Below are 126,590 nucleotides of genomic sequence, written 5' to 3' on the forward strand. Positions count from 1 at the left end.
ATCCCGGTGGCAAACATTACCAGGGCGGCCGGAGAGCCCTGGCAAGGATGATTAAGTGGATGCCACAGGGCATCCGATAACCCCTGGGCTGCGGAGACGGTGCCCGGGGAAGGGAGGGCTCTCCCTGGGCACGGGGACCTTTGTCCTTCCTGCTGCTTGGGGGTGACAGTGGTGGCACCGGCCACCCCAAAATCCTGCGGGACGCTGGGGCCGTCTCCCTTCCCTCCCGCCCCATGGAGCACCCGGAGCGGCCGCTTTGCCTCCCCCTTCCCAGCTGGAGCATCCCAGCTCCAAAGCTGCCCTTTCCTCGTGCAGATCTCCTTGGTGGCAGCGTGGCGGGGGCAGCAGTGCTTTATTCCGGAGCGGTTTCAGGATGTGGGGAGCAGCGAAGCCGCGGGGCACCCATCCCTGCTGAAGCCGCCCCGACCGGGTCCCCCGCGCGCCGGCTCCGCATCCCCATGGAAGCGGGAGCCCCTGATCCCACGGCTGCAGCAAGTGTCCAGTGCGGGGTCCTAGCGCCGGGTGCGGATCTGCGGCTCCGTCGGGATGGGATGGGACGGCAGGAGGCTCCAGCGGGGCGGGCAGAGGGGATCCGTGTCCTCCGGGCGTTGGGATGGGGAGCGCGGGGAGCCGCTCAGCCCAGGATGTCCAGGTAGACCGGGGGGGCCTTGACGAGCGCCTGGAGGCGGCCGTGGATCTCCTTGATGCTCTGGCGCTGCTGCGGCTCCCGCTGCCAGCAGCTCTGCATGATGCCGTACACCTCGGAGGGGCACGTGCGCGGCCGCTCCAGCTCCCGGCCCTGCGTGATGCACTCGATGGCCTGCGGGAGCGACGGGGACACGGAGCTGCCAACCAAAGCGGGGGGACCCGAGCCCATCAACGGGCAAGGGGGGGGACCCCGGCGTCCTGGCTCCCACCTCCGTGTCACAGGAATGTCCTGGCGCTTCCCCCATCCTCCTCTCCCAAGCGAGGAAGAGGAGGCTGGCGCTCCGTGCTGGATCCCAGCTCCATCCAACCCCCCGGCAGCGCGCCCGGCCCCGTCACCTCGGTGTTGGAGAGCTGGTACCAGGGCTGCTTCCCGTAGGTGAAGATCTCCCAGAGCACCACGCCGAAGCTCCAGATATCGCTCTCCGCCGTGAACTTGCGGTACAGGATGCTCTCGGGGGGCATCCAGCGGATGGGCAGCATCGTCCGCCCGCCCACCTGCCCGGGGCAGGGCGCTCAGCGCGGGGGGCTCCGCTCGGTCCCCCGCGCGCCAAGTGCTCCGCGACCCCCATTAAATATGGATGGGGGCAGCGGCTGAAAGGGAAAAACGGAGCGCGCTTCCCAGCAGGAGATGGAGGCCGAGATGCTCCCTGGAGCCCTCCAGCCCCGGCACTGGGAGGCTCCCTGCGAGGGGACCGTGGTCGGCGTCTCACCCGGTAGTAGTCGGTGCTGTAGATGTCGCGGGACATGCCGAAGTCGCCGATCTTCACCACGAGGTTTTGGCCCACCAGGCAGTTGCGGGTGGCCAGGTCGCGGTGCACGAAGTGCAGGGAGGCCAGGTACACCATGCCCGAGGCCACCTGCGTGGCGATGTGCAGCATGTGGCTCAGCGTGAGCTGCCCGTAGGGCTGGCCCTGGCCGTCGTCCAGGATTTTGGCGTCGGGACCGTGGGACCTGCGGGGGCAAGAGGGGCTGCTCGGAGCGGGGCCGAGGAGAGGGGGAAGAGCCCTGCACAGATGTGCATGGTGCGTGTGACAGATGTGCATGGGGCAGATGTGCACACTGGAGAGGTGCATGCATGCACACGGCAGATGTGCATGGTGCATATTTGCATGCGTACAGCAGATGTGCATGTGTGCCTATTGCAAATGTACATGCATGCACACGGCAGATGTGCACATTGCTGAGGTGCATGCATGCACATTGCAGATGTGCACGGTGCATATTTGCATGCGTGCAGCAGATGTGCATGTTGCAAATGTGCATGCATGCACACGGCATATGTGCACGGTGCATATTTGCATGCGTGCAGATGTGCATGTGTGCATGTTGCAAAGGTGCATGCATGCACGCGGCAGATGTGCACATTGCTGAGGTGCATGCATGCAGTGGATGTGCACAGTGCAGATGTGCATGCATGCAGCAGATGTGCATGCATGCCCATTGCAAAGGTGCACGCATGCAGATGTGCAGAGGTGCATGCGTGCAAGGAATGGGCGCGCGTGCAAGGGCGCCGGGCGAGGGTGCGAGCGCACGCGGGCAGGGTGTGAAAGGCAGCCGGGGCTCGGGGCGCCTGGCGTCGCCTCGGCCTTTGATGCCGAGCGCTGCTGACAGCCGGGCCGAGGAGGCCGCGGCCGCGAGCGGGGGGCTCTGCTCGGCAGAACCATTACTGCCAAGTCCCATAACAATAATCATAAAAGCCACGTCTCAGAGCTCATCGCGGGGCCACTAAAGCGATGCCTCTGGCAGCCCCCCCGTCTATCAGCAATACCTGGGGGGCCAATCGAAAAGTCTCTGCTTATTCCAGCTGATGGCCAATCTCTCTCTATTTAAGCCTCTCAGACAGCTAATCTAATCAATATTGCAAGGAGGGCTGCATTAGCAGCGAGCGCGGAGCGGGGCTGTCTGAGCCGCGGCACTCGGAGCGGCGGGGAGGGGCCCGCGGCGCCCGGACCCACCGGAGGAAGCGGTTGAGGTCCCCGTGCTCCATGTACTCGAAGACCATGATGAGGGGCTCGCCGTCGGTGCACACGCCGTAGAAGCGCACGATGTGCTCGTGCTGCAGCACCGTGAGCAGCTCCGCTTCCCGCTGGAAGTCCAGGCGGGCGCTCTCCGTGGCCTCCTTCAGCGCCTGGAGCGGCGGCAGCGGTGTCAGGCGGGCCGAGGGGGCTGCCGAAAGGCTCCGTGTCGCCCGCCCGCCGCGCTCACCTTCACGGCCACCAGCATCTTGCGCTGCTCGGGCAGCAGGTTGGAGCACTCGGCCAGGAAGACCTTGCCGAAGGCGCCTTCGCCCAGCTCCCACTTGAGCGCGATGTCGCGGCGCTGCACGTGGTGCACGCCTGCCGGGGGGCATCGCGCTGGGCATCAACACCATGGGGCCCCGCGGACCCCCCCGTGCCGCGTCCCCATGCCATACGGGTGTCACAGAAGTACTGCGGGTTCTCGATGACGTTGCTCTTGAGCCCCTCCAGCTTGCTCTCGGCCGAGGACGGGGGGCTGCTGCCCAGGTTCATGAGGTGCAGGGACATGGCCAGCTCGTCCTCGTGGGCCAGCACGGCCGAGCCTGCGGCACCGGCACGTTGGGCCGCGAAGGGCCCCGCCGAGCGCCCCACCGCCACCGGCTGCGGCGTCTCCCGGGAGCCGCCAAACCCATTTCCAGGCTGAACCCGGTCCAGGAGTGAATTAGCAGCTGGCGGCACCGCCGGGAAGCAGCACCCCGGGGTGCCCCCGCCGCCGCGCGCCCGGGACCCCGGGGCTGGAGCTTACGGTTAATGCCGAACTTGGAGCGGCGCCCGCACTTGTTGAGCACGATGAGCGTGACGGAGAGGAAGAGGCAGGCGCACACGGCCAGCGCCACGGCCACCGAGACCTGGCGGGGACACGGGGTGAGCGCGGGAGCCTCCGCCACGTGCGGCCTCCACGGGGGACACCGGGGGTCTCGGTGGGTCCTGTGGGGCTGGAGATGCTCACCCCAAAGACGTGCTCGTCCGCGCTCTCCACGGGCCCCTCCAGGGAGCTGTTCCTGCTGCCCGGGGCTGCGGAAAGCGCGCGGGGTCGGTGATGGGGGTCCCGGTCCCCCGCGCGGTGCTGCCCGAGGGGACGGGAGCAGCGTCGCGGTCACTCACCCAGCGGGGACAGAGACACTGAGGAAGAAGGAGGAGAGAGAAGACAACACAAAAACACTCGTGAGTGCCCAGTGGGGCACCCTGTCCCCTCTGCCCCACGGCAGTGGTGCCCATACCGGGGATGGGCTCCTCGGGGTTGAAGCTGAAGGGGTTCTCCATGAAGCGGCCCTGGACGGAGCGGGCGGCGGAGCCCAGCGCGTTGCTGGCCACGAGGGTGTAGTTGCCGTTGTTGACGTGCGTGGGCCGGTTGAGCTGCAGGCAGCCGTGCAGCACGGTGGAGTTGTGCTCGTACTCCACGATGCGCGTGTGGATGTAGGGCCCCTCGAGCAGCTCGGTGCCGTTGAAGAGCCAGCGCACGCTGGGCGCCGGGTTGCCGTCCACCGAGAAGGGGATGCACCAGAAGTGCTGCGGGATGGCCTCCTGCAGCAGCAGGATCACCGCCGGGACTGCGGGACACGGAGCCGCCTGGGTCCGCGGCACCGCGCCGGACCCCCCGCCGCCCGCGCCCGCCCCGCGCCAGGCTCACAGGTGACGTTCAGGACCACGGTGGCCTCGGCCGGCCCCGCCGCGTTCTCCGCGCGGCAGGTGACGTCCCTGCGGTTGAGGCTGGAGGAGACGTTGCCGATGCGCAGGAGCAGCTGGTGCGGCGAGAGCTGCGGGACGCAGAGCGCGCGGCTGGCACGGCCCCCTCGGCCGCGTGCCCCCCGTGCCGCGCGCCCCCCGCTTGCCTCGGTGACCAGCGGCGCCTCGGGCCCCACGTCGGGGACGTCCCAGCTGCCCGTGGCCGGCGGCTCGGCCGCGATGTGGCACGTGAGGTTGACGCTGTCCCCCTGCCGCAGCAGCACCTCGGCGGGCTCGATGCGCACGGACGGCGGCTCTGCCGGGCGCACGCGGTGCCGCGGGGTGAACCGGGGCACCGGCAGCGCCCGCCGCCGCTGTCCCCCTGCACCTACCGCAGCCGCGCGGGGCCCAGGCGCCCAGCGGCACCAGCTCCCCTCCTGCCCAGCAGCCCAGGGACTGGTTGCCCAGCTCAGCCCGGCTCCCCTCCTGCCACAGCTGCAGCCAGCGGATGCCACACGAGCACTCCAAGGGGTTTCCCGCGAGGACGCTGCGGAGGGCACAGCACCGGGGCTGGCGAGGAGCTGCCGGGACCACCCGGGTGGCCCCTGGCCCCAGCTTGGTGACTCACAGCTGCTGCAGCGGCAGATGCTGGAAGCTCTTCCAGGACAGGCTGCGCAGCGCGTTGGAGGAGAGGTTCCTGCGGGGACAGGGAAGCGCCGGGGACACCCCGGACCATCCCAGCCATGGAGCAGCGTCACACAGAACCCCCCGCTCCCCACGTCCCCTCCTGCGCCGGGGCCGGCACAGTGGGAACCTGCCGGGAGCTGCTGGCGCTCCTGCTCCGATCGATGGTTTCCCACTCAGCGGCAACCTCCCCCCATCCCATCGCGCTGCCACGGATCGAGTTGTGCGACCTGGGGGCAGCCGGACACCATCGACCGCCCCCTCGGCGCGGGGACGAGCCGCCCTGCGCCTGGGGACGGCGCTTGGGGACCGCGCGGGAGCTACTCACACGTGGCTCAGCCTGGAGGTGTCCTGGAAGGCGTCTGCGGAGACATGATGCAGCCCCGAGCTGGCGATGGTGCTGCGAGCAGGGAAGGCCTGAGCATCCGCACCCCAAATCCCCTGGCCCTGCTGCCACTGTCCCCCTGGGGGACACAGCCACCCCGCAAACCTCCCTCCACCTCCCCGCAGCGGGATCCATCCCTTTTCATCCCCCGCTTCCCCATCCCCATTCCGCCTCGGGGTGCTCACAGGTTCCTGAGGTCCCGGAGCATCCCGATGTCAGCCCGGGTCAAGGTCGTCAGTGTCCTCTGGTTCTCAATGATCCTGGTCAGCAGAAGAGCCCCGCACAGGGATCAGCCCCCGCCGCTGCCCTGGGGTTTTTTCCCCTCTCCATGGGGCGCAGCGGCCGGAGCTTGGAGTCAGGAACCCGGGAAAGGCACCCGGACACGACCCCGCTCTGCACCTCCACGGCAGCGCCCGGCACTAGGAGCTGCATCCCCTCCCGCTCCGCTCAGCCCCACGCAGGGAAACGGAGCTGAAAGGCCCCGGGGCTGATTTACGGCCCTGACTTCCCCGGGCAGCAGGGAGTTTCCCTCCCCATTCCTGCTCGCACCCCAGCTGTGCCAGGGCCGGCGGCAGCTCCACGGGACGGAGCAGGGAGGTGACTCCCCTGCGCTTCAGTTACCGCAGACAGGGACAGGCTGGGAAAAGGGGCCAGGACGGCGGCAGCTCCCGGGATGTGGCGGTGCCGCCGGCGCTGAGACCTCCCGCCGAGCGCGGGTGCAGTGGGTGGCTTGGGGACGGGGCCCGGGCGTCCCCAACTGTGCTGCCAGCCTGAGACCTCATTAGTGCGTGAGCTTGCCGGGTCTCAGCCCCCCTCCCGCAGCCCCTCTGCGGGCGCCCGCCTCGCCTGGCTCCGTGTGCCATGACGGGGACAACGTTTCCCAGGCCGGGTGGAATGGAAAACCCTTCAGGGCGTGGGGTTTAACCCCAAGGAGCCGCCCCAGGGACCCCTGTGCCGTCGGGCCCAGTCGGGGATTTGGAGCCATGACCAAAGTGGGGGGTCAGGTCCCCCTGATTACAGTGGGGAGCCGTGGGCGGCGCAGCCCTGCGAGGACGGTGGGGACGAGGGTGGCTGAGGCCGCCCCACCCCATTGGCAGCGAACAAAGAGCTGGCAGCGCCCTGGCCCGTGGGGAAACTGAGGCACGCGGGCGCTGCCGCAGGGCGCTGCGGCAAGGCCTGGGCTGCGGCAGCGCGTGGGGGACCCAGGCGTGCGGGGACCCTCTTGCCGCCCACAGCAGCCTCCTCGCTCAAACCGCGCTCTCCCCAGCGTGCAACCCCAAAAGGGGGGAGATGAACAACAGCCCCCAACCCGGGCAGCTCGGGGACGGCCCCGATCCCCTCCCCGGGTCCCGCCACCTCCCTGTTCTCCCTATTGCTGCTCCCGAACGTCCCGTCAGCTCCGGCCTCGCAGCCTCCACCTCCCCGCGGGTCCCCGGGCCGGGCGGCAGCCCCCCGAGCCGCCCCCCGCGGCATCGCCCCACTCACACGTCGGGGAAGGCGCCCACGAGGCCGGCCAGGCTGCGCAGCGTGTCGGGCTGGCGGCAGAGCAGGGTCCCCGCGGCGGGACAGCGACAGGGCGCGGGACACGGCGCCGCGGCCAGCGGCGACAGCAGCAGCGCGGCCGCGCAGAGCCAGGCGGGCGGCGGGAGCATCGCGGGGCCGCCCCGCTCGCTCGCCGCCTCCCTCGCACTTGTCGCCCGCCCCACATGTGTGAGCGCGCGGCCACCGCGGCCGCTTAAAGGGCCGCGGGGACCAACCTCCCGGGGAGGAGCCGGCGGCCGCCGCCCCCCGCCGCGGAACGGGCAGCGCCGGCGGCTCCCGGCCCCACGGGCGGAGCGGGGGGAGCCACGGGCGGAGCTGGGTGGGGGGCGAGCGCTAGACGGGAACGAGCGGCGCGGAGGAGCGGCCGGGAAGCCCCTGAGTCACCGGCACCGGCGCTCCGGGAAGCCCCTGGCCCGGTCGGGTAGTCCCGATCCTGCCCGAAGCCGCCGGGGCCGGCGCTGGGGCCCCCTCTGCCCCACGGACGTGAAACTGCCCCCCCGTGGGCGCCAAGCGGCACCCCCGACCCTGCCTGCAAACGGACACACGGACACACGGACACACAAACACCCTCCCTGCCTGGCTGCGCTCCGGGGAGCCGCAAGATGCGACACCGGCAGCGCCGGGATCGTGGGGCCACGGCCGCTCTCCGTCCGCATCGGGAGCTCGTCCGCACCGGCATCCGCGTGGCAAAGGCCACAAGGAACCCCGGCACATTTTTACCTCCACCCCGTGGCCGCCTTCCAGAATCTTGGAGTTCCTTCGGGCAGCTCAGAGCAGCCCCGTAGCATCCAGGTACAGAGCAGCGGGTGAAAGGAGGGGGACATTTGGTGGCACAGGGCCCCTGTTCCCCCCGTCACCCTTAGGACACCCCTGGCAGGGACCCTCCTCCTCTGGGGAGGCAGGATAAGGCGGATGTCATGACAATACTGGGTGACAAGGACACAGGGCTCCAGGGCCAGCTCTGGCCCCTGTGCCCTCAGGGGCGACTCATGCAGGTACTGAGCTGGGTACGTTCTCAGCCTGGGCTCTGTCCCCACAAACCAGCGTGCTGCCACCACCAAGCTTCGTCCCGCTTTATTTGTGCTGCTTCTGCGGCTGCAGAGAGGAGAGCGGAGCCCCTTCCGCGGAGCAGGATGCCGGTCCCGGCCCCAGGACTCGGCGACGCCGGAGGCCGGGCCCAGGCAGCTCCGCTGCTGGGGCTGCCCCTGCCTCAGTTTCCCCATGCGTGAGATGGGGTCGATGCTACTGACCTGTTTCGCGGATGGGCTGGGGGCCGCAGCAGAGGCAGATGAGGGGGACGGGACAGAGCGGAGCCTGGCTCCCCATCCGCAGCCCCCCATTCCCTTCCCCACAATAAATAACGCGAATGGCCCCGCGGGCCCTTCCCAGGGCTGGGGCAGCTGCAGGCGGGACAGAGGAACAGTCCAGAGGAAATCCCACCACGTTCCTCAAGGAAATGCCCTGGCTGGGGGGGGATCAGAGGCCGGGCGCCCCGTTGGGCAGCGCGCCGGGGTCGCGGGGCGCGCGCGCCGGCGGCTCGGGCTCCTCGGCGAGCGGGTCCGTCTCGGCGTCGGAGGTGTCGCCCGAGCCGCGCCGGCGCGCCTGGGGGCTGTAGAAGAAGGAGAGGGTGCGGAACGCGGGCGCCATGTGCTCCTTGACGCGCTCCAGGAGCTGCACGAAGGACGGGCGCTGGCGCGGGTTCTGCTGCCAGCACAGGCACATCAGCTCATGCCTGCGGGAGACAGGGCGCCCGCTTGGCTCTGGGGGACCCCAGCGTCCCCTCCAGGCCACCTGCACGTCCCCCTCCCCGGTGCCGATCCGCGCCGCCGCGAGGCCGCGGTGATGGGCGCCGCGGCTCTCCCTGCTCACAGCTGCTCGGGGCAGTTCTCCGGCCGCTCCAGGATGCCGTTGTCCATGACGAAGCGCAGCACCTGCTCGTTGGACATGCCCTGGTAGGGCTGCTCGGCCAGCGTGGCGATCTCCCACAGCACCACCCCGAAGGACCTGCCAGGGGGTCCCTCTGCTCAGGGGGATGCCCCGAGCCCCCCATTTCGCCCCCCCTCTTGCCCAACACGCACCAGACGTCCGAGTGCGTGTTGAAGATGCCGTCCTTGAGAGCCTCGGGGGACATCCAGCGCACGGGCAGCAGCCCCTTGCCGCCTTTGCGGTAATAATCCGTCTCGTAGATGTCCCGGGTCATGCCGAAATCTGCAGCAGAAGGAGGAGGCGCCGTGAGCCCCGGGAGGCGCAGGGTGCCGGGGCCTCCCCGCGCTGCCTCCCACCTCCGATCTTGACGGTGAAGTCCTCGGAGACCATGCAGTTGCGGGCGGCGAGGTCGCGGTGCACGAACTTGTTGGCGTGCAGGTAGGCCATGCCGTCGGCGATCTCGCCCGCCATCTGGATCATGTCCCGCAGCGCCGGCGGCGGCAGCCCGGGGTTGTTCTGCCCCGGGGGCAAAGAGAGAGATGCGGTGCCGCCCGGAAAACGGGGCTCGAGGGCATCCGTGGCCAGCGAGGGACGGTCCTCGCGGCAGCCCCTCACCTCGGCGTCAGGCCTGAGCGAGCGCAGGTAGCTCTTCAAGTCCCCGCGTGTCATCAGCTCCATGATGACCAAGGCCGGCTGGCCCTGGGACACGACGCCGAGGAGACGGACCTGGGCAGGGCGAGGGGGACCGGGCAGCCGCGGGCTCCCCCGGTGCCGTCCTCCCTCCTGCCCGCGTCCCCGCCGGCCACCTACCACGTGGTGGCACTTGAAGGCCTTCATGACGGAGGCCTCGTTGAGGAACTCGATGCGCTCCCGCATGGTGGCCAGCTCGTTGACCGTCTTGAGGGCCACCTTGGTCTCCTGGCCCTCGGCCTCGATGTCCTGCGCCAGCCCCTCGTACACCATCCCGAAGGAGCCCTGTCCCAGCTCCCGGATCACCGTGATCTTGTCCCGCGACACCTCCCACTCGTCGGGGATGTACACTGTGTGCAAGGGGGTCTTGTCACCGCGCCGTCCCCGCGGCACCGGCGGTCCCAATGGGGTCACCCCTCTGCAGCAGGACGCAGAGCTTGGAGGCCAAAGAGGTGCCAGGACCGCCCGGCAAGGACCAGTTCCCACCGGCACCTTGGGGACCTCGTGCCTCAGTTTCCCCCCTCTTAAGCAGCCTCATCCGCCCATTCCAACGTACTGTGCGAGGCGCTGAAGTACTCGGGGTTAACAGAGGCGTAGAGGGTCCCGCTGGGGTAACCGTCGTTGCTCCTGGAGGGGTGGACATCGCTCAGGGGCTGCTCTCGCCTCGGCCCGGGGTGAGGGCAGAGGGACGAGGTCCCCGATGCCCCCTCCCAGCCTCGGCGCTGGCCACGGGCTGTGCCCGAGCGCGGGAGCCGCGGCCGGGGGCTGCTACCGCTTCTTGTTGTAGAAGAAGACGAGGACGGCGAGGCAGGAGATGAGCGCCATGAGCACCACGGGCGCGACGGTGAGCAGGACGTAGAGGCTGCCGGACTCCTCCTCCGCTGCCGGGGACACGCGCCCAAGGGTGACGGATGGGCCCGGCACCCGCACACCCAACCCTACACCCGCGGCCAGCGCGCCGGCTCCTGCATCCCTGTATCCAGCAGCATCTCCCGATGCCGCGGGCTCTGCCCCAGCGCAGAGCATCCCTGTGCCAGCAACATCCAAATCCCCGGAACCTCCAGGCAGCATCCCCTGATCCCAGGGCCGGGAGCACCCGATTCCCTGCCCTGCTGCTCCCATGTTCCCCCCACCAGCCCCGTGTACCTGGTCCCAGGATGTAGAACTTGACGAGCCCCGTCCACGAGCCGTTGCCGGCCAGCGAGGTGGCCCGCACCTTGGCCGAGTAGTTGCCCGGTTGGAGCAGAGCCAGGTGGACGCCACCGTACTTGGAGTAGCGGTGACGGGAGACGCACACCACGGTGGTGACCTCCTGGAGGCCGTGGGGACAGTGGCATTTCTCCCCGTTTCTCTTGGATCCCCGCTCCATAACCGAAGCCCAGGGACCGGGATGGGGGTCTCGGCAGCCCGGAGCGGGCTGTGGGGCTCGGCGGGCTCCTCACCTCGCTCTCGCGGCTGTACTTGATCTCGTACTTGAGGATGAGCCCGTTGGGGTTCCTGGGCTCTTCCCAGCGCAGCAGGACGCTGTTCTTGCTGGCCGGCTCCCACGTGATGTTGCCGGGAATGTTATCGGCTTGCACTGGAGAGGGGCACGGCGGGATGAGCTCCCAAAGGAGCATCCCGAGAGGGGCCCGGGGCCTCATCCGAGGGCAAAGGGGAGGCTGGCTCTGCCCGGCACCTACGCTCGGGCATGGTCCTGGCGAAGACGAAGGTGGCCGCGCTGCAGCCCACGGTGTGGGCGGCGTGGTTGCAGGCGTGGATGTCGATGCGGTACTCGGTGAAGTGCCGCAGCCGGGACAGCACCGTGCGGTCGCGCACCACCTTGTCCTCGAAGATCTGGAAGTCGGCCCTGGGCTCGCCGGCGGCGGGAGCCGCCGCGTTGCCCGGAGGCTCCGCGGACGGGGCGTTCGCCGGAGCTTGGCCCGTGCTGGCCGCTGCCGGGACGTCGCGGCGCCGCTTCGGGGTCCTGCGGGGCAGGGAGGTGCCCATGGGATGCGGGAGCGCGTGGAGGAGAGACCCCTCGTTGCCTTTGCGAGCGGGTGAGCTCAGCCCGCCCTCGCTCACCTCTGCGGGTTCTTGTTCACCGATGTCACCTTCCACGGTGGCCTGAGACAGCGAGAAATCGCTTGAAAGATCAGCTGGGAGCAGCCAAGGGATCCCCCTCACCTGGCCAAGTCCTGGCCCCAGCTTGGGGGACATCCCGGGCCGGCACCTGGGGATGATGATGGAGTTGTGGAGGAAGTTCTCGAACTTCTTCTGGAAGGACTCGGCTTCGCCCTCCACGCGGAGGCGCCCGTCGGCGGGGCGGCAGGGGCAGCAGCCCTCCTCGGCGTCCGGCTCCACGTCGCGGCTGGCGCCGTCCTCGGCGCTGAAGCGCGTGTCCGCGCTGCTCGTGGGCAGCTTCAGCCCTGCGGGTGCAGGGGATGGGAATGTCCGGCGTCCCCGTCCCCTGGCGCCCGTCCCGCTGCCCCCCTCGGCGCCGTCCCCGTGCAGCCGTCACCTTTGTGGCAGTAGTCGTTGATGTAGAGCTCCATGTCCTCGGCCAGCTGCTGCCACAGCACCAGGTAGTAGGTGATGTTGCCGTTGCGCTGCGTGGGCGGCTTCCAGCGCACCACGATGTGCGAGGACGAGTTGGACATGGAGATGACGTCCCGGGGCACCGTTGGTGCTGGATACGCACGAGGACATCAGCCCGGAGCCCCAGTCCCTCCCATGGGCCCTCCTTTCCCCCCGGCACGGCGCCCACCTGCCGGCATGGTGCGGATGTAGACCACCTCGCTCTGCGCCCCGTAGTTGCGCCCTTCCTCAGCCGTGGTGAGGGTGATGGCGCGCACGAAGATGGCGTATTGGGTCCAGGGACGCAGGTTGAGCAGGGCCACCCCGGGCTCCTGCTCGGTGCTGAGGGGCAGCTCCACGTCCACCACGTTCCAGCTGTGGGCCCCGCAGGCATCCTGCCCCACGTACTCCGACACGTTCTGGAAGGGCCTGGCCCCGGGCATCAAGGACCGCGCGGTAGCCCCGGCGCCCGCCCGCCCCGTGGGAACCGTCCCCATGTCCCCACCAGCCTTGGGAGGGTTGCAGCATGTTCTGGGGGACGCTCCGCACTCAAGGGGGACAAGCGAGCAGGGAAGGGGGGACCCACTTACGACTCCTTGTAGTAGACGATGAAGCTGAGGAGGTCCCGGTACTCGGGGGGCCGGTAGCGCTCCCACTTGAGGAAGATGCGGTCGGACTCGGTGACGTTGGAGATGAAGCGGAGGGTCTGGGTCTTGCCTGCCGAGGGGCGCAGGGCTCGGATGGGGGTCGCAGGGTGGCCACCCCAGCGCCCACCGCCCGTGGCCACCCCAGCGCCCACCACCTGCACTCACAGGACGCCCGGTCGCCGTTGGTGCGGGGGTTGATCTCAGCCTTGTTCTGCCGCCCCTTGGTGCCCGTGACCTCCTCCATGCGGTAGATCTCGGCCAGGCAGAGCTTGGGGTTGAAGGCAAAGTACATCTTGCCCACGGGGATGGAGAGGATGTGGTGGCTCCAGTCCCAGAGCTGTTGCAGGTTCTGGTTGTCCAGGACGTACAGGGTGTAATTCCTGGAGGAGGTGAATCCAGAGGCGTTGGCAGGGATGTCTGCAAAGCCACGTCCCAGCCTCCTGCCCGGGCCTTGTCCGTCCGTCCTCACCCGTCCACCATGGAGTCACCGCGGATCAGCTTGAGGTTCTTGAAGAAGGACAAGGAGACGAGGGCGAAGGAGTGCTTGATCTTCAGGAAGCCCGTGATGGTCTCGATGAGGCCCAGGCTGCTCTGCAGCTCCGAGGCCAGGTTATCTGGGGATACCCAAGGCGCTGAGTACGGCATGGGCAGCGGCGCTGGCTTTGCGTGACCCTGGTTCACCCGTCAGCACTCGGGATCCCGCAGGGCCCCGGCATCCAGCAACACCCATCCATGGATCCGCCCGCCGGAGCCACCAGCGCTGCCATCGCCACCCCGTTCCCCATCCCGGGCCCAGAGGGATGCCCGGCTGTGCCCGAATCCCCATGCTGGCACTCACAGCCCCGGCGGATGTTGACGATGAGGTTGCCCTCGACCAGGGTGCATCCCGCCAGCTCCTGCGCCGCCCGCGTCGAGTCGATGGTCTTGGTGCCCACCTTGCACTCCTTGGGGCACAGCCCCTCGCACTTGTGGCAGAAGATGCTGCGGGCGGCGGGGACGGTGAGCGGGCAGCCACGTCCCCGTGTCCCCACGTCCCCATGTCCCCGCGTCCCACCTGCTCTCGTTGCGCGTGTAGCCCGGGGGGCACTCGGAGAGGCACTGGCGCCGGTGGATGACGAACTTGGAGGCGTCGCGGGGGTTCTCGGACACCTTGCGCAGGCTGGCGCAGTACTCGGCCGTGACGCAGCGCCAGCCCTCGTACTCATAGGTGCGGGCCGGGCACGAGGGCAGGCAGTGGCCGTTGAAGTGGAAGTGGCGGCAGGCGACGCAGGCCCGGCTGTCGCGCGGCCGCGCGCAGCCCCCCAGGCACTCCGCGTGGCAGCACTCGCCCGCCGCCGTGCACGCCGAGCCCGCGCCGCAGGGACACACTGCGGGGGACACGCGGCGGTGGCGGCGGAGCCCGGGGAAGGGGCTGCAGCCACCGGCCGGCCCTGGGTTGCAGGGAGCCAGGGGGCTGCGGATGGTGGGGCTGGAGGGTTGGCACGGGCCAAGATGAGGGAGGTGGGAAGGGCTGGGCAGGAGTGGGGGCTTGGGGTGGGTGGGTGGATAAAAGGATGGATGGATGGATGGATGGATGGGCGGGTGGATGGATAAAAGGATGGATGGATGGATGGATGACTGGATGGAAGGGTGAGCGAGTGGATGGATGGATGAATGGATGGGTGGATGGATGGATGACTGGATGGAAGGGTGAGCGAGTGGATGGATGGATGAATGGATGGGTGGATGGATGGATGGGTGGATGGATGGATGGAAGGGTGAGCAAGTGAATGGATGGATGGATGGGTGGATGGATGGATGGGTGGATGGAAGGGTGGGTGGATGGATCAAAGGATGGATGGATGGATGACTGGATGGAAGGGTCAGCGAGTGGATGGATGGATGAACGGATGGCTGGATGGATGGATGAGTGGATGGAAGGGTGGGTGGATGGATCAAAGGATGGATGGATGGATGACTGGATGGATGGATGGATGGATGGATGGATGAGTGGATGGATGAGTGGATGGAAGGGCGGGTGGATGGATCAAAGGATGGATGGATGACTGGACGGAAGGATGAGTGGGTGGATGGGTGGATGGGTGGATGGATGGATGGATGAGTGAGTGGACTGGTGGATGGATGGATGAACGGATGGATGGATGACTGGATGGAAGGGTGAGTGAGTGGGTGGGTGGGTGGGTAGGTGAACAACCAGGTGAACAAACAGGTGAATGGACAGAGAGCAGAACGGATGGGCGGGTGGGTGGATGGAGGGGTGGGCAGCACGGTGGGTGGGTGGATAGGTGGCCGGAGGATGGACAGAGACCCGTATGGAGGGGTGGGCAGGAGGGGGGCCAAGCCCCTTCCCCTGCGGAGCCCCAGCTCCCGGCGGAGCCGCGTGGCACAGCCGGTGCCGGGCAGTGGCCGAGGTTGCAGCCCCGATAAGGATCTGTGTTTATAGTATATATTTCATTACCAGAGCTGCTGTTTACAGCAAACGAGCCCGGGAGGGGCCTGTATTTACCTCCCGCCAGGAAAACACGGCGGCTGGGAGCCGGCCTCTCCCCCGGCCAAGGATACAGCACGGATCCAATTACTCCCGCTGGCAGGGCAGGGCCAGGGGACGGCCGCGCTGGCCATGGGCACCTGTATCCCACTGCCCCAGCCCTGGGGCTTGCAAAACTACTGGCTTCATTGCTGCCTTCCCGCTGGCTCTGGGCCACCCACCTTTCTGGCAGTAGCTGGAGGTCCAGCAGCGATAATCGAGCTCCCCGTTGACGCTGGTCTGCACGCAGGGCTTCTCCACGTCCAGGATGCCCGGGCAGACGTCGGCGCACTCCTCCACCAGCTTGTTGCCCACGATGTAGTTGTGGTCCACGGCGTCGGGCAGCAGCAGCCCCCAGTCGATGGTGGAGATGTGGCAGAGCTCCTGGTTGCGCTCGATGCGCACCGAGCCGCGCAGCACGTGCGTCAGGCTGTGCAGCCCGATGTCCCGCAGATGCGGCATCTCGAAGATGACCAGGGCGTAGCTGAAGAAGAGGCTGGTGCCGCGGATGACCGAGAGGTTGGGGAAGAGGTCGCGCAGGCTCTCCAGCCCGTAGACGCGGAACAGCAGCAGGTACTCGGTGATCATGAGCAGGCGCGGGAAGCTGAGCCCCCGAAAGTCCTCGGCGCCCGTGGTGAACATGAGCAGGATCTGCAGGTTGCCCTCGATGATGGAGCAGTTTTCCAGCTTCCGGAGCTGGGAGACGTCGTTGCGGATGTCCATGCTGCCGCAGACTGCGGGGGGCAGAGGGCCAGCGTGGGGGACCCCGCATTGCGGCTGCACGGACCCCCGGGCGCGCGGCGGGAGCATCATCACCCTGGCTGTCACATTTGCCTTAAATCCCTTGGAGTGTCTAGGGGCGACGTGAGCGGCTCTGACAGGCAGTGGCCGCGCGAGCCGTGAGGCCAGCTCTGCATCCCGGGGGCTTCTCCGCCCGGATATTCCCGGGCCGGCACGGAGAGCCGGGAGCCTCCCGCTCCCCCGGCCGCGCGGCGCTTCCCGCAGCCTGAAACCTGACGCCGGGTTATTGCGGGGAGAAGGTGCCGGCAGCCAAAAGGGATTTACTGTAAACAGCGGCCACGGACACGGCCGGCTCGGCCCGTGCCCATGCGGTGGCTGCTGAGCGCCACTGCTGCCACCTCCGTCCCCGAGTCCTCAAGGGGGACATGGGGACCTCCTCCATGCGCCCCGGGGACCAGTTGTGGCCATGGCCATACGTTGGGTACCCCGCGACGTTGGCAAAGCCATCGTTGTCCCTCCGCCGTGCAGGACAAATGGGAGGATGGGACCTGTCCTGTCCCCAGAGCGGTGACGGGGACGGCGTGGGGGGGACCTTGGCACCCTCATGGAGGCAGAGCTGGATGCCTGGAGCTGCTCTCAGTGCAGCCCCTTTGCGGGGACACGGCCCCTTCCCACCCGGTGACACCGACAGGGACACCGAGGCACAGTGGAGCAGGAAGGGACAGGGTCCCCACGCTGCCAGCAGGGAACCCCCCGGGGCCACATCCTCGAGCGGAGCCGCCACCGGCTCCCGGCAGCTTTCCCGGTGCCGCCCCCTCCCTCGTCCTCTTCCTGCTCCTCCTGCTCCCGGTGGGATTTTCCCCCTCGCTGAGCTCGGTTTTCCACCCCATCTCCCCATGCAAACGGGAGCGATCGATGCCCCCTGCTCTGCACGACCCGCCTGCCCCGCGCTCCCCTCTTCCCATCACAGCCCGCACGGAGCCGCCGGCTGCCTCCCGGGATGCAGCTTTTCCAAGAAACCCGAGCGAAGGAGCCGCTTTTGGCAGCGCCGACTCAGCGGGGATTCCCACCCCAGCAGAGGCTGTGGATCCCCATCCCCAAGTACCCGGGGGCTGCAGCGGGGATGCGAAAAGGGGAAACTGAGGCAGGGAGCATCCGAGCGAGCCCGAACGCCCCGGGCACGGAGCCAGCATCCCCCAAAACCAGCTATTCCCGGCGGGATCCCCCCCTTGCCCTCCCCAGCACTTACTTTCCGACGTGGCGCGAGCTGGGGACAGCAACCAGGGATCGAGGAGCAGCAGGGCCACCGCGAGCCACAGCCGCGAGGCCATCGCCGCCTTCGCCCCCATGGCCCGCGGAGGCTCCGGAGCAGCCTCGGACACCTGGGCCCGGCCCCCGGCACTCCCTGGGCGGCCCCGCGGCCCTCGCCGGGCCCGCGCGGCCCCTTGGCTCTTGTTTGCGGCTGCTGCACGCAAAATATTTAGCCTGACAACTGCGCGGGGCCGGGCCGGGGCCGCCTCCTTCTTGTTTGGGAAATAGAGAGGGGAAGAAGGGAGAGGAGGGGAACGGGGCTGCCCGGCCTCCTCCCGCGCCGCCTGCCTCAGTTTCCCCATTTGGGGTGGGGGGACAGACCCCACCCCATCATTCCCTGTCCATCCAAAAAGGCTCCCAGGACCCTCGTCCTCTGCAGAGATGGAGGGGGGCACCAGGACCCCCCCAGGGCACAGCCAGGATGGGCAGGGGGTCCCTGCAAGGAGCCTTTGGCCAGCGCGTCCCCCTGACCCCTGCAAGGAGGAGGAGGAGGAGGAAGGCAAAGGTGCTCGGTCCCACGTGGATGCAGGACGCAGAAATGAGGGGACACTTTTATTTCCCCCAATCCCAGCAAAGGGGGAGCCCGTGGAGGGGCAGGAAGGGGGTCTCACTGCCCCGGGACCTCCCAGAACCGGGATGGCACCTCCATCCCAGGGATCCTGGTGCCAGGAGGAGGCCCCGTCCCGGGCAGCCCCAGGGTCCCGGTGGGCACCCCCAGCTCAGGGGCAGCCGCTGCGGTGCTCGGGGCTCCCTTTGGAGCCGCTGCGGTTCCTCCGCAGGCTCCGGGCGTCCCGGCTCCCGTGGGGAGTGAATCCAACCTCCCTCTTGGACCCCACGGGAGCTCGTCCCGCTCTTTGGAAGCGGCTCCATGGCCCGTGTTTCCCTTCGCCCACCTCTCCGCCTTATTCCAGGCCCCGGTGAAGCTTCCCCCGGAGTTCGACGAGCTCCTTTACGGCAGATCCTCCACCCCAAGGAGGACAGAACATTTACGGGTACCTTTAAGCCACATGGCCTGGGTAGGTTCCAGGAGAGCCCCTGCTCCAGGCTCACGCGGGGCAAATCCAGGCTTGCCAGGTCCGTGTCCGTCTGCTCCGCAAAGGGGGAATTCCTTCCGCTTGCAGCAGGAGGAACCACCCAGGCTCCTGTGCAGACCAAGGCAGCTCTTCACATCTCAGGAGGCCTCTTACACCCCAATCAGCTCCTTGTTCTGGTTCTTACCCATTCCTAACGTGCTGCTCTGCCCTGCCAGACGCTCAGAAGGCAGGAATAGATTTAATTTATCCTTAAAGAGATTCGGGAATAGATTTATATGAATAGAGCGTGGAGGAAGACGTGCTTACAGTAAAAGAGGGGTTTCAGGCATGCCTGGTACACAGAAACAACCGTTAAATCAAATCAAATTGTTCATCAAACGTCGTCTGGGGAACGATGTGTCCTAAAGACCATGAGAGAAAAGACAGGCTGGGGTTTCTAGCCCTGTTAATGCTCAGAAAAGCACTTCATTTTACACCAGCCCGCATTCGTTGTTCTTAAATGACTAAAAGCAGAGCGAGGGGTGCGTAGCGCTCTGTACCTGTCCTTGCAACTCCCCTCTAGCGTTTAAAACGTGCAATAACACACTGGAAAAAACACAAAACGGCTTTTTTGGAAGCTCTCATCAGTCTCTGAACCCTTTCCAGGATTCACGTAACCAAACCGAGGTTGGGAAGAGGAAGTTTTGGATGCTCTGATCTATCAGGGAGAGGAAAACCTCTTTGCCAACAGCTCTGTGTTGGAAGTTGCTGCAGACAAAATCTCTCACCGTGCTGCTGTTCCGGGGAGCTTCCGCCTCCGAGCTCTGCCAGAAGTGGCCGTGGTCGGAATTCCAGGTTCCTCCTTCTCCCGAGTTCCCTTCTGGCAAAAGGGCAACGATCTAAAACACACATTGAACCCAGTTTGCTGCATCTTTCCTTGCTGGCCACAACGGCAGCGTCGGCAGGGATTTTTCTCCCCCCTCATCCATCTCCATCCATAGGATCCGGATCTTCAGCTGCTGATTGTCCTTTGCAAATTCCCCTTGGAGAAGCATTTTACCCTCATCGAGAAAGGAGAGCTAAGCAGCAACCTGAATGCCTCAAGCCAAGGGCCGAGATGAACACCTCTGATGAAAACAGGTGAGGTTTGGTTCATTTAAAAGTTTATTCCTTTATCAAATCTCTTTTCAGAGGATTTCACTGTACATATAAGATATGAATAAATTACTCAACAGTAACTTTATTCTGGTCATTCAAATACTCAAAACGGGCTCTGCAAAGTACTAAAACATTCAGGGAGCTAAACTAGAAATCAGATTTTAAAATATCCTAAGAAAAGACTTCATTCTGCAGGGGCTTGTTTTTTAAACAGGTAACATGGGAAGAAAAAAAAAAAAAAAGAAAACAGCAACCTTTTGGATTTTATTTTCCCCTAAAAGGAGTAACAAATATATTAGCAGTTTTAGCTGCAGTTACAACAAATATAACCCTTAGTGTTGGGAATGTAAGTTAAATAACCAGAGCAGCTCTGTTCCTTCCAGCATCTCACACTTCGGTGGGCAACGAACTAAGTTTTGGCTACAGATCCATGGATCTGGTTAACGAGCTCGCACATGATTTGCAGTCACACCACATAGGCCTAACACCTTCAATAAAACATTGTGGTTTGAGATTTAAGGCCCTACGTGGTCTCCTCTGCCCAGAGGGGAGGATAAAGTTAACACTTAATCAGATGTGAAGCCTTTATAGGAAATGGGATTGATACAAACAAGCTAAAGAGCTGAAAAAAATAAAAATAAAGTACAGTAGGCAGCTTTTATCTGTGTGTGATTACAGGAAATACTGCTGTTTCACTGACTAAACTTGCTGCCATCTGCAATGCACCATGTGGCACTGGAAATACTTGGAACAACGAGTATGGAGACCAGATGATTACAGCACTGCAGGCCTTGGGTTGGAGGGCGATGGGAACAGCAGGAAAATCCAGACACGGAGCATTCCTGTCTATCCAAAAAGCTCTTAGCAGCTCCTCGTGCTGGCAGAGAGCCTCACTGCTTGGGTGCAGTCCACACTGGGGGGTTTTACTTGTATCCCAAGCTCTGACCTGTTAGTCAGACAAAAAAAGCAGTTTTCCCTTGATTGGGAACAGAGGCCAACGCAGCTGCGAACAAAACCACCAAATTAGCCACATTCTCCTTTTCCCTCCCACCCCCAAATAATTATCGTGGAGAGCACTGCATTTACTTGGACAAAATTAAACAGTCGGAAGGATGTCTCAACAAAAAAAGGACAAAAGACAGGCTTGCTCTTGAAACTCACTGTCTTTTAGGGAAAAGAAAAAGTACACTCTCAATATACAGTGAGGCCAAGAAAGGAGCAAACTGGGAATTGGAAGTTGGTTGTAACTCTAAGATGCCAGTGGCTACAGCTAATTTCAGGAATTAGTAGCCAGGATGCCTGCAAGGGAAAAAAAAAAAGCTCCAAACCTCATAGCAGGTGGTGGGACAAAAGCTCCAACCTTGCCCTGTGCCTTGGGACAGTCCCCAGCTGTCCAAGCCAGCCTTGATTTGAACCATCTACATTATGTGGGGGGTCAGGAAGGGGGAGTTACAGGTGGAGTTTCCACAAGTTGCTTTCATTAAACCCCTCTCCTGACAGACCAGGGAGTGCAGCATCCTCTCACCCACAGGGCACTACACTGGGGCCCGGCTGATCTCCAGAAGCCCAGGAGAAGTCTGACACACCAGGTCACCCGGGACAACAGCCAAAAAGTGGGGGAGAGGCATTAAAATCCGTATTTGGCTTGAGTCTGCCGTCGGCTGAGCTTGTTTTCGGACCAGGTGTTTTTCAGTTCCAGTTCTCTTTCCTTTGCCTGCAGAAATGGAGAGGATTCAGATCAGACCTGTTGCTCGGTGCCTTAGCAGTATTTTACCCTCCTCTGCCCCTGCCAACAGGGATTAGAGCACTTCAGCAAGGGGCCCTGCTATAGGAGCGAGGACAATTCTCTTCACAGAGGTCTCCATTAACTGCATTTCGGTCACCCTGAAATGCAGCTTCTTTTGTGGGATGGTCTCAGCAGCTCCTTACAAACCACACAGACACGGTGCAGAATTTTTCATGGGAAGCAGAGTTTTGCAGCCAAATAAAATGAGGAATTCTATCCATGAGCAGTGCTGTAAGATTCCTACGGCCATTCCTATGCCCCGTGTGGGTCGGAGGTGCCCAGGACACCCATCCTGGGCAGCCCCCGCTGCCTCTCAGCTCCCCCTCACACCTGCTGCAGGTTTGGTTCTTAATTGCGAGCTAATTATTGCTGGACATGCAGAACGTCTGGTACCCAAGCACAGAACAAGCAGCTGAGTGCTGACTCCTGTAATTCCCTCTGGAATCGTGTCCATGCCGGAGGGAGCGCGCTCACCTGATGGATCAGATACGTGATCTGGTGTTTCCGTCTCTGCTGTCCTGTGGGTTGATCTCCTTTTCTCTAAAAAGCAAAGCCAGAGGAAATGTCAGCCCTGGAAAATACCGTCCCAGACAGTGAAATGGGAGAAAAGCCTCCACAAAGCCAGGCAAGAAGCCCCAGGTACTTGTTTCACGTTAACAGTTTGGGGCAGATTAGACTAAAGCAGTTCCTGGTTGGTCTTTACCACCTGCACATGGGGACCTTGTTTTAAAAAGCCCTATTGATCTCAATTATTTATACAATGAGCCAAGCAGCATGGGAAGGGTCGTCCCCCCCAGCCCCATGTGGTGTCTCCCACAGCTTCAGCTGCAAATGAGCTGGGAACTGACCACGGATCTCCTAAATTCCAGCCAGGAATTCCTCCATTCTTGCCTATACCTTGCTGAACGACTTCATGGTTTTCTCCTCTGTTAGGGATTTTGTCAGCCACTGCTGGGCTCCGCTCAGCTGATCGTCACCTTTGATGTCCACAAAGTTGATCTCTTCCCTTCCTCGATTCCGCTTGCCTTGCAGACGCTTAAACTAAGAGGAAAACAGAAACAAACGACTCACACAAAACACAGCACTTCCAACCTGAGATGGGGGTTCTGATCCATATGCTCCCCAAGGATGGAGCAGGGCACCCCACCACACATCTTCCCAAACAGGAATTTTTAGGAGTTCTGCTTTTCTATAGATCAGAGGACCTCCGACTGTTTACATTAAGCTTATAACTTCATTTTCCAAGGCAGAAGGGAACACGCTATTTATTCCAGCATTGTCTCCTGCTGAGGAGTTCACTTTGTGTCATGGTGCCGCGGAAGCATCTAAGGTTTTGTTGCTAAAATATCCAACTTGCACCATTCAAATCCACCTTGAAAGGACAGCGGCCTCTCAGGAGAGAAGCACTGGATGGGCTCCTGCCTGTAAATCCATGCGGAGCAGGAGCCCAATGGATCACGGGAAAGACACTGCACGTGTCCACAGCAGCGCGCTGGACCCAACGGAACAACATTCCGATCGTGCCGGAGGGCTGGGCTTGGCCAAGGTCTTGCCAAGCAGATGCTGTGCTCTAGCAGCACCGAAACGCAACCTCCTTAGTGCCATAGGTAGGAAAGTGCCAACCGCTTCGTCGTCGATGAAGGAGGAGTCAGGGGCCATGTCCTGGGGTGGTCCCTGGGCTGGTTCCATCTCCTGGTAGTAGCCACCGCTGTAATAATCCTGAAAGCAAAAAGCAAAGTTCATCCCTGCAGGGAAAGGAGCCTGGAACAGCGACGAACACAGACCTCGAGACTCAGCTCCGAGCCTCACACCTCGCTCTGAGCTTCTGGTTTCTTTCTCCCCACACACCTAGAAGGATTTCATTCAACCTCTGGAGGTTGCACCAAGTTACACACGTGCCTCCTTCCAAGGCTAAGGGAATTCTCATTCCTTTGGCACTCGCTGAACAGCGCAGCACATTTTTAGAGGTACTCAGCAGCAAACACTTTGCTGCATTCCTGGAAGGAACCTGCCTGCAGAAAGCAATTCTGGCAACCCCCAGTTCTGCACCTCGACAACAGCAGGGGCAGTTCTGCAGGGGCATTTTAAAATGAGAGCAGCTATTAAGGATTTATCCAGCAAAAAGCCTCTCTGGCTCCCATCCCAGCGGGATCCTGTTGTGCTGAACGCCTCTGCTTCTTGCCCCAGATAGTTCAGGGGAGATTTCCTTGAGCCACAACCTGAACCAATTCAAAGCCCCTGTTCCCAGGGCACTTTTCAGAAGGGCCCCATGGAGATTTCTCTCCTCCGAAGGCAATCTCGAGTGCCAGAGCCCTGGCACAGGCTGCCCAGAGAGGCTGTGGAGTCTCCTTCCCCGGAGACCTTCCAAACCCACCTGGATGGGCCCTGTGCTCTAGTATCCCTGTCGGAGCAGGGGGTTGGACAGGATGATCCCTAGGGATCCACCCTCAACCACTGCGGGATTCCGAGGACCTCACACCCACCTGGTAATAAGCCCCAGTCCCGCTGGCATCCGTGTAAGCAGGGAACTGGTTATAGGGCTGGCACTCGCCAGCGTTGGGTGCCCAGCCATGCTGGGCGCCGCTGGAGCCCGCGGCCGTCCTGAACTCCAGGGGGGCATCGGCGGCAGCGTCCTGGAATTGCGGCTCCGGCTCCGTCCCCGGCGGAGGATCCTCGGAGCCCACTGTGCCCGAATACACATAGGTCTCAGCGCTGCCAACGCTGGGCTCGCTCTTGTCAGACAAGGAGAAGTAGTTCTCCGGCTCTACCTCGTCGTCGCTGTCCTCCTCCTCCTGCGTGATCTGCTTGGTGACCTGGAGGGCAGCGCTCTTGGCCGCCGCTTTGATTGCGGAGGGAGAAGGAGTCGTGGCCACGGCCGGCTTGGACAGAGGTTTGGCCTTCGAGGAAGAGCCCGGGGCCTTCGGCGGCTTCGACTCGGAGGCGTTTTCTGCCGCCTTCCTCGAGAACGCGTAGGGCAAGAGCAGCCGACTGGGCTCTTTCACCGTCAAGTTTTTGGGTTGAGGAAGCAAAGCCGACAAGCCAGAGCCCTCGCCGCGGCCCTGGTCATTTCCACGCAGGGGAGGTGGTCACAGAAAGAGGAGAAATGAGCAAAACTACTTAGTTTTTCCCTGCCAAAAAGTCTCCTCTAACTTTTCCTCGAACTACGTGGCTGGGTTTCCCATGCTTAGCACAACCACCTGCTGTTTGAACACGCTGTGGGGCTTTCTTGCCCAAAAAGGACTTTTAAAGGAAACATCTGCCCCCATTTCCCAAATTAATGCACAATTTAAGTCAAGGAGATTTTCCCCAGAGAGGGTTTTGCTGCCCCAAGGGATTTCCAGGACATCAGTCCCTAAAAGCCCCACACTAATCATAGCCTGCCTGGCACTAATGGAAGCCCAAGATCCATCCCAACCACACGCCTCCTTCCCAGGAAATCCGCTTCATTTAATATCCTAAGGATTTACCTGAAAAGTAGTTTTCTTCTTTGCTGGTTCATCTTCCTCTGAATCTGACTGAGAAAGAAAAACAGAGCTTAGCACAGCCCAAGACAACCAAGGCTACAGTCAGAAACCAGCATTTAGAGAGTTGACAATTCAGCCTTTTTTAATTATAGGAAAATCTACATAGAGCAAGAAAAAGAACACATTAAGAGAGGGAAGGACAAAGCTACACGATGTAAAGATGTCCAAAATTCACTGCAGAAATTAATGGGGAATGGTTCACAATAACTTTGGAGCTCTTAAACATCCATTAAAATCTTGAACGTAAAGCCAGGTCCTCTCTGGCATCACAGAAGGCCTTTAGCATCTTTATTGTTTTACAGCTTTGCAGAGCACTTGAAAGAGATTACAGTGAACTGGCAGAGCCCTCGTTTCCCATCTAAATTATGAAATACGGTGAAGAACACACAAAAATACAGGCAAATACAGGCTGCAATGCTGCAGGACTAGAGCTAGTTTTAAAATATTTCTCTCTTTCCAACCTTCATTTACCAGCTTGAAGGGCAGGGGCAAAGGAGGAGAAACAAGTTTCCTTTCATTTGCCCACAGCCCCTGCCAGATTTCAGTGACACTCATGAGAAACTTGATGTTTGTTTTATTATGAAGTGTCTTTCCAGCAAAACGTGGGCCATATAAACCTAATAAACCCATATAAACCTAATCAGTTTGCCTGAAAAAAGCAACCCAACGAAGTCCCATTACCTGGAGCGCTGGGATCCTCCCCAGAAGCAGCAGGAAGGATCCCAAAGACCCAGGAAACTGGAACTTGAGAGGGCCCTGGGGCCTCCGTGACACGGGGCCACTCGGTGCCACTTCCTCTTGTCCCCCAGCTTTTATGTCCCTCTTGGGGAGCTCCGGCCGCCCTTGGCTCCCCGTTCAATAATAATCCAGCCATAATTCTTCCAAAATAGGGGGGAAAAGCCCTGCACGAGCCCCCCTGTCCTGCCACCAATGCTGCCAACAGGGAGAGAAAAAACGGAGCGTAAATGAGGCAGGAGAAGCCCCTGGAGCCTTTGGGTGAGGAATAATTTGATAAGAAAACCTCTGTGTTCGTAAGCAAACGGGAGAAGAGGCCACCAGGAAAGGGAGGCCGACGTGGGCCGCCTTGGTGGCCAACTCGGCCGCGCCGGTTCCCAAGGAGGCCCCGGTGTCGGGTTTAACCGGGGAGCGGGCCCGGCTCGTACTCACATCCCCCCGGCGCAGCTCGGGCACCGGGATCCGCACCGGCTCCGTCCTCTTCTTCGGCCGGGGGAGGCTCAAGGCGGCGCGCGGCGGCCCCGGCCGCTCCTCCTCGCCGGGGCCCGGTTCCCCGGCGGCGCCGAGAGCCCGTGGGGGCCCCGTGAGGCCGAAGGCGCCGCCCGGGGGCTGCGGCGCGGGGGCCTTGGGGGGCGGCAGGGCGGCGAAGAGCCCCCGCGGCGCGGGCTGCGCGGCGGCGCCTTCATCCTCCCCTTCCTCCTCCTCCTCCTCCTCGGCCGCCGCCTCCTCCTCCGCGTCGCTCTCCTCCTCGCTGCTGGCGTAGGCCACCAGCGACATGGCCGCGGAGGGCAGCCCCCCGCGGGCAGCGGGCCGCTACGCGAGGCCGCGGATCCGCCCGCCCGGCTAGGCCGCGCCCGCAGCGAGGACGGCGGCGGCGGCGAGGCTAAACGGCCATGGCGGGGCCGCCCCTGCCCCCGCCGCGGCGGCGAACGGGGCTCGCGCGGCTGCGGCTCCGGCCCCGCCGCGCGCCCAGATAATGGCGGCCGCCTCCGCCCCCGCCGCGCGCGGACTACAACTCCCGGCAGGCCCCGCGCGCGGCGGGTGTCATGGCGGGCGGGAGGGCGGCCCTTCCCTGGGAGGCCCTTTTCCTTTGCGGAATTAAGGCGCCCAATTAAGTAATTTGTTAATCAGCCCCACGGCGCTGACACGGGTGATTAAAGCACAACGCGACACGTGAGGTACAATACACACGCTCACCGCTTTGGACGTGGCAAAGGGCCATGGTCTGTTCCCCCCACGCCACCTTCTCATGGTGGAGTTTTCTGCTTTATTAAAGAAGGGCTTCTTATTTATTTATTCTTCTCCACATGGAGATATCAGGAAGCAAAATAAAAACTCCGTGTCAGTTGCCGTGATGGCGCAAAGCCCCTTTCCCCGCAATTCCCAGTTTCCCATGGAAATGGCGGCTCCGTGTGTCCCGTCTTTCCCAGTTCATGGAGAAGCCCTGATCAGCGGGACCCAACCCCAAGACTGCAGCAAAGCAGCAGTTTTCCCCCCTGCAGATTAATGTTTAAACCTTCTTCCTTTGCATCTCTTCCCACTAACTAGGCCACAAACACCCCCCGAACTCCATCCGTGTCCCCACTGCTCATTTCCGTCCCTTCCACAGTATCTTTGTCCGTAGAATTCCTGAACTCCTGCCTTGCAGGAACCCTCCTGTTTCGGGGGTTGTTTTCTCTTGTTTCCCCAGCCCCAGTCATTAAAAACTCCAAACCCAACGACCTCCCGGCCAGGGCAGCAGCCATGGACCCCCTGCGATGATGGGGAACAAAAGATGAAAGCGGCCGCCGGGAGCCTCCATGGAAACGTGGCTGGAATGTGCGGAGCTCCGCGGCGTCGGAAGGGCCCCATCTCCCAGGAAAGCGGGAATTCCGGGGCTTTTCGGGCTGTTCCGAGGCAGGTTAAGGTGGGAAGGGGCCTTCGCCTGGGTGGCTGCAGTGCGGGATCTGGGCTTCTTCCCATGGGATTCTCCATGGTGGAGGCAAGTGAACATCCTCGGCAGGAAAGCCCAACCTCGGGCGATGCCCCGCGCCGCGCGGGAGGAAGGACGATCCCCGTTTCCCTCCCGCTTTGTCCCTTCTGTTGAAGCCCTCGATCACAATGTCCCCAACACCCACCACGATGCATGACAACCGCGTGGGTCCGGCTGTGCATGGTGCGGTTGTGCGCGCTGCAATTGTGCATGCGTGGGGGTGTGTTCGCGATTGTGTGCTGTGCAGTTGTGCACTGTGCGGTTGTGTGCAGGTGGGAGTGTGTGGGCGGTTGTGCACAGTGCGGTTGTACATGGCGCGGTTGTGCGCATGTGGGGGGGTGTGCGTGGTGTGGTAGTGTATGTGGGGGTGTGTGTGCGGTTGTGCACTGCATGGCTGTGTGTGGTGCGGTTGTGTGCGCGTGGGGAGTCTGCACGGTTGTGCACGGTGTGATTGTGTGCATGTGGGGGGTTGTGTGTGGTTGTGTGCTGTACAGTTACGCACGGTGTGGTTGTGTGTGCACAGTTGTGCGCTGTGCGGTTGTGTGTGTGGTTCTGCGCGGTGTGGTTGTACGTGCACACAGGGAGCATGCGCGGTTGTGTGCTGTGCGGCTGTGCGGAGTTGTGCGCTGTGCAGTTGTACACTGTGTGGTTGTACACGTGCTGGGGGTGCGTGTGTGGTTGTGGTGTGCAGTTGTGTGCAGCGCAGTTGTACACTGTGGTTGTGTGTGCGCGGTTGTACACTGTATGGTTGTGCACTGCGCAGTTGCACAGTGTGCGGTGGTGTGTGTGTGGTTGTACACTGCGGTTGTGCACTACGTGGTTGCGTTTGTGCAGCTGTGCACTGCGCGGTTTTGTGTGCGCCGTTGTACACTGCGGTTTTACATTGTGTAGTTGTACACTGTGTGGTTGTACACTTTGCGGTTGTATGTTGTGCAGTGTGCAGTTGTACACTGCACAGTTGTACACTGCGGTTGTGCACTGCGCGGTTGTGTGTGCACGGTTGTACACTGTGCAGCTGTGCACTACGTGGTTGTGTGCGCGTGTTTGTACACTGTGTGGTTGTACACTGTGCGGTGGTGTGTGCGTGGTTGTACGCTTTGCGGCTGTACACTGTGCAGTTGTGTGTGCGCGGTTTTACACTGTGTGGTTGTACACTGTGTGGTTGTTCACTGTGCGGTTGTACACTGTGCGGTTGTACACTGCGCAGTTGTGTGTGTGCGGTTGTGCACTGTGCGGTTGTACACTGTGCGGTCGTGTGTGCGTGGTTGTGCACTGCGCGGTTGTTCACTGTGCGGTTGTACACTGTGCGGTCGTGTGTGCGCGGTTGTGCACTGCGCGGTTGTTCACTGTGCGGTCGTGTGTGCGCGGTTGTGCACTGTGCGGTTGTTCACTGCGCGGTTGTTCACTGTGCGGTTGTACACTGTGCAGTTGTGTGTGCGCGGTTGTGCACTGTGCGGTTGTACACTGTGCGGTTGTGCACTGTGCGGTTGTACACTGTGCAGTTGTGTGTGCGCGGTTGTACACTGTGCGGTTGTTCACTGCGCGGTTGTTCACTGTGCGGTTGTGTGTGCACGGTTTTACACTGTGCGGTTGTACGCTGTGCTGTTGTGCACTGTGCGGTTGTTCACTGTGCGGTTGTACACTGTGCAGTTGTGTGTGCGCGGTTTTACACTGTGTGGTTGTTCACTGCGCGGTTGTTCACTGTGCGGTTGTACACTGCGGTTGTGCACTGCGCGGTTGTGCACTGCGCGGTTGTACACTGTGCGGTTGTACACTGTGCGGTTGTGCACCGCGCGGTTGTGCGCGCGCGTGGGGGGCGTGCGCGGTTGCGCGCGCGCGCGCCGCCTGCGGAGCGCGCGCGCGCGCCAGGCCTGGCTGCCGAAGCGCCGATCGCATCGAGCGCGCGGGGGGCAGGGAGCGGCCGCCTTTTCAAACACAAACAACAGCCGCGCGGCGGGACCCGCCTGGGCCGCGCCGCCTCTTCGCCTGTTTTTCCCTGTTTTTCTTTTTTTTCCCCTCTTTTTATTTTTTTTCCCCCCCTAATCCTCGCCGGGCTTTGGCTCCCAAACTTCAGCCTCCCCCCCCCCTTCCTCCCTCCCTCCCTCCCTCCTCCTCCTCCCCTGCCCGCCCCCCGCGCCCGGCAGCCGGGAGGAGCCGCCAGCCAAGATGTCCCGGTCCAACCGGCAGAAGGAATACAAGTGCGGGGACCTGGTGTTCGCCAAGATGAAGGGCTACCCGCACTGGCCCGCCCGGGTAAGGCGACACGGCGAGGGGGGGACACGCGGGGACACGGGGGGGGGGGTCGCGTTTCCCTCCTCCCCGCTTTGGCCGCCGCCAACTTCCCGGGCGCCCCTTATATAACGCCCGGGAGCCGCCGCGCCGGGAGCGCCTGGAAAACTTTTGGGGGGGCTTTTCCACCGGGAGAAGGCGGGGGGAAGGAAAGAAGGAAGCGGAGGAGGGGGGGGGGGCAGCACTTTATCATCATATTTAACAATAATTATATTTAAAAACGTGTTTATAAGGCAGCGCGGCGCGGGGACAATGCGCCGCGCGGGGTCGCCGGGGGGGTTTAATGCCCGTTTTTCGGCGTTTTTCGGCGTTTTTCGGCGTTATTGCGGTGCCGCCGCCGCGCGCCGCCGGTCGCAGCTTGATCACGCAGGGCCCGCTCGGGACACACGTGTGCGGCCTGCGGGGCCGCCCCGCCGCGCGCCGCCGTTTGGGGCCGTTTTGGGGGGTTTTTGGGGTCATTTTGGGGGTTTTCGCAGCTTTTGGCACCTCGCTGAGTGGCGCCAAGTCGCCCCCGGGAAGCTCGGCCCGGGAAAGCGGGATGCGATTCCGCGAGGCTGCAACCTGCTCCTCCAAGCAGCATTAAGATCATTAAAATATATATGTATATACGCATGTATATATATATATATTTTTCACCTACCGAGCTGTGGCACTGCCAGCACGGGGCCACCATGTGCCCTGGCATCAACCCCCCCTTGTCGCCCTATAAAATGTCCCCCTGCCACCTGGGGGGGTCCCCTGCGGAGCATCCCGCACTTTGAGGGCAGCCGGATGATTCCCATCCCGGATCCCTCGGGACAAGCTGCCAAAGGGAGGGAATTGGAGGTTTTTTTGCCTCTTCCCCTCTTATTTGGTGACTAAATTTGCAAAACCCCCCACGGTTTGTGGGGCCCTTTGGGTGCCGGGAGCATCAGCCCGCGGCCTCCGCCGTGCCGGGATCCTCATCCCGCCGGAGCCGCTTCCCGGCGGCCTCTTTAAGGGGCGTGGGGAGGCCGGAGCCGGCGCCGGTTATTTTTAAGCGCTTGATGATGCAGTTTAAAATTTCCTTGGAGTCTCTCCCCCTCCCACCTTCGCCCTCCCTCCCGGCCTGGCGGAAATCCCGCCAAAACGGCGCCGGGATGGAGGGGGGGGGGACCCTCCGGCGCTCCCGGATCCCACCTGCACTTTTGTTTGGATTGGGAGCGTTCGGCCGCGAGGGGGTGGGGAGGCGCCGGGATTTGCCTCCGGCCTCCAAAATGCCCGCTCGGAAGCAGCAGGGATCCCTGGGAGCGGGGCCAGCGCCTTCCCACCCCTGTTTTCCCCCCCAGGAAACATCCCTGTTTTTGCAGCACGGTGCAATTCCAGGTGTCCGGTGCAATTCCAGGTGTCCGGCGTATCCGTGGGGAGCGGATCCCCCTTCCCGGTGACTCATCCCGGCTCCTGCTCCGAGGAGCCGGGCCGGGCTCCCCGGTGACTAACCAGGTGCTCCCATGAAACCTTATCTCCCGGCCGGGCCTGGCGCTCACCGGGATATTCCGTTTCCAGCTCCCGGGATAGGAGCCAGGTGCCGCCGCGGGGATGGGGGCTCCTCACCCGGCACCTTGGGGACAAACCCGCCCCCCCCCGGCTCTTCCATCTGCTTTTAAAGCCCGGTTCATTCCAGGCGGATTCCCGCGGGGAATGCCGGGGATCCGGAGGGCTCTCCCGCGTCCCCCTTTGCCCTCGCTCCATTGCAAAGTTCAAGCGCGCGGCACGGGGGTAGAGTCCGGCCGCCAGCCTCTCCCGGCCTCGCTCCGGTTTTCCGCCCCCTTTTCCCAGGCCGGGAACCGCTTTCCCTGTTTTCTTTCCTTCCAGCGGGTTTTCCAGCTCCCAGGAGCGCTGCTATGCCAACCAGCGCCCTGGCGCGAGGTATCCCGGCCCGTTATCCCCGTTTTCCCTGGCTGCTCAGGCCCACAGGGATGCTGCCTCCCTTCCTAGAAGGATGCAACAGAAAGTACCAGCCGGAGCACCGAGATTCCCAATGGGATTCTGGGCTTGAAGCTCCCGGCTGGTCCAAGCGGATCCCTCGGGGGTCCCGTCCTGGCTCCGGAGCCGGGAGCAATGAAGCCGCTTTTGGGGATCTGCTCCTTTTTGGACCTCTCGGGACAAAAGCTTGGGATTTTTTTCCGGCTCCAGGCATCGCTTTGGCTGCAGCCCCCGGCCAGAGGCGACGTTTTTGCAGGTTGTTCCCTGTTGGAACCGTGAGCCCTCGGCTGGGAGAAAACGGGGGGAAATAATAGAAATAAATCAACAAATGCCACAAAATCCTGCACCGTGCCCCCCCCACCCGCTCCCGGTGGTCTCCCCCTTGGAAAAACGGAGATCCCGGGAGCCGGTGACTTAGCAAAGGTCGTGCCGTGAGTCAGCAGGGGCTGGGAACGGGAGCCGGAGCGCGCGGCGCCGGAGCGGTTATTCCCTCTCCTTCCTCCCCAGCAACCAGGGAGCCCCCTCCGGGCTCCCTCCACCTTCCCCGGGGGTTTTCCCGGGAATTTACGGCTCCATTAGCGCTGGCTGGGATGGGGGGGGGGGTTATTTTTAGACGTTGGGAAAAGCAGCCGCTCCGTCGCCACGTGGGGCGGAGGGAAGGGCCAAACGGCAGCCGGTGCCGCCGGAATTTCCCTCCCTCCCTCCCGATTTGGGATGCGCGGAGCCGCCCGGGGTGGGGGCTGCAGGCACCGAGGGGTTTGCCCGGCGGCGTTGCCCGTTTTCTGCTGTTTTTTCCCCAAAAAGGCACCCGCGGGTGTCTCCGGCGCGCGGCCGGGCCGCGTTTTTGCTGAGCTCGATGTGTCTGAGCCCGTCTAGACAGGAGCTTAGGGCAGCGCCGGCCTCGGCCGCCTCCTGCGCTTCCCGGGATGCTCTTTCCCGCCGGGAAGTGGGAAATGGGAGAGCGGGGCCGGAGCGGGAAGCGGAATTCCTCCGCCGCCCCCATCCTCACACCTTGCCTGTTGCAATCGTTATTTCCCTGGCTGTTGGTTTGCCCGGGATTTGCCAGTTTATTCCCAAGGAATAAACCCGTTCCTTCCCGGCCGCGGTGTTCCAGAGGTGCCTGTGCCCAGGGACGGGGTTCACGGTATCCAAGCGCTGCCCGCTCCGGCTCGGAGCGGGATGGGAGCCCGTGCTCCCCCCTGCCCTGTCTTTATCCGTTTCTCCGTATCCGACAGATTGACGAGATGCCGGAAGCCGCAGTCAAATCCTCCTCCAACAAATACCAAGTCTTCTTCTTCGGGACCCACGAAACGTGAGTCGGGCCCCGGCGCGTGGGTGGGATACGGGATCTGCGGATCCCGCACGGGAACCCCGTCGCTTTCCCCTTTTCCCGAGCAGAGCATTCCTGGGCCCCAAGGACCTCTTCCCGTACGAGGAATGCAAGGAGAAGTTTGGGAAGCCCAACAAAAGGAAAGGGTTCAGCGAAGGCTTGTGGGAGATCGAGAACAACCCGACGGTGAAAGCCTCCGGCTACCAGGTGGGTTGGGATCCCCGCGTCCCGCCGGCTCCGCTTCCCGTCCCGCTCGGCTGCAGCTCCGCGTGCCGCCCCTGCAGCCCACCCCGAAGAAGACGTGCGCGGAGGACGCGGAGCCGGAGCGGGAGCCCGAGGGCGACGGCGAGAAGAAGGGCAACGCGGAGGGCAGCAGCGACGAGGAGGGCAAGCTGGTGATCGACGAGCAGTCCAAGGAGAAGAACGAGAAAGGCGGGATCAAGAGGAAAGCGGAGGATGCCTTGGAGGTAGCGGGCGGCGCTGGGGACCGCGGGGACGCGCTGAGGCTTTCGGGGATGCACGGGGAAGGGCTGAGCCCCGTTTGTGTCCCCTAGGACTCCCCCAAACGCGCCAAGGAGGCGGAGGGGCAGGAAGGCGAGAAGAAGGCGGACAACAAAGAAGGCGCCAAGGAGGAGCCAAAGCCCAAGGCGGCCGAAGGGGACAAGAACAGCGACGCCGCCAGCGCGCCCGACGCCAACGAGGCCAAGCAGGAGGGCAAGGACAAGGCGGAGGAGGTCAGAGACCACAAGGAGAGGTGAGGGCAGCGGCGGGACCCCATCCCTACGGAGCCGGGCTCCGGGGAGAGGGGTTGCTCCGTCCCCGTGGTTCCCGGGACGTCCCCGAGTGTCCCCGTCTGTTCTTGGCTCTTTCAGCCCGTAGCGGCCTCCGCCGGGCGCTGATCTCTCCCAGGCTGCTGCTGCTCCGAGGGCTCCGCGTGCCCCGCGCCACCGTCTCGCCCTCGTCGCCTCCGCGGCGTCCGGAGACCCGGGAAACCAACCGAGGAGGAAAACAAAACAAAACAAAAAAAAAAAAAACCACCAAAAAAAAAGAAAAAGAAGAAAATCGAAACAAAACAAACAAAAAAAAAGGAAATAAAAAAAATGAAGAGCAACGAAGTAAAACACAAACCCCTGAACCAACCCGCATCTCCCAGCCCCGCCGCAGCGGGGCGCATGCTTTGTATTAGTGATTTCTAGGGGGCCGATCGGTTGATTTGAAATAAAGAAGCGATTAATGCCTTTTTAAAGTGCTTCCGCCCTGCGTGTCCCTGGCGGGGACCCCAGCGCTGCCGCCCCGGGGACACCGGGGCAGAGCCGGGACCCCGGGGAGGGGAAGGGCCCTCGGAAAAGGCCGCGCGCAGAAAATGGAGGCCGCGCGGCCGGACTACATTTCCCAGCGTCCCTCGGGGGCCCGCGGGACTACAAGTCCCAGCGCGCCTTGCGCTCTGCCCGCTGCGGGACTACAAGCCCCAGCGCGCTTTGCGCCTGCGCGTCCCGCTCCCCGCCCGCCCCGGGACGCGGCGGCCTGAGGTGAGAGCGGGCGAACGGCGGCGGGTGGCAGCTCCGCGGACCCGGGTCCCCTTCCCGGGGCGGGGGCCGGGCTTTTCCCTCCCCGTTACTCTTCCCGGGGGTCGGGGCGTCTCCGCAGGCCCCGGTCTCCTCTTTAGACTCGTCGCTGCGGCTCCCCCGGCGCCGCCATGCGCCTCTCGGCCCTGCTGGCCACGGCGGCCCGCGTGAAGCTGCCGCGCGACTATCGCCACGGCACGTGGCCGCCCGAGTCGCCCATGGCCAAGCAGAGGAACCCGCCCGGGCGCCGCCGCAAGAAGGTCTTCGTGGAGCCCATCAGCGAGGAGCAGTGGATGCTGTTTCGGGGCGACACCGTGAGTAGCCCCGCGGCGCCTGCCCCGGTGGCGGCCTCGGCCCGGAGCCGTCTCGGCCACCCCTGACGCGTCCCCGCTCGGCGCCAGGTCCAAGTGCTGGTCGGGAAGGACGCGGGGAAGCAGGCGCAGATCACGCAGGTGGTGCGAGCCCGCAACTGGGTCGTCGTGGAGGGCCTCAACACGGTGAGGGTCGAGGAGCAGCGTCTGTGGGGGTGACCGGCCGGGCGCGGGGCTGCGGCGGGCGCCGTTAACCCGCCCGCCGTCCCCAGCACTACCGCTACATCCACAAAATGGCCAAGTTCCCTGGCACCTACATCGCCAGCGAAGCCCCCCTGCTGCACAACCAGGTCTCCCTGGTGGACCCTGAGGACAGGTAGGTGCCCGTGGGGACGCCCGTGGGGACGGGCGCCGCGGCCGGGGCTCAGCGCCGTGTCCGCAGGAAGCCCACGGAGGTGCAGTGGCGCTACACGGAGGAGGGCGAGCGGGTGCGCGTGTCCCTGCGCAGCGGGAGGATCATCCCGGTGCCCGCGCAGCCCCGCAAGGACGGCGTCGTGCCCGAGGAGTGGATAGGTGAGGGCGCGCGGCGGCCTCCCTCTTCCCGGGGGTGCCGTGGTCGAGACGCTCAGCGCCGGCCCCTCCGCTGTGAGCAGATGGCCCCAAAGACACCTCGGCGGACGATGCCCTGAAGAAGACGTACGTGCCCTCCCTGAAGACCTTCGAGGAGGAGATTATGGACGCCATGGGCATCGTGGAGACGCGCCGGCCCAGGAAATCCTACTGGTACTAACAGGGAGGCCGGGGAGAAGGGCGAATCCCCGTGCTCTGCGCTGCTGTGGTGCAGAAGCCCCTTTCCCTCGCGCCTCTGTGGCATGTGGGGCTTCACGGCACCTTCTGGACAAGCTCGTGGAGGGCAGGAGCGACCGGGGTGCCAGGCTGGGCCCTGCCGCCCGCTCCGGGCACCGCGTGAGCCCCGGGCTGTAGGAAAGCAGCTTTATTGCAATACAGACACCGTCTTGGCTCCGGAGTGTCACCTCACCGCCAGCCTCTGTCCTGGGAACGCGGGAGGAGGGCGAAGGCTTTGGGGACACCTCGGTCCCCAGGAGGCTGCACGAAAGCCCCTAGGGACCCCCTGGCCCAGGGCGCACGGTGACACGTCCTCTCCGCTCGCCCCAATCCCAAGAGGGGACACGTGGCCTTCGCTGGCTGCATGTCCTGGCTTCACCCCTCCTGTGCCCGGGGGCAGCTCCCCGGCGGCGCCGCGGCCTCGTCCCCGCCGCCATCCTCATCCTCGCTGCTGTCCTCCTCCAGCGCTGCCAGAACGGGGCCCAGGGGACACTTGGCAGCCACCAGCACCAGGTTGCGTGGGGACAGCTGGGGGTCGAAGAGGGGCACGAGGGCACACTGGAAACCTGCGGGCAGAGGCCGCGTCGGCGCCGGCGGCACCGCGGCGCCCGCGCCCGCCGCCCCGCGCGCCCACCTTGCTCGCGCAGGTAGAGCAGCCGGTCGAGGAGGATGAGGCTCTCGACGAGCGGCGCCAGCAGCAGCGCGAGGCTGAAGAAGGCGACGACCTCGTGCTGCTGCCGCAGCATGGCCCGTATGTCCGGCGAGTCGAGCGGCACCGCCGCCGGGTCGAGCCCCACGCGCGGCAGCCCCTGGCGCGCGTACCTGCGGGGGACGGCGACAGCCGTGAGCGCGAGGACGCCGCTGTCCCGCGGTCCCCCTCGTCCCCGCGCTCACTCGGCGAAGCTCCGCGCGCCGGGCACCGCCTGCACGCCGGGGCGCTTGGCGCCGGGCCGCGCGGCGCGGATGAGGGTCTCGAGGACGGCGCGGTAGCAGTGGGTGCCGGGGGCGCCGCGGCGCAGCCGCTCCGCGTAGCCCTCGAGCGCGTGGCACGCGGCCTCGCGCGCCTTGTAGGACAGCGCGTGGCCCGGCAGCGCCGCCACCGCCGCGCTCAGCGGGTAGCACCGGGCGCCCGCGGGCGCCGCGGCGTCCGCCGACAGCTTCATGTAGCAGCAGGCGGCCGAGGTGACGGCGGCCACGTGGCGCCCGCGCGCGAACAGCCGCAGCAGGGCCACGCTGAGGTCCCCGCACGCGTGCAGCCCCGTGAGCAGCACCCGCTCGCGGCCCCGCGGTGCCAGCGGGTTCCCCGGTGTCACCGCCGACGTCCCCGGCTCCGGCAGCAGCGGCTGCCAGGGGGCCTGCGGGTCCAGGCGCCCGGCCACGTGCTCCGGTGCCCGCGGGGACAGCGGCACCTGCGCGGTGGGGGGATGAGGCTGGTTATTTTGGGGGCGTCTGGGGACGCGGCGCGCTGTCCCCAAGGTCCTCACCGTGTCACCGCGCGCCCGCGCCTTGCGCAGCGCCTGCAGCAGCTCCCGGTCGAAGCGCTCGGCCGCCGCCACCAGCCGCGCGTCGGCCTCCACGGCGCTCACCGGCAGGCCGAGGCCGAAGGCCAGGAAGCGCGAGAGGTGGCCCTGCGAGGGGACGGTGGGCACCGCGCCGGTGCCACCGCGGCCACCGCGGCCCCTCGTTACACTCCCCGTCCTACCTGCCCCGAGCCCACGTCCACCACGCGGTCGCAGCCGGCGGCCTCGCTCAGCAGCTTCACCACCTGCGCGGAGCACGGCAAGGGCGGCGGTGGCACCGGCGGCACCACGGCGCCCGTGTCACCGCTGTCCCCGCGGCGCCCACCTTGCCCAGCCGGCGGATCTCGTGCTGCTTCTTGGGCTTGACGTGCTTGCGGAGCAGCGGGTGCAGCCGCGCGCTCTGGCACCGGTTGTGCCGGAACTCGCTGGGGCCGCCGTGCTGGTGGCGGTGCCGGTGGCGCGGGAAGGCCAGCGCGTGCGCGGTGGCGCGGAAGGCCAGCAGGGACAGCGGCCACACGGCGGTGGCACTTGGGCCGGGTGGCGCCAGCAGCCGGGCCGCCAGCTGCGGGGCCGGCGCCGCCGCCAGCGCCGCCCGCCACGACGGCGGCAGCTGCGACCACAGGTCCTCGGCGAAGAACTCCTGTGCGGGGACATCGCGGGGACGTCGCGGTGACGCCGCGGTGACGTCACGGCGACGCTGCAGGGATGTCATGGCGGCAGCGTGGTGACATTGCAGTGACACCATGGGGAGATTGCGGTGATGTCGCAGTGACAGCACGGTGCCACCGCACTGCAGTGTCACGGTGACATCGCGGTGGTGCTGTAGTGACATCATGGTGACATTGCCGTGACGTGAGGGTGACATTGCACTTATGTTGCAGTGGGGTCACGGTGACATTGCAGTGACACCATGGGGAGATTGCGGTGATGTCGCAGTGACAGCACGGTGCCACCGCACTGCAGTGTCACAGTGCCATCGTGGTGGTGCCGTGGTGACATCATGGTGACATTGCCATGACGTGAGGGTGACATTGCATTTATGCTGCAGTGGGGTCACGGTGACATTGCAGTGACACCATGGGGAGATTGCGGTGATGTCGCAGTGACAGCATGGTGCCACCGCACTGCGGTGTCACGGTGACATCGCGGTGGTGCTGTAGTGACATCATGGTGACATTGCCGTGACGTGAGGGTGACATTGCGCTTATGTTGCAGTGGGGTCACAGTGACATCACAGTGATGCTGCAGTGACATCACGGTGATGCCGTAGTGACATCGCACTGACACCACAGTGACATCACAGTGACATCATGGTAATGCTGCGTTGACATCACGGGGGCGTCACGTCGCAGTGAAGTCATGTTGACATCACCGTGATGCCGTGGTGACGTCACGGTGACGTCACGGGGACACTCACCACGACGTAGGCGTCGAGCAGGGGCCGGTAGAGCGCCAGGACACGCGCGATATTCGCCGCCAGCTGCTGCTCCCGCCACAGGCCCCCCCCGGGTGATGACGTCATGGCCGCACCGCGCTGCCACCCGGCGGCCCTGCAAGGCCTTGACGTCATCCCAGGGGTGGCCCCCGTCACGGCCGCTGTGACACCTCCCCCCCCGCACTCATCCCTGACGTCACCCGCGCCCGCTTGACATCACACGTGACGTCAGCGCCAAGAGCTCGGCTCCCCCTCCAGCCACCACGCGCCATAGAAACGGCCCCCGCCGGGAGGGCTAGAGCGCCCCCCGCCGCGCCGCTCACCGCCTGGCCTCTCTATGGTTCCCGCCTCAGCATTGCGCCTGCGCAGACGGAGGGGGTTGTGCACTTTGCGCCTGCGCACAGGCCGGGGGGAAGGCTCACCGCCGCACGCGCAGAGCGTCACTTCCGCCCGACCCCGGAGCTCGCGCGCACGTGTTTCCCCGTCCCGGGAGAGGCCTCGGCGGCTCTCGCTTCCGCTTCCGGGTTGGGCAGCGGACGCCGGAGTGCGTGCGGCGGGGGGGCCCTTTGGGGACGGGGAGGGGGGGCGGGTCCGGGGTCCTTCGGCGGTGGCCCCGTCCGGAGGAGGAACCCCCCGGGGCCGCTCCGGTTCCCGCCATGTCCGACCTGATCCTCAACGTGACCGCGGACCCGGACGGCCCCGCCGCGCCGCGGGCGGGCGGCAACGCGAAGCACCGGAGCTTCGTGCGGCGGCGCCGCTTCCTCGAGAGGAAGGGGCTGCTCAAGCAGAAGCAGCTGCCGCCGGCCCGGCCGGCGGGGAGCGGCCCCGGGAACGGCGGGAAGCGGCGGGGCGGCCCGTCCAGGCGGGATCCCGCGGGGAATAACCCCCGGGCCGCCGCGGGGAGCCGCTTGCCCAAAGGAACGGGCGCGGGGAAGGGAAGCGCCCGCGTCCCCCCGGCCGGGCCCGGCAAGGTGGTGGCCATCGACTGCGAGATGGTGGGCACGGGGCCGGGCGGGCGGGTCAGCGCCCTGGCCCGCTGCAGCGTCGTGGCCTACGACGGCGCCGTCCTCTACGACCGCTACGTGCGCCCGGCCGAGCCCGTCGTGGACTTCCGCACCCGCTGGAGCGGCGTCCGGCGGCAGCACATGGCGAACGCCGTCCCCTTCGGCAGAGCGCGGCGAGAGGTGCGTCCCCTGCCGGGATCCCCCCCGTGGGGCCGGGATCCCCCCCGTGGGGCCGGGATCCCCCCCGCCTGGTGCCGGGATCCCCCCCCACGGTGCCGGGATCCCCCCCACGGTGCCGGGATCCCCCCCACGATGCCGGGATCCCCCCCACGATGCCGGGATCCCCCCCACGATGCCGGGATCCCCCCCACGATGCCGGGATCCCCCCCACGATGCCGGGATCCCCCCCACGATGCCGGGATCCCCCCCACGATGCCGGGATCCCCCCCACGATGCCGGGATCCTTCCCGTGGGGCCGGGATCCCCACCGTGGCGCTGGGATCCCCCCCACGATGCCGGGATCCCCCCCACGGTGCCGGGATCCCCCCCCCCACGATGCCGGGATTCCCCCCCCCCCACGATGCCGGGATTCCCCCCCCCCACGATGCCGGGATTCCCCCCCCCCACGGTGCCGGGATCCCCCCCCACGGTGCCGGGATCCCCCCCCACGGTGCCGGGATCCCCCCGATGCGCCGGCTCTTGGCAACTCGGTTCCCTGGGGCAGGGGCTGCCCTCGCGCTCGGGATCCCGCGGATCCCCGCGGCGGATCCGGGCAGTTCCGTGGCGGGGGCGTCCCGAGGCTGTCGTCACCCGCCGTCCTCCCTCCGCAGATCCTGAAGGTGCTGGCGGGGAAGGTGGTGGTCGGCCACGCCGTCTGCAACGACTTCAAGGCGCTCAAGTACTTCCACCCGCCGGCGCTGACGCGGGACACGGCCAGGATCCCCCTGCTGAACCGCAGGGGCGGCTTTCCGGAGAACGTGGCCGTGTCCCTGAAGCGCCTGGCCAAGCAGCTGCTCAACAGGGACATCCAGGTACCACTGGACCCAAATTCCTCTCGCCGGGGCTGGCGCTGCTCCACGCTGGGGTCTGCAGCAGGGGCAGAGCTGCCGCTTCAGCGGGAAGCTCCTGGAATTCCCCGGGGAGCAGCTCCGCTCCGGGAGGACGGGATGGAGCCTCGGGCTGTGCCAACGCCGTGTCCGTGTCCCCGGCAGGTTGGCAAGAGCGGCCACTCCTCGGTGGAGGACGCCAGGGCCACCATGGAGCTCTACAAGGTGGTGGAGGCCGAGTGGGAGCAGCACTTGCTGCAGCAGCGCGAGCAGGAGTGAGCGCCGGGATCCGCTGCGGAGAGCCGGAGCTCCCGGGAAGAGCGGCACGGAGCAGCGCCCGGAACGGCCCGGCGCTCTCGGAGCCTGCGGGCGGCTTCGGCCTTCCCAAATCCGGCGCCGGAGAGGGGCCTTCCCGAGCGGGAGCAGGGAAAGGGCCGGGGACACGGCGCAGGTTCCCTCCTGTCCCCCTCCCAGCGCAGATCCCGGCGACTGCCGGGAGCTACCGCGGATTTGGCACCCAGGACAAATGTCCCTGCTCCCGCGGGGCCGCCGCGTCCCTGCTTCTGAGCAGGGACAGTGCGAAACTACCTCTGCCAAGGTCAGTAAGGGCTAAAGCTCTGCAAGGGGACGGAGCTGGAAGCTGGCACATGGAATATGGAAGGACGTGGAAGCTGGCAGTGCCCAGGGGGCACCAAGCGGATGCAAAAATCCTCCCCGCGCTGGTCTCGGAGCCGGGCGGCTGCTTCCCATCGGGATTTGCTACAGGCCCAGACCCGGGAGAGCCCCGGGATCCTTCATGGACACCTCCGAACACCGGGTGCTTTCTGGAACATTCCCCAAGGTTTTCATCCTTCTCAGCCTCCCGTGGAGCAACTTGGAAGTGAAACGTTGGTGTTGAAAATGCCAATTAAAAGCAAGGCGGGCAGCTTTGTCGTCCCCTGGGTTGTCACCTTCCTGCCTGGAGGGGGTGACCTTATCCCCAGCGTCAACCCAGAGGGATTTTGGAGTCCCCAGGGCCTTGGCCCAGGGGGGAACTGTCCCCCTGGGCGTAGCTGTGTCCCCAGGGGGGTGGCAGGGCAGGCAGAGCCGGGTGACAGCGCTCCCATTTATTTACAGGCTGCAGTTAGAGGGAAGGCAAAGAGGGGTGACAAACCCCGTCCCCAAAAGGCCCCCAACTCCCTGGGGTCCAGGTGCTGGCACAGAGAAAGGAGGGTCTCCCCCCAGAGGGAAAAACGACACCAATAAATAGGATCCTAAGGAAAAAAGTCAGCTGGTAAAGGTGGCCCCGCGGGTCCCAGCGCCTCCCTGGGTGTCCCCGTCACAGCGTGAAGATCTCGTCCTCGGCGTCGCGCAGAGCAGCCGCCCGCGGCGTCCTCGTGAGCGGCCGGGGGCCGAGCAGGGCGCCCCGCGGCTCCGGCCGGGCCCCCGCGGCACCGGCCGCCCGGGCGCCTTCGGCCTCGGCGTCAGCGTCGCTGCGGGGGGACAACGCCGGGGTGGCACCGCGGGCACCCCCTCGGCTCGGGCACCGACACGCGGGGGACGAGGGGCAGCGCTCACCCCGCGGGGCCCTGGCGGAGCCGGCGCGCGGCGGCCGCCGTGGAGAGGCGGATTTCGGCGTCCAGTCGCCGCAGGAAATCGCCGGCCGAGAGCTCGTGGCGGGACGGGGACGGGCAGGCGGCTCCCGGGGCTCCTTCCTCCTCCTCCTCTTCCTCCTCGGGGCCGAGCGGCCCGGGGATGAGGAGGGTCGGTCTGAGGAAGATGGTGTCGGTGTAGAGGCGGTTGGCGCGCTTGATCTGCTCCATCTGCGGGGAGCACAGGGGCTGTTGGGACAGGGACCCGACACGAGGGGGACATGGATGGGGATGGGACGTGGTGACATGGAATGGGGGTGGGATGGGGACAGGGACACCCATGGGGCTGGGATGGGCACAGGGATCCAACACAAGGGGGACATGGATGGGGATGGGATGTGGTGACATGGAATGGGGGTGGGATGGGGACAGGGACACCCATGGGGACAGGGACCTGACACGAGGGGGACATGGATGGGGATGGGACATGGTGACGCGGAATGGGGGTGGGATGGGGACGGGGACACCCGTGGGGACAGGGACACCCGTGGGGATGGGACGGGGGGACCCGACGCAAGGGGGACAAGGATGGGGGTGGGACAGGGATGAGACGAAGTCGCATGAGGATGCGGACGGGACGGGGATGGGACACGATGGGCACAGACGGGGAATGCGGATGGGATGGGGAGGAGGGATGGGAGAGGATCCCGGGGCGGGATGGGGGAATCGGGAATTCCTTCCCACCCGCCGCCGCCCCGGGCGCTCACGGTGACTCCGTAGCGCAGCGCCAGCCCCGCCAACGTGTCCCCGGGCTCCAGGCGGTGCTCGCGGCCCGGTCGCCCCCCGCCCCGCCGGGGCGGCGCCGCCATGGCCGCTCCCGCCCTCACCCCGGCGCGCGCGGGGGGGGCCTCATGCTAACGCCCCCCCGCCCCGCCACAGCGCCCCGGGGGGCTTCTCGGCCACCGTCCCTGCTCCCCCCTCCCGCCCCGGCCCCCTCCGCTCCCCCGGCCCCGCCGCGGGCCGCGCACGGAGCCGCCCGGCCCGGCCCTCGCGAAGGCCCCTGGGATTTGTAGTCCCCGGCGCCCCGCGCCTCCCCCTCCCGCTTCCCGCCCTGCCGCCCGGTGTCGCCGGCGCCGTCGCTGTGTCCCCACGCCCCCCCGGCCCCCGCCGCCTCCCTGTGCCCCCTCCCGGGCCGCCACCCCCGCCGACAGCGGCCAAATCTACCGTTTCAGAACTACAACTCCCAGCATGCCGCGCGGCCCCCCGTGGGCTGCCGCACGGCATCATGGTCGCCCCGCCCCCGTTCCTCGCCGCCGTTGGCCGCCAGCGCCGCGCGGGCGGTAGCGGAAGCGGGGCGGCGGCGGTTCCCATGGTAACGGCCGCCATGTCCTTCAAGCGGGACGGGGACGACGCGGGGCAGCTCGGGGCGCTCCAGGTGGGACCGGGCTCTGGCATCTCCCTTCCCGCCACAATCCCGCCCGACCCCGGGGCGGCGCCAAATCCCCCTTCCCCGACCCCCCTGTCCTGCCTGGAACTCCCTGCCCCTTCCTTCCGCCGCTCCCGTTCCCAACCGTTCCGGCCCCGCAGAAGCGGCGCGTCACCGACCTGCTCGCCAGCTTCATCCCGGAGGAGGAGGCGCTGCTGCTGCGGAGCGGGAGGTGAGCGGGACCCCCGGGGTTGGGGGGCAAATCCCGGCTCCGGGGGGGCAAATCCCGGCTCCGGGGGTGCCCCACGGCGCCTCGTCCCCGTCGCAGGTACGCGTGCACCGTGTGTCCCCACCGGCCCGTGTTCGACACGCTGGCCGTGCTCACCGTGCACCGGGCTGGCAAGAAACACCTCACGGGTAAGCGGGGGGTTTGGGGAGCGGGGATGGCGCCCCCGTGTCCCCCATGTCCCCCGTGTCCCCTGTGTCTCTCATGTCCCTTCCTTCCAGGCCTGCGGAGCTTCTACGGCGGGAAGCGCCCGGTGGAGCCGGCGCCTCGGGAGCCCGCGCGGGCGCAGCCGGCGGCGACGCAGGTGGGTGCGGGCGGCCCCGTCCCCCGCGGAGCCGCGGCCGGGCGACCCCAGCGCTGTCCCCCGGCGCAGGACGCGGCGGCCCCGCTGCTGGCGCGCACCAGGAGGATCGCGCAGAGCGCCCTGCTCCCGGCTGCGCCCTACAGCAGCCGCTGCCGCCGGGTGAGGTGAGAGCCCGCGGCCGTTCCGGCCCTCCCGGGGGGCAGAGGGAAGCAGTGGGCGCTGCCCTGGTCCCTGGTGGCACCTCACGCTCCCGGGGATGTCCCCCGCACCGCGGGGTGGCGTTTGGTGGCGTTGGCTGGAGCTCGACGCCCGTCCTAGGGCGGACGGGAGCGGCTCCAGAGCAGCCACGCGGGCCCCGAGCGCCGCCCCTGCGGCTGCCGCGGCGCCTCCGGAGCCCGGGATCTCCGCGCCGCAGGACACGGAGGCCGTGGAGGCCACCTCGGCGGCGCTGCTGCCCGGCCACCGCGGCCGGCGAGCAGGTGACGGTGACGGCGGGGCCGCGCGGGCACCGGGGAGCCCCCTGCCCGCCTCTCCGCCCGCTCCGGGGAGGCTCTGCCTCCGTTTGCGTCGCTCACGCTCCTCTGCGCTCTCCCAGCCGCCGCGTCGCGGCCCCGGGGAGGTGGCAAAGGGAAGGTGCCGCTGTCCCCTGCGAGGCCACCCCAGCCCCTCAGCGCCGAGAGGAGCCAGGCCCTGGAGCGGTACCTGCAGCTGCGCAGGTGAGCGGGGCCCCTTGGCGTGGGGTGTCCCCTCTGCCCGCCCCGCGTCACTGTCCCCTCTGCCCGCCCCGCGTCACCGTCCCCTCCGCGTGTCCCTCAGCGCGGGCTGGATCCAGGACGGCTCCGGCAAGTGGGTGAAGGACGAGAACGCCGAGTTCGACTCCGACGAGGACGAGCCGCCGGCCTGAGGCCCCGCGGCGCCGGCGTCCCCGTGGTGTCCCCAGCCGTCCCCGAGCTCCGCGCGAATAGAGACCGGCGCAGCTCGAGGCCGTGGTGGCTTCTGTTATTGGGGAAGCTCCGGACACGCTGGCGCGGGGAGGGATGTGGGGACCGTTCACCTTGGGGACGCCCCGTGCGGGTGTTTTAGGGGTGTCCTCGCCGTGGGACGCCCCGTGCGGGTGTTTTAGGGGTGTCCTCGCCGTGGGACGGCCCGTGCGGGTGTTTTTGGGGTGTCCTGGCCGTGGCCGCAGCGCGGGGAGCAGCCGGGGGGTGGCAGCTTCATCTGCAGCCGCTTCCCTCCTCTCCCTCGCCCGAGTCGCCTCCTTTTGCTGCCTGCTGGCAGGTGCCCCCGGGTCGTGCCCTCTGGGGCCACGTTCCCTCCTCCTCCTCCTCCTCCTCCTTCTCCTCCTCCTCCTCCCCGGCAGCTGTCCTGCTCCTTTGGCAAACGCCTTCCCCGTCGCCCTGTGCCCCCCTGGCCCCCGTTTTCCCCGCCGTGTTGGCGCCGTGTGACCCCCCAGGGGCCGGTGCCGAAGGGCCCGTCCCCTCCCGTCCCCCCTGGCACCTCTGCCCGGGCTGCCGTTTCCCCCGGGATTTACCCTGGGCCGCAAACGGGAGCCAGGCCGGGTGCCCGGGGGCTCCTCCCGGATCCCCGCGCGGCCCCCGGGATGCCGGGGGTGGCTCTGTGCCAGGGGACACCCGGCTCCTCCCGGGGGGGTGCCCCGTCCCCCCCAGCCGGTAACCCAATCCCGCGGGTATAAATATCCCGTGGCAGCTCCCGGCCTGCGTCACGGGCACCCGCGTGCCCCATTGCCCACCCCAATGCCCCCAAAGCAGGGCGCCCCCCACCCCGCTCCCCCCTGCCCCCGCAGGGCTCCCCACAGCCACCGCAGACCCCCGTGTCCCTCCGTGCTCTTTATTCCCGGCGGCTCCGACCCTCGGGAAGCGGCAGGAGCGGAAACCCGAGCCGGCTCCGCGTCGGGCCGGCAGCTGCCGCGGGGCCGCGTTCAGGTTCTCTTCTGCCTGCGACCTGCGGCGGGACACGCGGGTCAGCCAGGGGCCGCCTTCCCGCCGCCGCGTCCCACGGGAAGCGATTCCGGCCGGGAACTCACGGAGCTCGTTGTTCTTGGTGATGGCGCTGGCCGCCCGCGCGCGCGGGCCCTGCTGCGTGAAGTGGTAGCCGAAGCGGGTGACCGAGGGGCACTGCTCCAGCATGGTGGCCATCTCCATCTCCACCGTGTCCCCGAGCCGCTGGCACTGCGCGACACGGGGGACCCGTCGCCGACCGACCCCCCTGCGCCCCGCGGGGGCCACCCGTGGGTGCCCGTGGCTACCTGGTTGTCCACCTTGAGCTCGCTCAGGGTGCTGTTTTGGTGCATGGCCTTGATGATGCTCAGCATGCCGGCGCTCGTGATGAAGTTGGACTCGATGTTGAGGCTCTGCAGGGTCTTGTTCTCCACCAGCATCTCGGCCACGGCCTGCGGGAGCCGCTTGTCACCTCGGCTGTCACCTTGGCTGTCACCTTGGGTGTCACCTCAGGGACGTGGGGAGCTTCCCCCTGGCCATGTCCTGGGCTGCCACCAGCACCCTGGTGCCATCAGTGGCTGCTGGTGGCAGCTTGGGGAGTCCAGGATGGAGCTGGTGACAGGGGACAATGTCCCCTGCATGGCCGGGGGACGGGACTCACGTTGGCCACGGGGTCGTTGCTGCGCGTGGCCACCAGGCTGAGCTTCTTGACGTGCGTGTTGGTTTTCATGGCCTCGCAGATGTCCTTCAGCGTGGAGATGGGAATGTCCTGGGAGCAGAGCGCCGCGGGGCCGCCGCGGGCAGGGAGATGGCACCGAGGGCACGGGGACGTTCCTGGGGGCACACGGGAGCTCCCAAGGGTCCCAGAGGGGCTACGAGCGTCACCAAGGACAGAGGGACACAAGCAGGTTGGGGACAACGGTTGCCCCCAGGAAAAGCTGGCCTGGCCCTGGCTGCTCCACTGGGATGTGGCCCGGGAATAGGGAGCAGCCCCTTGGGAAGCCTCCAGGGTGGGGACTGGCACCGTGAGGCCCTATATGGGGGACCAGCACCCTGGGGACACCCCAGGGCCACCCTGGCTGAGGATGGGTGCCCAAGGGCCACCTCGAGGCTGCTCCTTTGGCCACAGGGCCAGGGAGCCGCCCCACGGGGATCCGCCGGGATAGCTCCCAGGAATGCCAGGACAGCAGGGATGCTCCAAGGCAGCACCCTCGGCGGTGCCACCCGCGTCACCTTGATGTTGTTGAGGTTGACGTCCTCCAGGGCCGCGTCGTCCGCCCGGATCTGCCGCAGCGTCTCCTCCACGTTGGTGGGGTTGGGCGGCTCGTCCGGCACTGGTTTGTACTTATCCGGCTTCACCACGCCTGGGCACGGAGGTGTCGGCATCGGCGTCCGGCGGCGCCCGCGCGGCCCCCGCGCCGCCCCCGGTGCCCGCGGCCACTCACTGTTGATGCCCTCCGTGTTGGAGATGGTGCCGCTGCAGAGCGCGTCGTAGTACTGCTTGTTGCTCATCAGCGTGTACATGCCCAGGATGGCTGCGGGCACAGGGACGCGGCTCCGCTCGTCCCCAGGAGTCCCCACAGGGGCCACAACTGTCCCCAAGGCCCCCCCGGGCAACCTCGGTTGTCCCCAGTACCCCCAAGAGGCCACAATTGTCCCCAAAGCCCCACTGGGCAATCCCGGTTGTCCCCAAGACCTCTCAGAGGGGCCATGACTGTCCCCAAGACCCCCCTGGGCAATCACAGTTGTCCCCAGCACCTGCCAGAGGGGTCATGACTGTCCCCAAGGCGCTCCCGGGCAACCCTAGTTGTCCCCAGCACCTCCCACAGGGGCCACAACTGTCCCCAAGGCCTCCCTGGGCCATCCCGGTTGTCCCCAGAATCCCCGAGAGACCACAATTGTCCCCAAGGTCCCCCTGGGCAATCTCGGTTGTCCCCAAGACCCCTCAGAGGGGCCACAACTGTCCCCAAGGCCCCTCCGGGCAACCCTGGTTGTCCCCAGCACATCCCAGAGAGGCCACGACTGTCCCCAAGACCCCCCTGAGAGGCCACAGTTGTCCCCAAGGCCCACCTGGGCAACCCCAGTTGTCCCCAAGACTCCCCCAGAGGGGCCACGACTGTCCCCAAGGCCCCCCCAGGCAATCCGGGTTGTCCCCAAGACCCCTCAGAGGGGCCATGACTGCCCCCAAGGTCCCCCTAGGCAATCCCAGTTGTCTCCACGAGTCCCCAGAGGGGACACAATTGTCCCCAAGGTCCCCCCGGGCAACTCTGGTTGTCCCCAAGACCCCCCAGAGAAGCCACAGCTGCCTCCAAGGACACCCCAAAGGGCTGTAGTTGCCCCCAAGGCCCCCCGGTGGCCACTCGGGAGGTCCCTGCGCATTGGCGGTGGCCGCGGTGGCCGCGCGCACCCGCGATGTCACACATCTCGGCATCGGTGGCGTTGGCCAGCGCCTCCTCGAGCTCCGGCTCCAGCGTGACCTGCTCCTCGTGCGGCAGCTCCCGCGCGGGCGCCTTGGGCACAAAGGGCTTCCCTGGGCGCGGGGGGACACGGGTGTCACACGGGCGTGTGGCCACGTGTCCCCACCGCCATGTGCCACCCATGTGCCACTGTGTGCCACCTGCTGCCACCATATGCCACCCACACCGCCGTGTACCACCTTGTGCCACCCACATCTCCTTGTGCCACCGTGTGCCACCCACGCCGCCTTGTGCCACCGTGTGCCACCTGCATTGCCATGTGCCACCTGCTGCCACCCGCACTGCCTCGTGCCACGCGCTGCCTCCCCGCGCGCTGCCACCAGCCTCGTGCCCCCACACCGGGGAGTGGGGCAGCGCCCACAGGGGTGACATTGCTGCCGGGTGGCAGCGCCGCCCGCGAGGGGGGTGACACTGCCGCCGAAGGTGGCCATGCCCGGGGCTGGCGGGGACCCAGCTCACCCGGGACATCTGAGCCGAGCTAAATATACCCGGTGCTGCAGGGCCCCGCTCCCCGCATCCCCACCGTGTCCCCCGCGTTCCTGCTGTGTCCCCCATGTCCCCGCCGTGTCCCCTGTGTCCCCCGTGTCCCCGCACCTCTCTTCTCGCCGGTGAAGGGCACCAGGTCGTCGCGCTCGGCCACCTCCAGCGCCTGCTTCTCCAGGTGCTGCAGCAGGGCCGCGCGGTCCAGCGGCCCCGTGGGGCTCTTGTGCGTCTGGTCCCGCTGCCGCAGCCCCGCGGGCAGCAGCACGTTCTGGGGACGGGGACAACCCGGGTGTCACCCCCACCACCAAAGGACCCGCCGCCCCCCGTCCCCCTCCTTGTGCCAGCGCCGGGGCCCTGGGCACCCGGTGCCATGTGCGGCCCCGCTGGGGACAGCGTTGGGGACGGGGCGTCCCCCACCTCGGGGTCCATCTCCAGCAGCTCCAGGTCGAGCTGCTCCAGCTCCTCGGCCGAGAGCTCCCGCAGGATCTTGTCCTCGTCGATGTCCCGGTACTTCTCCAGCTCCTGCCGGTAGGACGTCATGGTGGCGGCCTGGGAAGCAGCGGGGGACACTGAGCGCAGGAGGGTCCCCAAGGCTGGGGACACCGTGGGGCACCCCAGGGTGGGGGCTGCAGGTGCAGGGAGCCCCCCCCCCAGCCCCCTGTATTTGGGGGGAACCCAGAGGGCTCCAGGGTGCCCCATGGGGACCTCAGCGCCCTGTCCCCACCCGCAAGTGCCACTTGGGCAGCCCCAGCAGCAGGGGAAACCCCTAGAGTCCCCCATGTCCCCCCTGCCACCAGGGGACGAACCCAGGGAGACACTTGCTGCTCTGCACAGAGAGGTGCCCAGGGGGTCCCCCACGAGGGCACCGGTGCCACCGAGCCGGGGAAGCCACCGCCTTGGGGACAGCGTCCCCAGCGTCCCCCCCCCCCGCCACCGCCGCGTCCCTACCTCGGTGCTGGCCGGGGCGGCTGCGCGGGCGCCGGCCCCGGGGCTGCGGCGGCAGCGCGTGAGCTCAGCGCTTTATCCGGCGCCCGGCGCGGGGAGGGGCGAGATCACATATCCCCGCGCGCTATCGCGCCCGGCCAGCGCCCCGCGGAGCCGCCCGGAGCTTCCCGGGAGCAGCCTCAGGCTGCGGCTCCCCCCTCTCCGCTCCCCCGTTTTGATCCACCAGGATCCCCCGGAGCAGCCGGGAGCAGGTGCCGCTGCCGCCCCCCGGGACCTGGGCCAGCCCTCTGGAAAACCGTCCCCCCACCCCTTTGTTTTCCATAGGGCCTCCAGGAATCCCCGGCGCTGCTCATTTCCCAGCGGAACCATCCACACACCTCGGCTTTATTAGACAGCGGCGCCGCCACCTCCTTCCATATAAAAACCGTAAAAAGTCGATAAATACCCCGAAAAAGCGGCGCCCTCGCCCGCGGGCGGGCCGAGCGGCCCCCAGGCCCCCCGCGCGCCCGCTCAGGTGGCCGGGACGCTCTGCTTGATGATGATCTTCTGGCGCGTGGCGCGGCCGGCGGCGTCGGCGCCCGGCGGCGCGGCGGCCAGCGCGGCCGTGGCAGCGGCGGCGCTGGGCAGCCCGTGCGCCGTGATGTACTTCTTGTAGGCCTCGCGGATGATCTTGAAGGCGCGGATGCTGGAGTAGGGGATGTCGGTGATGGGGTCCCGGTACACGGCCGGTTTGTGCGTCACCGGGCAGAGCTCGCGCACGGGCAGCCGCGGCTGCTTGGCCTTGGGGAAGAAGCGCTCGAAGGTCTCGTCGTCGCTGAACGTGATGAAGGTCCGCGAGCACTTGCCGCCCGGCGCCGGCGCCGCCTCCGCCTGCTGCGCGTCTTGATCCAACCTGGAAAGACGGGAATTAGCTCGGGCGGGACACGGGGGGAAACCCCGAGGCGACTCCCAGAGCCACCAAATCCCCCGGCTCAAGGGCAGGATTAGGGAGCCGAACGCCCGGCCTGGCCCCCTCGGTGCAACGGGATGGAGCCGGGGGGCCGGAGCTGGCGCCCGCCCGCGCGTCCCTACCCCTCCACGTCCACGTTCTCCTCCTTGCCCAGCTCCGTGACGAGGGGCATGGTGACGGAGCAGTAGCGGATGACGGGCCCCACGCACTTGCGCTTCTTCTGCACCTGCTTCTTCTTGTCGGCCTCCAGGCGCTCGTAGTTCTCTGCAGGAGCCGGAGGAGGGACAAAATGGGGGTCTCGGCGCCTTCCCAGGGGGGTAAATGTGGAGTCTTGGCATCTCCCTGTCCCCTCAGGGGGACAAATGGGGGGTCTCGGCGCCTCTCCAGCCACCCGAGGGGACAAACAGGGATCTCAGCACCTCCCCAGGGGCACAAACAGGGGTCTCGGCACCTCCCCGTCCCCCTGGAGGGACAAATGAGGGTGTTGGCACCTCCCCAGGGGGACAAACCGGGTCTCGGTGCCTCCCCGGGGAGACAAGCGGAGGTCTCGGCGCCTCCCCATCCCCCTGGGGGGACAAAAGGGGCTGTTGGTGCCTTCCCAGGGGGACAAATGGGGGTCTCAGTGCTCCCCATGGGGAGGAACGGGGGTCTCGGTGCCTTCCATATCCCCCTGGGGGGACAAATGAGGGTGTTGACACCTCCCCAGGGGGACAAATGGAGGGTCTCGGTGCTTCCCGATGGGGACAAACAGGGGTCTTGGTGCCTCCCCATCCCCCTGGGGGGACAAAAGGGGCAGTCGGTGCCTCCCCAGGGGGACAAATGGGGGTCTTGGTGCTTCCCCGTCCCCCTGGGGGGACAAATGAGGGTGTTGGCACCTCCCTGGGGACACAAATGGGGGTCTTGGCACCTCCCTGTCCCCCCGGGGAGACAAACGGGGGTCTCGGTGCCTCCCTGGGAGGACAAACGGGGGTCTCGTTGCTTCCCCATGGGGACAAACAGGGGTCTCGACGCCTCCCCGTCCCCCTGGGAGGACAAGAGGGGGTCTCGGCGCCTCCCCGTCCCCCTGGGAGGACGGGCAGGGGTCTCGGCGCCTCCCCGTGCTCCGGCGCGCGGGCGCTCACCCAGCGAGCGGAGGTTGATCTCCTCCGTGATCTTGGCCTCCTCCAGCAGCTCCTCCTGCGTGAGCGGGCGGTCGTGGTTGGCGCCGCCCTTCTTGCGCTTGGACTGCACCTGGCGCTCCTGGAGCCGCAGGAAGGTCTGGCGCGTGTGCTCCGTGGTCGACTGCCGCATGTGCTTGCGGCCTGGCGCCGCGGCCGCGCGTCAGCCGCGAGCGCCGGCCGCCCCCCTTCCCAGCCCCCCATCCCGGCCCGCGTACATTCGCTGTCTACCACTTCATCCTGCAGCTCCGAGGGGACGGATTTCACCTCTCGCGTCTTCTGGGCAGCGTCCGGCTTCTTGGGGCGCAGGGTCTTGATGGGCTCCTGCGGGAACGGGGTGCGGGAAATGGGAGGCTTCCCTCCCTGCTCAACTTCCACGTTCAAACACGAGCCCAGGCAGGGGCCACCGAGCGGTCCCTGCTGAGGCCCCGACAGCCCCAGAGAGGCATCCCCCCCTATATCACTAATTACAGCGTTAATTTTCCTTAACGACCCCCTTTTCGCGGATCTTCCCCCGGCGCTTCAGAGGCAGCTCCGTAAAGACGGGCAGCAGGGAGCAGCCCCCGGGGGGGCCCGGGCGTCCGGGGCCGCCCCCCCTCACCCTGTAGGCCTTGGTGGCGCCGCGTCGCCGCGGCCGGGGCTCGCCCTCGTCCGCGTCGCTGCTGGGCTCGTCGCCCTCGTCGATGTCGAAGTCCGAGTCCACCTCGTCCTCGCTGGCCGACTGGTCGCCCTTGTACTCGTCGTCGCCCGACTCCTGCGGGATGGCGGCGCCTCCGCAAACTGCCCCCGTCCCAGGGCTCCCCGCTGTCCCCAAGGGTCCCCTGCAGCCCCCACGGGACCCCCTGCTCCCCCAGTCCCCCCTCAGAGGCCCCGAACGCCCCCCCCGCTCAGCGCCCCCCCCCCAAAGCTTCCCGTTGTCCCCAAGGGTCCCCTGCAGCCCCCAACGCCCCCCCCACAGCCCCAGGCCGCCCTCAGGGTCTCAGCGCCCGCCCCGGCCTCCCCAAAGGGGCTCCCCGGTCCTCCCCCCCCATAAGCGCCCCCAAACCTCCCTCCTGCCCCCCCTGGGGCTCCCAGGACTCTCCCACCCCCCACGGAGCTTCCCCAGCCCCCTCCGTCCCCCAGGGCCCCCCCAAACCCTCAGGGTCCCCTCAGAGACCCTCAACCCCGAGCAGCCCCAGGCCCCTGCGAGCCGCCCGCACCTCGTTGAAGCCCCCGTACGTGGTCTGGTAAAACTCATCCTCCTCCTCGGCCTCGAGCAGCCCCGAGAGGCGGTTCCCGGCCGTGCGCCGCGGGGCGCGGCCCTCCGCCAGGCTCATCGCGCCGCCGCCGCGCTCGGCGCGCCGCCGCCCGCCCTGCCGCCCGCCTGCCTCCCCGCGCGCGCGCGCCCAGGCAGCGCGCGCCGAGCGCCGAGCGCTCGATGAGAGCGGCCACGCCCCCTAGAGGGGAGGGCGCTGCGGGGGGGCTATAGGCGGCGGGAGGTTCCCTATGGGGCACGGCCCCCCCTATAGGCTATAAGTGCCCTATATGGTCCCTTACAGAGTGCGGGGCTGGTACCTCTAGAGGGCGCCGCCCTGCGGGCTACAGGTTCTCGTATAGGCGCAAAGGGCGGGGGGGCGTCGCCTATAGCGCCGGGGTGTGACGTCATCGCCGAGCCCCGGCGTGACGTCATCCGCGGCGTGCGCCACCTCTCGCGCCCGCGCTCCCCGTCACGTGGCCGCTTCGCCCCCTCCCCTTGCGCGCATGCGCCCTATGAACACCCACACGCCTCCGGCGGGAGGATCCCCCCCCTCTTTTTCCGCGCCCAGTGGTTGCGCCCGGGGGGCGGGGCTGAGGGACGCGGCGACGGCGCGTGCGCCGCGTGCGCCGCGTGCGGGCTCCGCACTCCCCCCCCGCCCCTGCCGGGTGGTGCGGTCCGGAGCGGCGGCGCAGGGCGGGGCGGGCGGTACCAAGTCGGGAGGCGGGGGGGGAAGGGGGGGGGCGGAGCGCGCGAGCCGCCGCCGCCGCCGCCGCCGCCGGGCGCCACAGGAGGAGGCAGCGCAGCAAGATGGCGGCGGCCGGGCCCGAGTCCGGGGGCAGCAGCGGCAGCAGCGGCGGCCTCGCGGGTACGAGGGGGCCGCGCGGGGCGGGCAGGGATCGCGGCGGGCCGAGGCGGCTCCGCGGCGGGGACGGCGCAGAAACCTCCCCCCGCGGCTCCGGGCTGGGCACGGGCCTCGTTCCTGAGGGATCCCGGGGTGACAAAGCGCGCGCGGCTGTGGAGAGCGGGGCCGGGATGAAACGCGGGGCTTCCTGGTTCCTAAACGTGCGGCTCGGCCCTCTGCAGCGTTTCCCGGGGGGATCTGTGGTGCTCGGCGCCAGGGCAGCCTTTTTCCCCCTCGATACAACCCCCGGGCCTCTCGCGCTGGCTCGAAACAGCAGCGGCTTCCTACAAGGTTCCCAACACAGGATGGCAGAGCCTGCTTGGGAAGTCTCGTGGGTGTGAAGGGTTCCGAGAGCTTCACTTAAGAGGAAAACGTGGAAGCGCACGGCTGAATCCCTTCTCTCCTCTTGGAATCAATGGCAGCGCTGGAAAGCAGGACGTGAATCCTGATGGTGGAGCCTGGGCCGCGGGCCGTGCGCTCGCCTTGGTCCATCCCTGCTAGCCACAGGTTTCCGTCGCCGCTCCCGGCTGCTGCTCCGATCTCCGGGAGGCTCCGCCGCCCGCTCCGAAGGGAGCGGGATGTTGCTGGTGGGATGTTTTGCTGCTCATTTCCTGCCTCTCTGTGCCGGGCCGGGCAGGATCTGGGCTTTGGGCAGGATCTGGTAGAGCCAGAGCAGGTAGAACCGGGAGCAGGTTGGAGCGGGAGCCGGTGCTTTTGTTTCCAGCCTGGAGAGAAGCCGACGCGGCCCCAAATTCAGCCCCGTGCCAGAACGTGGCCATTTACTGCTTTATCCTGACCATGTGGAGGCTTTAGATTCCCAGCTTACTCCTTCCAGTGCTGCTTGGGCAGATCCCCGGGAGACGGGGGGCAGACAGGAGGGGGCCGTAGCTGTGTGTAAAGCTGATGTTTTGGACACAGGGCTTCCCATTTTCGCCCCAGTAAGCCTTAAACCATCCCAAACCAGCCGTGCTGGTGCCGATGGCCCCGGGGCTGGTTACTCAGCGAGCTGCTGCCTCACACTCAAATACTGGGGCCGGGAAGGATTCTGAAACTCCCCCCCTTTCACGAGCAGCGATTCCCTCCCTCCAGCCCTGGCCGTTCCACCCGCCGGGGCAGCCCCGAGAGGTTTCCTGCTTTTGAAGGGCCCAAAATGCTAATGGGGGGTTTCAGTTGTTGGGTTCTTTGTGCCTCTGCTGCAGCGGCCGCTTCGTAATTACGGAGGCAGCTGAGAGGTCATTGTCCCCCTTCCCTACAGACAAAAGGTTTTTTCTCCAGATTTGCTCTCCAGATTTGCTCTATGGGGACAGACGAGTTGTTCTGGCAGGAGTTACGGAGCCACGAGCAGGGCCCTGAGCTGCTCCATCCTCAACATGGGTGGAAAAGCTCTAGAAAGGCTCATCCACCCCCAGCAGCAAGTCACAGAATCATGGAATCATGGAATGCTTAGGGTTGGAAGGGACCTCTAGGGATCATCCAGCGCAGCCCCCTGCACACGCAGGGTCACCTAGAGCATGTGGCACAGGGCTGCGGCCAAGCGGGTTTGAAGATCTCCAGAGAAGGAGACTCCACAACCTCTCTGGGCAGCCTGTTCCAGGGCTCTGGCACCCTCACTGTTAAGAAATTGTTCCTTAAGTTCCTTAAGTCCTTGCAGGAGAGCAGCTCCTGTCCTGGTCCAGCCAGGAGGGAAGAGCGGATTAGTTCAAAAGCGCCCAAACGGCTCCTCTTTAACTTAAAATCGGTCTTCAAAACACTTAAGTCCTGTCTCTGAGTTATAAAACGTGTCTCTCTCGTGTCCTTCTCTAGTATCAAAGTGTCAAAACCGTCTCCTTGGTGTCGTGGAGCGATACCATAAACCAGGTCCTGGTGTCGAGACGGGGACCGTCGCTTTCGGCGACACGGGAATTGCTCGGCTTTGTCACCGTCCCCAGGTTGGGCTGTCTCAGTGAGTGACGAGTCCATCCGAGGGCCGAATCCTTGCCCTGCTCCGGGGCTCTCCGGCTCCCGCCTCCCTTTGCTTGCACAAAGCTTCGTTCCTTGGGATTTGTTTTCCTCCAATTCCAAGCACCACAACAGGCAGTTGTTCTTGTTCTCGATTGCTATGTAATCGTGGTGATTAAATATATTATCTTGCCACATCCCCGAGGACTCTGCCTTATTTAAAAAGCAGAGCGCTCCCAGGGCAGCAGATACCTTCCATCTGACCTCAATTTTATCCTTCTAGAGAAATAGAAATCCTTTAAGAGTTTATTTGAAAGATCCCTTAAGTAGCTCTGCTAGCTGTAAACCTGCATTCCCAACGACCAGGCCATGCAAAAATGAGCAGTTTTGTATTTCTTGACCAGCTCTTGCTGTTTAGGGGGCAGGGATGAGCTGAAATTTCCGATCCTTGAGGTGTTTTTGTGGCAAGCTCTAGCAATGCAGAACTATAAAATCGATGGGCTCAGGCCAACTGCGGGATTCATTTTCAAATGGGCAGGATCCTGTGTGCCAGAAGAGCCTGCTCCGAGGCACTAGCCTCTTTCCAGCTTTTCCACAGGTAACAGGGGAGGAATTCTCCAGAAAATCCCGCAGCGTTCTCCTCTCCGAGACCTCCTCGACGCGGAGGTGCTAAATGCTCCCAGCAAATCCTGCCCTCTGCCCCGACTTCTCCTGGGAAACTCGAGATAACCTCATTCCTGCTCTCCCCCCGCCCCCAGGATGTTTTTGCTCTGAAACATCAGGAAAAGCAATAAAATGAACACACTGCAGGCTGGTATTTCACTCACTTTTCACAGCGCTTAGCTCTTCTTGCACCCTTGTTTTTTTCCAGCCGTTGCACTGAGCCATAAGGTATTTTTTCCTTTATTTGTTCAATGATTTTTTTAATGCTCCTTAGTTTAAATTGTGGCTTTTTTACAGGATTCTTGGATTCCCAGGGTGTTCCTGAGTCCCAGGCGGCTCCGTAACGAGGCCCGGAGTGTCTCCACGCCCGTGTCTTGGACTGGGGCAGGAGAAAGGCCAAAGGCTTGGGGCTGTGAGCAGGATAACGGAGGAAGAAACATGGAAGAGAGTCGGGAACAGATGCTGGATATTTCTAGCTCGCTCTCCTTTTCTCAGGCCTTGTGCCCACTTCTCTCCACTTTCCCCCGCTCAGTCCTGTTGCCTCCGTGGGCTGCTCCATCCTTCGCCGCTGCTGAAACCATCACCGAGACGATCTCGTTTATTTAACGAGCTGCGTCGGGGGCACTCGGGGTTATTTTGCTCCTCTTTCTCCCAGGGCTGTCGGAGAGCACATGGAGATGTCAGGTTTGAGCTGCCACCTTCCCTCGGGTGCCTCCAAGAAGGGAATTATCAAGTTTAGTGCCCAGCCTTGATTCCTGAGGTCGTTTTTCAACTGAGAAAACTGGGATTAAGAGCGTTGGCTTCAACTTTGGGTTGAGGCCGCCCTTGCCCATGTTCCTGCAGGAGCTTCCTTGCAAAAGCAGGAGCAATCCTTATGCTCTTCCCTTTCCGAGGTTTGCATTGCGCGTTGGCCATGTAGAGCTTGAAGCTGCACCTTACCTCGTGCAAACAGCATTTCTTTTCATACTGGGGTAACTTTCTCAGCGAAAACACATCCCTTGAAAGGACCCATTCACCCGGGACGCCTGCGTAACCTTTCTGTTTCTTTTCCTTGCATAGATTTCAGCTTCTTGTGCTGCTCAGTGGTACCATTTCGAAGAGGTAGTCGTGTTGCATATATATGCTTAGAAAAGCATGGTTTCTCCCTGCCCAGTAACCAACAGCAAAGCGCCACGCGATAACCCCTGCCTTGGCTTCTGGGGACTGCCGAAACCGGGGGCCTTTTCCCCACGCTGCCCTCGTGGGAAGCTGCTGTTTTCCGTGTGTGCTGTGTGAGCGCTGGACAGCAACGTGTGCGCAGCAGGATTGTTCCAGGGGGGCCGTTTTTGCTGCCGTTTCTGCCCGGTTTGCACTTCGGATACAAAGAGGCGGCTCCGCTCTTCCCGCGTGCAGGTTTGGATCTGGGTTTGCGGGAGACGCGTTCGTCTCCGCGCGCGGCCGGGGACGTTTTTGGGAAGCCTCCACACTGACAGTGTGGAGCAGGGCCCGTATTTTGGGGTCCCACCCGGCTTGTGCCCCTGCGCAGACGCGTTCCCCCGAAACGCACGGAGAATCCAAGAGGATCTTCCCGGTCCGGAGCGTAAAAGAGCCGCATGGGGAAAGCCCTCGTGCCGTGGATCTGCGGAGGGGGCAGCCTCTCCTGTGCCGGAGGAAGATGCAGGAGGAAGAGGAAGGCGGATCCCGGCGCGGAGCTCGCGCTGTGCTGGGGTGCGCGACCGGCTCCGCGGGGTATTTTTACCAAAAACACGAGGCAAAACTTGCCAGAGCGGCTCTATTTAAACACAGAGCCACGCAGGTATCTGTCCTGCCTAAATCCAGTTGCTGTGTGCGTTTGCTGGGAAAAAAACAAGTTAAGGATCTGACTTGGGCGTCTTGCTATGCTCTTTGCAACAAAACTTTTGCCCAAACTATTTGAGCAGGTGCCATCCCTGCGGCTTCTGTTTAGCTTTTGATTCTTGCAGTGATTTCGTGGCTGGAAGAACATCCTGGCTGTGCCGACTGGAAATAATCCAGGACGGCCAAGGCCAGGCAGCTATTTGCTTAGCTTGATTCAGCTTCCAGTAAACAGCTCGGAGGAATGCGCTGGAATCGGCCCTAGGGATTGCTCCCAGGCTCGTGAAAGGGAAAAAAAAAGAAAAAAAGGGAGTTTTTTTGGGATGTAATGAGCTCATTTTTGGGCGCTGTGAGTTTCTAACCGCAGCCTGTTTCCTTTTTCCTATGGCGAGCAGCTCGAGTTAACTGTTTGGGTCTCTCCAGCCAGGGTGAATGGGTGTTTTGTGCCGGGCAGACGGGAATCGCCGCTTTCCCAGTCGGAAAAACTGCCTGGAAAGCGCCGGGAGGGAGCGGTGCTTCCTGCCTCGGAACAGGGCGTGTTGGGACCGGGGCTTGTGACCACATGCAGCGACTTTCCTCTTTCCAACCCTTTTCTCCCCGTCGGGGCCTCTGATCTAGAGGCTCTTTGGAGTCATTTAGCAAAAAAAAAAGTGAAAAAAGAGAGTTTTCTGCAGGAGGAGGGTGGGTTTCCCAGCACCCGGCTCCCCTGTGCTTTGGGATGCTCATCCTCTCAGTTGAGGCTTCTTTTATATCCTTTAAATGTTTTGTGTATGCGATTAAGGCAGGATAAAAACCCCCCAAATTTGCTGCAGGGTCTTCTGATGAGAGCGCTGTGGTCAAATCCTCTTGGAATATGATTCTGTATGGAAGATTGAATAGGAACACAGCTGATTTCCAAGGGGATGAAGCGACTTCGGGCGTGCTGGAATCTTGGGGCTTTTGGAAGGTCTCATTTACGTAATCGTTTGCTCCAAAAGGAACTGGGGGTTAATTGCACGTGTTGCATTTAATGCCAGGGTCCTTTGCAAGCACAGGGCATCCCGAAGCAATGCGAAAATCTGGTAGAACAATTTGTGTTCACGCCGAGCTGGAGAATTCCGGGAATCCAGGGGAGATTCCAGGAATCCAGAGGAGATTCCTGGACCCAGCGAGAGCAGACGGTAGCCAAGGACAGTGGCCTGGGCACAAACTGAGTGGGGCTGCAGGGAGCAGAACAGCCTTTCCGTGTGGTTTGACAACATTCCTTGCTGCTGTCAGAGAAGCTGGGGTGAAATCGAGCATGAGTCAGTGCTTTTTGGGGAGCTCCAAGCAGAATGCCAAGCTTTTTGTGCTGCCTAATAACGATTAACTCTAAATATGCCTTTATTATTTTAACAGGTTCCTCAACGTTCAAAAAATCACTCACCTCAGAGGTAAGTTTGGCTGATAAATTGCTGTTTTTCCCCCTAGTTAACAGAATGTCCTCTAAGAGTGTTAAAATGCCTCCTTTCAGGCTTAAATACGTGTAGAACCCGGGCAGCAGCCCAGTTGAGGTTGCAGCAAGATTCTTATTCTTTTCAAGTTATGTATTTTAATTCCTAATCTTTACCATCTCTCTCTCCCATCCTAGATGCCGGGTTCTTCCGGACAGCCGGGCTCACAGACGATAAAGAAGGGCCACAGAGGAGTGGATTCCACGGGGGAGACCACCTATAAAAAGGTGGGTTTCCTCTTGCACGGCTCCTGGCAGGGGTGTCCTCCTGTTTGCAACACAAACGCTGGCCAGAACCTGGGAAATCCCAGGGCTGAGCGTGGCCTTTGCTGCTGCCGCCTTCCAGAGGGGATTAATTTGAAACTTGGCCCCTCAGCAACACTTCTTGGGTCCCTTCTGATTCACACACAATCCCAGAAGGGTTGAGGTTGGGCAGTGATTTGGTGCCGACATTTGAGTGCTTTACGGAAGCGGCTCTTCCAAATCTCTAATCCAGCTGCACTTCCCTACCTGTCTGGTAAGGAACTGGAGCGTATGGGAGGAATTCATGTGCTGCTTCAAAAGCTTTTTTGATAGTGCCTTTTGGAATTGCTTTTTTACTTAAGTTTGGGATGTAGCTTCCTTCTGCAGAGGTCATGAGCTGTTGTTTGAATTTTTTTGCTACATAAAAGCAATTGGCAACAGGCAACCAGCTGTGATAGGACAGAAACAGTGAAGCAGGTGAAATGTTTGTGGCCGTTTTCTAGGGCTTCGTGGAGGATGCACGCCTGGGCAAAAGCGCAAAATATTCCTCAAATCTGGTCTTAGACCCCGGGGTATCCCTCTGTCACCAAATGCTTTGCTCTGCAGTGGTTTCTTTTGCATGGGAGGGGGCTGAGCTTCGTTTAGCTGCAGGAAAACACGAGCTGTTTGGATTGTGAGCCCTGGCTCCGTTTGTTTTACGTGGAAGCCAAGGGAAATATCCATGAGCGGCAGCTCACAAATCCAACCTGCACCTGCTCTGCAGCCTTCACATTTCCAGCAAGCCTTGCAGCAGGGTTCATGTCTACCTGTCCCTGGAGCCAGTTGGTGTAAAATCCCCTGATTGAAACTTTGAGCTCTGCCTGTGCCCGTTGGCGACCCGCTGCATCACGTCTAACTCGTGTGTTTCCTGCCCCTCCAGACAACCTCGTCGGCCTTGAAAGGGGCCATTCAGCTGGGAATTACGCACACAGTTGGGAGCTTGAGCACCAAACCTGAAAGAGATGTTCTCATGCAAGATTTCTACGTCGTAGAAAGCATTTTCTTCCCCAGGTCAGTGCTCGTGTCCCCTCCGCCGCGCTCGACGGCGGGAGAGCTGGCTCCTACCCCTGTCTGTACATTGGGAAGCAGCCCCAAGCTCAGCAGTTGACTGCAGGGGTGAGCCCAGCTCTCCTGCTGCCTCCTGGAGCCTCTCCTGGCTCTTCTTGTGCCTGAGACACCCCTGTTTGGGTGAAAAATGCTGATTTGTGCTGCGTGTCAGGCCGTTCCCCTCGGCGGGTGCTCTCGGGTGCCTCCAAGAAACCTTTCGGGTACAAACACTCGTGTGCTTCTCCCTTCGAGCAGCGAAGGCAGTAACCTGACCCCAGCTCATCACTACAACGACTTCCGTTTCAAAACCTACGCTCCGGTGGCGTTCCGCTATTTCCGGGAGCTCTTCGGGATCCGACCGGATGACTACCTGGTACGTTGTTGCCTATTTGCTCCCATGCTGTTGTGTGTTTGGGCGTTTTGCCCTCTTTCCTCTTGTCTTAGTGGTAGATGCTGTGCGTGTCCCTACATTTTGCCTCTGTTCATATTTAAAAGCAAGAATCTGTGCCCTCCGATTCGTCACTTTTCTCCCTGTGTCTTCCTCAGTACTCGCTCTGCAACGATCCTCTCATCGAGCTCTCCAACTCTGGCGCCAGCGGGTCCCTCTTCTACGTATCCAGCGACGATGAGTTCATCATCAAAACGGTTCAGCACAAGGAGGCTGAGTTCTTGCAGAAGCTGCTACCTGGCTACTACATGGTGAGTCACTTGGGCAGCTTATTGCATGGGTACTTTATAAATATTCAATTTAGAGGCAGGTGAAGGAGCAAATAACTCCTCAAACTGGCACCTCGAATAACCAGAACGGCTTTGAAAAATGTCCCGCTGCCCTTTGGCGTTTCAGAACCTGAACCAGAACCCGAGGACGCTGCTGCCCAAGTTCTACGGCTTGTACTGTGTCCAGGCTGGGGGCAAGAACATCCGCATCGTCGTCATGAACAACCTGCTGCCCCGCTCCGTGAAAATGCACCTCAAGTACGACCTGAAGGGCTCCACCTACAAGCGCCGGGCGTCCCAGAAGGAGCGGGAGAAGGTCTTCCCGACCTACAAGGACCTGGATTTTATGCAGGACATCCCCGACGGGCTGTTTTTAGACTCCGACATGTACAGCGCCTTGTGCAAAACGTTGCAGAGAGACTGTTTGGTAAGTGGGAAGGGCGAGGGGCAGTGCGGAGGCTTCCTGCCCTTTCCTGAGCTTTTCCCGAGAAAAGTGGGCAGCAGCCTCTGTCCTTGCAGCCTTGGCTTGGGGTGTTGAGTAGAGGACGTCTGTCTGTCCATCTCTTTGTGGATGGGAAGCAGGACGTGGAGCCCAGTTTTCTTCCGTGCTTCCAAGCCGAATTAAACTCGGCACAGCCTCTGGAGCGAGAGGAAACGGCGTCTTCCCTCCTCCTGCCAGGATCGTGCTCCGGAGTAGAGCAGGATGCTGGGAGAAGGGTGGGATTGCCAGCCGGAATCCAGTTCCAAGTCCCAAACTGCCTTGGAATAGCTGTGCAGAGCCCTGGGGCTTGTACCTTGGGTCCCTTTGGAGCCCCTGGAGCGTGGATCAACAGCCCTGCCCTCGGTGCCCTCGCTGCCCTCCGCAAAAACGCTGACCATGCTCGTGAATCCGCCTGCTCCGACCTTTTCCCTGAGCTTGCAGCACTGAATGGGCCTTTGTTGCCTTCCCGCCCAGGTCCTGCAGAGTTTTAAAATCATGGATTACAGTTTGCTCGTGGCAATCCACAACATGGACCAGGCGCAGAGGGAGCACGCCATGGCAGACGGGACATCCCAGACGGATACGCGCCGACCGGCTGCCCAGAAGGCCCTGTATTCCACAGCCATGGAATCGATCCAAGGAGAAGCTCGGCGAGGTGGCACCATAGAAACAGATGACCAGTAAGTCCACGTTGGTGCTGCTGCTTCGCTAGATGCTTTACGCAGTCCTCAGCTCATGCCAGGCTGCATGAGGGGGACAGTAGGGTATGAAAATATTATTTCCTGTTTTTTTTACCCTTTTCTTTCCCTAGAATGGGAGGCATTCCAGCCCGCAATGCCAAAGGGGAGAGACTGCTCCTCTACGTTGGCATCATCGATGTGTTGCAGTCGTACAGGTAGGAAACCTGCAATGCCAGCATGAATTCCAATTCACAGCATTATTTCCCCTTGCTTGGATATCAAGATTGGATTTGGAGAAATAGTTGAGACACGAATAAGCTTTCTAATTTATTTTTATTAACGGTTTCATTTCTTCTTTTGTTTGACATTTTGGGATTATTTTGTGGGTCTTGTTTACTGCCTTTACTTCATGTTGCTGGAACAGGTTTCTTGTCCCAAAGTTCTTTGCTGTGCTGTGGTTGTTGTACACAGGGAGTGTGCAGGAAGTGGCAAGGGAAAAATAGGTGGTGGCCTAAAATGCCTCTAATCACTCCTGCCTGGGCAGTGAGAAACAGCTGCAAGATTTCTGTTAAAAGATGATGTAACATGATGTAAAACAGATTGTGTAACACGGATGTAACAGAGATTGTGGAGACCTGGCATTAACATCATTGTTAATCCTCTCCTTTCTCAGATTTATCAAGAAGTTGGAGCACTCTTGGAAAGCCCTTGTACATGATGGAGTAAGTAGTAAAAATGCACCGTGTAGCTTCCAGCGATGGCTCTTGAAACTGTCTCCTGTTCCTGGTGCTTCTGGGCATAGGATCCTGGCTCTTAGAGGCTGTCACTTCACATAAAAGGAAAACTTTCTAGGTCCCCTCAGAAACATGGGAAATAATAGTATTGCTCATCCACCTCAGGAAGTATTTGATTGCTCTGGATATAATTCATATTTCAGGATCCAACCTGCTTCTCACAGCTACTAGTTGCTGCATAAAAGAACCCCTTGACTGTTCCCACTCCAACACAACAAGATTGACAGCCTGGAGAGCCTTGAACACCCCTTAATTCAGACTTGCACTTCACGTTTGTCTCTTAGGACACCGTATCCGTGCACAGACCCAGCTTCTACGCCGAGAGGTTCCAACGCTTCATGTGCAACACAGCGTTCAAGAAAATACCGTGTAAGTACCTTTTGTGCAGCTGCAACCCTGCAATCGCTGGCAATTCTGCTTCCCTCTGCTCGGGAAGCTGCCTGCCAACATGGGAGAACTCTTGGAAATGTGCTGTGTCACCTCTTGCTTCCTCCCAGTTTGCTCTTGCCACACAGCTGTGACTTTAGAGAAGCTGTTTCAGCATTTTGGGTGTTGCTTCAGCCTCTGTGTCACACTCTGGCACTGCAAAGTTGCTGGGTCGGGTCTTTTACCCCTTCCTGAGAAGAATGTTGTTAGTCAAGTGGGGTTTTGGCTTTTGTCTTTAAGTAAAGCCTTCTCCCTCTAAGAAGAGCCGCTCGGGCACGACGGTTCCTCGGCGGAGCTGCCAAGGAGGAGTGCCCTCCCTGTCACACGTGTCCTACGAGACAAAAGCACAAGTGACAACAGAGGTGGACGTGGAGCAAGGTTGGTGCCTGGGCTTAAACAAACAAACCACAATTTTAAAAAAGGCCCTTTTTAAGCTCATCTTTGTGACATTGAAGCCTGCTGCCTCCTGAACCGGGCGAGACACCACCCTGTTGCTTTGCAGATTTGCCAGGGACCCTGTTTTCTGAGATTGTGGGTACGTGAAACTAGATGGGGACCAAGATCTCTTGGGGGCACTGAGAAGGTCCAGGGGACACTGAGCCCTACTTCTGTGCCCCTCAGAGCCCATCAGTGCATTTTGGGGAGGATACTTCTAATCCAATTCCCCTGATGTGAGCAGGAGAAGAACTGCAGGGAAATAGTTTTCCTTGGGGCATAATTATCTTGTAGAACTAATTGCCCCAGCAAGCTGCTTTGGAGGCAAAGCAACTGGCTAGATTTAAAAAACAAGAAGTCAGTGGAGAAGCTGTTCCCCACGAAGCCACCACAGTAATTCCAGTTGAGAGAACTGAATGCAGGGCTGGTCCCTCTGTCCCCAGGGATTTTAGGTGTCTCGGGTGGGATCCAGCCCAGCTCTCGTGCCGGTGCCGTGTGGCAGCTCGTGCCACGTAGTGCCACTCGTTGCGGTGGTGATGGAACAGTCTGTGCTTTAACCCAGGTTCCCACCTTGGGCGTCCAGATCTCCTGCCCAGGACGCTGCCGGTGGATGAAGCCAACAGCGATTCCGTCGCAACGACCCTGTCCACCTCTTCCTTGGGCAGCGGGGGCCTCAACTCTCCTGCAAACAGGTAAGAGCAGGGCTCTCCCAGCACACGTGGGCCAGCAGCTCCTGCAGCTTGGGGTTAGGGGCTGTGGCAGGGCTCTGCGTTGCTTTGGGGGGTGTTTGCGGGTTTGGCATGGGTGCAAAACCTGCATCTTGAGTGGCCTTTTTGTGTCGAGCAAGTTCAGGCCCGTGGGCTGGAGCATGTGCAAGGGGGAGCATCGTGTCACCCGTCCCGCGCGCGGTCCCTTACAGGCGACGTGATCCTGCATCTCCTGCTTGGGCTGTGGGGGAGTCCCCGTGGCTTTGGGGTCCTTGTTTTGTGTTTAACGGCCTTGTTGGACTCGAAGGGTTTGTGTTCATGAAAGCAACGTAGTGGAAGTGTCGCTGTGGAAATGGATGTGAAGAGCCTTGATGTGGCGTTGGGTGGCCCTCGAAGGGACCTGCTGGCTGCTCCTCTCGGAGGGTTGGGCTCTCTTGCATCTTCCTGATTTGGGCAGCGTTGAGCTCCTCCGACCTGGGACAGGAGCTCAAAATATCTTGGGGAAAAAAAAAAAAAAAAAAGAGCATGGAGAGCTGTGAGGGAGCTTCTGTCTGCGTCTGAATGTGTTATTTGTTGTCCACGGGGTACCATTGGCAGGTGTGAGGAGGAGCTGTGGTCAGAGGACAATCCCTTTCACGGAAGCTGTTCTGAGGTGTTAACTTCTCCTCCTGGATGTGATTGGAAACCGCTTTCCTCACCCAGACTGGCACAGATTGCAGTGTCTGCTCTGAGCTGAAGGAAAGCAAGACACAATTGCAGTGAGCACCTCTTGCTCCCCCTTGCAAACCCGGAGACTTCTTGGTAGGGATCCTACACCAGAGCTGCTCCTTTCCAGGCCGTGGGCATGCCGGAGCCTTCCTTGCCATTTCCTTAACTGCAGGTCTCTCTCCTTCGATCTCTACATAGGTCAGTGGGCGTGCAAGTGCATAAAGCTGACAGCTCAGCAAAGGATTTGCCTAGAACAGCTCCTGGCATCATCTTGTCTAGGTGAGGGGAGGAACCAGCCTGCCTGAAACCTTATCCTGCCTCAGAGGGGGAATTCAGTGACACTTATTCTGAGCCTTGGCCCCGTGCTTGTTGCTGCCTGGTCCTTACAGAGTTCTCGCAGTCAGTGCCATGTTAAAATGCTTCAACATGGAGGGCATGACGTGGCAGAGGTTGCTTGCTGTATGGTGAAACAGCTTTTGTCCCCCTTCTATGAGCTGCTGCTGAGCCCTGCAAACCCAGCAAAGAGTGAAAGCAGTTTGTACATGACTGATTTCTAACACTGTAACTCGCTGAATGGCTTTAAATGTTTTTTTTTTCCCCCTCTCTACAGAGTTAGCTGGTCTAGTTGGGTATTTACCCCTCTTTGGGAAGCCTCTTAAACCTACGCAGCCCTCTCCAAATAGGGATCTCCTTGGAACTCTCTACAGCCAGAGCAGCTCTCCCCTTCTGCTCGCCGAGGGTTGGGACAGGATCTGGCTCTTTTGTGCCCAGACCACCTCAGCCTGAGCTTGGCAGCACAATCCCCTGTCCCCTGGAGTGGTGCCACCCGCTGGCAGCTGCATCCATGCCCTTGCTGTCACCACACGACGGTGACGGTGACGCGGGCGCCGAGCCGGTTCTCCCTGTCCCGCCACCCGGCCGGGAGTTGCTCGGATCCGGCACGGCAAATCTCGGAGGTCTCATCCCTCCCTGCTGCTGGGGGCTGGCGAGGTGGCTGCGGTGCCGAACGGGCCGGGGACGTTGCCCTCCCCGTGCCAGGCTCCAGGAATAGCCTGTCCTCATCCCGGGAAGGGCAGCACGGTTGGGATTCCCCTGGCTCGCGGCCCAGCGCTGCGTTAACCTCCCGGCAGCCCCGTGCTGGGGTCTGACACACCAACACGTCACCACGTGCCCCTGGGAAGGTAAGTTCCTAGCCCCAGAGCTAGATATAGGCGGGTATTTATTTTTCTGGGAACCTGATCACGGGCCCTTCATTAGAACTCTGCTCTTACGTCAACTTTGGGAGAAATTCTTGCTCTGTAACTAGCACCGAGCGTCGTCGTCTTTAATTTCTCTGCCGGTCAGAATGGGCAATTTGCCAGTCAGAAAGCTCAACAGAAGTGGAGGAACCAGCTGAGAGGAAGCGGACAAATTGGTGAGGCTCAATCTAGGCAGAAAGGTGGATTTTTTTGCGCCTGATGAGGACAATTATGACTCAATTTGGGTTAAAGAACTGCTGTTGATCCGATCTGCGGGGTGCTGCGGACCTGGATGCCTTCTGCGTGCTGGCAACAGGAGATGGAGCCAGTTAATCTGCTTCCAGCAGGCTGTAACAAATCAAGGGACACACGGGCGGTCATAAACCTCCCCCAGTTGTCAGTGCAACGGGGAGATGCTGGATACTTTGTGCCTGGACCATTTTCATGTGCTTGGAGACTTCTGAAAAGAGGTGTCGCTTCTTAGCCGGACAAAAGGTGCTTGTTCCCCGTGTTGGGAGTCGTGCTTGCTGGGGGATTGGTTTTCTAGGTGTTATTTTCGCTGCCTGGGTCAGCAGGGATAGTGTTGCCTGTGACCCTGGAATAAATCTGCCTAACAAAAGCCCTCGGGCAGTGCTTGGATGTTTCATTTCGCTGGGTATAGCAGGGTAGCCAAGAAATGGCACTTGTTGAGGGCTCGTTTTAAAAAACCTGCTTTACAGATCTGTCCCTTCTGTCTCCCCAGTGGATCCCCGGGACCTTCCATACCGGAGCGCTCCTCAGAACTGAGAGAACAGCTTGAAGACCTGCAGGAAACGGAGATAAGCTTTGTGAGTACCTCCCATTCGGGTAGAATAGGAGCAGCTCTATAGGTGGACAGGCAATTACAGGGGCTGCTTTGACTTCTCGTTGTGCTGCTGGGAGCACCGGCCTGGCTGGTTGTGTGTGGATCGAGCAGAGCGGGAAGCAGATGTCGTTCATTCCCCTCTGGAACACGCAGGCTCGGGCTGCCTTGTGCGCTGCTCTTAATGAGATCTGCCGCCCCCAAAAGCCTTAAATTAGGTAAGGAGAGAGGCAGAGCAGAGGCAGGGCACTGAGCTTCCAGAGTGGGTCTGATAGCAGAGAAACGGGTCAATCTGAACGGACTATCCCACTGCTCCAGCACTGATTAAATACCCAGACCTGCTTGTTTTAATGGAAAGGGGCAGCTCAAATAAAAGCCCAAATGCAGCCCAACTCAGCAGCTCCCTTCCCTTTCCCTCTCCCAGGGTGGCTTAGGTGAAGGAGCCCTTGTGCTGCCCTTCCTCGGAGGAAGGCAGGCTCCTTTCCAGCATTTCCCCTCTTTTCTCTTCGCAGTGAAGCACCACCGAGACGGTCGGGATGGAAGCGGCTCGCTCTGCGTGCTCTGCGGAGCCTGGCAAACGTCCAGCCCCTGGGGCTGATTTATTTTATTTTATTAGAAATCTTAACCTGGACAGAAACCTAGAAGGCTGGGCTACACTTAGTGGGATAGTATTAACAAAGACGGAGTCAGCACCGCTGAGCCTTGGACGCCTGGAAAATCTCCTTACGGCAGAGCCCTCGAGGTGGGACTGTATCCGTGCTGTCCTCCTTTCTCTAAAGCCTGGTGGGAGCAAAGCAGGTGGTCAACAGGAGGAGGAAATGCTCCATAGGCTCCAGTTCTCTGGGAAAGGGATCCGATTTTCTGGGATTTAGCCGCTTGTGACGCCAGCGTCGCAAACCCGGCCAGAATGGGCAACTCTTCAGAGTCCTGGGGGGGGAAACGGGCATGGAAGCCTCGTTGGGACAGTTTGCGACAGAGCAATGTGGTTTAATTTTGTATTTCGAAGCAAGTTTTTAATTTAAGTGTTGGTTTGAATTTGGTCATATCAACTTCTTTACAGTCCTGCAATATAGTGGGTTTTTTTTTACAAATAAATAGGCTTCTCAGTGTTCCACCAAAAAAGTATCCCACGTGAGAGAGGCGCAACGGGGGAGTGGAAGCTAAACTGGGCGCAGAGGAGCTTTTCTTTTTGTTCTTTATTCCTCCGCCAGTTTTTCTCGGTTACAGGATCCTCAGCCTTGCGTTGCCACGTGGACAGCTAAGTGCTTCATCGTGGAGGACTTGGAATGTGCGAAGCTTTTGAGGTGTCAGGGAGGTGTTTTGGGTTGCTTTGTCCCCGGTTTTTTAGACAAACCTTTTCTTCCCTTCCCCTCTGCGGGGAAAGGCCCTTTGTAAGGGTCATCTCCTTGAAGCCTTTGGTATTTCTCAAGCAAACGGACCAAACCCAGCCCGCTCGGTTCCCTTCCCCTGCCCTAGCTCTGCTGTTACATCCTTTTGTGGACACCACTTGCAAAAACCTCGCAGTTTTTATAGCTCAGCTCCCTTTTGATAACTCCCACTTATATCTTAGCCAGCATTTGCAGAGCCATGGTCGACACCAGCGCTCTGCAGAGCTTGAAACTGAGATTCCTGCGTACCTGGCCGCCTGTTCCGTGTGTTGCAACAGATTTTTGGCCTCTGCAAGATGCACCTGGAGCCTGAGGATGCTGAGGGCTCGTGTCCAATTTAAATGAAACAAAAACCTGAAAACGAGCAAAATCTGTTGCTGTTTCCGTTGTGCGCACACAAGCCGGGCGCGATGACGCCTCGCAGGCACTGGCTGCAGACACTTACCTAGAGATCTCCAAGCAAACGTTGGCCTGATCTTTATTTTCACTAAATGCTTTTTTTAAGAAATGAAGCGACTCTTCCCCATGTTCCCAGTGGGTTAGAATCCTCCATCCTCTTTTTTATATATATATGAAAAAAAAAGTAATTTAAAAGTGTTTGCCCTTGCAGTAGTGCAAGGGATTTCTATACTAATTAGCAATGATTGCTAAGGAAACAAAGAATGTAGTGGTGTAGAGGGGATTTTTTTTAGTTGATGTTCCAGAGGCGAGTCTCTTCCCACCTTTCCACTTCAAACTTTTAAAGTGGATGCGATAAGCTGATTATTTTTTTAAGGAAAACCTTTTTTTTTTTGAAAGACCAAGTGGAACGGCCTTACTCCGGGTGTCCGGATCCAAAGGGGTTTGGTGGAGTTGCGAGAACAGTCTCAAGGGCTCTCGAACCAATTTAAACGTCACGACGAGACCCGGGATCGGGAAGATCAGCATGGGGACGACTGGAAATGTCTCTGGTGGATCTTCCGCTCTCCCTCCCCTTTACCTCTGACTCTATCCAGCAGGTTACACTTTATAGCCGAAGTAACTGTCTATATTAGACACTGCTTCTTATCTTCCCTCCTAACTCTTTTGTTTGTTTGTTTTTTGTTTTTTTACCAGGAGGAAAGAAAACCAAGTCTCATTTTTTTTTTCATGATTTACTATTTATGAAGTCGTATTTAAGTGTTTTATTCTGGGGATAGTTATTCAGTGAGTAGGGAAATGGGGAGGGCTGGGGCGGGGTGGCATTTATATATCAGAACTATTGACCTCTGCTTTGTAATGTTTTTTCAGAAGAACTTTTGTTGTTGTCGTCGTTTTCTTTTGCGTGCGCATTTGAAAGTGGCAGGCAACTAGTTTTAATGTCTTTTTTTTAAAAAAAAAGAATAAATAAAGTGTCTTTTTTCTCTATCGCGGCGGCTGCGGTTCTCCCGGCCGGTCGGCACGGGTAGGAGCAAGGAGAGGACGAAAGCCCCTTCCTTGGGCGCGATGATCCGACGCCAGCACCGGGGATGGAAAGCGGAGCGAGGCCGGAGCCCTTCCCTGCTCCGTGTGGACGCCGCTCCCGTGCTGCACGGTGGGATCTCCTGCTCCTTTCCCAGCCCGGTGCTGAGGGACCTGCCCCGTGGAAAACACCTCGTGCCGTGTCGTGGATATTGTCCTTTTAACCGTGTAACTCTGATTTCCTTTGGGCCGCTGTTAAAATGGATATTGGGAAACACAAGCTGTCTCTTCTCAGCACAGAGACGCAATATACGGTATGCTACTAAACCCAATAATGTGTCCAGGCTCTTTATTTTATTATATTTATTATTTTACATTTTATATTTTTATTATTATTTTATTCTTTATTTATTATATTTTATTTATTTATTTATTTTTATTTTATTTATTTTCCCCTCTTTCCTTGGGCACAGGGAGGAGGAAGGGGATGCATCTCCCCTGGGCGGGAATGGGGCTCCAAGCCCAGAGTAGGGGGTACAAGGAGGCTCCTGGAGGCCACACGGGCCTCCCTGGAGCTCCCGAGGGCTACGTCCTGGCCCGGTGCCGTCGCGCGGGTCCCGGTTCCCTCCATGTCCCCTCGCGCCTCCCTGAGGCTGGCGGGACTACAACTCCCGGCGTGCCCCGCGGCCGCGCCGCGCCTCACCTCCCAAGACGGGCGGCGCTGATTGGCCGCGAGCCCGGAGCCCATCGCGCGGCGCCGTGTTGGGCGCGGGCCGCCGTGCGGGACGGAGGCAAGATGGTTCTGGAGAGCACCATGGTGTGGTGAGCGGCCCCCGGCCCCGCACGGCCCCCCGCACCGTCCCCCGCGCGGCCCCGGGCCCGCACGGCCCCGCGCCCGCGCGCCCCGCGTGGGGACGCGTTTCCCTGAGTCATCCCGGGCCGCGCGGGCCCGGGCCCGGGCGCAGGGGGTGGCTCGGGCTCTGTAGGGGAAGGTCTGGGCGGTGCGGGGAGCTGGAAGGGAGAGGTTTGGGGTACGGGGTGTGAGGGGAAGGCGCGGGGGGGTGAGGAAGGGGGCAGGAAGGGTGGTGGAGGTGCGGGGGGAGCGGGGCAGCCTGGGGCAGGGGCAGCTTTGAGGCAGGTTGGGACAGAGGCAGCTTTGGGGCAGGGGCAGTTTGGGGCAGGGGCAGGTTTGAGACAGGGGCAGCTTTGGGGCAGGGGCAGGTTTGAGACAGGGGCAGCTTTGGGACAGGGGCAGTTTGGGGCAGGGGCAGGTTTGAGACAGGGGCAGCTTTGGGATAGGGGCAGCTTTGGGACAGGGGCAGCTTTGGGGCAGGGGCAGCTTTGGGGCAGGAGCAGGTTGGGGCAGGAGCAGGTTGGGGCAGGGGCAGTTTTGGGGCAGGGGCAGGTTGGGGCAGAGGCAGCTTTGGGATAGGGGCAGCTTTGGGGCAGGGGCAGCTTTGGGGCAGGGGCAGGTTGGGGCAGGGGCAGCTTTGAGGCAGGTTGGGCAGGGGCAGTTTTGGGGCAGGGGCAGTTTGGGGCAGGGGCAGGTTTGAGACAGGGGCAGTTTTGGGGCAGAGGCAGCGGCAGCTTGTGGCAGAGGCAGCTTTGAGACAGGGGCAGCTTTGGGACAGGGGCAGTTTGGGGCAGGGGGTCCTGGCGGGGGGTGTATTTCGTGGTAAAGGGCCCTTTCGTGGTAAAGGGCCCTGTGTGCGGAGCACGGGCTGGGACCGGTGCCGAACACGGGGAGTTCGGGCTGCAGGTTCCACCCCATCCTGCCGCTTTCGGAGCTGTCCCAACAGCTCCAGCATCCGGAGCAGCCCCCTTCCAGGCTCAGGCCCTGGGGCTGTCGTCTGAGCTTGTCCCATGGCCCAAAGGACGGTCCCTGTGACGTGCCCCTGCTCCCAGAGGGACGTGTCCCATCCGGACGCTCACGGAAGTGTCACTGTGTCTGTAGTAGCCCGGCCTGGGGTCCTTTGGCCTCTGGGGAGTTTGTGTCCCGTTGTGACCTCCCCGAAAAGGCTCTTCTTTGGGGACGAGCGCCCCGCTCGCGCGCTGAGCCCTGCTCCTTTGTGTCGCAGCGTGGACAACAGCGAGTACATGAGGAACGGGGACTTCCTCCCCACGCGCCTGCAGGCGCAGCAGGACGCCGTGAACATCGTGTGCCACTCCAAGACCCGCAGCAACCCCGAGAACAACGTGGGCCTCATCACCTTGGCCAAGTACGAGCGGGCAGGGGGTGTCCGGCCGCCGGGGCCGGGTGGTGCGACGAGCGGGTCGAGGCTGGAGCTGTCGCCGCAGCTCTAGGAGGGAGCGTTTCTTCGTCCTCCTGGAGCTTGGAGGAATTTGGTGCCTTCAGAGCTCCCTCTCGGCCAGAGTCAGTTAAAATCAGCCTCTTAGGCCCGTGGGCAGCGAAGGGTTTTGCAAAGATCCCAGGTAAAAGGTCGCCAGTTTCAATGCATTTTCTTGCAGTAACTGTGAAGTGCTGACCACGCTGACCCCAGACACAGGCCGGATCCTTTCCAAGCTCCACACAGTGCAACCCAAAGGGAAGATCACCTTTTGCACAGGAATCCGAGTTGCTCATGTAAGTGGTTGCTCCCAGGTGAGTCTCTGCCTTTCTGGGAAGCTCTTTCTGCCTTGCTGAGTCCTGCTGAACTATTTCTCCTGCTGAGGCCTGAGCTCCCGTTCTGTTTGTGCCTCCGGGGCTAAGCAAAGCAAATCACTGAGCTGATCAAATGTCCTGAACTGATGAGCCAAACTCTTCCCACCTCCTTAACTGAGGCCTCTCCACCAGGGCATGGTCACCTGCCCTGGTATTTAGCCTGGAGTTTCCCGTGTGTAAATTCCCCTGGAAGCAAGAGAAGTGACTCTTGGCCGTCCCTTCTTTCTTGGGAGCTGTTCACTAAGTGCCCTGTGACCCTCGTTTTGCAGCTGGCTTTGAAACATCGTCAGGGCAAGAATCACAAGATGCGGATCATCGCCTTTGTCGGGAGCCCCGTGGAAGACAACGAGAAAGATGTGAGTGGCGACAAGGGGCTCTCTTCCCAGGGAAACACGATCCGGTTGTGCTCCAAAGGGAGCCTTGCTTATCACTCGGCGTGGGACTTGGGGTTGGCCTCGGAATGGGAACAGCTGGGCCAGAGCCAGGGACAGAGATCCGGATCTTGGGATGGGTTGGGTGGGATCGCTTCCTTCCCCCAGCTCCGGCTGCTCCGTCTATTCAGGGAGCTTCTGTTCTGTCCTGGGCCTCCCGCCTTCTGGTTGTCACCTGTGGGCTTTTAAGGGAAAATACCCTTAGCAGAAACAACGCTCTGACATTTAGGAAGATGCAGCTTTGTGCCTGAAACAAAGCCAGCAAAGTTCATCCAGATATTTGGGGTCGCTCTCAAAGAGCAAGTCAAAAATCTGTTAGGTTCAAGGGTGGAGATGGTGTTCCCAGCTCCAGACTCTCTGCAGAATCGTTGGAACCAGTTGATTCCTCTGGCAGCAAGAGCTGCTTGGTGGTGCCTGTCGCACGTATGGACGTCTTAAATGCTTTATTCCTGGAAAATACCTCTGGAGTTCCTGAGGGCTACAATTTGGGAAACTCAAATCTCAAGGAGTGAATCCGGAGTGCTCCAGCCCGGTTCCCACTGAGCTGGATGCATCTAAGCCCTGAAACCTAATGCTGCAGTTTCTCCTTGCAGCTGGTGAAACTGGCAAAGCGTCTTAAGAAAGAAAAAGTCAACGTTGACATCATCAATTTTGGAGAAGAGGTGAGACTTGTCCGCCTCTCCTTGGAATTCCCATCCAAGCCAGGATTGTGTGTCCGGTCCAGCCTGAAGTCTTACCTGGGCACGTGGGTCAAGAAAACAAACAGTTCTCTGAACCTCGGTCCCTTCAGCAGAGGGACTGCTAGAAAAGCTAAATGTCCTAAGAAAATCTCCTTTTTAAAAAAAGCTAAAAGGCCCGAGAGACCTCTCCTGCTTCCCTAAAAGCAGCGCTTTTCTCCTTAAAGAAAAACTTTAAGGAGAAACACTCAGGTGCAGTGTGGCGTGACCCTGAGCCACTTGTCCAGCTCTCCGGTCCCCCTGGGGGACGTGGGGGTGTTTGGAGGTCCCTACCAGGGGGGAGCCAGCCTCTAATCCCAGTTTTTCCCCGCAATAGGAAGCCAACACGGACAAGCTGACGGCCTTCATTAACACCCTGAACGGCAAGGACGGGACGGGCTCCCACCTGGTGACGGTGCCGCCGGGGCCCAGCCTGGCCGATGCCCTCATCAGCTCCCCGATCCTGGCCGGCGAGGGCGGCGCCATGCTGGGCCTCGGCGCCAGCGACTTCGAGTTCGGCGTCGATCCCAGCGCCGACCCGGAGCTGGCCCTGGTGAGCGCGGGGGAGGCGGCGGTGAGCGCCGAGCGGGGCCATCCCGAGCTCTTCCCGGCTCATCCCCGTGTCTCCGCAGGCCCTGCGGGTCTCCATGGAGGAGCAGAGGCAGCGGCAAGAGGAGGAGGCCAGGAGGGCCGCGGCGGCCTCCGCTGCCGAGGCCGGGATCGCGTCCACCGGAGGGGATGGTAACGGGCTTCGGAATTCCCGCATCTGCCACGGGGAAATGGGAGGGGGTTTCTGCCCAGTTGGGCTGTTTATCTGTGGAATTTGGGGCAGATCCCAGCTTATGAAACTCCTCTCTGTTCCCAAGAACAACCCATCCCCCTGTCCCATGAATGCCACAGGGAGCCGCTCTGCTCAGAGACGTGTCCCCCTGTCCCCAGGGGGCCACTCTGCTCTATTCCTCGTCCCCAGCGTGGCTGCATTTACCCCCATGCAAGGGGCCCTTGTGTTTCGGGTGCCAGCAGCGCCCTCGTCACCCACGCGCCGCTCTTCTCCGTGCAGACTCCGACGACGCTCTGCTCAAGATGACCATCACCCAGCAGGAGTTCGGCCGCGCGGGGCTGCCCGACCTGAGCAGCATGACGGAGGAGGAGCAGATCGCCTACGCCATGCAGATGTCCCTGCAGGGAGCGGGTGAGCCCCTCGGCCCGGGGGACAAGTCCTGCACGTGGCCAGAACCGCTGGCCCCAACGAACCCCAAGAAATGGGGCCTCGCAGCTTGGGCAGGGCCCGAGTCGCCCTAAACGCTCGTGCGTGGCCCTGGTGTGTGGGGTTGCGGTGAGTGGATGACCCGTCCCGCGCCGTTTCTCTCCCGTCCGCAGAGTTCGCGCAGGCGGAGGCCGCGGAGGTGGACAGCAGCACGGCCATGGACACGTCGGAGCCCACCAAGGTGACGCTTTGCTGTCCCCGTCCGCCTGGGAAGGCCTGTCCCAGCCTCTCCCAATCCCAGCCTCCAAGAGTCCCTCTCTGTGCTCGGGTCCCTTGCTCTGGGCTGTCCGCATCCTTTCACACTCCAAACCTGCGCCTGATTTCAGTTTCCCAGGTCACCCTTTCCCTGGCAGAGCCTGTCCCGTGCAGAGCGGATGCTCTTCCCGACCCGTCTCCGTGTCCCCGCAGGAGGAAGACGACTACGACGTGATGCAGGACCCCGAGTTCCTGCAGAGCGTCCTGGAGAACCTGCCGGGGGTGGACCCCAACAACGAGGCCATCCGCAACGCCATGGGCTCGCTGGCCTCGCAGGCCTCCAAGGAGAGCAAGGACAAAAAGGAGGAGGAGAAGAAATGACGGCGCCGCCGGCGCGGCGTCGCGGGCCCCGCGCGCCCTCCTGGCTCCCATGTAGCCGTGAGCGCGGAGGGCGGGGAGCGAGGCGCAGGGCTGGGCGTTTGGGGGGGTAGCGGGTTAATAACGGGTTAATAACGGGTTAATAAAGACATTTAAGGAGGCTCTGGTGCCCCGTGGGGACCCCGGGGGAGCCGCGGGGTGTTTACATTGAGCCCCAGGGGCGGGCCGAGCCCGTGATGGGCAGCGGAGTCAGCCAATCAGCGGTGTGTTGTGCTCGTGGGTGTGGCGCGAGGGGTGCCTTGAGTGACGGGGGGAACAGCCACTCGTAAGGCTCCGAGGGAGGGGCATGGGTGGGCGCTCCGCCAATGGGGCGAGCCCGGACGTTCCCGCGCCAGCTGGGAGGTGGAACCGCCCTTTCGCTGAGTGACAGCCGAGCTGGCAAATAGGAGCTGGGGGTTGGCCGCTCCCGAGTGGTTTCAGCTAATTGGACACCGGAAGGGGCGTGATCTTACGGTGACGGACGATTCTTTCGGGCAATAGGGATGCAGCAAGAGGGAGGTGCCCGGATGGACGCTACTCTTGGCCAATAGCTGCGGGAATCGCTCTTGAAGGACAGACTCATGTAGCCAATGGGGAACAGCAGTGGGCGGGCTGGGGTGATGAGGCCAGCAGCCAGCCAATAAACATGGAGAGTGGTCTGTGGGTGTGGCCTCGCCAGGGCCAATGGGAATTGCGGCAGTGGAGTGGGCGGAGACCAGCTTTTGAATGGCACCGCCGCACCCCAATGAGCACGCGCCGCGGGGGGCGGGCCGCGGCCGCGGAGTGGTCGCCCGCTCCGCCAATGACGGGCGCGAGCCGCTGCGAGCGACGTCCGCGCGGGCCAATGGGAGGGCGCTCGGCGGCGACGGACGGGCGGCGCGGCCAATGGGGCGCGGCGCCGAGGGGGCGGGCGCGCGGCGCGCGAGCGGCCGGCGGCGGCGCGGGGCGGGGGGGCGCGAGCCAAGCAGGAAGTGGCTGTGGCGAAGGCGACGCCGCCGCGGGGCCCGGGGCGGCAGCGGGGGCCGCGCCCCGCCCGCCGCAGCAGGTACCGCCGCCGGGGGCCGCCCCCGCGCGCCGGGACAGGCCGCGCGGCCCCCCCGCCCGGGCCGTTACCGCGGGAGGGCAACGGGGGAGGAGGGGGGGGCTGCGGGCACCTCCTGCCCCCTCAGGCCGCCATTGTGGGGGGTAGCGCTCACCCCCCCCCCCCCCCCGTGTGTTTTGGATGGGGGCGCATCCCTTCCCCCAGCCCCGGGGGGGGGGGGGGCTGTTTTGGGCTCCCCCTTCATTTTAGGCCCTTTTGGTGGCGGGGGGGGCGTTCGGGGCAGCCCAGGGGGCAGAAGGGACCTGGTAAAACCGGTGGCGCTGGATCCTCCCCCCCCCCGCCTTCCCCGTTCCCGGGGGGGCTCCTGCTCCTCCAGGTCTGAGGAGAAACCGGCGCAGGAAGAGGCGGAGGGAGGCGCCGCTGGCCGGGGTCGCCGTCCCCCCTCCTTGGGGACACCCGGGAGCAGCTCCGGGGCTTTCCCGCTTTCCTGGTGCCCGGGGCTGGGTCGGGGGCAGGGAGAGGAGCCCAAAGCCGGAGCTTCTCCCCAAAGGGCCGAGGAGGAGGAGGAGGAGGAAGAGCAGCCCTGGCCGGGCTGGACGTCGCGCGGGAAGTCGGGCGCTTCGTCCTAAGGAGCCTCTTGGTTTCGATTGGGAGAACGAGGTCGCTTTGGTGGCAGGAGTCGCTCCCCTTTCCTCGCTGCTCCCTTTTCCTGCTCTCTACCCGCCAAAATCCCGGAATTCCCGGCCTGGCCGTGTGTCACCGGCTGCCCAGGGGCGCTGGGATTATCCCGAGTTTTGCTCCAAGTCGGAGGCTGTCCCTAAAAGGGGAGCGGAGCCAAAGCTCCCGCACGTCGGCGCTGAGGTTTGTCGGAATTTTGAGCGGCGCATTTCGGAATCGCGGCTTCCCGGGGCCTCGATTCCCTGCGGAGGACGGAGGAGCCCGGCCGGTGGCATCGGCAGCGAGACGAGGATCCTGGTGAGGGATGTTCCCTGCTCCCGGCCACGAGCATCCCGACAGCCTTGGGAAAAGCATCCGGGCAGGAGCGGGCCGAGGATGATGGACGGCGGCTCCGGGAACGTCGGCGCTCACCTTTGGACCCGGCGTCACCTCGGAGCAACCTGCTCCTCCGTTCCGAATCGGGACATTCTCGGCCCAGCGTTTGGGGAGGAAGCCCCTTTTCCACTGCGATCCGCATCTTGGCCTTCATCCGACAGCAAAAACTCCCCTTTTTGGGTTTTTTTGGGCACCTCGCGCAGATATTCGCGCAGCACCAGGGGCACCTCCCGCTGGGTCACGTCTCCCTGCTGCCCCCGAGGCCGCTGGGCGCTCCAAAAACGCGTTGCTGGCGTCCAAAAACTTCCTTTTTCCGGCCAAATCGTGGGGCCTGCTGGCTCTCCCCCGCCGCTTGTTTGTTTTGCTCTATCCCCCGACGTTAGCAGATGGCAGGGACTTAATTCTGCTCCACGTCGGGGAATTTAATCCGCGAGCAGCCTCCCGTGGGCCGCGTGTCCCGGGCGGCAGCTGCCGACGGCGGCTCCTTTTCGCAGCCGTTTTGGGGGCTTTTCCCCGGGTTTCCCGCTCGGTTTTCCCAAACGAGGCTGTTTCAGCCCGGCTGCTCCCAGCCTGACTCTCCCGTTTGGGTTTTTCCCATCAGGGAGGGGGATGTTTTTCCCTGCGGCCTCGGGGCGAAGGCCGGGCCTCGGCGCTCGCCTTCCCGACGGAAACGCGGCCGGAAGGCCTTGGCGGAGGACGCTCCTCCTCCCGGAGCGCCGGGCGGCTCCGGGCGGCTGCTCCGGTGGAAAATCGGGATCGGGGAGGCCCCGGAGCTCGGGGCTGAATAGCAGAGCCCTGTTTAGATGTTAATGCGGAGGGACGGGGCGGGCGCAGCACAATGGGAGCACAAAACACCCGCGTAATGGCAAAACACCCGCATAATGGCCGGGGATTTAATCCCCGGAGCAGGGGGGGAACAATGGGATGAAGCGGAGCCGTGTCCGGGCTTCCGGCCGCACCGTTCCCGCTTGCGGAAGAGCCGGTCGGGCGGCCGAAACGGAGGCGAGAAGGGGGGGACCTGCTGCAGCCCCTGCAAAGCGGCCGCTCCGGGGCCGGATCCCTCCTCCTGGCTCGGGATGCGGGAGGGAGGCGCGAGCTCCTTTCCTGGGAAAGCTGGAGCGGGACCGCGATGCCGCGCGGGAAGCGGCCGGGACAGGTGGAGGCCCCCGGTGGGAAAAGGAGAGGGGAATTTGCTCCGGATCCGGCCTCTCCGGTGGGATTGATGCCGGGATCCCTGCCCGCCAGCCCCTCGGGCTCTTCGACTCGCATTTAAGCGTCGCTCCGAAGTCGGAGGCAACTTTGGAGCTCGCGGCGCTGCCCTCCCTCCTCGGGGAAACGGGGCTCTGGGTGGACTTGAAGCAATTTCCCTGCTTAAAAAAGGAAGGAAACGGCGAGTCCCGAAGGCGGCATCTCCCGTCTTTTGTGCGGGATAATCCAACGTTAAGGTGATGGTGGGGCAGGATGCGGCGGGGGCAGCTTTGGAGCGCACCCACCTCCCCATTTCTAGGCTTTCCAAGAATGCCAGATTGGAGGAATCCCTGCAGATTTGGGGTCAAAAACCCGCTCGGAAGCCGCGTGCCGTCAGGTGGAGTTGGGCACTGGGTTATTTTATTAATTTCTCTCTTTTTCTCTCCTCCTGCAGCAGCCGTCACCGCCAGGCCTTTGGCCTTGGGATGTCACCGAGGAGGCACCGAGGATGTCACCGTCGCTGCCGCTCGTCTCGCCGCCCGGCGCTGCCATCGGGGCCCCCCGCACGTGAAACCTGAGGGCTCTCACCAGCCTTTTCTGCCCTTTTTTTGGCTTTTACGCCCGCTCGGCTCCATCGGGAAGCTCCTCTCCGGCAGGTCAGTGCCGCGCGCTCCCGCCAACGGCTCCGGAAACGCCGCCGGAGCAGCCGACGCTCCGGAGAGGCAGGACAGGGAGAGAAACCTCTGATGGTGGCAAAAAGCAGCTCTCGATCCTCCTGCTTAAAAGGAGGAGGCAAATTTGCTTCCTTCTGGGGAGGAAGAGCTGCCGTAGGAGCATTAATTCCCTGGATCTGCAAGGGAAGGGCTCTTTGGATGCACAAGAGGGGGTTTTAACGGTCCCCGCCGTTCCTTCTCCGACCTGCCTTATTCCAAAGCTCACTTGAATCCCTCCTGGCTGCCAGATGGCAGCTCTGGAACAGGACCGCAGCCGTTGGGATCTGCCTCCTTCCCCCCGGGAATTTCAAGCCTGGTGCTTTTCCTTCTGCTCCTTTCTGCTGGTGGCAGCTGCGATCGCTGCTGGAGGAGAGAGCTGCTTTTCTCACTCAGGGCTTTATTTATTTATTATTATTTTAATAAGATGGGACATACGTCTCAAAATCTTGTGGGAAGGAGTCATCCTGGCTGGATTTGCCCCCGGAGCAGGAGGATGGATGCCAGGGGAGAAGGGCCCCTTGGCGCTTGCAGTGCCGGGTCCCTTGGTCCCCTTGGGGTGACCTGAGTTAAAAATAAAGCCAGACTAAGCCTCGCAGCTAAGCTGTCTGCTGGGAAAACCACCGTGGTGCTCCCAGCCCTGCTTAGGGCCCGGAATAGCCGAATTGGAGCCTGGAGAGGGTTCCGCACGTGGAAAAAAGCCCGACCGGGATAGCCCCGAGGCTGCTTCCGAAGCCCGGCCTTGCTGGGAGCTGTCGCATCCCGCCGGGATCGGCGCCGCGAGCCGGGACGGCATCTCCCGGCTCCGGGGCCCTGGTTGCAGAGGGCTGGGATCCTGTGGGGAGTCAAATGATACCCAAACCCAAATGGAAAAAGGCAGAGGAGGATTGGGAGGCAGGAGGCCGCCCCCGTGGGAGGCAGGAGGCCGCCTCCGTGGGGCCGTGGGAGACAGGAGGCCGGGGCTGTGGGAGGCAGGAGGCCGCTGCCGTGGGGCCATAGGAGGAAGGAGGCCGCCTCCGCGGGGATTCGGAGGGCCGCAGGGCTGACGCTTCCCTCTGCCGTGCCGCAGGCTCTTCCGGATCCCCCACCATGGGTGACATGAAAACTCCCGACTTCGACGACCTCCTGGCGGCGTTCGACATTCCCGACATCGACGCCAACGAGGCCATCCACTCCGGGCACGAGGAGGCCGACGCTCACATCAAGCAGGTGCCCGGCGAGCCGGGGGCCGCCGACCACGTCCTGCCGCACGCCGACATCACCGCCGTGAGCGTCATCGTCAAGAACACGGTGTGCCCGGAGCAGCTCGACGCCTTGGACGGCCGCGGCAAGGACGGCCACGGCCTGGGGCCCCGCTTGCTGCAAAATGGCTTCGGCGCCGCCGACATGCCCCGCTCGCCCGCCGCCAGGTCCGTGGAGGCCGTGGCCTCCTCCAACGGCGAGTGCTGGGGGAAGGAGAAAGGCCCCAAGGCCCTGGATATCTTCTCCCATTTCAGCCCCGATGCCAACGAGGACGGCGGCGCCAACCTCATCGACAGGTCCCGGGAGTGCAAGGCCAAAGACAAAGCCCTGGCGGTGCCCTCGCTGTCCCCGTCCCCCACGCCGTCCCTGGACTGCAAGGAGCCCATGGGAGAGGGCGCGGAGAACCTGCCGCCGGCTTTTCCGCAGCCCTTTGAGAGCGGCCAGCCGGGGGCCGCCAACCCTTCTCCCGCGGCCGTTCCCTGCATCAAGAAGGAGGAATCCGACTCGGAAGAGGCCGCCCGGGAAGCCGGCCCCAAGGGCCTGGCCGCGGCGCTGGGCGGCAGCCCCTTGGAGCACCTCAAATCCGTCACCGTGCGCTACTCCGCGGGCGACTCTCCCATCGCCGCCTGGCCGGACCCCGGCCTCGCCGGCGGCCTCCCCGCGGGGAAGGCCTCCCCCGGCAGCCCCCGGGAGCCCTTCTTCAAGCCCCCGTCGCCGGCGGCGCCCAGCCCGGGGCTGCCGGCGTCTCCGAAGCGCCTGGACGCCGTCCCGCTCAAAGAGGAGCGCGAGGGCCTGGCGAAGGCCGTGGGAAGCCCGCAGAGCATGTCCAGCGCCGAGGAGGAGGAGGAGGGCGACGACAACAACGACTCCCCTTCCTCCAACTCCTCGCGGCCCCTCAAGGTGAGGATTAAAACCATCAAGACGTCTTGTGGCAGCATCACCAGGACTGTCACCAGGATCTCCTCGGATTCGGAGCCGGGCTCCGCCAAGGGGCCGCCGGAGCAGAGCCCCCAAGAGACCTCCCTGGAGGCTGCTGCTTATCCAGCCGCGGCGGAGAAGGAAGATGGAATGGGGCTGGATATCCCAAAGGAGAAACTGGAGCTCTCCAGCCCCTTGAAAGCCGTGGAGGGCCCCAAAATCGTCAGCGTCCAGCTGGGGAACGGCACGAAGATCAAGGGCACGGTGCTGCCCGTGTCCACCATCCAGAGCGCCAGCAGCGCCATGCTCATCGCGGCCAGCGTGGCCCAGCAGAAGTCCGTGGTGCTGCCGGGCAAGGCGGGCAAGGCCGTGGCCAAGAACATCCTCAACCTGGTGCCGCAGGCGCTGCCCAAGGCCGACGCGCGGAGCGCGGTGACGGCGGCCGCCGCGGTCCCCGCCGCGGCCAACCAGAAGGTCAACGGCACCACGGTGGTCATGGTGCAGCCGCAGAAGCCGTCGCCGACGCTCGCGGGCACCGTCATTTCCCGCAGCCAGTCGAGCCTGGTGGAGGCCTTCAACAAGATCCTCAACAGCAAGAACCTGCTGCCCACCTACAAGCCCAACCTGAACCCGCCGGCCGACGCCAGCCTCCTGCTGCCTCCCTTCGGCTACCGCTGCCTGGAATGCGGCGACTCCTTCGCCCTGGAGAAGAGCCTGGCCCGCCACTACGACCGGCGCAGCATGCGCATCGAGGTGACCTGCAACCACTGCACCAAGCGCCTCGTCTTCTTCAACAAGTGCAGCCTGCTCCTGCACGCCCGCGAGCACAAGGACAAGGGCCTGGTCATGCAGTGCTCGCACCTCGTCATGCGGCCCATCGCGCTGGACCAGATGATCGGGCAGCCCGACATCACCCCGCTGGTGTCGGTGGCCTCCTTCCCCGCCGGCAAGGTGGCCACGGTGGCCCAGGACGCCGTGGCCGCCGCCAACGGGGCGCAGGAGCTGCCCATCCTGCCCCTGAGCGGCGCCTCGGAGCAGAGCAGCTACAGCTGCTTCCGCTGCCTGGAGTGCAAGGAGCAGTGCAAGGACAAGGCCGGGCTGGCCGCGCACTTCCAGCAGGCAGGGACCACGGGGACCACGAGCAGCACGGTAAGGACACGGGGTGGCTGCCGGGAAAAGCCGCTCCCGGCTGCGCTGCGGCGTCCCCCTGCCGCCTTCCGGGTGCTTTCCAGCTGGAATGCTGGAAAACCGCTCGGCGGAGCTGGGAGCCGCAGCGCGGAGTGGCCGGGGGGGACGTAAAAACGCAGAATTGGGGACAACGAGGCCGTGGGGACAGCGGTGAAGGGCTGCAAACACAAGCGAGGTGGAGGGGTCTCCACTCCCCTCGGCGCAAGGTGACAACAGGACGGGGACGCGGAGCGGCCGCCGCGTCCCCTCTGCCACCCGCAAACGGAGGCCGCAGAAGCCGGGCTCTGTTTTCCCTCCTTTTCCAACCTTGAACCCTCCGCGTGCTCCTGCCACCGGCATCCGGCAGCCTTAAAGGATCGATGCCCGGGAGCGATGCCCTTCAGCAGGCAAGGAGAGAGAATAGGGATCCCGTTTTCAGGGAGAGAAAACGGGAGCCCTCCGACCCGGACGGCAGCCCCCGTTTGTCTCTCCTCACACCCAAAAGCAGCTCTCGGCCCTCGGCTTCCTCTGCAGAGCAGGAATTGGCCGTTTTCTGGTAACTCTGTTTGCTTTGAAGCTGCTCCGGCCAGGGCGCTGTTCAAATGCAGATATTCCGGGCTGCTTTCGCCAGGAGCGCCGGGATTCACATGCTGATGTGGATTGAGCCTGGCTGTCTGAGCCCCGGGAGAGGTGGAAAGGGCCAAAAGACATTTTTGGGACACAGCTGAAATCCAAGTCCCCCCAAAGGGCTGCTGTTGAGCTAGGAGTCTCTCCGAGTCCTAATCCATGGGGGAATCCTGCCCTGTCCGGCGTGACCTGCAGCCTCCTTGGAGCTGCTTGTGCTGGTGGCACCTCATGTCCCTCCTGCAGGTGCCTGAGGCTTTTCCAGGCATTCCCAGGACACGGGAAGCAGCGTTTGAATGTGCCAGCATCGAGTGCATCCCCTCTCCCAACATTGTGACTTCTTAAAAAAGAAGCCCAGAGACTTTGTTCCGCACAGGGAGATGTGGGAGCTGGAGCCGTGAGCAAAGCGCCCAGGCCCTTGGCAGTGGGACTGGAAGCCTGGAAAAGGCACCTTGTCCATGTGCAAAACCTGGAGAAGAGAAGGCTGAGAGGGGATCTAATCAGTGTCTAGAAGTACCTCAAGGGAGGGAGTGCAGAGGATGGTGCTGGTCTCTTTTCAGTGGTGGCCACTGATAGGACTAGAGGAAACGGCCCCAAACGGAAGCACCAAAAGTTCCACAGGAACTTAAGGAAAAATCCCTTCCCAGTGAGGGTGCCAGAGCCCTGGAACAGGCTGCCCAGAGAGGTTGTGGAGTCTCCTTCTCTGGAGATCTTCAAACCCGCTTGGCCGCAGCCCTGTGCCACGTGCTCTAGGTGACCCTGCGCGTGCAGGGGCTGGGCTGGATGATCCCTAGAGCTCCCTTCCAACCTTCAGCATTCCATGATCCTATGAAAACATCCCAGCAGCCCCCCGAGCTGCTGCCAGGCTAAAATGTGCCCTGGCAGCGACGCGCGGCCAACGGATTCGGGCTGGATGTCCCCGTTGGCCTCGCAGGGGCTCGGAGGTGCCCGCGCTGATGCTGCTCTCCCCGCAGGTGTGCACGACGTGTCCCATGATCATGTCCAACCGCTGCAGCTTCAACGCCCACCAGCGCATGCACAAGAACCGGCCGCCCCACGTGTGCCCCGAGTGCGGCGGCAACTTCCTGCTGGCCAACTTCGAGGCGCACCTCAAGGAGGCCTGTCTGCACTTCTCCCGGCGCGTGGGCTACAGGTAGGGAGCTCCGGCTTCCCGGGAGCGGGATGGGTGCCCGGGAGAAGGGAGCGCCCTTCCGGAGGCGCCGCCGCGCTCCCGCTCTGCTCCCTCTCCAGGTGCCCCAGCTGCGCCGTGGTGTTCGGCGGCGTCAACTCCATCAAGTCGCACATCCAGACGTCGCACTGCGAGGTGTTCCACAAGTGCCCCATCTGCCCCATGGCGTTCAAGTCGGCGCCCAGCGCCCACGCGCACGTCTACACGCAGCACCCCGGCTTCAGCAACCAGCAGTCCAAGTAAGGGCTCCGGGGCTTCCCGGCGGAGCGCGGCCTCCTTGGGGGGTTCTCCCGGGAAATGAGGGCACTGGAGCAGCGCTCTTATTGGGAGAGCTGGGCCTTTGAACCTGGAAAAAAGAACACTCTGGATCTGGAGAGCAGCTCTGCAGAGGGACCTGGGCGCTGTGGTGGGTGACAAGGTGACCATGAGGGAGCAGGTGCCCTCGTGGCCAGGAAGGCCAATGGGATCCTGGGCTGCGTTAAGGAGAGCGTCTGCAGCAGGTCCAGGGAGGGGATCCTGCCCCTCTGCTCAGCCCTGCTGAGGCCACATCTGCAGGATTGTGTCCAGTTCTGGGCTCCACAGGACAAGAGGGATGTGGAGCTGCTGGAGAGAGGCCAGCGCAGGGCTCCGAGGATGAGGAGGGGCCTGGAACATCTGCCCTGTGAGGAGAGGCTGAGGGAGCTGGGCCTGTTCAGCTGGAGAAGAGAAGGCTGAGAGGGACCTGAGCAGTGTCTAGAAGTACCTCAAGGGAGGCCGTGAGGAGGATGGGGCGGCCTCTTTGCACTGGTGGCCACCGACACAACTAGAGGAAACGGCCCCAGACGGAAGCACCAAAAGTTCCACAGGAACTTCAGGAAAAATCCCTTCCCAGTGAGGGTGCCAGAGCCCTGGAACAGGCTGCCCAGAGAGGTTGTGGAGTCTCCTTCTCTGGAGATCTTCAAACCCGCTTGGCCGCAGCCCTGTGCCACGTGCTCTAGGTGACCCTGCGTGTGCAGGGGCTGGGCTGGATGATCTCTAGAGGTCCCTTCCAACCTTGAGCATTTCATGATTCTATGATCTGATCCGCCTGCCTTGGCTGGGATGGTGCCAGAGCCCTGGAACAGGCTGCCCGGGCGGGTTGTGAAGTCTCCATCTGGGCGGCCGTGCCCACACAGGGGACAGGGACCGGGTGACATCCCCTCGCTCAGGGGGACCCTCCGGGGGTTCCTCGTTCCGGCCGCGGGTCCTCCTGACGTGGCTTTCCCTTCCCGGCTCCCGCAGGATGATTTACAAGTGTGCCATGTGCGACACGGTGTTCACCCACAAGCCCCTGCTCTCCTCCCACTTCGACCAGCATCTCCTCAACCAGCGGGTCAGCGTCTTCAAGTGTCCCGACTGCCCCTTGCTCTTCGCCCAGAAACGCACCATGTTGGAGCACCTCAAGGTGACACCGCGGCACCCGCCTCTCTCTTGGGTTCCTCTCTCCACCCTTGAAGAACCCAAGGGGATTTGGGGAACCAGGGCTGTCAGGGCGGTTGTGCTGGGAAAACCCGGATCAACATCCAACTCTTGTCTTTCCAGAACACTCATCAGCCGCAGAAGCCCAAGGAAGACCTGGTGAAGAAAGCGGCCGTCCTGCTCACGCCGAAGCAGGAGCCCGTGGAAACGCCCGTGTCCAAGATCTCCGAGGATTCCTCGTCCTCCACGGAGGAGGACGAGCCCCCCAGCTCCCCGGAGCTGCGCAAGACCAAGCGCAGCCGCTTCCAGCGCAAGACGGACCCCACGAGCAAGTCCAAGGGCAGCGGGTGGACGTGCGGCGTCTGCCACTCCTGGTTCCCGGAGCGCGACGAATACGTCTCGCACATGAAGAAGGATCACGGCAAGGTGAAGGGAAGGCCGGAGCCATGGGGAATGCGGGAAGGGAATAGCTACGGCCCAGAGCTGCAGGACTGGGTGCACGTGTGCTGCCTTGGGAGCACAGGCTGCCTCTGTCAGGGCGTTACTTGTCCCAGCTGTGAATTTAAGGGGCTATCGGGGTGCTGAGGTTTGGGGCCACCGAGGAGCAGGGATGGTACCTGGGGCTCAGCAAGGGCAGATGCTCCTAAAGGAGAGGAAAGCTGAGGCTGTGCGGAATTCACGTCCGTTCCGGAGCCGCCGCCGCCGCCTCCCCTGGAGCGCAGAGCCCCGTTCCCTGCTCCCGTGGCCCCCGCTCAGGCCCTGCCGGTTTCTTGCAGTCGGTGAAGAAGTTCCCGTGCCGCCTGTGCGAGCGCTCCTTCTGCTCCGCTCCCAGCCTCCGGAGACACGTGCGAGTGAACCACGAAGGGATCAAGCGCGTCTATCCCTGCCGGTACCCGCGCCGCCGCCGGGCTTCGCCTGGGAAAACGGGGCTTGTTTTTTAGTGGGGACTTGGCTTTCCCTCCACGAAGCTGCTGGGGATGGTGGAAGCCCAAGAGGGAGGGCAGAACAGCCGGGTCCTGTCTGCGAGGAGGGATTTAACTCGGGAACGGGAGGGAAGGGAGGCAGCGGGAGGGAAGGGCTTTATATCCCGTAGGGAAGGCCGGATGAGCCCTGGGATTTGGGGGTGCCAGAGCGTCCTTGCGGAGCGTCGCTTCACCCCTTTGCTCCAGGTACTGCACGGAGGGCAAGCGGACCTTCAGCAGCCGCCTCATCCTGGAGAAACACATCCAGGTGCGGCACGGGATCAAGGTGACCGACCAGACCAAGAGCCAAGAGGTCGTCATCGCCCGGATAGGGACCGGCCCCGCGCAGGTAGGAGCCTCGCGGGCGCTCGCCGAGGTCCATGCGGAGGTTTGGGATGGGGTTGAAGGCGGCTCCGCGATCCCGCAGCGATCCCGCAGCGTCCGGAGCCGGCGGCTCCCTCCCGCCGGGTGGATGCAGGCTCCATCCCAGCGGGATTTGCTGGGCCCTTCCAGGGCTCCATCGGTCCCGTCTGGCTGGACAAAGATGCGAAACTTGTGTCGCCTTCTCGGGGTGGCCCCAGAGCTGTCCCCAAGGACAAGGGACAAGGGGCCTGACGTGAGGGACACCGGCAGCCCCAGGCCATTGCCCCGCTCAGCCTATTCCCAGGCACAAGCCGCTTCCAGGAGCACGTGGGGAAGCTCCGGAGCGGTTTGTGCTCCCGCCCCGCCGGGAGCCGCCGGCATCCAGCTTTTCCCCCCGCTTTTCCGCAGGTGTCCGGCCGTAAGCGGAAGCTGTCGTCGGACGAGGGCGACTCGTGCAGCGAGGAGCCCGACAGCACCACGCCGCCCTCCAAGACGCCCAAGGGCGAGCGCAAGGCGCCCTTCCGCTGCCGCAAGTGCGGCTACGTGGCCAGCAGCGCGGCCGACTTCCAGGAGCACATCCCGCAGCACCGCACGGACGAGAGCTCCCACCAGTGCCGCGAGTGCGGCCTCTGCTTCACCTCGCAGGTGTCCCTCAACCGCCACCGCTTCATCACCCACAAGAAGAAGAAGGGGGCGGCCGAGGCGGAGGAGCCGGGGCCGCGCAGCCCCCTGGGCGCCGGCGGCGCGCCGCCCGCGCCGGACGGCAAGCTGTGCTGCAAGGTGTGCGGCCGCGGCTTCGACAGCCAGCTCAACCTCAAGACGCACTTCCGCACGCACGGCATGGCCTTCATCCGCGCGCGCCAGAACGCCAGCCCTGAGAACTAGCGCCCGCCCGCGGGGCGCGCGCCAACGGCTCCTCCATCGCGGAACGGCGCCGGGAAGAGCGAGACCAGGGCCCGGCTCGTGCCCGCCGCTCCGGCTCCCGTGCCCGGATCCGGTCGGCTCGGCCCCCTCCCCGGCTTGGGAGTGAGAACGGGGCAAACGGGAGATTTTTTGGCTGCCTTCTCGTCTTCTCCAGCCAAGGGCAGAGTCCGGACTCGCTGCCCTGCCCTCGGGGAGGGTGAAGAGGGAAGCAAAGGTTACTCCGGGGACCCGTGTGCCGGGCGGGAAGTCGCCTCCCGCCCGGGATGATGCCGGGAGATGGGAACCTCCCCGCCCCGGGCCGGCGTTTGCAACCGTAAGTCCTGGGCTCTTCCCATCTCGACTCCTGCGTCACCTGGACCTGGGGCTGCTGCTGGACACGCCGCTTCCCAAGGGGTGTCCCTGTATCCCGGGAACTGCGCTCTGCTCTGCCGGGAATCCCGCTGAGGCCGCGGCAGCCGCCGGGGTTTGCGGCTCTCGAGCCGGGCGGGAGAGACGTCTCCACCGCAGCCCCCAGGCGCCTGCAAGAGCCGCCGCCGCCGCCTCGTTTTTTGTTTCCTTCTTTCTTCACCTTTTTCCTGTCGCTTATTTCGTATTTTGCTGGGGCCGTGCGGAGGAAACTCGACCTTAATCCCTGGATTCCGCCTGCGCCGGCACCTCGGAACCAGCAGCGCCCGGCGGAGAGATCCCCGGATGCGGCGTCCCCGCACGGAGGTGAGAGGGCCGGGACTCCGGGGCGCTGCCGAGGGCGACGTTCCCGGTGGCTTTTCCCAACGGGAGCCGCTGCTGCCCGGGACGTTGCTCCCCCACGAGGACTCGGCCTTCGCGGCTCCCCCTCCTCCTCCTCGGCCATCCCATGGGGCAGGAGGAGCCCGAGAGCCTCCCTGGCCCTTTCCCCGCGCTCGGGGGAAACGAGGGTCAAAACCACCAACAAAAACCACCCGCAAAAGACACTTTCTCCTCGGTTTTGTTCGTTTAGCGCCTGTGCTTGGGGTAGGGTGTTCGTGTGAGTAATTATTTCAGTAACTTCACGGGGGGGCTCCTCCTCGTTTCATTGTGAATAACCTCTAACACGCCATATAAAGCTGTAACATACACTAAAGGTAACAAAAAAAAAACAAAACTACTGTCGTGATTTGGGTTTTGTTCTTTCCCCCCCGGCACCGTCGGGCGGGGGGAGCCGCTTTGCTGGATCCTGTAGGTTTTTTAAGTGCAAAAGGGGGGATTTTGCCCTCCTTCCCTGCAAGCAGAGGCCGGGGGGGCTGTTTGGAAAAGGAAAGGAGGGAAGAAGAGAAAAGCGAGCGGCTCCCCCGGGGCCGGGCCCGTGTAAATGCTGTTTCATAGCAGAGAAGCACCTAAAGTTTCTACGAGTTTTAGAAGAAGGAGACAAACCAAGTTGCTTTGTAATCTCTTGGGGTTCAAGCACTTCAGTGCCTTTAGCTCGACTTCTGCTCACATTTCGGGGGGAGGGATGGTTGTTTCGGGGGGGACGGGGGGTGTCCAGCCGATTATGCTACATGAAAAATACGGGCACTGCGAGAGGCTCTCAGGTATCCTTTATTCTTGTAGTAATAATGCAATTAAACTTCTAGTGGTTTCACCCCTGCTGTGCCCTGTGGTCCTTGCCTGGCCCTGCCTGTGTGTCCCGGGGAGGGGGGTCACCCCAGCCCCCCCTGCGCCCCGGGGGATACCAGCGGTTTAAAAGAATTTTCCTTATTTTTTTTTTTTTTTTTTTTTTTTTAATGCTACCTAATCAACAGGACGAAGGGTTAGTGCTAAACACAGAGACCCGGGAGGCTCCAGGCCTGGGTGGAAACGCGGCGCCCCCGGGCCCTGCGCTGCCCCCTCCGGCCCTCACCGTGGCCTCGGGGCTGCTCGAAGCCGCCCCGGCCCTGCCCCCTGCTGCGAAGGGAGGCGAGAAATTATTGCAAAAAGGGAGCAAAAAACCCGGCCCGGCGCGGGGGAGCGCGGGGTCCCGCGGCGAAACCGGGGCCAGAGGGAGGCCGAGGGGCTGCGAGAAAGAAACGGGGCCCATGGCGGGAGCTGGAGGCCGCAGGGAACACGCAGGGGACGAGGAGGAGGAGGAGGAGGAGGAGGAAGGCAGCAGCCCAGCCCTCCCCCAGGTCCACGGCCTAATACTGCGAGGCGGCGCCTCCACCACCACCGGTTACCACATGATCCTTTTTTGCTTCCATTTCTTTCCCAAGTGTTTTTTTTTTCCTCCTTCTCGTTTTGCTTTTTTTGTTGTTATTTTCGTTGTTTTTTTCTCTCTCTTTCGCGTCTATAACGTCTGCGACCCGAGGCCGGCGGGCGCCGCCGCGTCCCCGCCGCGGCCGGGGGAGGCGCAGCCGGGGGCCGGCGCGGGCGCCCCTCACATGATGCCGTTGGTGAGGTACTGGAAGCCGTCGTAGAGCTTGGTGGTGATGGAGCGCATGCTGCCGTCCACCATCTGCTCGATGAGCAGCTGCAGCTGCTCCTCCGTCATGTTCATGTGGAACCGCTCCTTGAGGTTGCGGATGGTGCTGGAGCCGTGGAAACAGGGCAGCTGCGACCCTGGCGCGGAGAGGGGAGGCCCGGATGAGGCCGGGGCGCCGCGCGCGGCTCCCGGCCGCCCTTCCGTGGCTGCCCTTACCTTGCTGCATGATCTCCACGATCTGCACCACTTTATCCATGTGCTTGCGCGCGGCGATGAGGCCCTGCAGCATCAGCATCTTGTAGTAGTTGAACATGTCCCCGTCCAGGCCGCCCATCACCTGCAAGACAAGGAAGGGACCTGAGCGCGGCCCGAGTGACAGAATCATGGAATTACAGAATGGAATGCTTAGGGTTGGAAGGGACCTCTAGAGATCATCTAGTCCAACCCCCTGCACACGCAGGGTCACCTAGAGCACGTGGCACAGGGCTGCGGCCAAGCGGGTTTGAAGATCTCCAGAGAAGGAGACTCCACAACCTCTCTGGGCAGCCTGTTCCAGGGCTCTGGCACCCTCACTGGGAAGAAATTTTTCCTTAAGTTCCTGTGGAATTTTTAGTGTTTCAGTTTCCGGCCATTTCCTCTAGTCCTATCAGTGGCCACCACTGAAAAAGCCGGAGTGTCACCTGCAAGGGGGTTATTGAGGGACTTCCACAGCTCCGAGTGCTCCTCATCCTGGGAAGCACCGAGAGGCGCCGCTGGCGTCACCCCCGGCTTCCCATCCAACCCCGGCTGGCGCGTCCCCGTGTCACTCACATCCACAAACTCCGTGGTGAGCTTGAAGGCGGACGTCTCGAAGCCCAGATTCCTCGGGGAGCTGGAGAGGATGAACCCGAAATCGATGTGGATGATGTGGCCGTCCGCGTCCAGCAAGATGTTGCCGTTGTGCCTGGGCGGGAGGAACTTTCCGTTAGGCCTCGCAAACTGTCGCGGGGAAGTCGGGCTGGAATCTCCCTGCTCCCGGGATCCCCGCGGGGACAAATCGCAGCCTCCTGGGCACACGGGGCCTCACCTGTCCTTGACCTGCAGCAGGTAACACACGAGGCAGTAGCCGGCGCAGCTCTGCACAAAGTTCCTCTGGGCGGTCAGGAAGGCTTCGGTCGTGTAATTGCCGTGTTCCTGCAGGAAATAATCCAGCAGCGAAAGCAGGGATTGCTTCTTCACTTGGTGGATGGACACGGCGTTCACGACCGGCTCAATCATGCCGCTGTCGGCGGAGATGACCAGGATTTTGTATGGCTTGATCCACAGGGGCACCCGCTCCTGCTCCCAGATGGACTAGGGGGAGAAAAGAGGGAATCCCTCAGGGCTTGGGACACCACGGAGGCTCCCTGGGGACGCCAGGGCCTCTCCCGGCCTCACCTGCAGCTGCTTGAGGACCTGGAAGGCCAGCAGCTCCTGCCGGAGGTCGTCCCCGCACTTGACGATGACGGAGAGCAGGCGCCAGGAGGGCAGGTGGCCGTAGGGAGACCCTTCCCTGATCCTCCTGCAACGGGATTGGGAGGGCAGCAGCAAATAATACAGGTTTTGGGTCATGAATGTGGGGCTAAGAAAGCCCAGGGCTACAGGCCAAGTCCCCGGGCAAACCGCAGAGCAGATGCCATCTAAGCCACGAGGCCTCTCAGAAGAGCAGAGGGAAATTAAGCCCGTTCTCTCCTTCAGTCCCCAGGTTCTCCATGAAAACCTGCACCCCCAAACTTACCCGGAGAAGCCCAGGGCGCCCTCCCTGTTGCTCAAGGAGAAACTTGGGAGTTGGAAATACAACCCCCAGGCCCGGGACACGGACGAGGTTACCTTGCGACGGGCCAGACTGCTCCGACATGGGACACGGCACTAAATATTACAGCTGGGGATTTTCCCACCCGTCTGCCTCCCTGCTCCCGTGTCCGAAGCCAACATTCCCTCCCACGGGATGGGCAGGGCCCGCGGACAAGGCCGGTTATTGAACGGATCTTCCCGGGCTCATTCCCGGCCTCTCCAGGGCCCCTTCCAGCCCTACCTCACTTTCTCCTGCCAAGGCTCCTTGAGGGCCACGGCGGACGGGTCCTCGGGATCCCTCCGGAACGCCGTGGGCGTGTGCGCAAGCTGCTCCGAGAGCCGCCGCCTGCAAGACACAATCCCAGAAGGGTTGAGGATGGATCCCTGGGGATCACCTAGTCCAGCCCCTGCTCCAGCAGGGACTCCCAGAGCAGAGGGTCCATCCAGGTGGGTTTGGAAGATCTCCGGAGAAGGAGCCTCCACAGCCTCCCTGGGCAGCCTGTGCCAGGGCTCTGGCACCCTCACACCAAGGAAGTTCTTCCTCACATGGACATGGAGCTGCCTGGGGTTCAGCTTGTCCCCGTTACCCCTTGTCCTGGCACCGGCCACCACCGAGGAGCGTTTGGCCCCCTCCTCCCTGCACTCTCCCTTCAGGTACTTGTTGATCAGACCCATCTCAGGGTCTTCTCCGGGCCCCGCTCGCTCCGTCCCTCCGCACACGGCGGCTGCTCCAGCCCCTCCGGCATCTCCGCGGCTCTGGACCGGGATGTCAGGCGGCTCCCGGGGCCGGCGCCGCTCACCTGATGTCTCCGGCCGCGATGAACACGGGCTCCCTGCTCTCCTGGCTGGTGATGCTGTCCACGGAGAACTGGGAGATGTTGTCACAGCTGTTGGTGTGCACCTCGGGCAGCTGCGAGGGGAGAGGCGCGTGAGCCGCCATCCCGCTCCCCAAAGGGAAGCGCCTTCCCGGCTCGAGGAAAAGCGCGGGCGCCGGGAGTATCCTCAGCGGATGGGCAGCGCTCACCTCCACCTGCAGCTCCACGATGTCGTCCACCGACCAGGCCTCGTCGTCGTTGTCATAGTTGGGGACGGTGCTGAAGCTGCCGGCGCGCTGCTCGTGCGTGATGCCGCACTCGGGCAGGTTCTCGGCCGAGCGCGTGCTCCGGATGCGGTTCTCGGGGATGCGCGCGGGCACATTCGCTGTGTCGAAATTGTCACATTCAAGCACTTCCACGTAGATTAAATAGGGAGCCTGGTGGGGTGGAAAACCAAGCGTCACACAAGCGGCTACGAGAGGCTCCCTGGCTTGGGATCAGGGTGCCCACAGGGAGCAGGGAGCAGCCTCCATCCTTGGAGACATCCCCTGGGTGAGCTGTTGTGGGCTCCCTGTTTGGGAAAAACGGGATTAGGAACTTAAGGAAAAATTTCTTCCCAGTGAGGGTGCCAGAGCCCTGGAACAGGCTGCCCAGAGAGGTTGTGGAGTCTCCTTCTCTGGAGATCTTCAAACCCCCTTGGCCGCAGCCCTGTGCCACGTGCTCTAGGTGACCCTGCGTGTGCAGGGGGCTGCACTGGATGATCCCTAGAGCTCCCTTCCAACCTCAACCATTCCATGATTCTATGATTATTGACCCGCGGGCATCCGGAGGGTGCCCCGGGGGGCTCTCACCTTGTCCTTGGAGTTGAGCACCACGGCCTGCGTGTGGGGCACGCGCACCACGTGGTGGTCGAAGGCGGCCGTGGGCAGCCACACGCGGGCGGGCAGCTTGTGGTTGAGCAGCGACAGCTCCGAGATGAGGCGCTGCGTCTTCTGCTCCTTGGTGGGCAGCGTGGCCAGGCGCTTCCCGATGGCCATGAGCGACTTGATGAACTCGCGCTCCGGAGCCAGCCGCACCGGCTGCAAGGGAAGGGAGGAAAAGGGGAGGGAAGCGGCACCGCGTCAAACGGGATCGGGAAAACCGGCGCCCTCCGAGAGCACCGGGATAAATCCTGCTTGGAAAAAGCCTCCACTTCTCACACGCGGATGATGCCTTGGGAAGCACCGTTCCCAAACGCCTCCTTCCTCCCGCAGAGCCTCCTCCTCCTCCCCAGTGTCCCCCCTGCTCCATCCAAATCCCTTTTCCAGCTGCTTTTCCAGCCTTGGCGGAGCCCAGCGCTCCTGCAGCCAGCAGAGGGAGCACGGCCCGGCCTCTCCCCCAGCCCCACGCTATATATTTATACGCGTATATATAAATTAAATGGGATCAACGAACAAATCACAGCTCGATTTTGCCATGGAAGATCATTCCAGCGCGGAATCAAACCTCATGCTGGGAGGGCACATGCACAAAGCGCCGGAGCGTGCAGAAAGGAAGCAGGAAAAGGCGCCGGGGAGGCCCGAAAGGCCCCGCGGCAGCAGAAAAGGGTGGAAAAAGAGGATACGGATCAGCGGAGCGTCCCCCGCGGGATGAGGAGGGATGGGAATTCGTTTGGATCTGTAGTCCACGTCCAAAACCCCTGCAGAACCCACTGCACGTGGTGCAATGGCTGCAAAAAGCACCAAGACCCTCCCCAGGTCGCTCTGCTCTTTCCAGCGCTTCTCCTGCCTCCTTCCAGCTCCTCTAAGGACCGTTTGCTCCCTGGAAAAAAAAAAAGGCGGATTGGGATAAACGGCCCCAAAATAGCCCCGTGCTGCCTGCTGGGTTTTCCGTGCGCCACTCGCTTCAGGGGGATAACTCCATCCGTTAGGATGTGCTGGGAATTTGGGATGGTGCCCAAGGGGAGAGGCAAGAAATTCCCAGGGTTCCGAGAGGAAAACGTCTCCCTTTTTGGGCCTGGATGGATCTGAGCATCGCAAGGAGAAACCAACCCTGCTTCCCGCGTGGGATTTGGATCTCTCCTTCTCCAAAGCTTTTCCCGGGCGCCAGCAGCTCCCTGCTCCGGTCCACGCTGCATTCCGGGTGAAAACTGGTGGTTTTCAGCTGCGGGCCACGTTCTTCCCTCATCCAACCCCCTCAAGGACCATTTTATTGGTGCCAATATGGACTTTTCCTTTCCCCCGCTGACTTCATGGATGGCACCTTGGGAAACAAGGCTCTCCAGTGGGATGCTCCCTAGTTTTACTCCATCCTCCTCTCGTGCCGGACCGCTCCTCACTTCCCAGATTTTCCAGGCTTCCTGCCCTTCCTTGGGATGTCGGGAGATGGTTGTGAGCCCAGCGGGTCCCGCTTTGCTCGTGCTCCATTAACCCTCCACAAACACGACCAGCCCAAGCTCAGAACCTGCCAGCACTGGGAAAATAACCCAGGATGTCCAAACCTGGGAGAAAAACTGTCCTGTCCAACCCAGAAAGGAAAAATGCACTAAAAAAGCAACCTGGGAAACCAATTCTGCACCTTGGCAGTGCTTAAAAACGGTGGAATCGGGATTAAAAACGGGGCCTGCAGCAGAGGGGACTTAAGGGGAAGAAGCTCCATGTTCTGGGCATGAAAATATATATATATATATATATGTACACACACACACACACACACACACACATGTGGATATGACTCTGCAGTCCACGTATATGCAGGGCATATATCTATATGACTACAGAGTCTGCAGCTTGCATAAAGGTGCAAAAAGTGTTAAAATTTTGGCGTGAAATTGAGGATGCAGAGGGGAGACTTGGGTCTGGGTATCAAAAACCTCTTTACAACCACGAGGATTCAGCAGGCAAAGCCGTTTGCGACGGATGCAGGACACATTGGGGTAACAAAGTGCATTTTTTGCATTAAATCGCCTTGCATTTTTTGCATTGAATTGCCTTGCTGCCTGTGGATTTGAGCATGGACTACATATGCAACATGGGGAGAAAAATCCGAACCCGCGTGCGCACACGGAGGGAGGAAAAATAAGGACACGAATGAGAAAGATGCTGCTGATTACAAGCGGGGAAAAATAAAAAATAAGGTTCATTTCGAAAGAAAAACGCTCCGAGAGGCAAACATTGGCTTTTTGATTGAAAGACTCAGCTCAACAGAGGGAAAATAAAGATTGGTGGGGGGAAAGAAAAAAAAAAAGCAAATTAAATCTCATCTGGCATAGAACTTTTAGGTCAAAATTCAAGGAAACAGCATTTCCTCTTTCATCCGGATTGATACAACACAAAAGTCAGGGAATTCTCTGACAAAATCCAGCAGCCAAAATCCAGGGCTTCCCCATCTCTGCAGGTGGGTTTGGAATGTGAGGGGCTCTCCGTTCCTGGCTGGTTTTGATGGATGAGGCCAAACCCTGGGGGCGTTTTGGGGGGTTTTGTGGTTTCTTGGAGCCGAATCGACCAAGCGGGAATCCCGCAAATCCCTCGGAGCGACTCGGAGGAGGCGACCGGGGCGCATGCGCCGGGCTGCGAAACGCTGGGCAAGCGGCTTGAAGCGAGGCGAAAAAATACCCGTGAAATCCACGAAACGGACACAAAAATCGTACGTTATGGGGCCGGTTTCATGTCAGAGCTGCTCGTGGGGCATTGCCGGGGGTTTAGTGGTGGAGGGCACAGAGGAAATGCTGCTGTGACAGGGCAGGCAGGCAGCCCAGCGCTAGCACGAAACGGGGCCACTTACGGAACAGAAGGACCGCTCGAGACTATCCGTGCTCGAGGAGAGCTCCTGGGAAAGGGACAAGAGGGCTCTTGTGGGTGAGTTGCCTTTCATTTCCCCCTTTTCTTCCTTGTTTTCCCTCTGGAGAAGGCGGGAGGAGGCCGACGGCTCCGGCTTTGCAATGAGCACGGTGGATTTTACCCCCCGGCTCCGGCTTTGCAATGAGCACGGTGGATTTTTCCCCCCGGCTCCGGCTTTGCAATGAGCACGGTGGATTTTTCCCCGTTTCGCTCCCTTTCTGCTCCTCGCTCACGTGGGATGTGGCCCCAAAGCACCGGGATTTCCCGGATCCGATGGATCTCCCCAGTTCCCGACAACTCCTCGGAGCTACCAAACACCCAGCAGGTTCCTGGGCCCATGGGGCTCACAGCAAAGCAACATTTTCTATTATTATACACCCAAAAAGCAAGATGTTTTCTCCCAACTTCCAGCCTTTTAAGTATTTTTCTAGCCCCAGAACACAACTAAAGCTGCAGCTCACCAAATGTTCTGATCATGCCCCAAAGCACTTATTTTCTCCCTTATTTTCTCCTCCCAACTTAGCCCTTTTTCCCCCTGCTCAATACAATCACCCCTTCCAAATGGCAACTTCCTTAAAGACTAAAAAAGACCCCCAACAATTCAACTATTTCTATAATGCAGGTGACGAGACTGAATGTGAAGGAGCAGAAAAATATTTTGCAGAAGTGGTTTTGCTCTAAAATCCAGCAAATTCCACCTAAAATAAGCAAAATTTTAGAAGCTCTCCCTCTCAAAGCAACATTTCCTCCACTGTAAAGCAAATCTAGCATTATTATCCAGCGTGATCATTAAATTATCCGTTGGAAACTGAACTGCACAGCGCCTGGGATTACCCAGTAATGAGATTTCCCTCTGCACTATGAAGCTGGAGAAGAGAATGGAGATTAAAGCACTGCCTGGCCATGGACTGGGAGGATAAATCCCATTCCTTCCATATCCCAGGGATAACTTTTTGGGCTGAAGGTGACACCAGACTCTTCCTAGTTGGATAATAAGGCGGTTCCAGGGATCTGGAGGCTGGATGAGCCAATGGGAATCTGGAAATGACCCCTGAGCTGACACGAACGGGGCAAATTCCGAGGGGATGAAAGGTGATGTTGGCACAATCTTTCTGATATTAAACACTAAGCATCATTTTAATAGCTTTTAAACAGATCAAAATGCAAGCAAATGCACTAATGAGAGGCCTGGGCAGCAAGAATAAGGAATAGGAAGAAAGGTTGGTCTGGGATGACAATAATAATGCTGATTGCTGGATGGATCAAAGGATTTTGAGGCCCTTAGAGGTTGACAAGGAGCATTTGGTGGGATACAAGGAACACCTGGGAAGGTGGTGGTAAAGGTAGGGAGGGGAGGATATAAGGATCACCTGGGAAGACTGAGGAGAAGGGAGGGAAATCCTGGATGGGGAAGGGGTGATGGGGCCTCTGGGTGGTTGTACCTGCTTCCCTCTCTGTTTTCCCACAAATAGTGCCCGGAAAAGGGACCTGACCTGGATGATAAGAGAAGCTCTAGGAGGTTGTTTGGCCTTGCGGGATGTGAGCCTCAAGCTCGAGAAGGAGGCTGGACAGGACCAATGGGAAACAACATAGACGGTAACGGAGCTCCGAGCTACACGGGATGAGGGAGGATGGGGAAGCTCTGGGGGCTTGGGAATACGTGGGAGGGATGGGGAGGCTCTGGAGGCTTGGGAATATGCGGGATGAGGGCGGCTGGGGAAGCTCTAGGGGCTCAGGAATACGTGGGATGAGGGCGGATGGGAAAGCTTTAGTTCCTGAAAAAAGCAGGAGAGAAGGGAGGATAAAAAGGGAAAACAGGACACTGAGCCTCAGAAGCTCCAGAAGATTGATACTTGGGAATGGAAATGTAGGAATAGGAGTTTAATCATTAGTAAACAAAAATAAAAGGAAATGTAGGAATAAGGAATAGGAAGAAAGGTTGGCCAGGGATGACAATAATAATGCTGATTGCTGCATGGATCAAAGGATTTTCTGAGGCTGACCCTTAGAGGTTAACAAGGAACATTTGGTGGGATACAAGGAACACCTGGGAAGGTGGTGGTAAAGGTGGGGAGGATATAAGGATCATCTGGGAAGATTGAGGAGAAGGGAGGGAAATCCTGGATGGGGAAGGGGTGATGGGGCCTCTGGGTGGTTGTGCCTGCTTCCCTGTTTTCCCACATGCAGCCAGTTAATTACTGTGGGGTTTTAGGAAGTGCTGATTAAAAGCCCCAGGCAGCACCTGAAAGTCCCACTCCAATTCCCTGTCCCTTTCCCATCTCCGGTTTTGGAGCTGGCGTTGGGAAGCATCCGCGTGCTCCAAAGTGTCGCTCGAGAACAGAGCACACGGCACCAAAACCATGTTAGTTTGTGGGGACTGAGGGCAGAGTTTCCAAATTCCTCCCAGATTTAGAAACCAACCTGTGTTTAAGTTCTGCACCTGGAAGATGTAAAATCCCCAACTTAGAGAAGAGAAATGGCTGTACATGGAGCAAGAGCAAGGAAGAAAGGCCTGGAAAGATGGGAGAAGAAAGGAACTCTTTGGCCATGGAGATGTCCAAGGAACCACTTGAATGTGTTTGAGCCCCCTGCAATGGGAATTCCCATCTCCAGGGGCATGAGGAGCATGAGACAAGATCCAGAGGCCCAAACAGAGGATCCTAGCAGCTCCAAGTGGCACTTGTGATGCCAACACTTAGGGTTTTATGGAAATAACCATCACGGATGAGTGATAACCGGGATAACCCACGGGAGAGGCTTGGAGAAGACCAGGACCGACCTCATCCTGGTGGGACCAACCCGTATGGCCAAGGGGAGCTCCCTTCCCAAATCCAAGACGCTGCCCACAGCACCTGCCTCTCCCCACAACTCCAGGCTCCAAAGATCGTCCCCTCCTGCCTCTCGGTGCCGTCACCGACGTCACGCGTGACCGTTGACCGGGCGATGCCACCCGCAGCAGGAAGGCAGCGGCGCCGGCGCAACCACGGCGCCGAAAACGAGTCCGGGCTGACGAAGGGGCAGGATCATCCACGGGCGGGCCGGGTTCCTCAACGCTCCGGGTGACAAGGAGCTTTGGGCGTTTAATACTCACGGGCAAAGCTGAAGGGCAAAGTGTATTTACGGCTCCCGGTCGCCGAACCCGCCGCTCCGCGCTCGGAAAACGCCTCCGTGGCGGCTACGTTCACCCCTTATCTCCTTGAGGATCTGCTTGAGAGTTTTATGGCTAAAATGCCTGTTCTTTTTTAGATATAAGGCTGTTTGGCACAAGTTTTGACTCCGTAAACACATCTGATAAAAATATCTTTGGGAAGCGTTGGAAAGGGCCTATCTCGCCTCATAGCAACCATAGCTCCACAGAAGGATTTTTGCTCTTACTATAAAACCGGAGCGGTATCCAGAGGATATTGAGTATTTTTGGATACTACGGATTGCAATATGATACTATGGGTTGCACTTGGTATCTCAAAGAGGGGAAAAAAGAAGGAAAAACAGAATGAGGGGATGCAGGGGACGCATGGAAGATGCTCCGGGCTTCATCGGACCGTGGTGCATCCGGCAGCGCTGCCGCGGGATCAACGGCTCCGAGGGCTCCCAGAAAGACAAATGGAGGGGAAACATGCAGGAAAACGCACGGGGAAAAGCAGGAAAATGACCCGGTGAGCAGAGCACCCTTGCCAGCATCACTGTAAGGGCAATTGGAGAGGTAAAAGGCCACGTCTCCACCCTGCCTGACGAAGGCAGGGCCCAAAGGAGGTTTTGATATGCAAAAGTCCAAGGTCTGCTGGGCAGAAAAGAGGGGAAAAACCCTCTAAAAACCCCCTATTCTCTAAAACTCGCAGCTTCCACATCCAGCAAGCAGTGCAAGCCTGAATTCCCCAAGCCCCTGGTGCAATTAGCAGCTTTCTCATTAAGTTTTTCTCCTGGAGCAGCTTGGCCGAGCGCTGCCCGCTCCGAAGCTTGCAAAGGAAGTGCCCGTGGTTTGTGCCCCTGCTCTCCGGGCCAGAAATGAAGGGTTTTCACCCAATTTAAGGTGCTGCCTGGTGGCGCACGAGCTCCTGCTCCCAGGAGAAACCTCCCTGCAAAAGGCTGCCCTGCTCCTCCAGGAAACCTTGCGGCTGGAAAACGGCCTCTGGAAAACAGGAGCTTCCCGGGGCTTGACGCGTTGCTGACAAATCCCCTCTTGTACCTGTGCACAAGTCACTAACGGGTCCCAAAATGGGTCCATAATGTTTTTGTTTGCATCGAGGGGCCTCATCGTGTCGTGCTGCAGGAGGGGAGCCCGTGCCAGGGGCTCCCAAAGGGCCTGGGCACAAAAAGAAGCTGCTTTTTAACAGCTAAACTCACTGTAACCTGATGCTCTGAGCTATCTGCTCCCCAGGGATTGGATTTTCAGGTGGAAAAATCCATGGGGGAGCAGCCTGGGCCTGTTTCCAGGCCAAAAAAAACAATAAAAACAGCAGGGAGAGGGATGCACCTTGGCTCTGCAGCAGGGAGGGTGGTAAAACACCATCCTAGGAACAACCACGAGGGGACAACATGCAAAATCCACCCGGAGGGATGCGAGGATCAGCGTGCCTCTGTGCTGCCCGAAGGGTGATGAAGGCAAAATAGTGAAAAAGAGGGGAGAAAAAGAAGGAAAATGCAATAAATACACCCCTGGCTTCTTTGAATTCTGGATGCATCTGCAGCAGAATATGAAGCAGCTAGTCCATAAAGCAGGGCCAGGCTGCAATGTCACCAAAACGTCACGTTAGCAACACGGGACAGCTGAAGAAATTGAGTATTTTACCCTTGACTGGGTGGCACGTGGCACTTTTCTTTGGAAAAACAGGGAGAAATAGAGCTGAACACTCAACAAATCAGGAATCCCCCCATTGGGGATTGGAAGGGAGCTCCCAGTTAATGGAAATTCAGGGGCCAGGGAAGTTGATGCAGCACCTTGAGTGTCTCCATTGCCGGGCACCTAAAGAGCCCGCGCGGCCGCCGGATCAAAATACATTTAACAGCTTGCCAAGAAAAACTATCCTCCATGCTGCTTCCATCTATAATTTATGTAAAGCTCCATTTTCCACGAGAGCAGCAGCTGCAGCCAGCGGAGCAGGGGGGCCCGGCGCGTCCCGCTCGCTGTCAGACCCATTTAATCTCTGTTTATTTTGGCACCGTATTTTTGCCCCATCATATTTTTATCCCTCTTCCCATGGGAAGAGGGCACCCTGCTCCGGAGCCTCAAATGCAGAGGGACTTTTCCACCTCCGAATCAGCCGCCCTGTTGCTCAAGCTGAACAAGTCAAGACAAGGAAGAAATGGGGTTTTCAGCACCGAGCAGACAGCTGCAGATTGCAACACCCCGACACCAACGCAGTTGCCCAAATCCAGTGGGAATTCAGCAATTTAGCAATCCGCCCATTTCTCCTAATCCACATTTTTGCCTTATCTGCAAAGCTATCCAGCAACCTCCCTTTCCCCCGGCACCAAGGAAATCTCCCTTCTCCATCTCCTTGGGGAAAGGCAGAGGGATCCCAGAGGGGCTCAGGCCCTGTCTGCAAGCTCCAGGGAGCGGGAATGCCGTGGATGTCGGGGCACAACCGCACGGAACAACGTACAGGGCCAAGCCACACGGTGACACGGCCGCCTGCAGCTACACCCCTTGGCGTGACCCTCCTCGGTGGGAATTTTGGCTGGGAGACAGAGGAAGCAAAACTTGGAGCCTTTGGAGGAGAAGGAGCATAAAAACTCCATACCAAAGGACATGAGATGAGCACAAACCACGCAAGCGCGTCCCGCTGGGCACCCCATCCCAGGCAGGCTGTTTTGGGAGCCCCCCAGCGTTACCTCTTCCTCGCTCTCCACTTTGGGATTGCTGGCCGTGCGCTTCAGGTTGCTGCTCAGGCTGATGCTGACGGTGGCATCCGACTTGGACCGCTGGTGAGTCCTTTTGGAAGGGGACAGCCCCATGTCGGGGGCCGAGCTCAGCGACGGCAGCTCCCTCTTCTTGTGGGCTGGCTTCAACTCGTCCGAGAGGATGAGTTTGCGCAGCTTGGTCCCGCGGGAGTGTCGCTGAGTGGAAATGTGCATGTCCGAGGAGTAGGCGCCCAGCAGCAGCGCGCACTGCAGCGAGAAGTCGATGCTCTGCCGGCAGCGGTGCACGATGTAGGGCTTGATGGCGTCGCCCACGTCCTCGTCCATGTGGATGTACATGTTGAGCAGCTGCGGCAGGTAGAAGTCCACGTCCTCGTTCCTAAAGCAGAACAACCTATTCCCGATGTAAGCCTGCACGCCGGGCTCCTTCGAGTTGTACAAGTATGAAATGGCCATGGAGATATCAAAGAGTTTGGATTCGAAGAGGCGCAGGAGCCAGGACTGCTTCGCCGAGTTATTCTTCTGCCGCCTCCGGGCGACTTTCACCGTGTTGGCCGTGCTCTCGTCCTCCTCCTGGATCCTCGAGGCCGCGTCGTCGTCCAAGCACTTGATCTCACAGGTTTCTCCGGCGTCTCCGTTGGGCAGATCCGCGGCGGCGCGCGGCGGCACGTCCGAGCCGTCCGAGGAAACGCCGCGCATCAGCTTGACCTTCTCCAGGACCTCCTCGCACGCCTTCTTGGCCACCTCGGGGTCGATGAGCGCCAGCTCGCCGACCCCTTCCGTGATGACGCTGAGGGACGTCCCGCCATTGCCCTGCGTCCCCGCGCCGGGCGCCGGATCCAAGCCTGTCCCTAGGGCCGGCTCTGCGGCGGGGTCTCCCATAGCAGTGGCGGCTCCGCGCGCTTCAGAGCTGCAAAGAGAGGAGCACAGGAAGGAGTGAGCGTCGCCCCGCAGCCTGGAAAAGCAGGAATTCCCTCCGGAATGAAGCGCAGGGGAGGCCTGGAGCTGAGAGGACGTTTTGGTGCAAAAACCCAAGGCCGGGCTAGGCAGGGAGGGGACCCGTGCGGCCACCGCGCGCGCCGAGGTCCCCCCGCCACCCGGCCACGCTGCGATCGAGCGGCATCTCGCAGCCGTTACACAAAATTTCCACTCGCCCCCCGTTGCCATGGCAATAAATAAATTAAAAAAATAAGAAGCGAGGGAGCCAAAAAGAGAGACGGAGCGCGAGCTGAATCCCCGGGTTGTTTTCCACAGGAGGCTGCCCGCCCTCCCGACGGGATGGAGGGGTCCTGGGTGCTCCTTCCTCGCTTGAGCATCCCCTGGGCTCAGTTTGACACATTTAAGGCTCTTTTGGCACCAGCATTGACATTAAGACTTCGAAGGTGGAATCTCCCGAGGGTCCCTGGCCACGCGCACCGCTCTGGAGCAAGCCCCAGACCTGCCCCACAACAACCTTCTTTTTGCCTTTTCCCCCCTCAAAGCGCAGACGCTGACACCCGGATTACGCAGCCCTCACCACCAATTAGCACTTAATGACTTTCTTTTTAAACAAAGCAGCTAAATTGAGGATTGAAAACGCATCCTGCTTTGCCGGCTTGATAGCAAAGCGTAGCTGGGTACCTCCGCATGTACCAAGTGCCAATAAAGAGGGTCGGCATGGAGCAAAATGGTCCTCTAAAAATAAAATAAGGGCCTCTCTCCAATCTGAGCTCACTCCTGCAGGTTCCCTTCCTCGTGGCCAGCACAGGGCTGCGATGCCCCTCCAAATTTGCAGCAAGATGCCAGCGGGATCATTTAAATACCTTGTTTTATCCTTCCCAGTGGATCCTCGTTTTAGCTGCATCCCGGCGTGCCGGGAGACACGCGCTCCCCACCCTGCACGTGCACACGCGCTTAAGAAAGAAAGGAGCAGCCTGCAAATTCCGGAGCTAATCCCGGGACAAACTAACGAGGTGCACTTTGGAAAGAGCTTTTAAAGAACAGATTTACTGGGTGAAAACCCCTTTCAATCCCATTTTCTCTGCCGTAAGAGCTGGTTATTTCCCAGACCAGGGTCCTTCCTGCAGACGTGGTGGGATTGGAGCGTTTGGGAATTTTAGCTACAATTACTCCCATGCCACCCCTAGCCGCACGTGAGCTGGGAATGGGGAGCTGGGATAACCCACGCCGCATCCTGTCACTCCATGGGGCTAACTGGGCCACGCAGAATCCCGGGATAACCCACGCCACATCCTGCTGCTCCATGGGGCTAACTGGGCCACGCAGAATCCCGGGATAACCCACGCCGCATCCTGCCGCTCCATGGGGCTAACTGGGCCACGCAGAATCCCGGGATAACCCACGCCGCATCCTGTCACTCCATGGGGCTAACTGGGCCACGCAGAATCCCGGGATAACCAGACCGCGGCGCTTCCGCTATCTGGGTCAGCTCAGGTATCAATCACTGCGTGGCACCGCTCCGGGCGCCGGGAATGCTTCCAAGGTCACGGCCGAGCCAGGAGGGATTTCACTCCCCATTCAGACACCACGTTGTTGTTGTTGCTATTATTATTATTATTATTATTATTATTATTGTTATTATTATTCTCTTTTCTCATCAGCAATAACAATTCCGCCATCCCGACCTAGCCTGCCAAAACAGGGAGGAAGCTGGAGATGGGAGGAAGAAAATCCACGACGTTTCTTTCCAAACGCTACTGCTCAATAAAAACACAGGTAGGTCCAGAAACGACTGCCAGTTTCTGCAGACCGATTTCCTCTTCTTGTTTTAAAAGCACTTAAGCACTAACTACTAGGTGAAAAAAAAAGAAAAAAAAAGATAAAAGCCGGACCAAAGTTCAGCGGTTTGGATTAAAATGAATAGCATCTTTCACTCTGTCTGCACAGCAGTAATACACAACATTTTCTTCTGTGCTTGCCATTCCCTTTGGTACAAATCCCACATGCTTCAAATATTTGTGGTCATTAGATCCCAAAGATCCTGCAAGCACAAGGAAACCGATTTTCCTCCTTGGTGAGTCCTGCTTTGCCCCACAGAATTCCAGGCTCTCCAATTTTTAAATTAACCACGCACCAGCAAAAATAAATAGATAAATAAATAACACGTATGTTCTTTGGAATAATTTGGCAAAAAAGGATTTGGAGAGAAACCCACTATGATACTGGGTACAAGGAAGGGCTCTCGATGCCCCAAGACTGTTTTGTCCGATGCACGGAAACGTTTTCAACCTCCTTCTCATGAGGTTGTAGATGAAGGGAGGAAAAAAAAAACCATTAAACCTCTCTCCCCATAAACACCCATGCGAAGCAGCTACCCAAGGAGCAAGGAAGGAAACCTGACCTCCCAGTTTAGGAAACCCTGGGCGAGTTCCCAGCTCGCCGTGAGGCCTGGGGCAAAACGCTGCAGCTCTTTGAGCTTCTCCATGTCAGCATGGGATCCGCAGAGGCTAATTGTGCCTCCCTTTATCCATTTTGCCCTTTTTCTTCCTTGTCCTGCACACCGGTGTGGATGGAAATCTATTTTTCTACACGAAAACAAGAGTAATAAAACACATGCAAAAGCCCCAAAGGGAGGTAACTTCCCTGGCTGTTCCCCCTCTTCTCCCACCGGCACCCAACTCCTTGGGCTACAGAAGTGAGGAGAGAGTGGCCAGATCATAAATGCCAGGAGAAAAATACATTTAGCATCATATTATTCATGCAAACAGCCTCAAAGGCGCAGGGGACGGCCCCGATCTCCTCCAACCTGCTCCTGCCGCGGGTCAGGGGCGGCTAAACCTCCTTAGCAGCCCTGGGAAAGCCCGGATCTGACCTGCCACCTAAATCAGCTTTGCACAAATTATCTAGATTATTTGGAGGCACCCACGCCTCGAAACGCGGCCGGGCGAGCACAGAGTCCTCATAGGCAATGACAGAACCCCTTTGCCGCCTCCTGCACCTCCCTATAATTCCTCCACATCGTTATATTTTATTTAATCTATCACCACGCACTATTTGCCGTTTCTTGCGGCTTCAAGGCTCAGCAAAACTCCCCTGTTGCGACTCAGGGATGAGAATCCTATCGGCTGCGCACAGCGAAGCAACAGGGCCTGGAAAACAGGCTCGTCCTCCACCCACAGCTGGAAGGGGCCAAGTTTTTCACGCTGCGAACGGTGCTTAATGCAAAATCAAGGGAAGCCCCAGGTAGCACAAGGACCACGACGGGTCCCTGGAGCAGCCCCGGCTCTTTGGAAAAGCCACAAGAGCAAAGGGAGAGCTGGAACAGAAAAAGTCTCGGAAAGAAAAAGTGCCCGACTTGAATAAGGAATAACAGCCCTGGCAAATCACCAAGAAGAGCGCGTGAAGGCTCGTGGAGACATCTGGTCTCTATTACGCCGCGTTACTTTTTGCTTTGCTCAGTGCTGGCGGCCAAATGCATCTTGATCTGCCTCTGAAACAGCCTCTGGAGTTAGGAGAGGGTGGGAGAAAATGTAGCAGCAGTGAAGAAAAGATCTCGTTTGTGGCTCAGCATCCCCCTTGCAGGGCGATATTTGTCTTTGAGGGGAAGCTGAGACATGAAGGGACCGTAAGGACTTGGAGCTTTCCAAGCAGCAAGAGAAAGGGCTCCTAAATTTGGAATATGATAAAAAAAAAGACACAGCAGAAACGTGGCAGGAGCTGCAAGTTCCACAATAAAAAAGCCCCAAGTCCCGGTTGCTCCTTGGTCCATTGGCTCCCTTGGAAAGAACTGGTCGGAACCCCTGCTCCAAAGGGCCACAGCAAACTAGAAAGAGCTAAAAATCCACATTTCCACCCAATTTTGCACTGGGTAACCTCATCCTGATGCTTCTCCAAGCTCCACCATAGGTTAAGGGGGTGGTGAGTACAAGTTAGCCATGGCCTGAACTCCCAACAATCCTGAAACTGGAGTTTTATGGGGAAAAAAGAGAGGCAAACACAGTGGCAAGTTATTAATTTGCCTTAAAACCTCCACATCCTGAAGAACTATTGCTCCATAGCGCACAGACTGAGCACAACACAGAATATTTCCGTTTTTGAAGCGGTTTTCAGGGCAGCGGGACGCGGCCGGGGGGGACGTACCTGGCGCGATCCCACCGGGCTCCGGTGCCGGCGGCCGAGCGGGGGGCTCATCTTGGGGCGCTCCGCGACGATCCGGGTCGGTGCTGCAGGGTGGGAGAAAAAGGGAAGAAGGGGGAAAAAACAAGGAAAAAAATAAAGGGGGGGAGAAGGGGGGAAGGAAAAGAGAGAAAAGGAAGGAAAAAGGGAAGGAAAAAAGACAAAGGGAAGGGAGAAGGGAATAAAAAAGCGGGGGGGAAAGGTGATTTTCTGCACAGAAGCAAAATAAAGGGGTAAGGGAGAAGAGGGAGCCCGATCGCCGCCCCCGAGCGCCGCGGCCGCCGCCGGCTCCTGCCCCGCGCTCCCTCCGCGCCCCGCGGCCCCGGTGACGCCGTCCCCACCTGCCGGGCTCCGGGCTCCGGGCTCCGGGGCCGGTCCGGGGCGGGAGGCCCCGCGCGGAGCTGGCGCAGGCCGCGGCCGCCCGGGCTCAGCGCGGCGCCGCCTCACGGGGCCTCGCCGGGTCCGCGATGCCGCCCGCGCGCGCCCTCGCCCGGCCCGGCGGGACACGGCGGCGGGGACGGCGCTCCGGGCCGGGCCCGGGACACGGCAGCTCCTTCTCCTGCCCCACGGGAGGCCCCGGGGCCCTGCCCCGGGCTGGGGTCAGCGGTGCCGCTGCCCGCGCCAAGGCCTGGGCCTGGGGACCCCCGCCGGGCCCGTGGGGCCCTACCGGCCCCGTGCGCACGGAGGCCCCGGAAGGCCGCACGAAAGCCCGTAGGGCCCCAACTGGCCAGGGTGCACGGAGGCCCCACGGAAGCCCAAAGGGTCCCCTTGTCCCAGGGCACATGGAGGCCCCGGGAGGCCCCACGGAAGCCCAAAGGGTCCCCTTGTCCCAGGGCACATGGAGGCCCCGGGAGGCCGCACAAAAGCCCGTAGGGCCCCAACGGGCCAGGGCGCACAGAGGCCCCACGGAAACCCGAAGGGTCCCCTTGTCCCAGGGCGCACGGAGGCCCCGGGAGGCCACATGAAAGCCCGTAGGGCCACCTGGCCCAATGTGCGCAGAGACCTTTCCAGGCCTCACGAAAGCCTGTAGGGCCTCCGTGGTCCAGTGCGCATGGAGGTCCCGGGAGGCCGCAACAGATCTTGTAGGCTCCAGCGGCCCAACACACACGGAGGCCCTTCCAGGCTGCACGAAAGGCGGAGAGACCCCCGGCCCAGGGCGCACGGAGGCCCCGGGAGGCCGCACAGAAGCCCCTAGGGCTCCCCTGGCCCAGGGTGCACAGAGGCCCCGGGAGGCCGCACGGAAGCCCCTAGGGCTCCCCTGGCCCAGTGCTCATGGAGGCCCCGGGAGGCCGCACGCACGGCCGTAGGGCGCCCTGGTGTTTTGCGCATGGAGGCACCGCGAGGCCGTACGAGACCCATACGGTCGCCTGGCCCAGTGAGCCCAGACGCCCTGGGAGGCTGCATGAAGGACCGTAGGGCCCCCCCGGCCCTGCGCGCAGTGAGGTCCCATATGGCCGCACAGAGTGCCGTAGCGCCGAGGCCCCAGGAGGCCGCAGCCTCAGGCGCACGCTGCCGTTTTGTGCTCGGAGGCCCCTGGAGGCCGCACGAAAGTGCAAAGTGCCCCCACGGAGACCGCGGGAGGTGGCAATAAAGCCCATAGGGCCCCCTCCTGCTCAGGGGGAACAGACACCCAGGGAGGCCTCAGGACAGCCCGTAGGGCCTCCCTCCGGCCCGGTGCGCGGGGAGGCCCGGGGAGGCCCCACGGAATGTTGTTGGGTGCCCCCTGGTGTCTTGTGCTCCAAGGCCCCGGGAGGCCACATGGAAGTTTGTAGGGTGTCCCCTGGTGTTTGGCGTATGGAGGCCACACGGAAGCCCTTGGAGGCCCTCTGGCCAAGTGCACCCGGAGGCCTTTGGAGGCCGCATGAAAGCCCGTAGGCCCTTCCCGCCCCAGTGTGCATGAAGGCCCCGAGGGGAGACACAAAAACCCGAGGGGCTCCTTGCCCCAAGGCACACGGAGGCCCGGGAGTCCGCATGAAAGCCCATTGGCCTCCCCACCCAGCCCTACATGTGTCATGAGTGGCTGCTGTCCTCAGCTGTGGCCCATCATGCCACAAGGAACGCGGTTGTGTCAGGGAAGAGGGCCTGTAAAGAGTGTCCTATGTTAGCCAGGCTAATGAGATGCTAATGAGATGCAACTCGATGGTAATGAGGCCGTGACTGGCTGTTCAGACAGCACCAGGGTCAGCGTGGTGGGGTCCTAAAGCTCCCTAGAGTTCAGAGGGGTGCTGCTGTTGCAGCTGCTGTTGCAGAAGAGGTGACATGTCCCTGAGATGCTAATGAGATGCAAATACTATGGTAATGAGGCCATGACTGGCTCTCCACAGGATCCGTTCTCAGTTCTGGTTTCTGAGTGGCCAAGCAGAGAGGGACAAAACTGGTCCGTGTAAAGAGGCGGGGCTCCGGGGAGCAGGGGCGGAGCCATCTGCGGGGGGCGTGGCCAGGGCCAGAGGTGCCGGGGCCAAACCGTGGTGGGTGGGGGGGCTGTTGTTTTTGTTGTCTGGGGACCGCAGAGGCGTTCGGGTTCCCCCTGCAGAGTAATGGCACTTTAATGATATGTTAATGATATGGTAATGTATGCTAATGCGCCCGGCCCTCTATTGGTGTTGTGAGCAGGGGCGTGGTCAAAGAAATCCCGAAATGGGGGCGTGGCCACAGGAAGGGGGCGGGGCCTCCTCCGGGCCGCAGCCAATGGCGGGGCGCGGTGCCGGGAGGGGCGGGGCCGCGGGGCGGGGCCCCTTCCCGGCGCCTGCGCGGCCGCTCCTGTCCCCAGGGCGCGAGCGGGACCGCGCGGGCTCCGTCCCGGCCGCTCCGGCCGCTCCTCGTCCCGGGGCCGGCGGGTCCCGCCTGCTGCCCGCTCCGTCCGGCCCCGGGGAGCGGCGGGGGCGGCCGGGACGGAGCGGGGGCTCTGCCCGGCCGGGGGCGGCGGCGGCGCCGGGGCCGCCTCGGGGCTGCGGGGCGGCCACTGCTGCCGCCGCCGGGAGATAAAGGCCGAAGGGCCGGAGCGCAGCGGCCGCCCGCCCGCCCCGGGGCTGCCCCGCGCCGCGGGCTGGGCCCGGCCGGCCCGGAGGGGGCCCCGAGCCGGGTCCCGAGCACGACCCGCCCCGACCCCCTTCCCGCGCACACGGGACCGGGGGGGCTGCGGCCCCTCTGGGCCGGGAGAAGAGGGGCTGGGGGGCGGGTTTGGGGGGGTCTCTGCTTCCTGCCCCAGTGCTGCGTCCTGGGGCTCCCCCACGAGCTCGGGGGCTGCTTTGGGGCTCAGGAGAGGCCGATTCAGCCCCGCGTTTGGGGTTGGAAGCCAGCGGGGCAGTGTGACCTGGAACAGCCCCCGGCTCTCCTATTTCAGACCCCAGTTGCAGGATCTCCCCTCCCCTTCCAAGCCTGGTGCTCCTGGCCCTTCCCCACCCTGCTCCGAGGGCCCTTTGGGGGCTCAGAAACGGTGGCCAAGTGCTGCGTTTTGGGGACCGGCAAACGTGTTCCCGGGGCCGTGGAACAGGTTCAGAAACAGAGGTTCAGCCCTGCGGTTCTGAGCCCCGACCTTGAGGCCAAGTGCTGCGTTTCGGGGCCTCCCCCAGGGGAACGCAGCCGTCCGAGCCCCTCACCGGAGCCCGGGCCCTTCGCTGCGCTGCCCCCTGCACCCCGGGTCCCCCGCAGGGCCCGGCCGCCCTCGTGCTGCGGGTCCCTGGGCCAGGGCGCGCGGGGCCACGAGCGCTGCGGCCGGGAGTCCCTGTCCCCCGTTAGGGCACACGGGAGCGCGGGGACCAGCGTGACCGGGGGCTCCTGTCCCCGTGCACACCCCGGAGCCCTGGATGCCCTTTCCCGCAGCCCGGGCCCTGCTGCTCCTCGGGGTGCGGGTGTCACAGCGCGGGGACAGCGGCGCGGGCCCCGCACGGGTCTCCCGCGGGTGACACTCGCTCTGGGCTCGGGGCTGTCCCCGCTCGTCCCGTGCGAGCGACGCGGGGCGCGCTCGGCCCGGGGACACCGGCCGCGCCAGCAGGAACCGCGGGGGGTGACAGGAGGAGGGTGACGAGGACGGGGGTGACAGGAGGAGGGTGACAGGACGGGGATCCCTCGGCCCCAGCGCCGGGCTGGGCCGATCGGAACCGGGAGAGGCGCTGAGGGGCGGTGCAGTGGGCGGGCGAGGGGCGTTGAGGGGCGGTACCGGAACCGGAGCCACAAAGGGAGCCGGGATCAGACCGGTCCCGGCAGCCACGAGAGCAGGAGCCGGTCCCGGGTGCGCGCGGGGCTGCGACTCTGCTGGAAGAGCCGGGACCGGCACGGGCGGAAGCGCCGAGCGGAGCCGGAGGCAGCGCCGGAGCCGCCCCGGTTGGGGGCCCCTTCCCGGCCGCGGGAGCAGCCGCTGCCCCCGGGGTCCCGCGGGGACGGCGAGTGCCGGGGCGGGCGGCGGAGCCGGGGCCGGGCCGGGGACGTCGGGCCCGGCCGGGCAGCGCTCGCGGCTCCGGGCGGCGGCACCGAGCGCGGTCCCGGCCCGGCCGGGGCTCGGCCCTGTCCCCGCTCGAGCGCTGGAGCCGGTAAGGAACGAGCGGGGGGGCCCGGGGCAGGGGATGGGGTGCGCGGGGGTGCCCGGGGCTCCTGTGCACCGAGCCTGGCGCCTATGGAGTCCATAGGGACCGTCCCTATCCATAGGGACCTTCCCTATCCATAGGGACTGCATGGCGCTGCCAGCGCCTGTGTGACTGCACCATGACCTGTGTGTGGCTGTAAGGGAAAATAACATAAACTTGTTCAGCTGCTGGAGCTGATCAGCTTGTTAATTGTGTTTGTGATCAACCAACTTGCTTAACTCATAGATAAATCAGACCAAATTATCTTGTTAATTCTGCTTATGTGATAAACCTGTTTGTTGGATCTGATTTATCTGAATTATCTTGTTAACTGGTTTATGGAATAAAGAACAACTTGTTTATGGGGGCTGCAGTGGTGGCTCCTGGGTTTTCCTGTGTCACCTCCCTGCTGATGGCGAGTCCTCATGGAGCAGTTCCCTTAGGAATATTGAATGTGTGTTGACTCCTGCTGACTAATGATTCCCTGCTCTGAGCTGGAAGCAGTGGCTGCACCTGGAATAAAATGTTGGACTGCCCCGATGGTGTCTGCTGCGCTTGTGTGTCCCCCACTGCACTGCTGTGCCCACAATGTGCCCAACTGCCCAGCTTGTCAGTCAGTCACTGTCACAACCTGCCTCCTGCCATCACCTGGAACAGCTCATCCACACTCAATGATTAGCTCATGAACAGTTAATTAGTTAATTGAATAATTGGCTCATTAGCAGCTCCTCCCTAGTCACTAATGAGTCTGGGGGTTGCACAAACACTGGACGAGGGGGGTCCCCAAATCGCCTTTCGCTGCATATTCTAAGTCGTGCGCGAAGGTTCGGCCTGGTGCATGGGGGCTCCCCTGCCGCCGCGGTGCCCGCGAACGGACCCCCACCTCCGGTGAGGGTCCACGCGCCCAACCACCCCCCGCCCAGCCCAGCCACCCACCGACCCCTGCCCTCCTCCCACCCGCACCAAGGGGGCTGCCCCCCCCAGCCCCAAGGCCTCTGTTTGGGGCTGGAAACAGACGACTTAGTCCCTGTTTCCAAGCTCCAAAACGCACGACTTAGTTTCTGTTTCTGAGCTCTCCAGCCAGACCCAGGAGGCTGCTTTGGAGCCCCAAAAACGCACGACTTAGTCTCCGTTTCTGAGCTCTGGTGCCAGCACAAGGCACCCGGTTCCAAGCAGCAGAAACGCGGCCCTTGGCCTCTGTTTCTGAGCCCCAGAGCCTGGCTTTGAACCCAAAAACGCAGCACTTAGTCTCTGCTGCAGAGGCCTCGGGGCAGCCCCAGAGCCTGGTTTGGAGCCCCCCAAACGCAGACTTGGCCTCTGTTCTTGAGCCCTCCAAGCAGCTCCTGGAGGCTGATTGTGAACCCAGAATGCAGGACTCGGCCTCCATTCCTGAGCCCTCCAACCAGCCCCCAGAGCTGCTCTGGAGTCCCCAAAACGCAGCACTTAGTCTGCATCGTGGAGCCCCAAAGCACCCCCTGAGCCTGGGGGGAGGCAGCACTGGGGAACAGGCTCCATCCTGCAGCTCTGGGGCCTCAGGAACAGCCCAGGGGCCCCTTGGGAGCTCAGGGAAGGAGAGGGAGCCCCAGGCAGCCCCTGGAGCCTCCTGGAGCTCCCAAGGGCAGGATGGAGCTGCCCTTGCTGGGCCCAGGCAGCCCCAACCCCTCGGGGCTCTTCCAGCTCCACCAGGGCAGAAGTTGCCCCCTCAGTTTCAGAGCCCCAGAACACAGGACGGAGCCTCTCTTGTGGAGCCCCAAAACACAGGGCTGAGCCCCCCTTTCCCAGCTCTGACACCCCCCAAGGCTCTTTTGGAGCCCCAAAAAGAAGCTCCAAAGCAGCCCAGGGTGCTGGTGGGAGCCCAGAAAGGAGCCTGAGCCCCCAAAGCCCAGGTTTTTGCTTCCCATTTCCAAACCCCAGGTCTGGCCCTTCCCCTCAGCCTGTCCCCAAGCACCAGGACCCCAGGACTGAGTCCCCCTCCCTTCCTGAGCTCCCAGACCAGCCCCGGGAGCCGGGATGGGGAAACACAGGAGGGAACCTCCATTCCCGAGCCCCAAAGCAGCCCCCGGAGCCCGCGGGGGAGCCCAGAGCTGCAGCCCCCCAAGGCTGCCCCTTCGCCCCGGTTCTCACCCCAGAGCCCCCCGGCCCCGTGTGCGCGGGAGGCGGGAAGGGGGTCGGGGCGGGTCGTGCTCGGGACCCGGCGCGGGGCCCCCTCCGGGCCGGCCGGGCCCAGCCCGCGGCGCGGGGCAGCCCCGGGGCGGGCGGGCGGCCGCTGCGCTCCGGCCCTTCGGCCTTTATCTCCCGGCGGCGGCAGCGGCCGCCCCGCAGCCCGAGCCGCCCCCCGGCCCCGCGCGCACCCGGGACCGGCTCCTGCTCTCGTGGCGGCCGGGACCGGTCTGATCCCGGCTCCCTTTGTGGCTCCGGTTCCGGTACCGCCCCTCAACGCCCCTCGCCCGCCCACTGCACCGCCCCTCAGCGCCTCTCCCGGTTCCGATCGGCCCAGCCCGGCTCTGGGCCCGAGGGATCCCCGTCCTGTCACCCTCATCCTGTTACCCTCGTCCTCGTCACCCTCCTCCTGCCACCCCCCGCGGTTCCTGCTGGCGCGGCCGGTGTCCCCGGGCCGAGCGCGCCCCGCGCCGCCCGCACGGGACGAGCGGGGACAGCCCCGAGCCCAGAGCGAGTGTCACCCGCGAGAGACCCGGGCGGGGCCCGCGCCGCTGTCCCCGCGCTGTGACACCCGCACCCCGAGGAGCAGCAGGGCCCGGGCTGCGGGAAAGGGCACCCAGGGCTCCGGGGTGTGCACGGGAACAGGAGCCCCCGGTCACGCTGGTCCCCGCGCTCCCGTGTGCCCTAACGGGGGACAGGGACTCCCGGCCGCAGCGCTCGTGGCCCCGCGCGCCCTGGCCCAGGGACCCGCAGCACGAGGGCGGCCGGGCCCTGCGGGGGACCCGGGGTGCAGGGGGCAGCGCAGCGAAGGGCCCGGACACCAGCGAGGGGCCCGGACGGCTGCGTTCCCCTGGGGGAGCCCCCAAAACGCAGCACTTGGCCTCAAGGTCGGGGCTCAGAACCGCAGGGCTGAACCTCTGTTTCTGAACCCGTTCCACGGCTCCAGAAACACGTTTGCCGGTCCCCAAAACGCAGCACTTGGCCACCCTTTCTGAGCCCACAAAGGGTCCTCGGAGCAGGGTGGGGAAGGGCCAGAAACACCAGGCTTGGAAGGGGAGGGGAGATCCTGCAATTGGGGTCTGAAATAGGAGAGCCGGGGGCTGTTCCAGGTCACACTGCCCCGCTGGCTTCCAACCCCAAACGCGGGGCTGAATCGGCCTCTCCTGAGCCCCAAAGCAGCCCCCGAGCCCGTGGGGGAGCCCCGGGAGGCAGCACCGGGGCAGGAAGCAGAGAGACCCCCCCAACTCCCCCGTTCAGCCCGTCTTCTCCCGGCCCAAAGGGGCCGCAGCCCCCCCGGCCCCGTGTGCGCGGGGGGCGGGAAGGGGGTCGGGGCGGGTCGTGCTCGGGACCCGGCTCGGGGCCCCCTCCGGGCCGGCCGGGCCCAGCCCGCGGCGCGGGGCAGCCCCGGGGCGGGCGGGCGGCCGCTGCGCTCCGGCCCTTCGGTCTTTTATCTCCCGGCGGCGGCAGCGGCCGCCCCGCAGCCCCGAGCCGGGTCCCAAGCACGGCTGACAGGAGGAGGGTGACAGGACGGGGATCCCTCGGCCCCAGCGCCGGGCTGGGCCGATCGGAACCGGGAGAGGCGCTGAGGGGCGGTGCAGTGGGCGGGCGAGGGGCGTTGAGGGGCGGTACCGGAACCGGAGCCACAAAGGGAGCCGGGATCAGACCGGTCCCGGCAGCCACGAGAGCAGGAGCCGGTCCCGGGTGCGCGCGGGACCGGGAGCGGCGGGGCGCGGAGCGGCCGCTGCCGCCGCCGGGAGATAAAGGCCGAAGGGCCGGAGCGCAGCGGCCGCCCGCCCGCCCCGGGGCTGCCGCGGGCTGGGCCCGGCCGGCCCGGAGGGAGCCCCGAGCCGGGTCCCGAGCACGACCCGCCCCGACCCCCTTCCCGCCCCCCGCGCACACGGGGCCGGGGGGCTCTGGGGTGAGAACGGGGGCGAAGGGGCAGCCTGGGGGGCTGCAGCTCTGGGCTCCCCCGCGGGCTCCGGGGGCTGCTTTGGGGCTCGGAATGGAGGTTCCCTCCTGTGTTTCCCCATCCCGGCTCCCGGGGCTGGTCTGGGAGCTCAGGAAGGGAGGGGGACTCAGTCCTGGGGTCCTGGTGCTTGGGGACAGGCTGAGGGGAAGGGCCAGACCTGGGGTTTGGAAATGGGAAGCAAAAACCTGGGCTTTGGGGGCTCAGGCTCCTTTCTGGGCTCCCACCAGCACCCTGGACTGCTTTGGAGCTTCTTCTTGGGGCTCCAAAAGAGCCTTGGGGGGTGTGAGAGCTGGGAAAGGGGGGCTCAGCCCTGTGTTTTGGGGCTCCACAAGAGAGGCTCAGTCCTGTGTTCTGGGGCTCTGAAACGGAGGGGGCAACTTCTGCCCTGGTGGATCTGGAAGAGCCCCGAGGGGTTGGGGCTGCCTGGGACCAGCAAGGGCAGCTCCATCCTGCCCTTGGGAGCTCCAGGAGGCTCCAGGGGCTGCCTGGGGCTCCCGCTCCTTCCCTGAGCTCCCAAGCGGCCCCTGGGCTGTTCCTGAGGCCCCAGAGCTGCAGGATGGAGCCTGTTCCCCAGTGCTGCCTCCCTGGGCCTCCCCCCAGGCTCAGGGCGTGCTTTGGGGCTCCACAATGCAGACTAAGTGCTGCTTTTTTGGTACTCCAGAGCAGCTCTGGGGGCTGGTTGGAGGGCTCAGGAATGGAGGCCGAGTCCTGCATTCTGGGTTCACAATCAGCCTCCAGGAGCTGCTTGGAGGGCTCAAGAACAGAGACCAAGTCTGCATTTGGGCAACTCCAAACCAGGCTCTGGGGCTGCCCCGAGGCCTCTGCAGCAGAGACTAAGTGCTGCGTTTTTGGGTTCAAAGCCAGGCTCTGGGGCTCAGAAACAGAGGCCAAGGGCCGCGTTTCTGCTGCTCGGAACCAGGTGCCTTGTGCTGGCGCCAGAGCTCAGAAACGGAGACTAAGTCGTGCGTTTTGGGGGCTTCAAAGCGGCTTCCTGGGTTTGGCTGGAGAGCTCAGAAACAGAGACTAAGTCGTCTGTTTCCAGCCCCAAACAGAGGCCTTGGGGCTGGGGGGGCAGCCCCCTTGGTGCGGGTGGGAGGAGGGCAGGGGTCGGTGGGTGGCTGGGCTGGGCGGGGGGTGGTTGGGCGCGTGGACCCTCACCGGAGGTGGGGGTCCGTTCGCGGGCACCGCGGCGGCAGGGAAGCCCCCATGCACCAGGCTGAACCTTCGCGCACGACTTAGAATATGCAGCGAAAGGCGATTTGGGGACCCCCCTCGTCCAGTGTTTGTGCAACCCCCAGACTTGTTAGTGACTAGGGAGGAGCTGCTAATGAGCCAATTATTCAATTAACTAATTAACTGTTCATGAGCTAATCATTGAGTGTGGATGAGCTGTTCCAGGTGATGTCAGGACACAGGTTGTGACAGTGACTGATTGACAAGCTGGGCAGTTGGGCACATTGTGGGCACAGCAGTGCAGTGGGGGACACACAAGCGCAGCAGACACCATCAGGGCAGTCCAACATTTTATTGCAGGTGCAGCCAGTGCTTCCAGCTCAGAGCAGGGAATCATTAGTCAGCAGGAGTCAACACACATTCAATATTCCTAAGGGAACTGCTCCATGAGGACACGCCATCAGCAGGGAGGTGACACAGGGAAACCCAGGAGTCACCATCAGCCACAGCTGCAGCCCCCATAAACAAGTTGTTCTTTATTCCATAAACCAGTTAACAAGATAATTCAGATAAATCAGATCCAACAAACAGGTTTATCACATAAGCAGAATTAACAAGATAATTTGGTCTGATTTATCTATGAGTTAAGCAAGTTGGTTGATCACAAACACAATTAACAAGCTGATCAGCTCCAGCAGCTGAACAAGTTTATGTTATTTTCCCTTACAGCCACACACAGGTCCTGGTGCAGTCACACAGGCGCTGGCAGCGCCATGTGGTCCCTATGGATAGGGACGGTCCCTATGGATTCCATAGGCGCCAGGCTCGGTGCACACGAGCCCCGGGCACCCCCACACACCCCATCCCCTGCCCCGGGCCCCCCCGCTCGTTCCTTACCGGCTCCAGCGCTCGAGCGGGGACAGGGCCGAGCCCCGGCCGGGCCGGGACCGCGCTCGGTGCCGTCGCCCGGAGCCGCGAGCGCTGCCCGGCCGGGCCCGACGCCCCCGGCCCGGCCCCGGCTCCGCCGCCCGCCCCGGCACTCGCCGTCCCCGCGGGACCCCGGGGGCAGCGGCTGCTCCCGCTGCCGGGAAAGGGCCCCCAACCGGGGCGGCTCCGGCGCTGCCTCCGGCTCCGCTCGGCGCTTCCGCCCGTGCCGGTCCCGGCTCTTCCAGCAGAGTCGCAGCCCCGCGCGCACCCAGGACCGGCTCCTGCTCTCGTGGCTGCCGGGACCGGTCTGATCCCGGCTCCCTTTGTGGCTCCGGTTCCGGTACCGCCCCTCAACGCCCCTCGCCCGCCCACTGCACCGCCCCTCAGCGCCTCTCCCGGTTCCGATCGGCCCAGCCCGGCTCTGGGGCCGAGGGATCCCCGTCCTGTCACCCTCCTCCTGTCACCCCCGTCCTCGTCACCCTCCTCCTGTCACCCCCCGCGGTTCCTGCCGGCGCGGCCGGTGTCCCCGGGCCGAGCGCGCCCCGCGTCGCCCGCACGGGACGAGCGGGGACAGCCCCGAGCCCAGAGCGAGTGTCACCCGCGAGAGACCCGGGCGGGGCCCGCGCCGCTGTCCCCGCGCTGTGACACCCCCAACCCCGAGGAGCAGCAGGGCCCGGGCTGCGGGAAAGGGCACCCAGGGCTCCGGGGGGTGCACGGGGACAGGAGCCCCCGGTCACGCTGGTCCCCGCGCTCCCGTGTGCCCTAACGGGGGACAGGGACTCCCGGCCGCAGCGCTCGTGGCCCCGCGCGCCCTGGCCCAGGGACCCGCAGCACGAGGGCGGCCGGGCCCTGCGGGGGACCCGGGGTGCAGGGGGCAGCGCAGCGAAGGGCCCGGGCTCCGGTGAGGGGCCCGGACGGCTGCGTTCCCCTGGGGGAGCCCCCAAAATGCAGCACTTGGCCTCAAGGTCGGGGCTCAGAACCGCAGGGCTGAACCTCTGTTTCTGAACCTGTTCCACGGCCCCGGGAACACGTTTGCCGGTCCCCAAAACGCAGCACTTGGCCACCCTTTCTGAGCCCCCAAAGGGCCCTCGGAGCAGGGTGGGGAAGGGCCAGAAACACCAGGCTTGGAAGGGGAGGGGAGATCCTGCAACTGGGGTCTGAAATAGGAGAGCTGGGGGCTGTTCCAGGTCACACTGACCCACTGGCTTCCAACCCCAAACGCGGGGCTGAATCGGCCTCTCCTGAGCCCCAAAGCAGCCCCCGAGCCCGTGGGGGAGCCCCAGGACGCAGCACTTGGCCAGGAAGCAGAGACCCCCCCAAACCCGCCCCCCAGCCCCTCTTCTCCCGGCCCAGAGGGGCCGCAGTCCCCCCGGTCCCGTGTGCGCGGGGGGCGAGAAGGGGGTCGGGGCGAGAAGGGGGTCGGGTCGTGCTCGGGATCCGGCTCGGGGCCCCCTCCGGGCCGGCCGGGCCCAGCCCGCGGCGCGGGGCAGCCCCGGGGCGGGCGGGCGCCCGCTGCGCTCCGGCCCTTCGGCCTTTGTCTCCCGGCGGCGGCAGTGGCCGCCCCGCAGCCCCGAGCCGCCCCCCGCCCCGCGCCGGCGCCGGCGCCGCCGCTCCCGGCCGGACAGAGCCCCCGCTCCGTCCCGGCCGCCCCCGCCGCTCCCCGGGGCCGGGCGGAGCGGGCAGCGGGCGGGACCCGCCGGCCCCGGGGCGAGGAGCGGCCGGAGCGGCCGGGACGGAGCCCGCACAGCCCCGACCGGCTCCGCGCGGTCCTGCTCGCGCTCTGGGGCCGGGAGCAGCGGCGCAGGCGCCGGGAAGGGGCCCCGCCCCGCCCCGCCCCCCGGGGCCCCGCCCCTCCTGGCACCTCGCCCCGCCATTGGCTGCGGCCCGGAGGAGGCCCCGCCCCTCTCGATGGTCACGCCCCTTTCGCCTTGAGCACGCCCCTGCCCGCTCACAGCACCCATAAGCGCTGGCCTCATTTGCCTATCATTAGCATATCACTGACGTTCTATTAGCATCTCATCACTCTGCAGTTCCCAGACGACATAAACAACAGCCCCACCCACTGCTGTTTGGTCCCGGCCCCGCGGTCCCTGGCTCCGCCCCCGCAGTCGGCTCCGCCCCTGCAGTTAGCTCCACCCCCTGCCCTCCCAAGCCCCGCCCCTCCACATGGACCACTTTTGTCCCTCACTGCTTGACCGGGCAGAAAACAGGGCTAAGAAGGGGGCTTCTAAGGAGCCAGTTGTGGCCTCATTACCATAAAATTTGCATATCATTAGCATCTCAGTAGCATCTCACAGCTCCCAGGCACAAATGCAGCACCCCTCTGAACTCCAAGGAGCTTTAGGACCCCGCCAAGCTGACCCTGGTGCTGTTTGAACAGCAAGTCGTGGCCTCATTACCATCGAGTTGCATCCCATTAGAACCTCATTAGCATTTCTATGCTGGGACACTGAGTCTTGGCCCCTCTTCCCTGACATCCTCCCGTTCCCTGGCACAATGGGGCCCAGCCGAGAACGGGTGACAGTTGTGACACGTGTGGCACCAATGTGGACGGATGGACTTTCATGTGGCCTCCCGGGGCCTCCGTGCGCACGGGGCAGGGGAGACCTCAGGGTTTCGTGCGGCCTCATGGCTCCATCCCACCCCACGATGCCCATCCCTATGGCCACCCCCATCCCCATGGTGCCCATCACCATGGCCTCAGCTTCTGGCCACCCCAGCCCCATGGTGCTTGTCCCCATTGCCCCATTCCCGCATGTCCCCAGTGCCACAGTGCTTGTCCCCATGGTCTCAGCTTCATGGCCACCCCAGCCCCATGGTGCTTGTCCCCATTGTCCCATTCCCGCATGTTCCCATGACCCCAGCGCCACAGTGCTTGTCTCCATGGTCTCAGCTTCATGGCCACCCCAGCCCCAAGGTGCTTGTCCCCATGGTCCCATTCCCACTTGTCCCCATGACCCCAGCGCCACAGTGTTGTCCCCGTGGCGTCAGCTTCATGGCCACTCCAGCCCCATGGTGCCCGTCCCAATGGCCACATCCCCACATGGCCACAGCTCCATGGCCCCCCCAGCAACATAACCCCGGCCGCACAGTGCCAAGTTCCTTGTCCCCAGGCCCCAAGTGTCCCTAGCCATGTTGGAACACCAGCTCCTGGGTTGCTCTTCCAGAATCAGGGATGCAAATTCCCCAAATCAGACCAACAGCGGCTGCACAGGCTGAATCCGGTCTCGAAGCTCCCCTGTCTCCCCCTGTGGCCACCGCAGAGCCTGCTGATACCCGGAGCGGGTCCAGAGCTGCTCGGCCAAACCAGCAAACCGTGCCCTGGAGATGGCACCAACAGAGGGTTTCCCCTCCCTGCGCTGGGCTCCTCTACCCGGAGCAGCTCCCGGCCCCGGTGGGAAGGCCGGGATGGAGCCCGGAGGAGCAGGGCCGGTGTCCGGGCCGTGCTGGGGTGGGCAGAGAGCAGGGACAGGCAGCAGGCGCTGAGCAGCCTCCCCTTTAACACTCCTGGGAGGAAAAAGGAAGGAAACGGCTGCGCTCCTCCTGCCCCGCTATGGTTTCCCGGGCATTTCCCACTCTCCGGCACCACCATTGGCACCGGGAGGAACCAAACGGCACCGACTGTCCCCAGAATGGTGCGGGGGGCGGCAGCAACAGGCAAGGAGGCGCCAGGGGTGCCTGTACCCACAGATAGCGTGGGGTGGATGGACAGATGGATACGCAACCCCGGCGCTCTTTGTGCCCAGGCACTGATGGGGACACTCCTGGGACGCATGGGGACAGGGTGGCAGAGCAGGTTTATTGGAACCGGCCGCGGCCCCGCAGCACCAGGCACGGAGCCAGCCCGGAGCCAGCCCGGCCTCGCCGGCGCCGGCACCGCTTGTTATCCAGCCAAGAGCTTGGCAGGGGGTTAGTATATAGCCCGTATAGCTGTGCAGTGGGTTATTGAGCTGCCTCTATATCTTGGCAGTGGGTTATACGGCATCCTACATACCTATGCAGTGGGTTATTGGGTATCCGCTCTACCTATGCAATGGGTTATATGGCATTCTACATACCTATGTGGTGGGTTATTTGGTATCCGCTCTACCCATGCAATGGGTTATATGGCATTCTATATACCTATGCAATGGGTTATTGGGTATCCGCTATACCCAAGCAATGGGCTATTGTATAGGGACCAGATGTGCACATATAAGCTGCTATAGGGGCACAGTGAGGGAGCCGAGGGTCCGACAGGAGCCGTGTGGGTTCCCAGTGCCTCTGAAAGCGGCTGCTGTCGGCGGGGATCCGGGAACCTGATGAGGAGGGGGAAAAGTCCATGAACAGGGACCCCCCAGCCCCGAGGACGAGCGCAGTGGGAGGATGGGGAGAAGGGGGAGCTCCCCGCGGCCGCTGCCCCCCGAGTTCCCGCTGGGGCTCAGGGGCCGGTCCGGGCCGGTGCCCCCTCTCCCTGCCCCGTTACCTGTCCGTTACCCGCCAGCGCGGGGCAGCAGGAGGGCGGCGGCGGCGGCGAGCAGGGCCGGCCGCATCCCCGGGCGCCAGCGGCAGGAGCCCGATCCGGCCGAGCCTGCGGGGACAGCGCGGCCGTCACGGGGATGGGAGCGGGGTCGCTGTGTGGGGTGGGTTTGGGCACCCGGGGCGGGTGGCCGCGGTGGCCTCTCACCTTCTCCTGCGCCCTGGGGGTTGCAGCCCCGTGGCGAGGAGCAGCCGTCCCGGGACATCGCGTAGGGGACCAGGGGACTCTCCTGCGACCACGCCAGGCCCCCGTGGCTCGGGGAGCGGTAGGCGCAGGAGTAGAGCCCGGGCAGCGCCTCGTCCTCCACGAGCAGCGACGAGGAGTTCCGAAAATTGCTGCGGGCTCCGCGGGCGTCGGGCCGCCGGTAGAAGAGGAACATGGTCACCGAGGTGGTGAGGGGCGCCAGGCAGCGCAGGGCCACGAGCTGCTCGTGCCCGGGAGCTCGGGGCAGCGGCGCGATGCGCAGGACGGGCGCCGGCAGCGGCTCTGCAAGGGAAGGGCGAGGGCAGCGGCGGGTCCCGGCGCGCGGGCGGCCCCGTGCCCGGTCCCCCGCTCACCTGCGGGCTGCCCCGGCGGCGGCAGCGCGAGGAGCGAGGCTGCCGAGAGAGAGAGAGACGCGGTGAGGGCGGCGGGGACAGCGCGGGGACATCCCCGGGGAGAGGGGGCACCGCGGCGCTTACCGAGCACGGGCAGGAGCAGCGGCAGAGCCATGGCAGGAGCGGGAGCCTCCGCACCGCACCTCGCTGGAGGGGAAGGAAAGGTCCCTTCCCCCGCGCTCCCCGCGGCCCCGGGACAAAGGCAGGAAACGAGCGAACCCCCCCGCTCTCCCGCTGGTTTCCTCTCCCCTAGGAAAGCCTCGGGACGGGACGGGGGGGCTCGGGTCAGCCCCGGTGCTTGGGACGCTGCTACGGGCACGGCTGGCAAAGTTCCCTCTGAGCCCTGCAGTGGGGACCTGTCCCCCGCATGCCACCCCCGGGGCTCCCTGCAGCTCCCCGGGAGCCCCCGCAGATGGGACAAGAGGCTTTGGCGGTGCGGGGGACACGCGGCTCCCCGTTTCGGGGGGATGCGGCTCCCTGGTTCCTGCACTCCTCTGTTAGCAGCAGGATGGGGCTCCTCCATTCAGGGGGACACAATTCGGCCCTTCCCACGACATCCGCTTCCCAGGGGATGCGGCTCCCCGGTTCGTGGTGGGGAGGCAGCGCTCATCCGTTCGGGGTGACGCTGCTTCCCGCTTTCCAGGCATTTCCCACCCTCTGGCAGAGCCCCTGGTGTTGGGGGCGGAAAGGCCTGGATGGCACTTC

General features: G+C 62.8%; 15 protein-coding genes and 1 long non-coding RNA gene across 18 annotated transcripts; 7 read left to right on the forward strand and 9 right to left on the reverse strand.

Annotated features, from left to right (window-relative positions):
- Positions 1–634: 634 nt before the first annotated feature.
- NTRK1 (neurotrophic receptor tyrosine kinase 1) lies at positions 635–7,112 on the reverse strand. The gene is made up of 17 exons (XM_088535476.1): positions 6,946–7,112; positions 5,646–5,720; positions 5,404–5,475; positions 5,020–5,088; positions 4,784–4,938; positions 4,559–4,707; positions 4,357–4,483; positions 3,947–4,276; positions 3,827–3,848; positions 3,676–3,730; positions 3,472–3,574; positions 3,122–3,268; positions 2,914–3,044; positions 2,664–2,836; positions 1,419–1,659; positions 1,045–1,203; positions 635–820 (listed from the first exon to the last, which is right to left on the reverse strand). The coding sequence occupies exons 1-17, from the start codon at positions 7,110–7,112 to the stop codon at positions 635–637; spliced, it is 2,361 nt and encodes a 786-aa protein (XP_088391602.1).
- A 1,366-nt stretch (positions 7,113–8,478) lies between these two features.
- INSRR (insulin receptor related receptor) lies at positions 8,479–17,438 on the reverse strand. Its single transcript, XM_088535478.1, has 22 exons — positions 17,339–17,438; positions 15,531–16,082; positions 13,876–14,188; positions 13,660–13,802; positions 13,291–13,435; positions 12,987–13,201; positions 12,765–12,891; positions 12,365–12,603; positions 12,119–12,286; positions 11,831–12,026; positions 11,683–11,724; positions 11,301–11,584; positions 11,061–11,197; positions 10,765–10,930; positions 10,391–10,499; positions 10,175–10,245; positions 9,739–9,968; positions 9,544–9,654; positions 9,285–9,444; positions 9,081–9,210; positions 8,872–9,006; positions 8,479–8,734 (listed from the first exon to the last, which is right to left on the reverse strand). Exons 1-22 carry the CDS (start codon positions 17,436–17,438, stop codon positions 8,479–8,481), a joined length of 4,029 nt encoding a protein of 1,342 aa, XP_088391604.1.
- Positions 17,439–21,164: 3,726 nt separating this feature from the next.
- PRCC (proline rich mitotic checkpoint control factor) lies at positions 21,165–26,393 on the reverse strand. The gene is made up of 7 exons (XM_088535479.1): positions 26,049–26,393; positions 24,825–24,872; positions 23,841–24,416; positions 22,981–23,076; positions 22,255–22,398; positions 21,832–21,897; positions 21,165–21,285 (listed from the first exon to the last, which is right to left on the reverse strand). Exons 1-7 carry the CDS (start codon positions 26,391–26,393, stop codon positions 21,199–21,201), a joined length of 1,362 nt encoding a protein of 453 aa, XP_088391605.1. The 3' UTR covers positions 21,165–21,198.
- A 3,298-nt stretch (positions 26,394–29,691) lies between these two features.
- Positions 29,692–34,061, forward strand: HDGF (heparin binding growth factor). The gene is made up of 6 exons (XM_088535329.1): positions 29,692–29,841; positions 33,057–33,133; positions 33,220–33,358; positions 33,436–33,618; positions 33,706–33,905; positions 34,024–34,061. The coding sequence occupies exons 1-6, from the start codon at positions 29,755–29,757 to the stop codon at positions 34,028–34,030; spliced, it is 693 nt and encodes a 230-aa protein (XP_088391455.1). The 5' UTR covers positions 29,692–29,754; the 3' UTR covers positions 34,031–34,061.
- Positions 34,062–34,824: 763 nt separating this feature from the next.
- MRPL24 (mitochondrial ribosomal protein L24) lies at positions 34,825–35,840 on the forward strand. 2 transcript variants are annotated; one of them, XM_088535305.1, is made up of 5 exons: positions 34,825–35,030; positions 35,118–35,213; positions 35,300–35,403; positions 35,470–35,600; positions 35,681–35,840. In XM_088535305.1, the coding sequence occupies exons 1-5, from the start codon at positions 34,848–34,850 to the stop codon at positions 35,815–35,817; spliced, it is 651 nt and encodes a 216-aa protein (XP_088391431.1). In that variant the 5' UTR covers positions 34,825–34,847; the 3' UTR covers positions 35,818–35,840. The 2 variants fall into 2 exon arrangements, with proteins under 2 accessions (XP_088391431.1, XP_088391432.1); XM_088535306.1 differs by lacking the exon at positions 35,118–35,213.
- Positions 35,841–36,248: 408 nt separating this feature from the next.
- On the reverse strand, positions 36,249–38,915 carry METTL25B (methyltransferase like 25B). The gene is made up of 6 exons (XM_088535480.1): positions 38,811–38,915; positions 37,719–38,033; positions 37,576–37,638; positions 36,768–37,501; positions 36,508–36,695; positions 36,249–36,439 (listed from the first exon to the last, which is right to left on the reverse strand). The coding sequence occupies exons 1-6, from the start codon at positions 38,913–38,915 to the stop codon at positions 36,249–36,251; spliced, it is 1,596 nt and encodes a 531-aa protein (XP_088391606.1).
- A 569-nt stretch (positions 38,916–39,484) lies between these two features.
- Positions 39,485–41,157, forward strand: ISG20L2 (interferon stimulated exonuclease gene 20 like 2). Its single transcript, XM_088535481.1, has 4 exons — positions 39,485–39,548; positions 39,747–40,012; positions 40,663–40,863; positions 41,044–41,157. Exons 1-4 carry the CDS (start codon positions 39,485–39,487, stop codon positions 41,155–41,157), a joined length of 645 nt encoding a protein of 214 aa, XP_088391607.1.
- Positions 41,158–42,178: 1,021 nt separating this feature from the next.
- LYSMD1 (LysM domain containing 1) lies at positions 42,179–43,377 on the reverse strand. The gene is made up of 3 exons (XM_088535323.1): positions 43,217–43,377; positions 42,436–42,680; positions 42,179–42,350 (listed from the first exon to the last, which is right to left on the reverse strand). The coding sequence occupies exons 1-3, from the start codon at positions 43,316–43,318 to the stop codon at positions 42,197–42,199; spliced, it is 501 nt and encodes a 166-aa protein (XP_088391449.1). The 5' UTR covers positions 43,319–43,377; the 3' UTR covers positions 42,179–42,196.
- A 456-nt stretch (positions 43,378–43,833) lies between these two features.
- On the forward strand, positions 43,834–45,369 carry SCNM1 (sodium channel modifier 1). The gene is made up of 7 exons (XM_088535482.1): positions 43,834–43,884; positions 44,037–44,107; positions 44,204–44,292; positions 44,383–44,629; positions 44,784–44,944; positions 45,049–45,181; positions 45,282–45,369. The coding sequence occupies exons 1-7, from the start codon at positions 43,834–43,836 to the stop codon at positions 45,367–45,369; spliced, it is 840 nt and encodes a 279-aa protein (XP_088391608.1).
- A 1,009-nt stretch (positions 45,370–46,378) lies between these two features.
- TMOD4 (tropomodulin 4) lies at positions 46,379–49,931 on the reverse strand. The gene is made up of 9 exons (XM_088535310.1): positions 49,801–49,931; positions 49,495–49,651; positions 48,831–48,953; positions 47,869–47,958; positions 47,657–47,787; positions 47,085–47,192; positions 46,732–46,875; positions 46,510–46,654; positions 46,379–46,427 (listed from the first exon to the last, which is right to left on the reverse strand). The coding sequence occupies exons 1-9, from the start codon at positions 49,921–49,923 to the stop codon at positions 46,405–46,407; spliced, it is 1,044 nt and encodes a 347-aa protein (XP_088391436.1). The 5' UTR covers positions 49,924–49,931; the 3' UTR covers positions 46,379–46,404.
- Positions 49,932–50,838: 907 nt separating this feature from the next.
- VPS72 (vacuolar protein sorting 72 homolog) lies at positions 50,839–53,791 on the reverse strand. The gene is made up of 6 exons (XM_088535322.1): positions 53,634–53,791; positions 53,036–53,188; positions 52,653–52,758; positions 52,399–52,578; positions 51,400–51,541; positions 50,839–51,220 (listed from the first exon to the last, which is right to left on the reverse strand). Exons 1-6 carry the CDS (start codon positions 53,748–53,750, stop codon positions 50,839–50,841), a joined length of 1,080 nt encoding a protein of 359 aa, XP_088391448.1. The 5' UTR covers positions 53,751–53,791.
- Positions 53,792–54,445: 654 nt separating this feature from the next.
- On the forward strand, positions 54,446–69,372 carry PIP5K1A (phosphatidylinositol-4-phosphate 5-kinase type 1 alpha). Its single transcript, XM_088535387.1, has 16 exons — positions 54,446–54,536; positions 60,384–60,418; positions 60,616–60,705; positions 61,640–61,770; positions 62,062–62,179; positions 62,353–62,505; positions 62,651–62,950; positions 63,479–63,684; positions 63,816–63,899; positions 64,358–64,406; positions 64,763–64,847; positions 65,145–65,282; positions 65,902–66,031; positions 66,953–67,033; positions 68,735–68,819; positions 69,346–69,372. Exons 1-16 carry the CDS (start codon positions 54,479–54,481, stop codon positions 69,346–69,348), a joined length of 1,746 nt encoding a protein of 581 aa, XP_088391513.1. The 5' UTR covers positions 54,446–54,478; the 3' UTR covers positions 69,349–69,372.
- Positions 69,373–72,383: 3,011 nt separating this feature from the next.
- On the forward strand, positions 72,384–77,305 carry PSMD4 (proteasome 26S subunit ubiquitin receptor, non-ATPase 4). The gene is made up of 10 exons (XM_088535328.1): positions 72,384–72,462; positions 73,719–73,859; positions 74,110–74,224; positions 74,572–74,658; positions 75,327–75,395; positions 75,787–76,002; positions 76,082–76,190; positions 76,510–76,641; positions 76,830–76,897; positions 77,125–77,305. The coding sequence occupies exons 1-10, from the start codon at positions 72,437–72,439 to the stop codon at positions 77,290–77,292; spliced, it is 1,131 nt and encodes a 376-aa protein (XP_088391454.1). The 5' UTR covers positions 72,384–72,436; the 3' UTR covers positions 77,293–77,305.
- A 3,945-nt stretch (positions 77,306–81,250) lies between these two features.
- ZNF687 (zinc finger protein 687) lies at positions 81,251–90,108 on the forward strand. Its single transcript, XM_088535540.1, has 9 exons — positions 81,251–81,267; positions 82,391–84,630; positions 86,247–86,425; positions 86,524–86,700; positions 87,722–87,884; positions 88,022–88,324; positions 88,675–88,787; positions 89,068–89,209; positions 89,632–90,108. The coding sequence occupies exons 2-9, from the start codon at positions 82,411–82,413 to the stop codon at positions 90,106–90,108; spliced, it is 3,774 nt and encodes a 1,257-aa protein (XP_088391666.1). The 5' UTR covers positions 81,251–81,267; positions 82,391–82,410.
- A 2,402-nt stretch (positions 90,109–92,510) lies between these two features.
- On the reverse strand, positions 92,511–105,774 carry PI4KB (phosphatidylinositol 4-kinase beta). Of its 2 annotated transcripts, XM_088535385.1 has the most exons (11): positions 104,838–105,774; positions 98,950–98,994; positions 96,039–96,266; positions 95,397–95,624; positions 95,173–95,282; positions 94,614–94,718; positions 93,977–94,100; positions 93,627–93,892; positions 93,371–93,503; positions 92,777–92,897; positions 92,511–92,697 (listed from the first exon to the last, which is right to left on the reverse strand). In XM_088535385.1, the coding sequence occupies exons 1-11, from the start codon at positions 105,744–105,746 to the stop codon at positions 92,516–92,518; spliced, it is 2,451 nt and encodes an 816-aa protein (XP_088391511.1). In that variant the 5' UTR covers positions 105,747–105,774; the 3' UTR covers positions 92,511–92,515. The 2 variants fall into 2 exon arrangements, with proteins under 2 accessions (XP_088391511.1, XP_010216963.2); XM_010218661.2 differs by lacking the exon at positions 98,950–98,994.
- Positions 105,775–125,485: 19,711 nt separating this feature from the next.
- LOC148592259 (uncharacterized) lies at positions 125,486–125,991 on the reverse strand. Its single transcript, XR_015913955.1, has 3 exons — positions 125,970–125,991; positions 125,847–125,885; positions 125,486–125,775 (listed from the first exon to the last, which is right to left on the reverse strand). It is a non-coding gene; the product is annotated as an uncharacterized LOC148592259 (long non-coding RNA).
- Between the last annotated feature and the right edge of the window lie 599 nt (positions 125,992–126,590).

The sequence above is a fragment of the Tinamus guttatus genome, unplaced genomic scaffold (genome assembly GCF_059628265.1).
Source record: "Tinamus guttatus ecotype Peru unplaced genomic scaffold, ASM5962826v1 Tinamus_guttatus_pri_ptg000629l, whole genome shotgun sequence".
NCBI lineage: Eukaryota > Metazoa > Chordata > Aves > Tinamiformes > Tinamidae > Tinamus > Tinamus guttatus.

What these genes read in the sequence shown, in the direction of transcription:
- PI4KB (XM_088535385.1), bottom strand. Translation starts at nt 105,746, where the DNA reads ATGGGAGACCCCGCCGCAGAGCCGGCCCTAGGGACAGGCTTGGATCCG. An exon ending in CTGCTGCAGGTCAAGGACAG is followed by an intron (nt 93,504 to 93,626) that starts GTGAGGCCCCGT and finishes CCTCCCGCCCAG; the next exon opens with GCACAACGGCAACATCTTGC. An exon ending in TCACCACGGAGTTTGTGGAT is followed by an intron (nt 92,898 to 93,370) that starts GTGAGTGACACG and finishes CTTGTCTTGCAG; the next exon opens with GTGATGGGCGGCCTGGACGG.
- VPS72 (XM_088535322.1), bottom strand. Translation starts at nt 53,750, where the DNA reads ATGAGCCTGGCGGAGGGCCGCGCCCCGCGGCGCACGGCCGGGAACCGC. An exon ending in CGTACGGGGGCTTCAACGAG is followed by an intron (nt 53,189 to 53,633) that starts GTGCGGGCGGCT and finishes GCCATCCCGCAG; the next exon opens with GAGTCGGGCGACGACGAGTA. An exon ending in GCGCCACCAAGGCCTACAGG is followed by an intron (nt 52,759 to 53,035) that starts GTGAGGGGGGGC and finishes CCGTTCCCGCAG; the next exon opens with GAGCCCATCAAGACCCTGCG.
- TMOD4 (XM_088535310.1), bottom strand. Translation starts at nt 49,923, where the DNA reads ATGACGTCCTACCGGCAGGAGCTGGAGAAGTACCGGGACATCGACGAG. An exon ending in CAACACGGAGGGCATCAACA is followed by an intron (nt 47,788 to 47,868) that starts GTGAGTGGCCGC and finishes CTCCGTGCCCAG; the next exon opens with GCGTGGTGAAGCCGGATAAG. An exon ending in CACCAAGAACAACGAGCTCC is followed by an intron (nt 46,428 to 46,509) that starts GTGAGTTCCCGG and finishes GTCCCGCCGCAG; the next exon opens with GTCGCAGGCAGAAGAGAACC.
- ISG20L2 (XM_088535481.1), top strand. Translation starts at nt 39,485, where the DNA reads ATGTCCGACCTGATCCTCAACGTGACCGCGGACCCGGACGGCCCCGCC. An exon ending in CGCCGCGCCGCGGGCGGGCG is followed by an intron (nt 39,549 to 39,746) that starts GCAACGCGAAGC and finishes GCTTGCCCAAAG; the next exon opens with GAACGGGCGCGGGGAAGGGA. An exon ending in TGCTCAACAGGGACATCCAG is followed by an intron (nt 40,864 to 41,043) that starts GTACCACTGGAC and finishes TGTCCCCGGCAG; the next exon opens with GTTGGCAAGAGCGGCCACTC.
- PIP5K1A (XM_088535387.1), top strand. Translation starts at nt 54,479, where the DNA reads ATGGCGGCGGCCGGGCCCGAGTCCGGGGGCAGCAGCGGCAGCAGCGGC. An exon ending in GATGTGTTGCAGTCGTACAG is followed by an intron (nt 63,900 to 64,357) that starts GTAGGAAACCTG and finishes CTCCTTTCTCAG; the next exon opens with ATTTATCAAGAAGTTGGAGC. An exon ending in CTCAACTCTCCTGCAAACAG is followed by an intron (nt 66,032 to 66,952) that starts GTAAGAGCAGGG and finishes ATCTCTACATAG; the next exon opens with GTCAGTGGGCGTGCAAGTGC.
- LYSMD1 (XM_088535323.1), bottom strand. Translation starts at nt 43,318, where the DNA reads ATGGCGGCGCCGCCCCGGCGGGGCGGGGGGCGACCGGGCCGCGAGCAC. An exon ending in CGCTGCGCTACGGAGTCACC is followed by an intron (nt 42,681 to 43,216) that starts GTGAGCGCCCGG and finishes TGCTCCCCGCAG; the next exon opens with ATGGAGCAGATCAAGCGCGC. An exon ending in CTCCGCCAGGGCCCCGCGGG is followed by an intron (nt 42,351 to 42,435) that starts GTGAGCGCTGCC and finishes GTCCCCCCGCAG; the next exon opens with CGACGCTGACGCCGAGGCCG.
- INSRR (XM_088535478.1), bottom strand. Translation starts at nt 17,438, where the DNA reads ATGGGGGCGAAGGCGGCGATGGCCTCGCGGCTGTGGCTCGCGGTGGCC. An exon ending in AGCTCGCGCCACGTCGGAAA is followed by an intron (nt 16,083 to 17,338) that starts GTAAGTGCTGGG and finishes TGCCCCCCGCAG; the next exon opens with TCTGCGGCAGCATGGACATC. An exon ending in GGTGACTCCATGGTGGACGG is followed by an intron (nt 13,202 to 13,290) that starts GTGAGGACGGAC and finishes CACCTCCTCCAG; the next exon opens with GAATTACACCCTGTACGTCC.
- PRCC (XM_088535479.1), bottom strand. Translation starts at nt 26,393, where the DNA reads ATGTCGCTGGTGGCCTACGCCAGCAGCGAGGAGGAGAGCGACGCGGAG. An exon ending in CCGAGCTGCGCCGGGGGGAT is followed by an intron (nt 24,873 to 26,048) that starts GTGAGTACGAGC and finishes TTTCTTTCTCAG; the next exon opens with TCAGATTCAGAGGAAGATGA. An exon ending in CCATGAAGTCGTTCAGCAAG is followed by an intron (nt 21,898 to 22,254) that starts GTATAGGCAAGA and finishes TTTGCTTTTTAG; the next exon opens with AGAAAAGGAGATCAACCCAC.
- PSMD4 (XM_088535328.1), top strand. Translation starts at nt 72,437, where the DNA reads ATGGTTCTGGAGAGCACCATGGTGTG. An exon ending in CGCGTCCACCGGAGGGGATG is followed by an intron (nt 76,191 to 76,509) that starts GTAACGGGCTTC and finishes TTCTCCGTGCAG; the next exon opens with ACTCCGACGACGCTCTGCTC. An exon ending in ACACGTCGGAGCCCACCAAG is followed by an intron (nt 76,898 to 77,124) that starts GTGACGCTTTGC and finishes GTGTCCCCGCAG; the next exon opens with GAGGAAGACGACTACGACGT.
- ZNF687 (XM_088535540.1), top strand. Translation starts at nt 82,411, where the DNA reads ATGGGTGACATGAAAACTCCCGACTTCGACGACCTCCTGGCGGCGTTC. An exon ending in TGAAGAAGGATCACGGCAAG is followed by an intron (nt 88,325 to 88,674) that starts GTGAAGGGAAGG and finishes GGTTTCTTGCAG; the next exon opens with TCGGTGAAGAAGTTCCCGTG. An exon ending in AAGCGCGTCTATCCCTGCCG is followed by an intron (nt 88,788 to 89,067) that starts GTACCCGCGCCG and finishes CCTTTGCTCCAG; the next exon opens with GTACTGCACGGAGGGCAAGC.
- HDGF (XM_088535329.1), top strand. Translation starts at nt 29,755, where the DNA reads ATGTCCCGGTCCAACCGGCAGAAGGAATACAAGTGCGGGGACCTGGTG. An exon ending in TTCTTCGGGACCCACGAAAC is followed by an intron (nt 33,134 to 33,219) that starts GTGAGTCGGGCC and finishes TTTCCCGAGCAG; the next exon opens with AGCATTCCTGGGCCCCAAGG. An exon ending in TGAAAGCCTCCGGCTACCAG is followed by an intron (nt 33,359 to 33,435) that starts GTGGGTTGGGAT and finishes CCGCCCCTGCAG; the next exon opens with CCCACCCCGAAGAAGACGTG.
- METTL25B (XM_088535480.1), bottom strand. Translation starts at nt 38,915, where the DNA reads ATGACGTCATCACCCGGGGGGGGCCTGTGGCGGGAGCAGCAGCTGGCG. An exon ending in AGATCCGCCGGCTGGGCAAG is followed by an intron (nt 37,639 to 37,718) that starts GTGGGCGCCGCG and finishes TGCTCCGCGCAG; the next exon opens with GTGGTGAAGCTGCTGAGCGA. An exon ending in TGGACGTGGGCTCGGGGCAG is followed by an intron (nt 37,502 to 37,575) that starts GTAGGACGGGGA and finishes GTCCCCTCGCAG; the next exon opens with GGCCACCTCTCGCGCTTCCT.
- NTRK1 (XM_088535476.1), bottom strand. Translation starts at nt 7,112, where the DNA reads ATGCTCCCGCCGCCCGCCTGGCTCTGCGCGGCCGCGCTGCTGCTGTCG. An exon ending in CTGGGCCCCGCGCGGCTGCG is followed by an intron (nt 4,708 to 4,783) that starts GTAGGTGCAGGG and finishes TGCGCCCGGCAG; the next exon opens with AGCCGCCGTCCGTGCGCATC. An exon ending in ACCAGCTCTCCAACACCGAG is followed by an intron (nt 821 to 1,044) that starts GTGACGGGGCCG and finishes TCGCTCCCGCAG; the next exon opens with GCCATCGAGTGCATCACGCA.
- MRPL24 (XM_088535305.1), top strand. Translation starts at nt 34,848, where the DNA reads ATGCGCCTCTCGGCCCTGCTGGCCACGGCGGCCCGCGTGAAGCTGCCG. An exon ending in TCGTGGAGGGCCTCAACACG is followed by an intron (nt 35,214 to 35,299) that starts GTGAGGGTCGAG and finishes CGCCGTCCCCAG; the next exon opens with CACTACCGCTACATCCACAA. An exon ending in CTGGTGGACCCTGAGGACAG is followed by an intron (nt 35,404 to 35,469) that starts GTAGGTGCCCGT and finishes CCGTGTCCGCAG; the next exon opens with GAAGCCCACGGAGGTGCAGT.
- SCNM1 (XM_088535482.1), top strand. Translation starts at nt 43,834, where the DNA reads ATGTCCTTCAAGCGGGACGGGGACGACGCGGGGCAGCTCGGGGCGCTC. An exon ending in GGCAGCTCGGGGCGCTCCAG is followed by an intron (nt 43,885 to 44,036) that starts GTGGGACCGGGC and finishes CCGGCCCCGCAG; the next exon opens with AAGCGGCGCGTCACCGACCT. An exon ending in CGGTACCTGCAGCTGCGCAG is followed by an intron (nt 45,182 to 45,281) that starts GTGAGCGGGGCC and finishes CGTGTCCCTCAG; the next exon opens with CGCGGGCTGGATCCAGGACG.